The sequence below is a fragment of the Haemaphysalis longicornis genome, unplaced genomic scaffold (genome assembly GCF_048455015.1).
Source record: "Haemaphysalis longicornis isolate Haplotype H1 unplaced genomic scaffold, Haemaphysalis longicornis Haplotype H1 scaffold_8, whole genome shotgun sequence".
NCBI lineage: Eukaryota > Metazoa > Arthropoda > Arachnida > Ixodida > Ixodidae > Haemaphysalis > Haemaphysalis longicornis.
In genome coordinates this window covers 106,002,862-106,146,613 of record NW_027526445.1, presented here as the reverse complement: position 1 = coordinate 106,146,613, position 143,752 = coordinate 106,002,862, and the positions used below count along the sequence as shown (strand labels likewise).

General features: G+C 46.8%; 3 protein-coding genes and 1 pseudogene across 6 annotated transcripts; 3 read left to right on the top strand and 1 right to left on the bottom strand.

Annotated features, from left to right (window-relative positions):
• Nucleotides 1-15,860: 15,860 nt before the first annotated feature.
• Nucleotides 15,861-18,275, top strand: LOC144148659 (ubiquitin-conjugating enzyme E2-17 kDa pseudogene; annotated as a pseudogene).
• A 9,094-nt stretch (nt 18,276-27,369) lies between these two features.
• Nucleotides 27,370-29,921, bottom strand: LOC144149827 (KIF-binding protein). The gene has a single exon (XM_077681491.1). The coding sequence runs from the start codon at nt 29,875-29,877 to the stop codon at nt 28,087-28,089; it is 1,791 nt and encodes a 596-aa protein (XP_077537617.1). The 5' UTR covers nt 29,878-29,921; the 3' UTR covers nt 27,370-28,086.
• Nucleotides 29,922-29,986: 65 nt separating this feature from the next.
• LOC144149828 (cytoplasmic dynein 2 light intermediate chain 1) lies at nt 29,987-46,960 on the top strand. Of its 2 annotated transcripts, XM_077681492.1 has the most exons (13): nt 29,987-30,126; nt 30,413-30,465; nt 30,812-30,864; nt 31,755-31,859; nt 33,618-33,706; nt 36,111-36,297; nt 38,518-38,586; nt 40,876-41,039; nt 43,318-43,388; nt 43,967-44,003; nt 45,170-45,218; nt 46,184-46,273; nt 46,770-46,960. In XM_077681492.1, the coding sequence occupies exons 1-13, from the start codon at nt 30,119-30,121 to the stop codon at nt 46,836-46,838; spliced, it is 1,044 nt and encodes a 347-aa protein (XP_077537618.1). In that variant the 5' UTR covers nt 29,987-30,118; the 3' UTR covers nt 46,839-46,960. The 2 variants fall into 2 exon arrangements, with proteins under 2 accessions (XP_077537618.1, XP_077537619.1); XM_077681493.1 differs by lacking the exon at nt 30,812-30,864 and having other exon boundaries at nt 30,008-30,126.
• Nucleotides 46,961-50,393: 3,433 nt separating this feature from the next.
• Nucleotides 50,394-102,772, top strand: Gnpat (dihydroxyacetone phosphate acyltransferase). 3 transcript variants are annotated; one of them, XM_077681859.1, is made up of 14 exons: nt 50,394-50,585; nt 51,319-51,568; nt 56,186-56,362; nt 61,216-61,345; nt 63,947-64,150; nt 71,538-71,689; nt 73,757-73,887; nt 76,129-76,391; nt 87,014-87,334; nt 90,013-90,092; nt 91,682-91,819; nt 96,115-96,314; nt 98,867-98,928; nt 101,454-102,772. In XM_077681859.1, exons 2-14 carry the CDS (start codon nt 51,383-51,385, stop codon nt 101,522-101,524), a joined length of 2,115 nt encoding a protein of 704 aa, XP_077537985.1. In that variant the 5' UTR covers nt 50,394-50,585; nt 51,319-51,382; the 3' UTR covers nt 101,525-102,772. The 3 variants fall into 3 exon arrangements, with proteins under 3 accessions (XP_077537985.1, XP_077537986.1, XP_077537987.1); XM_077681860.1 differs by having other exon boundaries at nt 50,394-50,592; XM_077681861.1 differs by lacking the exon at nt 50,394-50,585 and adding an exon at nt 50,599-50,747.
• Nucleotides 102,773-143,752: the final 40,980 nt, after the last annotated feature.

Below are 143,752 nucleotides of genomic sequence, written 5' to 3'. Positions count from 1 at the left end.
CACTAAACGTTAACGCAATACACCCACCCCCTATGCGACGCATTTACTCGAGTCCCCCTCGCGGGGAGATGGGCCCAATTTTTTCCTTACTTTGTTTATTTCCTTTTGTACACAACTCACAACCTCGTCATATTCCCACACCTTCGTGGGCTGGGCCTCTAATTCTCTTTCGATTCTACTGACGATGTCTGCTATCTGCTTTTCGCTTAATTTCGGGAGCCCAACCTCAGGTGTTTCCTGCCTAGCCCTCCACTGTCAAATTTCATGATTATACGCCTGTGGTCGCTGCCAAGGCTATTTTCTCATTCTTCATCTATCGTCATTTGGTTAAACCGCTCGTACGTGTGCTCAGAGACCAGGCCGTAGTCTATGCAAGACTCTATTGCCGCTTTGCCACGTTATCTGCCCGTCGCATTTATCTCAAGCCGCTTGCGCAGCGCCCCCTGGGCAGCGCAGGAGGGCTATACGGCAGATGCAAGGGTACACTGCACGATTTATTCTTTCTGATTCAGATTCCAGATCATCCTCCACGAGCATACTACAACAGCTACAGCTAGAACCAGCTCAGAAATGCCGAAATATAGCAAGGCTTAAGCTCCTCTGCCTATTCTTTCACAGGAAAATCGAAAATCGGTTATAACAGTAAAACCTACCTACACGTTACCAATTTATCGCTCGAACCAAATTATTTTGGTGATATTTTCGCCTACACAACTGAACACTACTTCACCGCGATCTCATGTCGTAGGGTTCTCTGAAGAAAATTCTTTTAAACGCTTGTAATCAACATCGCTGCAGTTAACCTGCCTGTTTGGACCGCTAGGACGTCCGCACTGTCTGTGTGGAAAATAAACAAACCTCTGCTCAGAAATGATTAGGGGTTATATGAAACCGTTCCTCTAGTGGATGAAACATAAATAAACCACAGTGACAATCCGCGTGCGATGTTTACGACGCGATTTGAGACGCATCCTTTGATGTAGAGACCGCGACCTTAGCATATTCGATCCCGGCCGCGGCGGCCGCTTTTCAGATGGAGGCGAAGAGCGAAAACGCCCGTTTGGCGAGATTTCGGCGCACGTTAAAGCTTCCCAGTTGGTCGACATTAATCCGGAGCCCTCCACTATTGCGCACTTCCAAGCCCACCCGTAGCTACGGCGCGTTAAAGCCAGAAAATTTGAATTAAATAATACGCTATTCTCGGGAACAAGTTAGAACGGCAATAGCTCATGTACGGCATCACTCCGTCGAAGCGACGGACCCTGGTGTCAACGGGCGCTCGCGTTTTGAAAGGAGATTGGTATGAATGCGTGATATCGCCTGCCTCCCTCTGTCCGAACAAAAGATTTTGGGCACGTGGGCCGGCAACAGGAAACAATTAGCCGAGCCGTTAAAGCCCTGCTTATATTTCTTAGTGACTCCTCTCTGGATTCTCGGCTCTAGGCTGCTACGAAATGTAACAGACTGCGAAATAATGTCTCAGTAGTTTTTTTTTTGTTATTGACGATAGTCATGTGCCGAAGATTGGACTGTAATCATGTTATTACAACCAGGACAAATTATGGCAAACCAGGACAAAACCAGGACAAATTATGGCAAACACACAACTGGATATCAAACACTTTTTATACTTAATAAGTTAAATGGTAAAATAGATTTCACGCGTTCGGTAAGTGCGTTTAAACAGCACATTAAGAATGTATTGCAGTCACTCGGTCTCCACTATACCAATTGATATTGCCTGCCATTTTTTGTTCACGCAATCTAGCTGAAATTTTCTGGTTTGTTTTTCTTGCTTCCTTTATTTTTGTGAATGGCGTTACCGTGCTTAGCGAAAAATTATACACATGTGTATAGTTATACACTGTGTCATGAGAAATGCATGCACTATCGTTGTAACAATTTGATCAGTTGTAAACGTTTTATTTTTATTTTTTTTTTTAGGTATCGGTTGTATCAACTGCTTTATATTATGTTGTGAACTTGCTCGTATATATTTTGGGTAGTTATTTTCCTGGTGTTCTTTTACTAGACAAGTTGCTTTAGATTTTTTTTCTCTTTTTTTTTGTGTTGCAAACTTTGCTCTGTACAGATACCCAAACTGTCTATATCTTTTGCGTAAGAAGTACACGCAACGTTGTTGAACTGCAGAGGGACAGAGTCCTCGTCAGGCGATTTAGCCTTTAGTCTCTGTCCCTGTAACAAACTATGTATATTGGTTTCTTACAATAAAGGATTGATTGATTGATTGATTGATTGATTGATTGATTGATTGATTGATTGATTGATTGATTGATTGATTGATTGATTGATTGATTGATTGATTGATTGATTGATTGATTATTCAGCGCCCCATTTTATGTGAGACTCTCATTGGTTTTACTGCTTGTACATAGATCATTTGTCGCTTTCATTGTCATTTCCCATACCTCCCATATTCATTCCTTTCTCTTTCTGTCCCCAGTACCCTCCCCCAGTGGGAAGTAGCACGCACAAGATCATTTTCTCAGGCAGCCTCTTCTCCTTTTCAATAGATATTTACTCTCTCTCTCTCTCTCTCTCTCTCTCTCTCTCTCTCTCTCTCTCTCTCTCTCTCTCTCTCTCTCTCTCTCTCTCTCTCTCTCTCTCCCTCTCTCTCTCTCTCTCTATCGTCTGACGTTTCTCACATAGTTTGTTTGTCGTCGCTGCAGTACTTAATAAGCATATTAAGTCCAAAGAATAACGCAAACAGCTCGTTCCATGTTCAAAACATTCCCAGTGACCCACTACTTGCGCCGCGCGGAATAACATACGGCTGCGGTGACGAGGCACAGCGGCAACTTCCGTTGCTGTTCGTTCTTAAGTTGTTCCCCGGTATAGGATATTTACGCGCGACCACAACTCCAGCTCCTGTCATTCACCTTTCATTCCTAACAAGCTTATCTCACCGAAAGTATAAAAGTGACAAAAAAGGGAGAGGGAGGGGCGCTGCACGTATGATTACGTCACGGTATTCCAGGTCAGCAATCGTCCTAAGACAAAATATCTCCCTGCCTTCACTCACATCCCGTGGCAGAATTTCCCTCCTGCGCATTTCCCATTCCTTCTTTCCGGCTGCCCAGTCAGACCGGAAACGACCTCTCAAAACACCGGTTTAGAACGTCCCCTCGTCTGACTCGCAGACACGCCTTTGCTGAGATAAAAGATAAAAGGCGGAACGTCCGTAACAACCAGCTGCATTCTTCCTTCGCGCTTTCGCTTGGTTCAGTGAACGCCGAACATTTTACCACAAGCTGGCTGGCTTTCTTCAACCTGCGGTGGGCATAACCATATAGTTAATACTACTGGGCATAACAGGCTGCCGCCGCCGCTGCTAATTATGATGATGATCATGGTGATAATGATGATGATAGAGCTGATTAGGAGAAGGATGAGGCATAGAGTTACTATGCATTAGCACGTCTACGATCTGCTTGGTGAAAGAGCAGGCAGTGCGTGATCAACTGACCTAACATTGGTCATGCCGGAGTCGAAGGAACGTACGACCGAGCGGATAATATGCCGCAGCGAAAGTTGCAGCTTACGAAAAAAAGAAACCGAATGTACTTCGACGAAGACCAGACACGACAGTTAAGGCGCCTGCGGCCGTCCATATCTTGTCTACGCTAACGACGGTTTAACGCGGCGTTTTGATTGATTTGATTGATTTATTATAGGGTTTAACACGCCGACGCAACGCAGGCGATGAGGCGCGCCGTATACATGGCTCCGGGCTAATTTTGACCACCTGCGGATCTTTAACGTGCGCCGAAATCTCGTACACACGGGCATTTTTGCTTTTCGCCTCCATTTCCGCGTTTTCCTTTTTCTTCAAGTATGAACCAACTCGCTCAGCAACAAATTTTCTTAAACTGTAGCTGACGGTGGGCGCAGCGGTTCACCACGAAGGCGAAGTTTTCATAGGCGCGCTCAAAACCATTTCCACGCTTTTCAAAAAACTTATTGTTTTAAATAATCGTAAAATTAATACAATGAGAGTCTCTAATGAGTCTCTCCCAAAATATTAACATGGCTGTTAACTACCAGCCTTGACCTGCGGAATAGTAGGCACAACCGTTCCGGGGAAAATACGCTTTACTTCCTTTTTCTTTCGCTTTAAAACAACCTGTTTTACTTTCCACTTACATAGTAACACACCGTTATTGGCGTTTTTGTGGCACTGTGTTCGAATATACGGCCACTAAAACGTTTCAATCCAAGCAAATGATGAAATGAAGGCGAGCGCATGGTATAATTAGGGTAGCTAGAATGGGCCATTCTAGCCACCATAGTATAATAGCGGCCCATGACGGCCTTGATGTTATCTGCATAGACGCTAGCGCCAGATTCCTCTCTAATCCGGGGGTCGTTAAATAAACACCACATGTCCTAATCGCGCATTCCTGTTTTCTAAATACACCTTCAAGAAGCCACGAAAACAAAGCCAAATCCTTTTTGTGTAATTTTGTAAGAACTAGCCTTTAAAATCCCATTCACCTCCATTCCAGCCATGAAAGTCATTTTTCACCGAACACAAACGCAAAAATATTAGAACGCTTGAAATTTCGCGCTGCACAACGTGAGGAGGGATCTACTAGGGCAAAAAACTGCTGACAGAGTCATCAGTGTGTTAATAAATGTACGTTAGCATTCACATGACAGGATCAAATGGAACTAGAGGCATCGTTGCAATCGCGCAACCATGTCTCGGACGAGCGCCTACGAAAAAACATTTTTTTAGGGTGCCTACGAAAAACCGCAACTGTTGTTACTGTCCGGTACAAAGACAGGTCGCCGCTGTAAAGTTTAAACTAAAACAAAAATTGCCCAGGTTTAACACGTACTATGCCCACACTGCTTTTCTGATGGAGGCGAAGAACGAAAACGCCCGTGTGTTCGAGATTTCGGCGCACGAGGTCCCCAGGTGGTCAAAATGAATCCGAAGCCCTCCACTACGGCGTGCCTCATCGCCTGTGCAGCGCGTTGGTGCGTTAAACCCAAGAATCAAAGTCAATCAGACTATATATGCTCACAGTGCTTCCGGAAAGTTTGCCTTTGCTCGAGGTTTCGCAGCGCGCCACATAGCTGCATCTACTGCATGATTATATTCATACTATCCGATTTTAAAACAGCGATAATATAAGATACGAGGCCCGAAAGTACACGGCGCTGACTGGCAACTGGTGGCCTTATTCCGCGTGCGGCGAAATATACCGGAGGAGAAGAAGGCAGGGAGGCCACAAGGAACCCTGGTAGGAAAAGTGAGTACAACAACGAATATACAAAAACACAAGAACTACACACGTGCACTGAACACGCAGTGAGCACTGCAGGTACGTCAGCGTAACCAGGTTTCGGGGAATGATATAGCATGGCACCAACCACATGGATTTTCAAAGTAGAAATTCGGAGAGTGCATTCCTCCCTGAACGTGCTCAGTGAGGTTGTAATGATGCAAATTTGGCCTATAAGCCTACAAAAAAATTGGTAGTGGATTGGGGTAATTTTCAACGGCATGTCTCAGGCTCTCACAGCGCTCGAATCGGGGCGTAGTACAGCTTTTGCTCTATATAAAAGGTATTGCCCATTGATTTCAGAGGGGCTTGCACTTACTACAGTGCACTCTACTGCTCCCAAGGCCAGCTCTACGCAGCTGATCCAAGCGGAAGTGATCCGTGAATTCGGTGCGCAAAAATATTTCATATTCAGATTTCCGGTGTTTAGCGCGCCGAACTAACATCTGAGCTATGGGGCGCGCCGTGATGGAGCTCTCCTGAATATCATTTTGACCACCAGGGAATTTTTAACCTGCGCGAAATCTCGACGCACGAGCGCTTTCGCCCCCTACCTGGAAGGCGGCCGCCGCGGCCGGGGTCGAACCCGCGCCCTTGGGCTCAGCAGCACTGCGCATAGTATAGCAGCTGAGCCAATGCGGGTCAAACAGTTGTTAAATGCTGGTTAAATACATCACGGTCATAGGGTGCTGCACTGCATCGGGCAACTGTATCACGTTCTCCATGTTGGTTTGTTGCATGTGGAACTGTACATATACGAAATTACTTATTCTTATGCGTATTGCGCGTTATGCGCTTAAAATGAGGTCACGGTACGCGGCTTTTATGTCACGCAGTCTCCGAGTCGAGTAGTATTAACTCTATGCCGAGTCGCGCATTGCCGTTGGACAGTGATGTCGCGCTCCCTGACGGAGGACCGAGCGCTCGCTCGGACTGTACAGAATCACTTTTATCTCTCTGGCGGAGGATTGGGTTCCGTCGCCGACGCTATCGAGACCACCTTGACCGTCGAAACTGTCACCTGCAGCGCTGTCGGACGGTACTGCGGGTAATTCCTCACCAAAGCACTGAGAACATTTTGCTGTCGATTTTCTTCTGTGCGCGCGATCAATCTTGTTCGACGAGTCTTGTATTCATATTTCAGGACAAAACCAAATCGATTTTGCTCGGTGTTGTTCAGCGTCACCTTTGCCTATTATTTTTCAAATTACTGGATCTGCAGAGCTTTGAAACATCCCACCACTTTTACGGTTAATCTCACCAAAGTTGTGAAGTTTTCAGCGATGTACTTTTCCGACCGTTCGTACCGAATATAAAACCCCCCTTACCTGGCGGCCCTATGAGGTCGTGCAAGAGAGTACAATCTTCCCACCCTCCGCTCGTGCTTAGGTTGAGGGGAGGGGAGGGCCGGCGGCCTCCCTCGTTCTTTCCAGCTATTCGCATGCACCAGTACAAGGACCAATGCTACCGCCAAAAAGACAAAACTCCAGCTGGCTACCCCGGTCACCTTTTGCCAGACCCGAACCCCGTCTTCACCGCTCAAGCGAAATCTTCATTACCAGTCTCCTTACAAAAGCCATCGCAAATTGTTCACCGCCAAACTACCTACACGATGTCCTTATTCCCATACCAACACTGCACCGGACTTTGCAACCCTGGGTCGGAATTGTGAGTTGTGTCCGTTTCTAAAAAGTCCATTGCCCGTCCGTTTCAGTCGTGGGTGGTTGCGAGGACTCTGTCCAATAGATGTGCTGCGCCATATTCGGTCGTGAGTGAGTGAGTGAAACTTTATTGAAAACTCATGTTAATGCACATGAGGAGGAAACCTGTTAAGGCGCCAATACAGGCCGATGGTTAGTCTTCGGTAGAGGGGTTCATGGACATCCCAGGAGCGACTCGATCCAGGTCCCGGACACTCCCGGTGGTCCCCTTGGCGCTGCTCCTGCTTGACGGCCGTTGTAGCTCCAGTGCTGCGATGATAGTGTTGACCGCCTGGAGCTGTATGTCTAGGTTAGCGCTGCACTTGTCATCTTCTATTTCCTGAGGAAACGTTGTTCCCGTTACTGCGTTGTTGCATTGCCTTAAGATATGAGCCAGTGCAGCTCTTTGGTCTTTACATAGGCGGCAGATGTCCGTTTCGTACACCTCGGGGCATACGTATCGGGCAAGGGCTGGTGTAAGGACAGAGTGTGTTTATAATTGTTGGTAGAGGACTGCTTCCGCTCGAGTTAGGCCCGGGTGTGGAGGAGGCATGGTCCGCCTGCTGAGTCGGTACCAGGTGACAATCTCGCTGTAGGTAGTCATGGGTTCCTTGCCCGCGTTGTACGATTCCGAAGTATCAGTGTCGACTTCTGCTGCAGTGCGGTTGGTAAGATCTCGCGCTGCAGCATGGGTAGTCTCGTTATGGTTGGTTTTCCCTTTACCAGAGATGTGGGGTCCCATGTGGGCGGGGAACCACTTGAGATAGATGGCGAGGTTGCGTTCCCGTACTTGAGAGTGAATATGGGCAGCAGCCGCGCACACATTTCCCCTGGCATAGTTCATTATCGCTGACTTGGAGTCGCTGAGGATTGTCGTGGTCGTGGGAATTGTGATGGCCAGGGCGATAGCCATCTCTTCTGCTTGCGTTGCACTTGGAGCCTGGATGGATGCTGCGATCTTGACGTTGCCCGTCGTTGCCGCGATCCCTGTGGCTGCGTAGGTGTTTCTCTGCTGATACTGGGCCGCATCTATAGATATACAGCCCCGTTGTCGTTGGCGTGAAGGTCGATCAGAGCTTTTGCCCTGGCCAACCTCCTTTCCCGGTTGTGCTCTGGGTGCATATTTCGCGGGAGCGGGGGCACCCCAAATTGTTGGTGTATCTCCTCCGGTATCTTGTTATTAGTTGTCTCTCTTTCTCTCGTGGGTACGAGGTTCAGTCGATGGAGAATGTATCGACCAGTTCGTGTTGCTGATAGCCTCTCTAGCTGTGCAGTTCGTTGCACCTCCGTAATTTCCTCCAGAGTGTTGTGTACACCTAGGGTGAGAAGCCGTTCAGTGCTGGCACTCTGGAGGAGGCCTAATGCGAGCTTGTATATTTTGCGCATTGCTGCATTGAGTCGGTCCTGTTCTTGCCGTCTCCAATTGTGGAACGCGTCTACGTAGGCTATGCGACTGATGGCAAAGGATTGTATAAGTCGCAGCGAACTTCTCTTCCTCGTGCCTGTTTTCCTGTTTGAAACGCGTCGGATATGTGACTGATGGCAAAGGATTGTATAAGTCGCAGCAAACTTCTCTTCTTCGTGCCTGTTTTCCTGTTTGAAACGCGTCGGATTAGGTGGGATGCAGATATTGCCTTTGATGTGATCTTGGTGACCGTGGCGCCGTTACCGCAGCCGCGCTCCAGTAGAAGCCCCAGAACTCTGAATTTTGAGACCTCTGGGATTGTTTGCCCCTCCTTTGTGTGCACCTGGATGTTATGGGCATAGTCTTTCTTTCTCCCACCCTTTGTATGATCAGGAGTTCTGATTTAGCTGGGGAGCAGACAAGGCCCGACCCCTCGAGTTGTTCCTCTATGGTATCGACCGCTTTCTGTTGCGTGTCTTCAATGTGACCGTCGCTGCCTCCCGAGACCCAGAGGGTGACATCGTCGGCATAGATGGTGTACCGAACACCCTGCACTTGATCGAGGCGGTTGGCGGCGCCAATCCTGACCAGATTAAAGAGCTGCGGGGAGATGACAGACCCCTGCGGGCCCCCCCCCCCCCCCCCCCCCCGCCCCCCCCCCCCCCGCTGCCCAGTTGCTTTTCGGGTAGTTCCAGATGACCCGCGCAGATCTGAGTGCAGCGCTCAGTGAGGAAGTCTCTGATATAATTGTATGTGCGTTTGCCCATGTTCAGGTGGGACACCTGGTGAAGGATTGCAGAGTGTCGAACCTTGTCAAATGCGCTTTGTAGGTCAAGTCCTAGTATTGCTCTATTGTCTCTGGTGGAGGTGTTATCCACTATTTCGTGCTTGAGGAGCAGCATTGCGTCCTGGGTACTCAGCTTTCCTCGAAAGCCCACAAGAGTGTTGAGATAGAGTGCGCTGTCTTCCAAGTAGCGTTGCCAACGATTCAGCAATACATGTTCCAAGACTTTACCTACGCATGAGGTCAGAGAGATAGGCTGGAAATGTTCGATGCTGGGTGGTGTCCCGGTTTTCAGTATTAGGATAGTGCGAAGAGTCTTCCATTGTCGTGGGAGACAGCCTTCGCGCCAGCACTTGTTGTAATACCTCGTGAGTGCCTCGGTCGCAGGGCCGTTGAGATTCTTGAGTGCCTTGTTAGTGACCCGGTCAGGTCCCGCTGCCGATTTACAGTTGAGTTTCCGTAAGGCCGCTCGAACTTCCCACACCTCTATATCGCGAACTAAGTCCTCGTTGACGTTTCCAGCGTATTGTGGGTGATTGTCTGTAGGTGTTGTCGGCAGGTACTTTTCGTCCAGCCGGCGTTCCACTTCACTTTCTCCCATTTCTACCACGGCTCTGTGCAGGATTCGATTGAGCGTGTTGTGATTGTGACTCTTTGTCCGGGTTTCGTCCAGGAGGTGTCTAAGTAGGTTCCAAGTCTTGCTCATGTGGAGCTGCCCGTCGGCTGCATTGCAGACTTCGTGCCACTTCTGGGTGCATAGTACCTTACAATGGGCTTCTATTTGTCTATTAAGGATTGTCACCTTCTTGCGGAGTCGACGGTTCGTACGCTGCGTCTTCCAGCGGGCCTTTATAGATTTCTTGGCATCAAGAAGATGGGCCAGGCGGCTGTCCATCTGTGTGATGTTGTCGTCAGTCTCTATTTCTTTGGCTACGTCCGAGGTTGTCGGCTTCCAGCCAGTCAGGGCTCGGTCGAAAAAGACACTCCGATCATCATCAATAGCAGCCTACTCAGGTTCACTGTAGGACGAAGGCCTCTCCCACTGACTTCCAACAGCTCCTGTCCTGCGCCGCTCGAGTCCACTGTTGGCCACTGAATTTCCCGATTTCATCCCTCCATCTGGATGACGGCCTTCCCCTTCTTCTAGACCTATCTCATGGTATCCACCCTGTTACCCTCATTGTCCGCCGGTTGTCAGTTCGTCTCACTACATGGCTATCCCAAGTCCATTTCTTTCTTTTTAGATGCGACACTCAGAGCATCTCTTGTCGGCGGCCCTGTCCTTCCTGCGTGCGTCCGTTGTTGTCCGCGGCGTGCGTCCGTTGTCCGCAGCCACTCTCCCGCTCTCCTCTCCGATAGCGAACACACTCTCGCGAGGGGCATTGGACTGGATTCAATTGGGTTGGCTTGGCTTAGATTGGGTTTGGATTGGATTGGATTAAAGTGGATTGTGTTGGATTGTGTTGCGTCATAGCCGCGGCAGACGCACTGGCGCCGGCGCGTGCCCAGGTGAGAGCGTGTGCGGCCTAGCGCGCTCTCACTCCGCCGGTGGGCAGCGCTGCGCGCGGTGCTGCGCATGTACAGTACTCTCTCTCTCCGCGGTTTCCTCTCCTTCGAGCGCGCTGCGCATATATAGTGCCTAGAATATAACCGGTGTGCCGCTCTCCGGCGGCCTTTCGGTCGACGGTTGCTCTCCGCTTGCGCTTGAACCCCCTCGGCGTCGCATCCCACCAGGGTTTTCGCGATGGGAGGTGGGCGTAATTTTTATTTGAACAATGATATCGTCAACCCTAGTTTGCTCTCTGGTCCAGGTAGCTCGTTTCCTGTCCCTGAATGTTACTCCTAACGCTATTCGTTCCGTGGCCAGTTGAACCGACGTAAGTTTGGTTTCTACTTCTTTTGGAAGGCGCCAAGTTTCAGCCCCGTATGTCATAACCGGTAGTATGCCCTGGTTGTAGATTTTTCTTTTGAGTGACAGAGGTACCTCACTTTTCACTACTTACGAGTACTTGCCTAGTGCTACCAAGCCCATGCCTATTCTGCGCCGGATTTCTCTTTCGTGGTTGAGGTCAGCACTGACCATCCGTCCGAGGTACTTACATTCTTACTAAGCTGAAAAAGACGTTCTTGGCATGCTTATCCCTCATTACTTTAGATTGATTCATACTTATTTTTAGCCCCACGGCCGTGCTTTGTGATTGTAGTTCCTCAAGCATTTCTCTGAGGGAGACTGCAGAACACCTGACACTCTGAAATGGACATGACATGGGCAAAACTGAGAATTCAGGCCTGGTTTGGTGCGTCGTGCCCAGACTTTACTAGCCATTGAAGAGTCACATCCCCCCATTACATGGGCAGCTCAGGTATACAACAAATGGACACGCAACTATTACATCCAATTGCAGTTGGCTCACTTCAAGGTGGTCTAGCATGGGTTGTTTAAGAGGGGCCTTCACAAATGTATTCGTAGCGACCGTAATTCCGTTCCGTGATAGGTGCAAGATCGTCACTTCCGGTGTGATGCAGAACGTCAATTAAACGTCCATGATTAGACGTGTCGATATGGCTCTCCTTGCCCCTACAGACTGGCCTAGAAACATAACAATTAACACCCTTATTTGAGTTGGACTAAAAGAGCATTTTAGATTAAAAAAAAAAAAACTGGCTCTGGAAAAGATATTTGCATTGCTGGGTTGCTCGAACCCAATTAGCTGTTCGCGCTAAAACCCGCGACTTTGCCCCTGCGCAAGTGAAGCCGGTCAGCGGACGCAAGCTGCTCAAGAGAATAGAAGGAGCGTTTCGAGTGAACCGGCAGAAGGCGCTGGGTGTGTGCAGGAATTTGAACATTGAACAGTTAAAGAGAATCGCTGATATGATGGAAGACGAAATCAGTAAGTATACCAGACAGAAATTGGGTTTACGACAAAATGATCACGTTCATGAAGCATAAGATGGATGAAGCCAAGCAACGAAACCGGTGGCAAGGGAAGCGAAAGCCAAGAACCTGATAGAATAAAACGAATAAAAAAAGGCTATAGACCAGCGAAAAAAGGCGTCGAGAGAAGATAAACACAAAGAACTGGTTGGAACCGGAGGTACTGAAGAAAAAATGGGATATCTACCGGGAAAAAAAAAAACTTGAAGTGCAGAAAGTGGTTGGTTCAAGCAAAGATCAAGCAGAAAACAGAAAAGCGACAATGAATGGCAGAAATACGGAAGAAGAACCAAAGCGCATCCAAGAAGTTTTGGAACCATGTAAAAGCACTAGGCTCAAAAAATGACAGTCATAAAAAATTCTTGACGGATAATGAGGGGAAACATTTTGAAGGAGAGCAGGCATTGGCGCATATTCATCGAGTGGTTACTGAGAAGTTTAGGGAAATAGAGGAAGTGAAGCGTACACGGATGAAAACGGCACCACAGAAGACTGCGGAAAGGGAAATACAGTTAAGAAACCTTGATTGGAAAAAAAGCAGAGCCAAAGGTTTCCCCAAAAGAGCAGTTGGCCCGGACGGAATACCAATGCAGCTGATAAACTTGTTTGGACCAAAAAGTAAGGCACGTTGATCATTACACTAGATAAGGTGATACAAACCAATCAAATACAGGAGGATTGGGTGCAGAACGGGATGAATTTTACATATAAAGGCTGAGGCAACAAAGCCAGTATTGATTCATAAATACCCCTTACAGCAACATTAGTGGTGTATAGATTCATAGTGCCGGCAATAAAATAAGAAATTGAAGCATGGATGGAAGAAAATGAAATTCTAGGGGCACTGCAGAATGGATTTGGACAAGACAGGCACTTTGGATGATAACTTATTCGTGATACCACAGTGCATTGATATTTCGAGAGCTCAGAATAGACCATTATGTGTAACGTTCTTGCACATTACAGGGCCATATGACAACGTTATAGCAATTATAAAGGCAATAGAGTGCAGCTGACATGGGAAGGGCAGAAATGTGCACAGCAGGTCAACACCCATCAGGGACTTAAACAGGGCCCTCTTTGAGACCAATACTGTTTATGCTTTACATGGCAGGGTTAGAAAAGAAACTTGAAGAAAGTCAGTTAGGGTTCAACATCACGCACATGTTGCAAGGCGAAGTGTTACAACAGCGTAGTCCGTGAATGTTATACGCAGACAACATAGTTCTTTTAGCTGATAACCAGAGCGGTAGGCAACGGCTCATGCATATTAGTGGCGAGGAAGCCACAGACCTCGGGTTAACTTTTAGCACTGGAAAATCCGGAATAATGGTTTTCAAGGACACTAGCACTAACGCAGCGTCAATCCGGCATGGCGAATCACCCAGAGTCAAGGAATATAAATATTTGGGAGGGTGGATAAACGAATGGGACATCTACTGAAGAACTCACTAGGAGCAACAAGAGTAAAGGAAAGCGAACGCAGCTATAATGAAGCATATATCTCAGTGGGGGTATAAGAAATACGAAATAGTGAGAGAAATTTTGAAATAAGTAATGGTTCCGGGACTCACATTTGTGAATGTGGTACTATGCTTAAAATCAGACGCTTTATCATGCCTTGAGGCGAACTAGAGAACGGTAGGCCGTTTTGCCGTAGGAGGAAATGGTAAAAAAACTAACGAAGCAGCGCGGGGAGATATGGGCCAGGCGTCGTTTGAAGTTCGAGAATCCCAGAGTAAAATACGTTTTGAGGGGAGGTTGAGAGAGCAATGGATCAATGTAGGTGGGCAGATAAAGTTTTTAGGTACATATACATGAAAAGCGTGGGCACGCAGTGGCTAAGGATGACTAGAAGGATAACGACGTAATACGGAAAAAACAGTGGAGAATCAAAGGCGGCCAAGGTAGCCAAAAAGAAGCAAAGAAGATAGAAACCAATGAATGGGGAGAAGAGAACTGGAATCTAAAACGTCGTTAGAGATGCACAGAGCAGAGAAATTGGATCATAAAGGAAAATTGCTACGTTGATTTCAAGGACAGTGCTTTGCTTTTTGAGGCTAGAGCAGGTTGATTGAGAACTAGGAGCTTTGTGGCAAAGTACGCACAAAATCATGGGGTATGTGTGGTCTGCGGAAAAGAAACAGAAACTATGCGGCAGATAGTATTGGAATGGGAATGTACCCATCCAAAGCTATATGAGGAAAATATTGGGCTTCCAGAAGCCCAAGGATTTAAGGTTAGCACAGAAGGAGTAAACTTTAAGGCTGTAGAGGTGACTAAAAGAAGATTAGAATGCTGGTTGGAAGAAGAGAAGAGAAGGGGATTATTGCCTGGGACAGCTACGACCGGTAACAGACCAAATTTATTTTGAGCCTGCCTTATAAGAGCAGCGCCAGAATTAAACCAAGAGTACAACATAGATATATTAGATTCTTTGCTAAGATTACATGTCATTCCTCCGTTAAAAAGGGGTTACCATTAACAATCGTCAATCGTCATCAACTGCCGTGCTTGTACCTAAATGGGAACGGATCGAGTGTCGCTAGCGAACCACCACCTCATGGTTCGCAACTACAAGGAGCTCCTCAGCCTTACTGGAGACATCAAGGCATTGTCCATTCATTCTGCATTTAACGAACTGAGTCCTTAGGAACTCCTTGCTTTATCTTTTTTTTACTCCCCTCCCCCCCCCCCCCCCCCCCCCCGCCTTTCTACTTACTTCTCTTCCCCATAGGGCACTACAATAAAAGGTGCGCAATATCAAGGTTAAGAGATAGTTCTACCAAATGCGTTCCGGAAAGATAAGATCCGTTGTAAGCGTTCTGTATGAGTGATCCTACATAACCCTGTAGCGATATCACGTTTATGGAAATGTACAGTATACCTCAAGGTGCCCTATTGGTCCAAAATTGCTTAGTATGGGGTGTCTGAATTTCTTTAGTGATCGGAGTGGTTAATTTACTGGTGCTGATTAACTTAAAATATTTGCGTGTTCAAACAGTTTTATTTGAGTCTTTTTAAGTCCCCCGTCGGTATTGTGAGATTTCTTTTCCCGCCAACTTCAGCATATCCACGCATCAATTGCGTACTCATAACAGCACTGACGACTGTCTTGACCAGTTGTTGCTACTGTATTACGACTGATTTTATGCAGTTCCACAGCTATTTTCTACACTAAAAATTGCATGGAGTTCGCTAAGGCGACCCGAGAAGTGCGCAACCGCTGACTTCTGTCCATTAAAATAGAAACACGTAAGACGTCCAGATTTTGTGATGCAAAATAATTGCCTTGTTTATTTTCTTCGCTTCCCACTCTATTTGGGCAAAACATTCTCCGGGTGAAATGGTTTCTTTTTGTATTTGAAGTCTACCACAAACAAAGCAAGCCATTTCACCCCTCACTAAGCGAATAGCCCGCAAGTTTCGGTTTCGGTTTCGACCGGAACAGCTGTTGACTGCATTAGTAAACGTTGCTCGCTTCAGTTCGCAACCCGCCAAAGCGGGTATAAAAACCAGACAAACGCATAAAACGCGAATCAAGGGCTGTTAGGACGACAACCTTAACATGACGCAACCAGCATTACGCAGACATCTGCGTATTAAAAAGGAGAAAAATACTCACAAAAGAAGTGGTTGCGAAACGGTTTGACGACAACTGCGGTCATGTTTCAACACGGCCCGCGATGACGACGACGTGGGTGACGTCATCCTCACTAGGGGAATCTGCGATCGCGGCGCCGAGCAGTGGCAACGAGGGGACGCAGTCGCAGGTATTTCTGTGTGTGGCGATTGCTAGGACTTTTTTGTCTGGTGCGAAGGTGCGTGCCGGGGGAAAAGAAGCTCTCAGCGTCAAAAGAAGAGCAAAAGCGTGCTGCCCGCTATCTTTGGCGATTCGTCGCGCCCGTTCACCGATCTCCTCGCGGACAGCGCGTCGGCCAAGCCCAGCGTCGAAGCGCGTTCACCGCCCGCACACCACCGACCCGCATCAGCAGAGCCCGGCGGCGGCAACCCCAGAAGCAGCGATGGCCCTCAAAAGAATAAAAAAGGAGCTGGAAGATCTCAAGCGCGACCCTCCGGCGCAGTGCTCGGCCGGGCCCGTGAACGACGACCTCTTCCACTGGCAGGCGACGATCATGGGACCGCCCGACAGCCCGTACCAAGGCGGCGTGTTCTTCCTCACGATCCACTTTCCGACGGACTACCCCTTCAAGCCGCCAAAGGTAGCGTTCACGACGCGCATATACCACCCGAACATCAACAGCAACGGCAGCATCTGCCTCGACATCCTTCGCTCGCAGTGGTCGCCAGCCTTGACCATCTCTAAAGTGCTGCTCTCGATTTGCTCGCTACTGTGCGATCCCAACCCGGACGACCCGCTCGTTCCCGAGATCGCCCGCTCGTACAAGACGGACCGCGAGAAATACAACGAACTGGCCCGCGAGTGGACGCGGAAATACGCCATGTGACCCGTCGGAGGCCGCTCAGAGAGACTTGTACAAAACCACCCCGAGGGCGAAGCGACGGCCAAAAGAGCGGTTCACGGAGCCCATCGAAGAGCCAGACGAAGCGGAGCTGTGGCGACAAGGAGTTGGAAAAAAAGAAAGGGAGCGGGGGAGAAAAGCGAAAAAAGAAGCAAGAAAATACAAAAGTGATGAAATCGCGGGCGAGCCGCCGCTGGCTCTGTTAGGCCTAACTCAAATTTAGCACCCCCCTCCCTCCCTCCGCCGCTCGTAATATTATTTTTCCCGTCTCTTTCTCGTACCCAGCTCGGGTCGTCACACTCTCCGAGAACTTCACCTCCGCTAGGCCCGCGACTAGAAGAAAAACCCACGCTTCGCTCACTTTTTACGGCTCGTCGTGATTGTTTCTTTTGTTTTGTTTTAACCCGTCGCGAACCCGATCCCAGCTCTCGCAACAAACGCGCGATGGCTCGTTGAACCGGAGGTTGTAGCTTCGTTGGAATTTTCCAATTTCACGTTTGGTCTCTTGCGCGGGCGTTCTCTGAGCACGTTGAGGTGACGTCACTACTGCGTTTTGCTTCTGAAAAGGGGCGGTGTTGAATGAAGCGGATGGGTTAGCGACGCTTCGGGACTAGTCCTACCATTTTCACGTCTACACTTCTCGCATTGCCGTTCGCGATATCGGAGGCGCCGTGCGTTAAGTAGCGAAAGCGGCGCAGAGTCAGAGCTGGCGACAGACGACGAACAACCTTGCTGAGTTAGTGCTTGCCGAACTTTCTACCCGGTTTAGGCTTTCAAAAGCGCGTCATCCGCAGGCACGGGCCTCTCAACACACAGCCTCCTTTCCACCTCGAAAAAACAGTTTTGTTGGTAATATCTGCATGTAAAGGATAAGGTCTCTCGTTGCCTGTCAGGCGGGCATTCGTTTCTAAGCTGGAAATAACGCAAGCTGTATGTCAGTTGAGTTCGAACTGTAGACTCCATTGTGGTGTGGCCATCATTTCCGGTTTACGTTTTTTGTTTTTACCATTCAATCATCAGTGAAGATGGTGTGCTGCTGCTGCCTTAGGTCCTGCAAAACGTGCGCCAGTGGCTCCCATCATCTGAGGAAACGGGCGTAGCTTAACCCCTTTGCTTGTGTGTGCTCTGGCAGCAACTACGATGCCCTTGAAGCCTGGAACAATCGGACGCATCTTCACACCCCCTGTGTTTCTTCTAGGACTTGTGCTTTTTTTTCTTCCCCTTTTACAAATGTTGTGTTCTTTTTTTTTAGTTTTAGGACACATTTTTCTTGCGTGTGCGTGCTATGTTCTTTCACTGCCCCACCACCTGTTCCGCCCAAGACCTTCACAGATTCGAGATCGAGATGCAAGTGGACTTGGAATTGAGAGCGTTTCTTGGCTCTGATGGCATTCTTGGCGTGTTACACGAGTCCCACTTCTGAAGATAAAAGTGCCACTTTCTGGAGAAAACGGTGTCCCCGTTCTGTCCTCGACTTGTTGAGGCCTTCCCCTAACCCGACGTTCCTTCTGTCTGGCGGCAAGCCTTCTGTGAGACAAGAGCATCGATTTGGTCGCGTGAAACTTTCGCCCGCTGGTGTGTGTTCCAAAAGCCTGTTCCCCCTTTTTTTTCTTCTTTTAAGTGATTGATTATTAAAATATTTTGTGTGTGAGGTATGGGAAAGTGTCCGAGTCCGTGCTATCGTCGAGTGGAGGCAGAAAGTATGGCCGAAATTGGCGCTTTGCTTCCGTATGGTCTTCTAGGACTACTTACATGGGACCGAGCCGAAATGGCCGTGCGCGTTGAACATCCCAGTGGTTCGAACTTGCTTAGAGGAGATTGTGGGGTTAAACTTCAACTGTCGATAAGTGGCGTCATAGTGGCGTGCACCTTGAAATGGCTCTGTGCAATTTGAACGTGAACAAATTTTCTCTTCACCCTCCGAGTTGAAAATAGTGGTTGTCTTGTTTATTCAGTCGAGTGAAATGTGTATGCTTGACCACTTCTGCGGCTCCTTCGAATCTTGTTAGAACATGCCTGCTTCAGTTGTGACATGTGCCTTGGGTGTAATTTAATTTTACACAGTAATGTTAAGACATATTCCAATTTTTTACTCGTTCCCTGCTTGGCATGCTTTAAAGTGACGTTCCTATGTATGGCAATGGGTAGACTCTTAATAACGGTGCTGAATTGCAAAACTATTCATCAGTCTGGTTGGTTTAGGAGTCAATGGGGTATACTTGGTGACCTTACTGAAATGCTTAGAGATTTATCGTGGGTTTCAGCGGTCTAAGGCTTCTGTCGATTGTGTATACCAGGTTTTTCACGCAGTTTCGATGCCTGGCCGTATTCGAGGAGGAGATCTTGGAATGGTTACTTTTGGAAAAATGTTTAGCTCTTGGGTGGGAGCTGTATGTGATTACGCCGATAAACCTGTAGTTTTTTCTAAGGGTTATACATGCTGCTAGAGACGACTTCAAGTTTGGCCTCGTGCAGCGAAACAACACATCAGCCTTAGGCTTGTGTGAACATCGAGATTTCTTGAATATGGGTGTGGCCATTTGAATGCCACTCGGACAACTTTTATGCCCTTTTGACTACTGTGGGGTGGTTGTATTTCCCAAGCGGCTTGCTTTGCATCCTGTTTGCACGAGTCGGTTGATGCAGGTGATGGTGGTCACCATGTGCTTGGTGTCGGTGGGAAAGCATCTTTGCGGAGTAACGATTGGCTTGGTGGAGCAGCTTGCTCATTATGCTTCAGTTGTGAAAGTGGTAGATGGTACGCGCAGGCGCAGATGGTACGACACTAGTGCATGAACAGGGAACCCACTGGATGTAGCGTTGGCTCTTAAAGACAGTGTTTCCAAGGTAAAACAGCTCATTGAGGAATGTGGCATCTGCAACTCGCACTTTTGCCCGGCATTTTAAATGTAAGAGAAAAAAAAGAATTTCAGGAGTTTAAATAAATGACTGCAAAGCGGCAATAAAGAAGGCATTGATGTCGCGTTTATTGCTGAGCCACAAACAACATTCTTCACGCATCAACCTCGTTCATCCAGTTCCCTGCCCTTTCATGCATGTGCCGCGCAATATACGTGTCAAATGTTTCTTATTTGGTTCAGTTTCCAGGCCTAGCCTAGTGGCAGTTAGCCTTGCTGCGCAATCCGCCGGCGATCGTGTGACAATAGCAGGGACCGGTATCCGAAGGCTGTCTTCCACTTGAAACGGTGCCCTGCTGGGCTGCTATCAGGGGCTGTCTAGAGTGGCCTTTAAATTTCCTCTATTTGTTATCTTTGCGGCCGCAACAATGGCAAGTTCCACCGGTTGTGTGACGCACGGTAGCACTTGGTAACTGTAAAGTGTGAAAGACTTGGACTAATTCTTACACACCTTTGATAAAGTGCATTTCTGCACTTATCTAGTAGATCACGAAGATACGGCCTTATTGGAAAAAAGGAGTGCAGCTGACTTTTGAGGCAAATGACCCTGGTGAATAGGCCTGGGTTGAGTTCTCTGTTCTGTGAGGTGAGACAGCTAGAACGTTGTTTTGGAGCCTTCCCACTGGGATGGTATAATGGCGAATGTACTCTGCAGTTTCTGGAGAAATTTAAATGTGTTGGCCCCTGCTTTCCTAATAGAAGACATTACGGAAAAAGAAATGGCTGCTGTACACGAGTACAGCAGATGGAGTTGATGAATTTCAACATGAAATGTGAATTTTGCTCGTTTATTATAGAACCATTAAAGTAGTGGTGCTTTCACTCCTGCTTTAACATGAAATTTGATTTGGCAAGTGGCATTTAAGGCAGTCTCTTCGTCTAAAATAAGTGGTACAGTTTCAGCGGATGCTATGGTTCGAACAAAAAAAGGCACCGTAAAAAAAATTGCTGTGTTTCGGCAATGTGGCACACATCAACCAAGTTTCTTCGAAACGCAGATTTCGGTGCGTGTGGTATTGATTGCCACAAATGAATCAGTGTGCAAATTTTGCTACGTGTCACCATATAACGTACCTGGTGGTACCTGGTGATACCTTGAATCCTTGCTGTTGCAGCCATAAATCCAGTAAAGGTGAAATCGAAAGCCGTCTGCGTTTGCTCTACAATAAAGCGCAGCTGGTACGAAATATTTCAGTGACTTGTGCGGTTGACGAGCTTCAATGGAGTCTTCACATCGCTGCATTAAGCCTCAGATTTGAAAGAGTGTGCAGGTTTAGCGTGCACAGTCTTTGTCAAAATTTCCTAGCCCATGTCAAAGGTTTCTGAGCCATAAAATAATTCAAACCAAAAGCTGAACGTTTAACTCAGACCAAATTGTTTTGACACAGTAAGAAAGAAAGGCGTTTTCTCCAGCCTTCTGGCATAAAATGCTGCAGCCGCACTCGAAATGTAAGCTTGTAGTACTTTGAATTTTTTTGCGGCCTATGCACTTTTGGCATGGCCTAGCAAATTTCGACAAAGACTGTACATTCCATTTCAGAGTGTGAATCGCCCTTTCACTGATATGTTTGCAGAAGAGGAACCCGCTAGCCTGATTTACGTGAAGAACAGTGCTTGGACGTGGTTTCACAAGCCCTTGTCAGCCTGGGTATAAGTGCGATACGCATTTTGTATGAAACAGCAGAGTGAAGATTTGGGCTAGTTAGTGATCCAAATCTAATGAAGTTAAACACGAACATTCGAGGACCACAGCAACGCAACACACAAGTTCTGCGTGCAACTTTTGCTGCCGACTAACGTTGGATTTGAAGCCGTACTAGCAACGTTGAAGTGAAAAACGGCTCGTGGGGTCTAGGTTCATGGTATCCCCATATTCTAGGCACTATATTTATAGTTAATTTCAACGTTGCTACTTTTAGTGCTAGATCATCTCGCAAATGAGTCTCTCATTTTTCGGTTAAGTGCAATGGTTATTCTCCAAAGAATGCTTATAACAGGGAGGATTAAATTCGATACCTCTGCAAGAATTTTTTACGGACAGGAACGCGTAGTTGCAGTGCATAGGCTGTTGCCTGGAGCAAAACGCCTTTTTACTGATGAAAAAGTCGCTGAATATATCAAAATTTGGAGCGATCCCCTAGCCTAAGTTCGAAATGTTGTCGTGGGCAATCTATGGCCATCAGAAAATTATGCTCATCTTTGTGAGAGTCTAAGGAAATTTGGTTTGAACTAAGTTTTCCCTGACTACAAAAAAACTTCCAGAACCTTTTGGGTTAATAAACGTCCGCAATGCAACTTTTCTTGTCTCGCTGGTATCAGCGTACAAACTAACAATGAATGAAATTATGAATTATGAGTGCATTGTTGGTTGATAACAAAACCAGTTGCAAGTAGCGCAGCTGGATGTCCCACCTTGAAGAACTTTGTGCACTTACAAAGCCATTTGTGACTGCAGATACAGTAGCTGCCATTCTCTTCTAAGTCTCATTTTTCTTCCAGATTTTGCTGCGCTGCAAGGTTTTCCTGTCGTGTAAATAAGAGCTGCTTCTTATCAACTGATTGTACAGATAAAACGCTAACTTAGCGTGGCCATGAAAAGAAAATAATTAAAGAGACTGTTTGTCCTGATAACAGTGGTACAATTTTTGTCACCAACTTCAAACATATGATCGAGGTATTAAGGAAAGCAGATGGAGCAGTGGCAACTTTCCAGCAATGTCTTTATGACACCACAGAATCTTGTCTGTGCGACTGGTGACTGCCGACCTGAGGCACAACAAGACACATGACTGGGCAGTTGTAGTGGGGCGTCGAGTTCTGTTGATCGTATCACCGGAACGCTAGCATGCAGTTAAACATTGGTAACTACGTTTTTAGTGCTGGCCTTTATTACGTCAATGAAACGTGGAATTTGAAATTTTTCAATATTTCGTTCATTTTTTCCGGTTAAAAGAAAACGTCTCTCTTGGCTGGAATGGCGTTGGGTGAGTTATCAGAGGTTTGTTCTTTCAAACTGAACAACTTAGTATTTTCAAATTTAAAATATTTCCAAATATTTAGCCTCTTGCAATTGCAAATACTGCGCATACTCTCTGGTTAATTGTGCAGTGCTTTTTTTGAACAACAGGAGTACTTGGGGGAGGGGGAAAAACTTGCTCTTTGCTGCTACTACATGCAAGAAACTGAGAGGAAATGCGGTACACAGCATTGGCAGCAATTCGTGAGGCTGTAAATCATACGCAAGTACTAACGTAGTTGTCACGCGCCTAATACAAATAACCTGCACTACCGAGCTAGCAGCGTACTGGGACACGCTTCATCGAGTGCTGCCCGCTGGCTTGTTACTTTAAGTTTTCGAGATGAAAACTTGAAGCTTGCTGGTGAAGCTTGAAGCCTATATACTTGAAGCCTGCTGGTGGTTGCGGAAGTCACACTTGTTCACATGTTCTTACATTACTTAAAAGGACCATGAAGGCGAGATACAAATTTGTTCAATTTCAACGAACTAGTACCTTGGTAACCAAGTCAGCTCCATTCTAGCCACGAAGGAGATTTTCCTAACCGAAAAAGTTTCACAAATGTTGAAAAACTTGCAAATTTTGTGTTACAGTGACAAAATATGGGCAGGACTCGCACAATGTGGCCCACTACTAAAAGAACTTATCAGAGTTTCAACTGCACATTAGCATTCAAGTGGTACCATCAACTGAGAGTAGATGCTCCGTTGAAATCGTCCAGTTGTGTTTGTTTGGGGTTACTAAAGGCCCGTTCACACTTGCGACCGAAAGCGACGGCAATTCTGTTGCTTTGTCGCGCGGCGACAAAAATTGGTCCCAACCATTCGACAAAGACGATCGTCACACGACAAAGCAATGGAATTCCTGTCGCTTTCAGTCGCAAGTGTGAACGGGCCTTAGGTTGGCACCAACATAAAAAAGTGGCTGGGTAGTCGCCACTGCTTCAAACGTTTTGCTTACTATCTCCAATAAATATCTGAAGTTTGCGATAAGATTGGCATCATTGTTTATCGGGACAAAGCAATCTCTCTAATGAACCAAACTTGTATTTGGTCTTGACGGCCCTTTTAGGACTAGCGTACTTGAAACAGAGAGATGATCTGACTAACAGAATGACTTAATTCACGGTGATTTTCACAAAAGTAGGAGCAGCACGCAGGAAGGTTTGGGGAGGGATGAAGTGATAAAACTGGGCCATAAGTAACGAATCTAGTTCGCACAGAGTGGTTGGAAGTTGCGGGAAAGGCCTTTATCCGCCAACGTTATCAGCCGGTTGATGACTGCAAGCCACCGAAGCGTTCAGCGGTTACTTGTAAGTTGTTGGCTCACTTCCTTAGCACCCTTGGCTGGATGGACGTCTACATACAGCAATCGCTCCAAAATAATTGAGTCATATGCTCACTCATACAGGGATGTAACCATATACAGTAAAAGCTCGTTAATTTGAACTCGAAGGGGACCGTAAAATTGTTCGAATTAAGCGAAGTTTGAATTAGTGTGGGCGGAGGCTAGAATGAATGGAAGTCGCGCCACACTGCATGGGCAGAACTCAAAGACGCCACCTCTGGACTCGTTATCGTGAATTGGGCAGCTGATTTTGTAAATAATAATGGCATGCCCTGGAGCACTGGCGCCCTCTGTAGAAGCGAAATAAGCTGTTTCAGGAGTGTAGCGCACCTTCCACACTGTTGTTTTTCTGTTTCGTTGTTTTGCATCTCTAGTAAATGTGGTTTGGTTTAGATTTGCAACACATTGTAACCACTCTGGGCCGACTTCTTCTGCCAGGAGCGATGGAAACCAGGGGATCCCAGTTCGAATAAACCGTTCTGGATACCGTTGCGTTTGAATTATCAGAAGTTTTCTCCCATTGAAATACACAGGGCTGGGCCGGGACCAGGGCGTGAGTTCACATTATCCGGAAGGTTGAATTAACCGAGTTGGAATTAACGAGCTTTTACTGTAAGGGAGTATCTTGTGGGTAACCCTCCCTGAAACATCTTTAAGGGTAACTAACCTTTTTGTTACGATATTGCTTCCACAGGGAAATTGAAAAATGCTCACAATGGTTGCGAATTCACTAACCTTTCTGCATAAGTGTGGCCGGAGGCATATGTTCATAATAGTAAGGTGTGTTCATGCTCATATAGTAAGGCATCCAAACCTTGGTATAGTCTCAGTCTTTACTGTCCCACATTTTCTGTTCCCCCCCCTTGTAGAGGACAAGATGATGCAGATTATCACAAGCCCGACGCTAACCTTTGTTTTGTAGCTTGCATCGTCTTCACACTTTAAACATAGCCCCTCCTGCTTTTTTCCCACTACTGCTATGGGAAATGATTGGGGCATCATTAGCAGGTTTGGCCACCATGCTTTGAAATGAATAAATCGGATGTTTATGCCATTCCCCGGGGGCTGTTCGAGTCTTATGCTAATAGTGCATTCACCCTTAATCCCTCAGGCCTAAAAATGATGATGGTGGTCAACAATCGAGTACAACGAGGCCGCAGCTGTTGCATGTTCACGTGCTGACGATAGCACTGTCTACACAGCAGCCTCGCCAGCTGCCTCAGTGAACACAGAAAGCAGTAAAGTAATGTCGCATTGGTTTTAGAGACTTCAGGAATGACGTTGGAAACTACAATGACCTATGCAAATCTATCTGGGCAGATAGTAGTTCTAAATCTGCTCTATTGCACTGCACTTTCGTGAGACCGCCTTGAGCACACACGGTCCACATCATGGCCCACTTTTCCGGTTTCTTCAAGAATCCAAAGCCTATTTGTGTTTATCATTTTTGTTATGCTGATTAGCAAGCTCCCACAGAAAGAAAAGAGGAACTATAAAGCCCCTGCTTCAACGTTTTGGAATCACCGGGCATGACGAAAAGGATGTACAGTAAGACCTTGTTACAAGAGACATTGAATGAAGACAGTTCAGTTGGTTTTCCTATGTTCGCCATGTTAGCAACAACGCATACAAGAGACCTTGGTTACAAGAGACACGTTTCCCGGGTCCCTTGAGTGTCTCCTGTAACGAGGTTTCAGTGTACCAACTAGGCTACATGCATGTGTCCCGTGTTATACTGTAAGAGGACTCGGCAATAGCAGTGCAGTATCAACCATAAGGTTTTGGGTGCTGGGGAACCAAACGTTTACGCAAAGCTTCCGAAATAGAGCTTTTTTCGCCTAACCTGATTTTTTTCGCCTAATGCTGTAAATTTTTTCTACACTCCGATTTCCTTTTCTTCTCCCTCTTACTGTTACTACGTACTCCTTCCCCCTTTCTGTTCTTTTTTCGCCTCACTATGTTCATTCGATCTCAAGTAGCAAGCCCCGCTGTTTGTGGGGCTAACCTCTTCAGGGTTCATCAAGGCTTTCTCTCGCTCTAGGTTCCAATATAGGGTGCTTGCTGTCTGCTTTTCAATTCACCTGTATCTGCTTTTTTTCCGATTTCGTCCACACTCTTCGGCCCTGAAAAGGAAAGGCTGCACCCTCTTGGAATGGTGTGTTTTCTACAAAGGCTCGATCAAATGGCTCGCACTAGGTGGTGAATACAGGAGTAATGTTCCAACTAGTGCCTAGTTTAGGTGCCATGTCTTGTTGTTTCAGCTTCTTCCCCAAAGCCTCTGTAATTGAGAGCATGACCACACACGGACCGCACACTCGATGTGGATATACATACTGTATTTTCGCGCGTGTAACCTGCCCCTGCATATAATCCACACCCTCACTTTCAGCCCACCGGGAAAGAAAAAAAATCCTTGCGCATTGTCGCCCATTGGATACAGTAAAGGCTGCACCAAATCTACTGCTCAAGCAACACATCACATACCATGTAGACAGGAAAAGCATATATTTAGCAAGTAGACTACACTGACTGCCAAGTGAAAGTCGCAACTGACTAATAAAATTCAGTTGTTAAGAGTGCGCCCTTCCTTGTTTTTTACTCCTTCTCCTTGTATGTTTTGCACAATTGCTGCCACAGATGGCTTAGTAAATATGACTGCGTAGGAGCTTCACAGCATCACACACATTGCCGTGAAGCTGCACTAAACACAAAAAACCCTGCGTATTATCCACACCCCTACTTAGCCACTGAAATTTTTGTTTTTTTTGGTGCAGGTTATACGCGCGAAAATACAGTAATTGTATTTGACACCACAAATGAAAACCACCGCACACCATCTTTGACAATACCATCGCATCGAGTGCCCAGCTAGATGCCAAGTGCCGAGATTCCCTGAAAACATTGTCCCTCATTTCTAACGTCGCACGCTGGCAAACATTCTCCTCCGGACAAACCCCTAGCTTTGCTGCCACACACATGCTGGCAACAGTTCTACAAGCTTTAAATTTGGAAAAAACAAAAGGAAAATGTAGCATTTGCAAGGCTGAAATAATTTTATTGACCATCGCATTCCTCATGTTTGATGCTGAGACCAGCTATCTGCCGCAAATGAGTGATTTGAGATCTTGCATGGTAAAAATTCAGGCAAAACTGGTAAAAAAATTCCGGCAATAAAGTTTGAAAATAGCTTTGCCACGCTGCCCCTGAAATGAAAACATCAGTCTAACAAGAACACACAAATAACAAAACAAATGAACCTAGGTGTCCGTGCAGACAATATAAACAATTGCTCGTTGTCATCTTATAGAAAAGCCTTCGTTGCCTGTTTGATGCCAGGGTAACTGCAGATATATATACGTATATATGGCCACGATATACGCAATCACACCAAAACTTATGCAAACCATCTTGAGCAGACAGAAGTTTTTGCCATTCATAAAGGAAAAGAAAAAAGCCGCAAGCCTAACTTGAACTCCTGTTGGAGGTTGGAATTTATTCTGATCTCAAAAATGGCAGACAGGCTCAGTAAATACGCTGAAGCTGGCATCAAGGAAATGAGCCAAACATCATGCTTGTAGCAAAGTGTAGACTTCATAAGAGGCTACTAGCCTTAGCATTGGTACCATGACATCGGTACTGACAGGGCAGAGCATGTGCTGGTTGAGACTATTGTCAGGCCTATTGTAAAGTATTCGCAGATTATCAGCTGAATTAATGAACTCACTAAACAACTACAAGAACCGGCCGACGAGATGGCTCAGGTGCTAGATAAGCCCTGCGTGCTTGGAACAACACAGCTACTAGAGTACAGATAAGCAATGAGATGATTCAACAGACCTGTAAACAAATTACAACTCAACAATAAATAGTGCATAAATAAGGTACACAGCAAAGGCTCCAACAAAACATGGAGGTGGATAAACTTTTGGCATAATAACTACTACTACTGAGGAGGCAGACGACGTAGTCTTTCAACAGCACTTCTTCACAAAACTCTCTTCTCAACATAAGCTACGCCGCCTCTCAGCTATCAGTTGCAATAGCGGCGATTTTGACTGCGGCAACTTGATAACAACGGTTGTAAGCGGCAGTTGAGGATGTGCAGTGCACAGACAACCACCTGCAAGTTATCACGAGCACACCCTCGGCTGTCCCAAGCATGCTTTTAGCAATAACAACCGAGTTCAGTACAGAGTGTTGCTCATCATCTTCTGAAGGGTCCCCGGAATCAGCTGCAGCAGCTGTGCCATGATCTCCAGCTCATCCTTCATCAACGAAGCGTGCTCGGGGACTTTCTCGCAGTAGTTCTGCACAAACTCGTAATGTTCCTTCGTCTTCTCAAAGTTCGCAAACTGCTCCCGCGGTTCCTGGGCCACGATGTTCGAGTACAGCCTGCCGATGTAGAAGTGCGCCACCAGAACCGGTCGCGCCAGGTCTTCCGGAAGCTTTTCCGGATACTCGCCGTCCGAGCCCTTGACGGTCTCCAAGAAAGACTGGTAGTGCCGTATGGCCTTGTCGATGATGGAGTTGACCTTCTTCACGGCCGGTGACTGCGGCTTGACCGCCGGAGGCAGCGCCGCCAGCTTCAGGCTCATCATCTCGCTGTAGATCTCGCCCAGCTCGAACATGACCTGGCGGCAGATTCCGAGGTAGAACTGCGGGTTCACCTCCTTGAGGACGTCTTCGAGCATGTCGATGCGTCTCTTGTGCATCTTGCACTTCCTGTCGGGGGCCGGCTCGAAGTGGGCGAGCTCCCGGTACAGCTTGCTCATCTCCTGGACGATCTCGACGTGGTCGGTGGCGTGGTCCCTAAGCGTGTAGAACTGCTTGGCGTCTTCGAGCCACTTCTGGGACTTAAGGAACACGGGACGGGCCCCCTCGAAGTCTTCGACGAGCTTGTCGGTGATGCTCTGCTCAATTTCGTCCACCTCGGGCGACTTGATGAGTGTGTGGGGTTTGTTGTCTGACGTGGATAGACCGTTGAGTTCTCTAGCAGCGTCTGCCGTAGGATCCGTCGCGCGCTCTCTCGAAGCTACCAGGAGAAAAAGGCCGTATTTTGCCCAACAGCGTGCAATGTCCGCTGACCTGCGCTTCAGGGTTTCCTCCTTGCTTTCTTTTTCCTCGGGGGTTAACGTCTCGCCGTCCAGCTTCTTCGCGTACCGGTCGAGGACGTGCCGGGAACAGGCCAGGAGGTGCCGACCGGCGTTGAAGTCGCCCCTGGCGATGAAGAACTGCGAAAGCGTGGCGGCGTTGATGGCCCAATCGACGCTGTCGAACTCTTCGAGGGCCAACTCTTTCTTCAGCGTGCTGTGACAGTACATCGCGGCTTTAGAGTTCTCACCCAAGCTCTCGTAGACTTGCGCTAAGTAGTAAAGCGTATGGGTGTGGGCGAGCTCGAAGTTTTGGCTTTTACTGCTTCCATCCCGGTTCACCTTAACCTGTTTCGCGGCGTCACCCGGGAGAAAGTGGTCCTTGAAATCTGCAATCTTCGCACTCCGGTCGGTCGAGGAGTTTATCTTGGCGTAGATGGACTCGGCTTTCTTGAGGTACTCCAGCGCTTTCGCCGAGTCTCCCCTTCGGACGTGAACGATACCGAGCTGGTTGAGCGCGGCCACGACGATCAGGCAACAGGCCGGTTCTTCGTAGTGCTCCTCGCCGACGGTCCTGAGGCATTCTTCGAGGTATTCCTGACCGAGCGAGACCTCCTCCGTGTCCGTGGCGATTGCGCCGAGCTCGAATTTGGCGGCCGCGCGGATGAGGTCTTTCTGCGGTGCGTTGTACTCCACCCGGTTCAGGTCTTCCAAAAGTTCCTTAAGAATGCGTCTCGCCTCGTATTTGGATTTGTACGGTTCGGTCGGTGGGTCAGAAGCGCTCTCGACGTCGACCAATATTCGGACGCGTTCGTATTGGGTCAGATATTCGCAAAGCTTCTCTGCCCACGCCGCCGTGTCCTCACCTGCTTCGGAGGCCGCCATTTCGACTTCGACTGGATGCAAGCAATGCAAGCCGGGTGTTGGATTTCAGCCAACACGAGTTGCGGAGCGAGCTCCGCGGTTGTTTCAATTTTTCAGCTTGTCGCTATGGCGACTACGATTGTTGCTGGCCGCTGCATTGTCAAGCGCTTGTTTTCCTGCACGTGTGTGCAGTTTGCTGGCGTTTTTCCGCGCGCTTTGCGAGGACAAAACGTTTTAGCGTTGGCTGACGGAGGCCGTTGACATGCCCCGGTGAGCTGCTACCTTTGTGTGGCTTGCGTAAACGGATGATTATTTTTAGCTAATGGAGGGGCAAGCGCACAGCCCTGCGGGCTGCCGCGGTCGAGCTTCCTTTGCCTTTATATGTCGCGGCCCGGGGAAAAAAATACACCTGACTCCATCTTTGTTTGTTTGAGCTTGGTTCGTCCATGCAGAGTGGTCGCGTTTCTTGGCAATCAGTGCCTTTAATGGCCCTGTGACGAAACGCGCGCGCTTTCGTCTTGTGTTCAAACTGAAATTTACCTGCTTTTGGTTACAGAGAGACAATCTGGGACATTGCAGTTAGGCAAAGTAAAGAAGCCCGGAAAAATGGTAATTTGAGATCTATTGCATCTTTTCGGAAGTGTACACGGCGTTCACTGATCCCAGTGTGTTGATTGCAATTGGTATTCCTTGAGTAAATGCGCCGCAGCTGGAACCTACTGGTTTATACTTAAATTTCCAGTTGGGCCCAGCTGGGCAGGTCTGGGCCAAGCTGAAGTTTGAATAACCATAAACCAACCTGTACCCGCTGGCGTTTACTCCTGGATATGAGAATGCACGTAAATCTCAATTTCATCAAAACGTGTAATCACTACGTGAAGCCCTCTAGCTTGTCAATTTGCGGCCGTGGAATCGAAACCAGAAATGCTATGGAGGCTCTTTCACAACTGTGCAGGAACCTCTAGGAACGCAGAGACAACGCTTCTCGTTGTTGGGAACAAGCAAAGCGTAAGTGTTTGAATGTTACCAAAACTTATACGTGCATGCTAAACGTGCACCACACGAAAATCTACAGGACGATCAATTAGCTGGACTGTGCAAACGCTGTTAACTGAGCCTCAACGCACGACAGTCTACAAGGAATTTCAGGACTGATAATCAAAGGGGGAGCACACAGTGATTGAAACCCAGCTAGAATTCGCGTAGAATTTACATAAAATGTATGTACACCCTTTGTCAAAATTTTCTAGGCCAATCCTAAGCCTTCTGTACCACAAAGCATTAAGAGAATAAACTTTACTTTTATATTCGTCAAAAATATTTTATGGCAGTAAAAGGGAAAGGTGTTTTCTCTATCTTTCCAGCATAAAATGTTTCAGCCTCAGTCGGGACGTAAGCTTGTACATTGAATTTTCTGCAGCCTGCTCATTTCTGGGATGGCCTAAAAAATTTTGAAGAAGACTGTACGTTTTATGCATACGTCAATTAACCTGGGCACACATAGGCCTACACAGGTGCATCCAGGTGCGTTCATACATTTTTTTAAGTGTAAGTTACATCACCTACTTTCGATGTATTCACCAGCTACTCTCTGATGTTACCTGTGATCTGTATTTGTCGAACAAACTTTTAGTCTCGCTGATCCTGGTACGTCTAACGTAACTTTAGAAACAGTGCACATTTTTAAAGCTAAAAACAAGGCATGAGCATCTTCTTGTAGCACGTAACACAATTTCGGCTCGATCTGTTTCTCTGGCTTTTTCTGTTCATGGTTTCTAAAGGGGAAAAAAATATGTATATTGATCGTCACGTGGCTTTGGCCACCATACTGTGTTTGTCCAAACATTCAGTAAGAACTATGTATGTCTACATACACTGCACCTGCTTGACCAACCCAGGGAAAGACGACGCTGTTGCACCGATTCCTGGACAAGACAGATGCGCCCAAGCCGTCACTCGCGCTCGAGTACATGTTTGCTCGAAGGTCACGCCCCACAGGTGTGGTACGTATGCCGGACATCGACACGTATCACATCACTGGCGGGTGCGGGGACTTTGGCAGGGGTACCGCTCCTGCCGACATCCACCTCCCAACTGTGCTACGCGGAGAATAGTTTGGCAGGTTTGTAGGGCTGCACTCTGGTAGTGGTCATGGAGTATCAGCGAATGTGCCGTCATGAACTGGGTACGAACGTTCCACTGTTACTTGGCACGACTCGCCAACAAGCTCAAAAGTAGCCCGTGGCTGCATAAACCATAATTATTGTTCATAAAAGACTGTATGAATTTTTTTCTCAGCACAAAAGTGTTGCTCATAAAAGACTTCTTTTGTCAGGAACTTTTTGGGAGCTTCTTGCAACTTGAGCAACAACGAAAGAAAAGTTGCCTCTGTTCTGGCCTCTGTCATCAGGGGTGACAAGAAGCCATGTTGCAAGTCACACCAAGTTCGAGAGGAACGCTTCCAAAAGCTGCTGTGGCGGCGGTTACGACGGCACACCACTGCAGCGACAGATTTCCCTCTAGGATATCTTAGTATGAAACTCTATGGTACTGGCAACATGAATGGCGGTGTGGCAAAAATACCATGCCGATTCTCGGGGGCTGTGACTCTTGTCTCACTTCCACTGTCTTCTTGGCTTTGTGCCGCTGCTGGGATTCAGCGAAGGGAAGCTTGTATTTCCCAGCTGCTACTGCTGAGCTAGTTGACAAGGCTTACTGGCAATTTAGTGTGTGCTCAAGGCTGACGTTTTGAAAAATGCTCCCCCACTAGGGGTGTGGTGTATAACACGCATCGAAGTTCGTACCATGCACAAAAGAAGTAGTGTACACTCTGCCTCTGTCCTATGCGTGCGAGTCCTACATAAGTTGGCCAGGTCAGAAGCTGTGCAAATGTTCCTCCTAAGGAATAGGAACTAATGTGGGACATGGGCTACTGGTGGACAAGGCTGCATCTACCCGCACGTGTGGTTGCTTTCCAGTCTTTAAGACAGGTTTAGCCAAGCTTCACGGTAAACTTACACGAGAGTTTACTGAAGTTCATGTCATTGCCAAACAACTTGACAAGTGTGCTGTCTGGTCCAAGTGGTCCTTCTGTCGCGTTGTTCCCGGGAGAAGTTACGTATCTGGACTGCACGTGAGGCCTTCACAGTCATGTTTATGTAGGAATCTGTGTACTCTGGTTCTGTGTCTTGTTGTACTCTCATTCCCTTGGACGTACAAGTATAGTTACAGCTTGATTGGATGAAAACCAGTGGTAAACACAGGACACAGTTAGAAGAAAACGACGGGACAAGCGGCCATTTTTTTCTGTGTCCTGTGTTTGCAACTGGTTTTTCATCCAATCAGACATGTACGAGCTCCAGGCACCCTCTACCATAATGTGGGGTGGTGATAAGAACCCCCACCTACCCCCACCCCCCACCTTTCCCCTCCCCTGAGGTCTGGGAGCGAGCACTGTCCAGCTCGGACCCTGATGACCAGCTTTGGCTGGTACAGCGAGCCAAAGAAGCCGGACGGACTCAAGGGGTCCTGGAATGAGTACTCTTCCCCAGGGCTGACAACTTCAGATGCACGTTTATTCCTCCTCCTCCAACTAGCCCAGTCCAACGCCTTGGTAATTGCAGCTGTTTTGTGTAATGCAATGCACTTTTGAGTTGGCGTCGTGTTTGTTATTCTTCGTCTCCTTTTGAGCGGTTGTCACCTTGGCGAGGCCTGCTGAGAAGTTGTTTCGTAATCTGCCGTTTCGCTTTCTTCGATCTCAGCTGAAAGATGTCTGCCACATGTGGGAGCTCGCTGGGGGGGCCTTTGCCACCGACCTACTGGAGATACCCATCACTGCCGACACACTCAGGTGAGTGCCGGGGGTGAAAGAGGACACCATAGCTTAGAGGGGCCGCGCAGACAAAACACATGTTTGGTTCATTCGGAAGATGGCCTTGTCAGAATCATACTGGCACTACTTTCAACACACACTTCGCTCAAATAAACTTTATTATTATGAAAAACGGGAATGGCTGTGCGACTTACTAGAACCTATGATGCAATATGCACTGCTGTGCGACTGGCTGAGGCCGGCAAAAGCAAATGCAAGTTAGGCAGGGCCGCAGAACGACCTATTTTCGCTTAAATGTAATGCATATTTATTTTATAGCAGTGAGAATGGTGGGGTAAACAATGGAGGTTTCGAAGGTACACTTAAACATAGAAGCACCAGTGCAAACTTCTGCGTGTTGGTACTGCGCGCACTATGCTTGTTTTAGCTTCGCAGCAGTGGGCCGCTTTGGAGTTGTCTTACATGACGCTGGCCGATTGGCGTAAGCGAAACTCTTACGTGACCCTGTTTGTTAAGTGTGCCTCGTGTTTTACGAAACGATTACTTTCTACGCTAACAAAAACAAGCCAGGTGAAGCCCTTTGAAGCTATAGTGTGACAAGATGTGAGGCCATTGTTGGGACCTCTAGTGCTGAGAGCCCTCAAAGAGTAGAGATTTGAGGATGTTCCTGTCTGTTTAACTACCCTATGTTCTCCCATCTATCTTGTATGTTTCCATGTGTGTGCATATATGTCAATTAAAGGGGCCATGAATACGAACTACAACTTTGTGTTTGGTTTGAAAGAACTAGCTTTTAGTAACTCACTCTGCTCCCATTCTAGCCACAGAAGATGCTTTTTGACCAGAAAAAAGAAATGCAAGAACTATTTAAGAGCTTTCAAATTTTGCGCCGCAGTGACGTGCCGTGATGTAACATGGGCCTCCACTAAAGACATTGTTGTCAGAGTGTTAAGTGGAGACACTAGCCTTGCGGAAATTTTTGTTGTTTTTTAATCTATGTGTGTGTGATTTACACACTAAAAGGATTTTAAGATTGTCAATATAAATATGCAGTTAGTTTTAGTCAGTGTGGTGTTGGTTCAGAGTTGTGCAATGTGTTGTGCCATTCTTTCTTGGGCAATTTTTTTCGTTATCTGCAGATAAAATACTCAAATACATTTTATCCCTCTGTGCTTTAGAAGGACCAGGAAGTGCAACTGTGCCACAGCACTAATTTTAGCGTTGTTTCTACAATTTCGGTGAACTCGTTAAATGTCAGGTCATCGATTGCCAATGTTTTCGTAAAACAAAGTGTGTGAAATGTTGTGCTAGAAGAAATAAATTTTATATCTCTGTGGTTTTATAGCATTGTTCTGTTCCTAAGCTTTCAAATGCAGCAAAAATGATACAAATCTGACTGGTGCATCCCAAGATATTGTACCTGACAGTTGACCTCATGGGGAAAAAATTGGGGCTGAGAAAACAAGGCGCAAAGTTTGGAAACTTAGGAGAAAATGGTCATTTAGGCAACTTGAAAGGGTGAAAGCTTTGTAAATATTTGTGGCACAGCTATAATATTTTGCAGGACCTGTGAGCTGCAAATAAAGTTAATACATAAAATGATTTTTTGGCAAAGTTTTGGCCCTCAAGACCAGCGTCCCCGGCTTAACGACCAACTGCACTCAAAATTTCGACCCCTTGAAAACACTATTTCCGCATACTCTGCCTAAAAGGAAAGCAAGATGCAAAATAAAACAGCTGAAATACGCGCGTGGATGCCGCAAGTGGTTAGCAAGCAAAAATTGTCGATTTTGAAACCAAAACGGAGAAGAGCGCGGCCATTGAAGTGACGTTGCAGCCGTCCAGCGAGCGGCCGGACGGTCGGCAGCTCGGGAGAAAGCCTGCGCACATGGCTCTCTGCGCAAGCGGGGCTGCAAATTGGTGAAGCGTTTGCAGCAGAACTCGACCAGTTCTCCAGCTGCATGGCTGGCCAGAGGAAGAAGCCCCCGTCAGGTGGAGTGTCACAGGCGCGTTATGGCTCTGTTTACGCGATCCGCCGGCAGGTGCAGAGTGGTCTGTGGCGGGGCTTTTTTAAACGCTTCTGACTGATTAACGACTCGTTTCGCTGGGATACCACTCGTGTCCCAGCTGATTTGGTGGTACTTACTACGCATTAAAAATAAATATGGTCGAGGTGAAATTTGAGTGCAGTTGGTATTTAACTGTGCATTAGCATTCAAGTGATAGTATGGTCAAATGAAACTAGAGGCCCCAACTGCTTCGCACGTTTGCTTTAATGTCCCCATTATTTGTCTGAAGTTTGTGATAAACGTGGTATCATTGTTATCAGGAAAAAACAGGCTTTCTAATGGCTCAAACTTGGTACTTTGTCTTCGCGGTAGATTTGTTTTCTCAATCGGGACCGGAAAATTTTCAAGTGCAGGTCACTGTCAGTGGCAATCGTGCTGGACCTGTCGGCGCCCGAAGTGATGTGCATCCTGTTTGAGACGCTGCTAAAAGCACTGCAGTCCCGGGTTGATTACGTCCTGAACGACGCACTGAAGAACGACCCTAGCCTGAATGAAGCGATCCACGAGGCCACCGCATCTCGGCTGCCAAAGGACCATCCCGTATGTCGGTGTGATTCATTTTTTTTTTTATTATCTTTTCTATCTTTACGTTGTTAGCTACTAGTTTCTCAATCTGCAATTTCAAATCATACATTGTGTCCACAGGAGAAAAAAATATTTCGCCACGGTTTTGCAAAATCGAGGGCATTGGCGAAACATTTTAATCAACGAAATTTATTTCCGCAATAATACGATGGAAAAATTAAAACTGCCAAGCTCTGTGTATGTTCTTGAAAACTCGTGCTTGTCACCTCATTTTATTTATTTATTTATTTTATTTTATGTTATTTCACAGACCCTGATGTTTTGTTTTCTTCATATGGTATAGCGAGCTAAGCGAAATGGCTCAGCTAACTTCGCTTTCTTCCATTGAATGCATTTTCTCTCTCTCTCTAAAACTGCCACACTATTATGTGATTTATCTTCGGCGATAGCTGTAGTGATAAGGCAAAGTCGAATGCTTTTTTGCATGCATGTCTCCTTGAGGAGCGGCCACCTGTGATTGAGCTGGGTAACGGCTGGCTTGTGAACTGTTAATTAAGAGCGGCATCTGCTAGCATGCTACCGCAGACTACTGCAGCTTAAGAACTTCATTGTAGTGCTGACACTATTCATAATTCACAATGCAAATAATAGGCAGACGACCGGTTTTTGTTTATTGCTATAACCCCGCTCACAGCGCTCACGTCAGTCAGCCAACACTCATCGACAGAACACGTGCAAATGCGTTCGCGTTTTCTTGAAAAGCAGTTAATCGTTCTCTGCCCTCTTGAGCGAGTGTTTTGGCATTGTCTCGTGAATTTTCTAGCAACTTCAAGCAGATCAGTTCACAGGCGTCTAGCGCAAAATAAGCATTTCTTTTGAATGAGTCACCTATCTGTGCCGCGAGATGCGTCATTGATGACACCTGTGTTATTGTCCCGTGCACTTGGAAGACTATTGAGCTGTCAGGGATGGCGTACGGCCCGCTGTGCCTGTTCTATTGTTCGTGCTCCTCAATGGGAAATGTTCTTTTGCACCCACCCTGCTGATGCCATAACAAAAGACTCCTCACGTATACAGTTGAACCTCTTTTACAACACACATCGGATGTAGAAGATAGTTGGTCATTAAGGACAAGTTAGCCTTGAATTTTTGTCCAGAATTTCACTTGTAACAGACATTTTAATTTAGATGCGGTGGCACCAGTCACCAGCTACAGTTGCTACCATTGAGGAATCAAAGAAGCCGACAGATGTGCACAGTTGCTATTTATTACAACTTCATCAGGCTTGTGAACTTGATGCCTACGATTCTTCATCTTCCGCAGACAGTGAAAGAAGAGAACGCTTGTGGAAGCTGTTGTAAGAAACAGCGTAAATGCAGGCGGGAAGCAAACAAGGATTCCGAACTATTTCATAAATTCTGGGGGCAAAGCATAAATTAAAATAAACCTTTTGCAACATACATGCTGTAGTGTTCTTTTGAGCTTATTTTAGATGTAGGGGTTGATGTAGGGTTAGACATAGGGTTAGACATAGGGTAGGGGTAGACATAAGGTAGGGTTACTGGTCAACTAGGGGTTGACCAGTAAGTGAAAACATAGCACCATGCTTATAAGTACGTGCCTTTTATAAAGGGGTTCAACTGTAGATTTGAAAAGGCTGTGCAGACAAAATACAACATCTTCAACTTGAAAGAACTAGCCATTGGGAACTCAGTTAGCTCTGTTGCAGCCATGAAAGACATTTTTTACCTAAAAAATCAGAACTAGTATTCAAAAAATTTCAAATTTTGCACTGCAGTGACGTAATATGGGCTGGCACTAAAAACATAGTTAGCACTCAAGTGATACGACCAGACATAACTAGAAGCCCCACTACAATCGTATCGTCGTGTTTCTTAACGACAGCCGCTGATAGCACAGACAAGATTCTCTGATGTCGCAAAGGAATTGCCAGAAAGTGGCTGGGGTGCTGCCACAGCTTCATGTATCTGTGTTCTCTAATACCTTGATTAGTAGCTTGAAGTTTGCAATAAAATTGCTATCACTGTTATTGGGACAGAGCGGTCTTTTTGATGACTCAAACTTGTGATTTGTCTTTGCGGCCCCTTTAAATTTTTAAATCTCCATTTCAGTTTGAGTAAATCGGAGATCAAGTGTGTTCACCGAGACCCTCAATGGTGAGTGTATCAAACCTCTCTCAAGTGATTGCTGTGTGGGATGCTCTGTGGTTACAGGACAGGAAGGTGGTCAGTGTGTTCCCAGTTCCTCTTCTCATCTTGGGCTCCAAGTACGATGTCTTTCAGGTACGCATCCTGTTTTGAAACACGCTCGCACGCACACACAGACAAGAAAAGCTAATCGCGCCTGAACATTGCATGAATTGCTTTTGGGCACACTGGTGTGCAAATGACACGATATTTCCGCGAACCATGTATGGGCTTGCTTATTTATTGTTTGTTTTTACTGCCGGGCCACGCCCGGCTGTGTTATCTGCGTTCCAAGCAAAGTGCGTCTTGCATTCTTTATTTTTATGCTGCACGGGCTATCTCATTCAGATAAGCAGACTGTTTCACCCTGACGTCACTAGCCCAGAATAATCTTCTCTGATCTACAATGTTCTGGATGTGAATCGGCGGTTCCAGAAACACTCGCGCCGAAAGATAAAAGCCTGCAGAGCAGACGCCACGGCATTCAATTCGACGACACTCGCCTGCGCAAGTCACTTTTTTGACCGCTGCTTCGCCGCCGCTGTATTCTTTTGAGTTGTTAGGGGAGCACAAGTTCGCTCCAATAAACTTGTTTCTCATTCAAGACAACTGCGTCGTCCTTGTCTCCGTGACAATATGTGGGCACAAACACAGGTTGGAGATGAATATGAAAATTGCTTTCTCCTGTTAGTGCTAGTGATGGAGAAATTTCTGTAGGTTGTTTGTTCAAGATTCTTGTTTTGTGTATGAGTAGGAAATTTGTTACTTGGGATCGCTTTGTACATTTTTGAGGGATTACAGCGCAGACTAGAAAAAGGAACTTTGCCTCAAAGTGTTTTGTTGATATTATCTCTCTCTGAAGTGATCGCTTACACTGCTTTGGAGATTACTAGCCGTAACTTTTTTTTGTTGTTTTTGTGGCTCCTGTATTATCTGTCTGTCTGGCTGTTTGACAAATCTCACTCATGCACACGCAGTGGAATTTTAACATTCATTAGTTTGAATTTAATGGTTTGCTTGATGTGGCAGCCCAGTCTTGTCCTGGAATGCGATATCGACTATCCCACACTCTCCTACCGCTGTTCTCTTTCCCCTTCTCTCTTCCTATCCTTCGAAACCCCAATCCCCTTCGCTGGACTGAGTTGTATGAGGGTGAACTCCTCGTCAAGTTCAACAATATCTTCAGGCCTTTTCTCTTCCCTCCTTTGTTAATAAACCACCGCCACCACCAGTCTTGTCCAGCTAATTTAAAGTTGTTCTCACTAAATTTACAGTAGATCCATGTAATTGAAACCCTGCTTTGATTTCTGGTTCCATTTTGGTAATAGATTGCTTAGCACTTCAAAGGGTAGGCAGAAATTGGAATTTTTATGTTCTCTGCAAAGTCTATTACATTTAGCCCTTCACATGGGAGCACATATATATGCATTGTGAATGCACATATATGACTTTTGTATATAGTTTGAGTATAAACATATAGTTTATGTAAATTTTATGTTAAGCTTACACGCTCATTAAATCTGGTTAATTGTCTCATGGTAATGACGTGCTTTAACCAATTTCATTTTAGTAGGCACTTAATTATACCTGAATGTTCCTTTTGTTTGCAAGTTTTCAAATTTCTTGAAGCGAAGTTGTGCTGCTTTCTAATGTGGGTAGTTGCAAACGGGGATGGTTGCGCATGCAACAGGAAGTTACAAATGTGCTTGAACTCCTCAGAAGTTTCAGTGTGGCTTGCTGCAGAAAGGATACAAGAACACGGCAAAAATTTAAGTATGTAGTACACAGTCATAAAACTAGACACGAATAGATGGAATTCCAGTAGAGATGTTAGCAAGCTTCATCGCTTTGTAGAAGATTACCCTTTGTTTTGCAAGGCAGAATGTTCACTGTAGCATTTCTCTCACAGGACACCTTTGCAGTAGGCAGCATACCAATGTGTCCTTATTTCACTTCTCTCTCTCCTCTCGCAAATATTGGTATCCAGACGTAAAGAACGCCATTTTGGCGGATCTTGTGGTGGTGTTTCCAAATGTACATTAAAGGCGTCGTGAAAGCAAAATACAACGAAAGGCGTTTTTTTAACTGAAAAAGAATGTATGAAATACTGAAAAACCTCCGAATTTCGTGCTACAGTCTCCACCGCTTCACCTGTTTTCTTTAATATCTCGATCGTTTGTTCAAAGTTCGCGATAAAATTGGTATCGTTGCAATCGGTTCAAAGCAGTCTTTGCAACAAACCGAACTTTTCTTTGGTCTTTGTTGCCCCTTTAACTCTGTTTCCAGTTTATGCAATTCTGGTTTTGCAACAGTGCAAATGTTCGTCAACGGTACTATTTGCCTGGCGCGCAGCTCGTAACGGTGTTTTTGGCTCCTCTCCCGCAGAACTTTGAGTCGGAAAAGCGGAAGGTGGTGTGCCGCTACCTGCGTCACGTTGCCCACGCCAACGGAGCATCCCTGCTCTTTGCGAGCTCCAAGAACGAGCCCCTCGTGTCCAAGCTCAAGGCCACTCTGACCCATCTTGGCTTTGGCTCTGGCTCCGGCTCCGTGTAGGTCGATTGAGATGACGTACTACAAGGCTAGTCAAGGAAGTTTCGAACAGGGCGGCGATTGATGTGGAAATATCGGCTGCATTCAAATTCGCAGATATGGTTAACAGCTTAAAAGGCAGTTCAGTTTGCCTATAAAGCAATGATAATTGAATGGCACAACAAGAACCACTACAGGTGGAAATATTGTAGCAGACATGCTGGCATACGTACACAACATGCAGTTTTGTAAGAGGCATCATTATGATAAATATAAGGCAATTTACAGAAAAGCAGCTGCATAAATGATAAATTACTAGAAGCCTTTAAATCAGCACAAGTCTGTTTGCCGCAACCCTTGTAAGCATAAAGGTTGGCTGTCATTGCTTTCGAGTTTTTTTTCTAGCTTTGTTGGAATTGGAACAGGGCTTAACATAGCTGATTATCCGCTAAGGTATGGAACAACCTAATCTAGCCTAGCCTAACTTAACTGAACCTAATTTAACCTAACCGAACTAACCTGACCTGACCTGACCTGTCTAATTGAGGAATTGGAACACAGCTAGTACAAGGAGTCAACTGAGGTGTTTTAGTAATTGGCTAATCGGGAGTGTTTTGGGAAGGGCTGTGCATAACAGGTGTAAGTACTGAAGCGTACGCATGTCAATGAATGGAATCCACAGTTCTGCACAGACCAAATGAGGTAAAATCGTGAAGAAGTTTGTTCAAACTAAGATAAGAGAAAGAAAAGTCATAAAGAATTTTAAAGCAACCATGTTGTGAGCGGGTTAGAGTTGTGGGAGAAGAAATTATGTGTATGAAAACTGATTGTTGATTTTGAGGTGAATACAGAGAGGGCGATAACCATGTTTGAATAGCACACATTTAGTGTGAATGTTTTTTCTGATTTCTATTGGGAAAGCTGAAATTTACAATTTCTTCAATTAGGTGTTTAGAAGCTCGTTCAAAAGAGGAGAGTCCTGTCTACAAGCTTTCATAAACAATTTCCTATGCCAGTAAAAACAAATTCTGCTGTAAACATATCCGCTCTCTTCCTCCATCCTAAAAAATAAGGGAGACGGTTAGGTTGGTTCCCAAGGTCTACTGAACATGCAGAAGACAAAATTTCCCTTTTCAAAGCTCAGTGTGATTTGTTTTCCTTTGTAATTGGAAAGCTCGGAAGAAAGGTGATGCTGTGTATACAATTGTGAGCAAAAGTTGACAGACTGGGAGCGAGGCTATCTCAGAAGATTCCTTTTCTGTGTGCACGTGTGCGTAGTATAACTCACAAGCTGAGTAGTCCCCTGCACACGAGATCCTGGGCTGCTGCAGGAAACAGAATCCCCCCTGTTACGAATCAGCCCACCGCGGTGCTTTTTGCAACACTCCTCGGCTGTGTGGCAAAGTCTCCACTATGTGCGCCCTTCGAGCAGGCCTCCCTGTCGGTGACTCACACTTGCAGCCGACGGAATCAAACAAGCTGCTACACGTCTGGATCGCTGGCGCCTCACTATCGGCAGGACTCAAACCGGCGTTGGCAGACGAGTCAGGCTTCAACCTGCCGGAAGGACGCGGAAGCCGCTGTGGGGACCTCCTCTCTCCCCTCTCTCGGACTCAGCATGCGCCGCTACTACCGACTGCTCACGAACTCTGGGAAGAGTGTTGTGTGTGTCTGTGCCGTTCATGACGTGTGCACAATCTAGAGGGAATGCTTCTTTTGACCGTTGGCGCTTTGGGTACGAATAAGACCCCCCTCCCCATGCGCTGTAGTTCATTCCTGTTTCAGCAGTGAATCAATGCTGTCACTTTGCTCTTGTTCTTTGGCTGCGGCTCATCTCTTGCCATGAAGTAAATAAGTTAAGTTTGCCTACAGCTTCTGGTCTTCTTCGAGGCAGCAACATTGGCTGGCCGCTCGCTTCACCACGCTACCACACGCATGTCGGAGGCGACAGAGCTCGGCTCGGGTACGCCCTCCCGTATGCAACACCCCCAAAGTGGCTCATAAACTTCCGCCCATGACTGTACTCACGGTGCCTGAAAACTGGCTTGCAAAATCTGAAAGGGTGTTTTCAGTAGAAACTAATTGAAAATCTCTCATAGGACTAATGAGTTGAGCTTCAGTGCCTTGCAGTGTTATTATTTGTCAATGCGTACGGCCAGACATTGCTACAGCCCCAACAGAGCAGCGGGCACTATTTGAACCCCTCAGAAAAAATGACACTGAGGGCTGAAAGGACGCCTTGCCAACAACCAATGGCATTTGTGCTGATGATCTCTCTTCTTCTTTTTCTTCTTGCAGTAAGGTGTCAAACACTGATCACAACAAGCCTCTGCACATCACATTCGGGGAGGACTCGTTCGAGAAGATTGGTGAGTCCTTCGGTGCATCGGTCCTCTTGAGGTCAAACTTAATCCGAAGCCCTCCACTACGGCTCGCCTCATCGTCTGGGTTGCGTTGGAACGTTAAACCCTACAATCAATTAAATCAATTCAAAACCTCTTGAGTGCGAGAAGTGTTAGGGGCTTTGTTATAGTACTCACGTACTCACGTTGTTATACTCAGGGAAGCCTAAGTTTTGCATATATAGTTTACAGTTAGCGGAATTTTGAACTAAAGATCAAAGTTGTTTAAATAAATGAAGAGAGTTACGTCACTTGGCATTTGTGGGGAATCAAGTCAGGGTTTTTTATTAACGAGTGCATTTCGCTGGATCTCTCCACTCCATGTCTCTGTTGCTTGACTTTGCTTGAGCTTGCGTGAGAGGAGCTGTGAAGACAAATGTTGCCTTTAATGATTATGTGCCAGTTGTTTCTAAAGGGTGATAACAGCACTCAACTGGTACTCAGAAAGCTTGACAATTAAGTGTTTGCACACAGTATGCACTGTTTGAAGATTTGGAGCCTTCATTATTACTGCTTTTTTCTTTTCTTTTTCTTTCTGCTTCCAGATGGCTCTGCACCAGCGAACTCTATGCAAGTTTCAAAGTGGGTCCTCCTTCATGATTTCAATCACCCTAAGAGTTTGATTTGGAAGTCCTTATCGTTTGTGGGCCTCCAAGATGAGATATGATGCTTTCGGTCGTTGGGGAAAAAAGACTAATGTCGATGATCTTGTGGAATGTGTTACTTTCCTTCAGCATGGGCTTTTACAGGAGGTGGTTTTGGCAGGATTTGACTTCTCTAGTTGCGGAATCGGCTCAGATGCATAGTAAGTGATACTCAGAAAGAAAAAAGCACAAAAAGTATGCAGCTTTATTTGCCGGAAACATCGCCAGAGATGTGATGCCATGCAGAAATGTAAAGAGGGTAGTCCGGGGAAATCTTTTCCTCCGCAGGAAAGCAGACGAGGCTTTTTTTTTTTCATTACGGGAGGTGGCAGCTACTGAAGGTTCAGAGTAGTACAGCTTACACACACACACTGGCACACTGTATTTGTGGCATGTATTCTACTCCAGTAGTAGTAGTACTTATTTCCTCGAAGCGGGGACTAAATCTGAAACTTCTTTGTTCAGGTGTTAATGTTGCCAAAGATCAGATTCTGCAGAAACCCACAATTTGTGCCTTGTGGTTGTACGTTCACTTTATACTGTCATTTACACAGTCGAGTTGCAAAAAAATGATTGCCGTTGTCTTTAAGCTCGCCTGCTAACATTCCTATGGGAGTGACTACTTCATGACCAACGAACTTAAAAACCATCGTGCACAAATACGAAAAGCTTTACAAATACATATCAATGTTCACAACGGCCTGGTTTGCTTATTTTAGAGATATCTCTAATCTGTACTGAAGTGAAAAAATAAAGCCGTTGCTTGCTACACAGCTAGCACCATCTAGCGGCAACTGGATGAACCAAAATGCGTTTTTGTTTATTTTTCATCTCGCTAAAGAAGTGACGCGGGTCTAAAAGATGCAAACTATGCCCCATTGGGAACATCTCTATGAAATTGTTAAACCTTTTGTATCGGTACGCAATGCTTCCTAAGCCTGTGGCTCAAGAATTTGCAAGTCCCCTAGGAATGTGGTCAGGTGAATCCCCCCTAAAAGACTTCGGCCCTGGATTGTCTTTGTTCACGAATTGCTGTGACAGTCTTTTGCTGTCTCGCGGCCTGGAGAAATCTCTAATGAATGCTCTATTCTGCATTACTTCCAGCTCCTATGCGGTGGTGAAGCAAGCATTCACCGAGATCTTCCCGCAAGTGGTAAGGACAATTACCTTCAACCGCGTCCAATTATTAACTAGGGGGTTGTTTACTGCAGCTGTGTCAAGTATAGGCTCCCATTTCTTTCCCTCCGTGGGCAGCTGTGCGATGATTGTTGCATCTAAATTTAACTCGAAAACAAAGGACACGGTTTTGTTTGGGTATTGGACACGGCTTCGATGTTCATTTGCTCACTGCAAAAGTTGTTCACTTTCACCAAGTCATTGTACTGGGACAGTGTGCTGCCGGTCTATAGTCACCAGGACTAAATTAGTTCACACGTGTGGATTATTAAAAACAGGTTTCAGGTAAAATCTCTCTCGCCCATTTCTGACAGCGTTTTTGGGATGGCTTTTGAAGACAGCGGTCTGGTCATTGGTTCACCTTCTGCTGTTAAGCGCGGATGTTTAGAAAATTGATTTTTAAATTGAGATTTAGATGTTATGTTATTTATAATTGACGGGTCGAGCTATGGTAAAAAGCTGATGAGGTTCAAAATGTCTTGACACCTAATACACTTGGCAACAGTCATGCAAGGCCAGAAATCTGAGCAGTATACAATTGGCCAGTCGAAAGTACGTAGCAAGCATTGTTATATACTGGCTCTGTACCCAAATCACATGACAATGGCCTACAATTCAAGCTGTCCTAGGGGACACGAAAGTTGCAAAAAAAAAATGAATAAACGGAATGAGAACAAGTCAGAATGTCGATGCGCCACTGAGAACGGGAAGATGTTAGGACAACTATAACAAATGAATAAACAAGTTTTTCTCTTTGTGTTTAAAATGTACTTGGGTGAAGAGAAAATTATCACTGTTTGGATGAAAGCAGATTAGGTGCGACTGATATTTCGCTGTGTGGACTTCTTTGTTGTTTGTACGGTAGTGACTTGCATCCCAACTACTGATGCAGTGTGTCTAGTAGTAACACTTTACTCTGCAACTCTTGGGGTCTTGACGCAGGAGCAGAAAATGACCATACCTGAGGACCCCTGTCGCGACCCCAAGTTCAAGGAAAAGGACATCGATCTCATGAAGGCCCAGAAGGAGGCTGTGAGTTGGGGAGAGCTCTCTCCAGCTGCGTGCAATCGCTTGCTTGCATTTTTATTTCAAAGCGTAGGTTATCTGGTTTTGCACCGGGGCTTTGTTGTGCTGGCTTTACTTTCAACTAAGATGATGTTTTCGCGTAAAGCTTTGTCTTGAGCCCAACGCAGGCTGCCTTGCACGCAACCCAGCATGAAAGAGCTTTTTGAAAAGTGACACAGTAGACGAATCGAAGTGAAATTAATTGGGTTCTCAAAAAAAAAATTCTGCCTGCATAGTTGTAAATGCTTATGGACAGCTATAATATTTTGCAGGCACATTTTTTGAGACGTGTAGACTTCAAATCAAATTAATGCAAAAAATTGATTTCTCGGCAAGTTTTCCGTCCTAAGACCAGTGCCCCCCCGTAAATGCCGACATTGTTGATGTAGGTGCAAGCACGTGTCTCATCATCACAGCTCTCCACAAGGCTTACAACAGTGTGATGATGATTTATTTTCTTCAGGAACTCGCTGAACTCTGCAAGCGGCGTGAGGAAGAAGAGCGGGCAAAGGACCTCCCGTACCTGGACTGATTGCGTTCACCAAACTATGAGAATACGAGGAGGGACCACTTTTGGACATTTCATTTATTTATTTATTTTCAGTATTAATTTGTTTATGTGAAAAACGAGGCCTGTTGGTCTAGATCTCGTCATCATCTCATCATCATCATCACACTAATTATCATCAACATCGTCGTCGTCCTGTTGCAGACGTCCACTGCTCCATGAAGGCCTCTCCAGTCATTGTTAGGTATATATTATTCTTCCTAGATCAGATAAAGGGGGGGTTGCAGGTATGGGCTCATCACAAAAGCTGGATGTTTATCTAGCAGCTCCCTTTTCTCATTCAAGCAGTGTAGTCAGTCGTATCTACTTGTCTTAAGATGTATAACTAGACGTAGCCATAACGGAGATTACGAAAAGGGGGAACGTTGTGCTTGAGTTAATACAGTACTCAATATGCAGCACAGTGCGACATTCCATACAAAGGCTTGTCATAAGCAGGTAACTTTTTTTTTTTCTGTCTTTTTTGCATCTTGGGCCATGCTTTGCTTTGTAATGAATGTTTTAAAGGGGCACATGCAAGGCAGCCTCTTTATTTGGACTGTACAGCATAGCCAACTTCCCACAGCGCAACTGTTCTCCTTTAATTTTCCATTTGTGTTTCGTGATTTCACACCTGCAATTGGCACAGAAATTACAATTGTGTAGCTAGAATTTATTTTCGTCGACGTTGCCGTTGCAGTGATGTAGGCTTTATGAGTGTGTTTAGTATTCCTGTAGGTTTATTTGGGATGGTTCGTGTCCTTTTAATGCTGCCCACATGAGTTGCAGGTAAGCTTTTTCATTGTGATAATCCTGACACTAACTTTGTGGAATAAAGTGAAATTAGTCTATACATTGTTTCATTTTGCATTTCTTGCTCACTTGAAGAAACATAAAGGAGTCTTAAAGTAAGTTAAAGCTCTGCCTGCTGTAAAGATGCAGAAGCTTCAAATTAAGCTATGTTTTATGATGATTTTTGTTGATATTTGTTTTGCTCTGCACCACAATTGCATTTAAGTACAGTGGCAGCTGTTAATGTGATGGATGCTGTTTTCTCAAACATGCCTGCATTTTAGTGGGACGGGGACTTTACTGGTTCTTTGAAGGATTCGCAACAGTCGACATGCTTGTGAAAGAATTCGCGATAGAAGAATTCGCAGTACAATGCATATTATCTCTAAACAAATTTTGCACTGGGGGCAAAGTGCTCTCAGGCGACCCACGGTCTCCATGCAAGTCAATACATTGGTGGATGCAATTGGTCATCACACAAGGCAATGGGCAAGACAACAGGTGTCCCTGAAATATTAGGAAAATTCAAATGGTTTCCCGCTGGTGGTGCAACAGTTATCGCATTGCTTGAATTACTGAAGCAGGCTGGTGTAATTCTGCACAGATTTTTTTTTTCCACAGTGTTTGTTTAGAGTATGCAAGAAGATGGCAGAAATGTAAAGGTATATCCGACCCTGGTTGATCATGAACTTGGTCAGCTATTTTTATTGAGACATTGCTTCAGTAGCAGATACAGGCTGAAATTTTAGGCAAAGTGTAGGCATCAATTGCAAAGAAGGGGGCCAAAGTGCACATTTTAGTGTTAATTTAGGTGCACTTAATGCACTTAAAGCCCAATCATCTCCTTCCCGCAAGGGTCCGCCCGTAGTGGTTATATGGGGCTATTGAAAAAAGGGGTGCACAATTACGATACCCTGTAATGCGAAATTTGAGTGCACCGTGTACTGCAGAGTCTTCTCGGTGATAGCGCATAGCTGCTGCGTCGGCAGCACTTGTTCTTTTTGCTCGGGCAGAACTTCCTTCAACTCGGGAAGTGATCGTGTCATCAGAAACGCACGATAGCGCCTGATACTTTGCCGTTATCTCGTAGTCTCGCGCCACACACACGGCATACCGCCCTCCTCCTCACACTTTTGCCATACTGTCCTCCTTAGAGATGCGTTGCTCAGGACCGAGCCGGATCTTTTGAGCTGCTCTTTTTGAAGAGCGGGTGAGCCGAGGCTCAGTAAAAGTGAGCGGCGGTTCTTTTGGAGAGAGGGAGCCCCTTCCCGCCCGCTCAGTGATCTGTGTCGAACGGGGCGAGCCACAGCGGAACCAATCATGTACGAAAGGGCCAACTGAGCAGAAGAGCCGGGTCGAATGAGCCGGCACTTTGGTGCAAGTTTTGCGCCATCTATTAGTCCGAGTCAGGAGAGCTGGATCTTTTCAGCCGTTTTCAGTTCTTCTGACCCACTCTTTTCGAGAGCCACTCTTTTCGGAGCCGGATCTTCTGAGCCGCTCTTTGGGAACAGCGGTTGATAGACCGCGGCGGCGGTGAATGACGTCGGAGGCCGCAATGGCAGCAGTGAACGAACTGCGTCTGCATTTTGAAAGTAATAAGAAAATAAACTCCTGTGACCTATATGATTCACCCCAGTTACAGCTGTGTGTTCAGCTATGGTCCGAGTCAGGAACGAGCTGAATCTTCCGGGATGCTCAGTTCAGTCGCGGTTCTCGGCTCCCAACGGTTCTTTGGCAGAGATAGCGGCTCTCCCAAAGAACCGCCGCTCAATGGCTGCTCACTCGATCAGAGAACCGTTCTGAACCAGGTGGGTGTGGATGAATCTGTCAGCACGTTCCGGTAGAGTTAGTGGAGGCGTATCGGCCGGCCCAGCTGGGTCTTGTGTGCTACTTCTGTGTAGTCTGTTATCAGTGCCAAGAAACGGACCTGTCTCGCTTCGTGTGAAATGAGCAAAGAGTTGTCCGTAAATCACAATTTACATTTCAAGCATTAAGATTAGATTCTTGTATCGTGTTTTCCAGAATAATTTTTGCTGGCATCATAGCTCACTAGTAGAAAGCATGTTCGTGAGCTAATAAAGTTGACAACTTTATACTTTTTTCTTTATATATTGACCTACAATGATGTTGAAATGCCACAGACACATAAAAACTTTTGTAATGATGGTGAAGCCAATTCTTTTCTGTACAATTACATCGGATGTTGTGACAGAAGAATGCACGGTTTCCATAACAAGGAAAGGTTCCCGCACTTAAATTAAGCAATAACTTAGATTATCCTTATTAACTCAGGTTAGTGAGCCGCTCACTGAAGTGAGCCTTTTTGCCCATCTCTAGCAGTCTCTAGTCTTCCACTTGCCTCCTCGCTCTATCTTCGGTGTCCCCCTCGTTCTCACGGTTACAGTGGGGATGACGGTGAGACTGCTGAACACTATTTCAAGTGCTATTCGCTGAAATGAAGCTCATCTTAGTTGTGAACAATATGTTGTACACAAACTATAAATCCAGCTCCTCCGCACTTGGCTGCAAGCCATTCTATGTCCATTTTCTATTGCAAGTAGCAAAGGTTTCGGTTTCGGTTTCGTTTTTAATTAAAATAAAATATTTACTGATTTATAACTGCAGTAGTGAAATTGCAAATATTTCGAACGTTTTATATTTTAGTGGGCATTCCACTGGGTCATAAAAGAAAGAACACTGCAAACAAGCCCCTGCACGAGCCGCTTGCAAATGAGTGGTGTGATGATGGCTCATCCAATCGGGCGACGCCTTTGAGAACATTACAATACAAAAGCGAAAGCAAAACGTTTTGGCACACCGGCTGGCATTGACGGCTTGGTGTGTTCTCTTAGATCAATCGCTTAACATGCTGCTTCGAGCGGTGATGCAATCGTCGGGAGGAAATTGCCTTCGCAACGATATCTCGGCATTCAAGTGAAGGTAACAGGTTTTCCCGGATTAGTGGCGGCGGCTTCGGCCGCGCATTTGATTTTCTTGGGCGGTGCGAGGTGATGCCGGGTGTTGCAGTGTTGGTGTGAAGTGTGGTTGTTTGTTTTCTTCGGAGCCCGTAACGTGCCTTTTCTTCTTTCCCACCAGAGCTTCGTGAGTAACTAACTCGCCATTCAGCTATCGTAAGATAGGCGTACGCAGCGTAGCGGAAACAGTCCACGCTGCCGCGTGGGTTTACGCACCGAAACATTTGTGGGAACGTCCGGAAAATCTCGTTCTTCGAGCAAGTTTTCAAGCAATTCGTTCGTAACCGTTGCTGCTTTACAGCTTTTGTACAGCTTTGAGGCTGTTTTCTTCCGGCTTGGGTTGGTTGATTAAAAATTATTTCCCACGCGATTCGGTCGCGATCTAATATGTAAATTTGTATACTGACTAGGCACATAGCTTATGCAGTCATCGTCCGCGGATTGCACCTTCTTTGAAATCACCTTGGAGCTGTCAAACCTCAAGTATTTGACTTCTGTCAGAAACACGGCAACCGTGTTTCCCGAGATTTAATTCAAGCAACAAACATGATATAAGTGTGGAAACTTCGCGAAAGTGAACCTTTTGTGCGCTTCGTATTGACGTCCAGAGTGTTTCTGACGAGCGTTGAAAGTCTCTTTACTGTGAACAGATGTATGACTACCTCCATACATAGTATGATGTTGTTTGTACTCTGCAGCACTTCAGAGGACCAGCCCACACCAGACTGAAGCAGAAAAGAGGAGAAACGCCGAGGCCCAAACATGAGCATCACACTGAACGGCGAGCGGTTTGACGACATCTTGGCCGACCGGCGCACAGTGGGCGACCTGTCGTGGTGCACGCGTGAGTGGAGTTGCCCCAAGTACCGCTTCTTTGGCAACCGCACCCCACAGCAGATCAAGGATGAAGTGCTGGCCAGCCCTCGTGTCCAGCGGGCAATCACACAGGTAAGGCTTGCCCCGTTGCAAACACTGTATGGGATGGGGACACCGAATTGGGCGTTTCTTTTCCAGCATGAAAATCTGTTTTTGGTTAGTGTGTCTGTGTGTCTATGGGGGCTGACAGGTTTCTGTGTGCATGTTAGCAGGCATCAGCACAGTGTTGTGCTGGAATTGCGAACGGGGTTCCCCAAGGCTTCCCTGTGGTGCCGCTTTCTTTTACAGGCTGTGTGGTTTCTTGTGTGTGATGAAAAGTGCGTTCATGCTATGAGTGCATTCATGCACACGGAGCAGCAACCCCCTAGTTGCAGTTTTTTCGGCCGAACACAGAGCTTCAGTAAGAAAATGGAGCAGAGAATTTTATTCGTGCGCATCAAATGCACTTACCGCATGGAGGAACTATCATCCAGCCAGTTAGCTGTGTACAGTCCCTCTGGTAGCACTGGTAGCACACCCAAAAGGTCTGAGTATGTATAGAGTTATTAATTTACTAGTAATGAGGTTGTTTTGCATAAGCGTAAACATAATGTTCATTATCGGGCAGGCAGGCATGGTCAGCAGAAAGAGCTAGCGATTAGTATTGACCAGGGGGAGGAAGGGGGGGGCAAGTTTGAATGCGCTTCTCTTTTTTTTTTGAAGTCATTCGCCACAGAAGGTGTACACCCTGTCATACCCACAAAATCGAAGATGTGTTCTGCGGTGTTTCATGCGCTTTCAAAGGCAAATGTTTCATAGCACATTTGCAGAATTCCTGCTTATATCCCTGGTAAAGCCACCTATGTTATGCATTGATTACAACAGTAAGAGCACGAGGACGCGGGTTCGATTCCCGGCCGTGGCGGCCACTTTTCTGATAAAGGCGAAAAGGAAAAATGCCCGCGTGTTCGAGATTTCGGTGCACGTTAAAGATCCCAAGGTGGTCAAAATTAATTCGGAGCCCTCCACTACGGTGAACCTCATCGCCTGTGAAGCGTAGGCACGTTAAACCCCACAATCGATTGATTACAACAGTAGAAGATGATTTGGGGCTTTGGAAATGGTGACAAAATCTTGTTTGAGGCAAGGAGCATTCGCATGACTTGTAAAAGGTTCAAATCAATCTGGGATGACTGAGCGGTAATCAAGGTGTTTACATGCTGCATGTGCTGTTTTGTAGGCGGTTCTCTTCCTTGTGCAGTTCTCACTGCATGTCTCTTGCCAAGGTGTAGGCATTGTAAAGAATTGGTGGCAGGACTTTAAATGGAAGGACTTTAAATAGCTTAAAAACTATGAATGCCTTGCTTGCTGTAGCAGTTGCCGAACTCTTGAACATTGCTGCTAATTTTTGCAACCAAATTCACTGCCGCCGGTCATTTTTATTTCGATGTTTGTTCCAACCAACAAACGATGCGGTGGTAATACTAAACTTGGTAGCAGCACATGGTAAGCAGCTTTAAATGGGTCGCCCAAGTGGAGTCAGCGATGCGCAACATCCTTCCTTTGCATTAGCAGTGGCCGAAATGCACGGAACTATCAAAGGTGCAGCAAAAGCTCCACTGGTGCGCCCCAGTGAAAGGTGCCACGCTTTTCCCTTTTTCAATGCAGAAGCATTAGTTAATTCCTTAGGTGAAAAATTCAACGTCCCTGGCGCACAACACGGCCAATGCCTCGAAGAGTAAAAAATGCGGTACTTGAGTTGAAATGCAAGTTGGGTTTGTCTGGATTGGTATGCAACGCAGGCCCAGCCCAGCTCGGTAAATTCAGCTGACTAAAGGTTGAAGTGAATTTCAGTTCTTCTCTTCCTCCAGGAATGCACTACCATGTCTCGTGTTGCTGTGAGGGGCGAGGCAAACTCTGAGTCCAAACTATGAACGCTTTGTGTGAGAATATGTATACTATATAGGGTTGTTCGTTTTGGGGTAAAACTTGGCTTTACCCAAATTTTACACCCCGAACACGTTTTAGAGGAATCGGGTTAAACCCCATTTCTCCCCGAATGGACCTTTTTGAAGTAGCGATCTGCGCAATCATGGGCTGACGGTTCGCCGTTTTCAACCAGTATTTGCTGCAAGCAAGCCCCACAAACACAGCTTTCGAACTCATTGAGTACTGGCATGACTCTACTGCTCGGTGCCCCCCGGCTGGCAAATGCTGCACTGGGATTGTTGTGCCTAGCTGATGGAAGCTGTGTCGTCTAGGGAACTAGGGAACTGTGTCGTCTAGGGAACTGTGTCGTCTAGTTGAGATGCGTTCAGTGATCAGACACTTTTCGAATGAAGACCTACATGTTGCATAAGCAGATGATGATGCTTGTAAACGAGGATGTGTGGAAAAATAAATGACCAGCTTTCGTGAATAAAATGTTTCACTTTTTTGAGGTTATCAATGCTCTTTACTGTCATAATTACTAATTTGTTTACAAACAAAGACCAAATTTCCAAGAATAATTCTAAAACCCTGATGTCCCCCCCAATTATACCGGCTTGAAAACAAACAACAATTTTGACGCGTTAGAATTAAGAAGCTCGTGATACCTTCTTATAAAACAAACTGAGTGTATTACAGAGCGCATTTGTAGATTTATCCGAAAAATCCCGAATTTTGGTATGGTTTTACAAAAAAAAAAAAATTTCTCTCCTATTATCAGTTAAAAATAACATGCGTTTTTTACCCCCCCCCCCCCCCCCTGGTTTTATAAAGATGTAAAACCCGAAAATGAACAAGCCTAAATATATGCAGGATAAAAAAAAAAAGCAAGTTGGACAGCAAAAAGATCCCCTTCCTCTTGCCTGACTGAGTATACATAACCTGGGTGAGGGAAGGGAAAACGTTAAAATATAACAAGAAACAGCCCGGCAGTGCGCGATACGCGCCAACCGAGCATGAGGTGTCCGGAGAGAGTACCGAGGCAATGGATGACCTTGTGGGTCACCGCCCAACAAGGCCAAAGAAAGCCACATCTTTTGTCACGGGCTGAATGTGGCCCTGTTTGTTTCCACAGGTGCCTTGGGTCCAGAGGACTTAATTAAGGGGGACACTGATCTTGAGCACATTTTGTTATTTTTTAGCCTTTGTGCTTGATATTTACACTTTAACATCCTGAGCACAAATGCAGTCACTTTTCATCCATGTCATTCGTGTAAGTTCAGAGTTGTGCAACATGTTATGGCATTCCATTTCGGGCAACTTTTTTCATTATCTACCTATCAAATACACGAATAACTTTTTTCCCTTTGTGCACTAGAAGGACCAGCAAGTGCAACTAGGTATAAAACAGCAATAATTTTAGCATTGTTTCTGCAAGTGCTGTAAACTTGCGAAATGTCAGCTCATCAATTGCCAATGTCTTCGTAAAACAAACTGCATAAAAAATTGTGCTAGCAAAAAGAAATATGTTTTCACGGTTTTATAGCATTGTTCAGATCCTAAGCTTTCGAATGCAGCAAAAATGATACAAATCTGACCACTACATCGTACGATATTGTACCCCACAGTTGACAGAGAAAGAAGGCACGAAGCTTAAAAACATATGGGAAAAATGTTCATTTATTCAACTTCGAAGGGCGACAGTTTGTAAGCACTTATGATACAGCTATAATATTTTGCAGGTTTGGAACCTGTGGGCTGCAAATAAAGTTAATACAAAAAATTGATTTTCTGGCAAATTTTCGGTCCTCAAGCTCAGTGTCCCCCCCTTAATGGCTTAATGGCCATAGGATCCTTTGGTGGGTGACAGCACTTCCGCATTTGCATTGTGGGGAGTGCAAGCAGTACAGTGACCTCTGTGGTCAAACCTTACAATTGACCTAATGAATGCGTTGTGGCTTTTGGCTAAGGAAGCCGCGTTGTAGACATGTTCCGTGGTGTAAGTGAGTATGTAAGTTGAGAATGCTGGTTGCGGAAGAAGCAATTAGGCGACTAGCAGAGTGTGCTCCCGCTAAATGTGCTCCCTTGCTTGGTGATGCCAACTTCGGCATGTGCCAAGTCATGGTAAACGAGGAAAAAAAAAGAGAAAAGTACCTCGAATGTTATGATGAAAATGAAAAAAAAATGAAGAATTCTTTCTTCGGCATCACTGTGTCATAAGTAGTGGTCAGGTGTTTTTTTCAATGAGTCTATCTTTATAGCGGCAACCACAGGGAGCCATTTTTGCGAGTGACGCGACAAGCGATGCGATGGGGATCTGCAATCGCTCGTCCCATATGAGAGTGATCGTGCGAGCAATGGCGAAGCGCTATCTCAAAATTGCCGCATAGTGCCCAATACAAACATCGAAGTAGACACAACCGCAAGGTTTTTTTGTGTGCATTTCTCACAAAAACGGGAAACGTATTTCAGTAAGCAGAGGGTCGTTCTTTTTCTAGGATGCACTGTGCCGCCGCTCGCTCCTTCCCCTTGTTCTCTCCCTAAGCCAAAAGTTGCACCCCTTATGGCTTTTATTGGCTAGTCGCTGTAGCCACTTCTGGAGGTGAGTGATTTTTTTTTTCTGGCGACCCAGAACCGAGCGACCCGATGAGCGAGCGATTTGGTCTGCGGTGAAAAGTAGTTCGTCGCTAGTCACGTCGCTCCGTAAATCACTTGCAAAATTGCTCCACGTGGTTAGCACTTATCATTGTCCATCTCCGTCTGCCTCTCTGTCATCGTCAGGTGAGCGCGGAGCAGAAGCGGCCCCCGGCGGAGGTGTCGGAGGAGGCGCGCCGCCTCCTGGAGCAGATGGGCCACAACATGCGCATGGGCAACATCCGCTTCCTGGGCTACCTGTTGAGCAAGTCCTACAAGAGCATGTACCGCTCCATCTACGTCCACTCCGACGGCATGGAGCAGGTGAGGGCAACGGGGGAGTGCGGAGGTGAGGTTCCGTTCCCTAGTGGGCACAGACCCGCCATTTCCTGTGTGAACCCAGTGCCATCTACTGGTTCGTTTCGAACACTACTTCCATTGGTCTGACCAACTGCTAAAAAGGCCCCGGTGCTCGCTTTCAGTCGCATAGAAGTAGAATTGCAGCGTTTGCCACAAATGGACTGGGTTCAAGCGTCAAGGGGGAACAAAACATTTGAAGAACCGTGATGTTTTTTTTTACTACAGATTGTTTTCTTGGCTCAGTTCTATGCGATCTTTTCAGAAATAACGGTGGTTTAGTATCTTTTGCGTATAATTATGGTCAAGCGCAGCATATCAACACGTTTAACATTTCATTAAATTGCACCAGCAGCACCTGTTTCAAAACGGAATATCATGGGAAGGAGGGTGGGAACGATTCTCTTGCAGAATACTGCATTTCCATTTCGCTGACCCTATGCGGCAACACTGTGGAAGCTGCGAGGGTTCAGCAAGCAACTGAGAACAGCGCTCGCAAAAATGAAGGTCGTCATTTTTTTTTCACTTCATGGTTGCAGACAATGTGGATGCTGCTGCCAGCATGTAGACTGCTTTACTTCTCTGGTGCCCACTGTAGCTTTGGCAGTGCTGGTGCGAAGTTTGTGGAAGGGAGTACATGTTTAACACTTTCGTGACCGCGCCTATTCTCATCGATAGTGTGTTATCGATGAATACAGATGCAAATCTTGGTGCTCTCTGAGCGCTTCAGAACAGCTAACACCATCCAAAGGGTAAAGGAGGAAGTGTTTCATCAGTTTTGCTTTCGATTTCTTTTCTCCGCCGTGGGGTGGGGGTAAGCTCCTTCGCTGTGGTTTCGGTTGTGACATCGATGCCGCTTGCCGATGCTCCACGGAAACGGTGAATTTCAACAGATTCCCATAAATGTGAGCTGTAATCTCTGGGTGATGGTAGCAGCACAGACACGTCAGACGACTTCGATTCGTCACACTTCAGTACGGACCGCCAAAGTGTGCCAGACCGCTCCGGAACGTCAGCGGGTATCCGCCGGCAAGTTTCACTTTCTCCTTGGGTGGTTCCATCGCTGCCGCGCGTGATGTTAACATATCCAGCCTGTTAAAGGTCGCAGCTCTTATCTGAAGGGTTTCGACTTCATTCGGGCGGGACCACTTGTTGCTGGCTGCGCAGTGGAGCCAACCTTTGTTTCACGTCGTACATAAACCGCTTCGTGCAGTGGCATGGTATGCAGTGGTGTTTATATTTTGTATGTATGTAAATAACTTCTGTACTTCCACAGCTCATTTGCAGTATTATTTAACTCTTTCGTTGCCGTGGGAAAATTGGCCGATTTTTAAGGGTCCAAGAAAACATTTTTTTTTCTGCTAAAAAAATTTGTTGGGCACTAATTACAGGAACGAAAAATGCAGATTATTTAACGGCATTTCTAATAACACCAGTTTTTCAACTGCTTTCATATATCATAGCCGCGAAAAAAAAATATCAAAATCAAAATGTTTGTCAAAATGTCGAAAAAAATGATAAAGAAGGAGTTGTGTATAACAAACTACCGGTAGTAGAAAAAAAAAATAATATACATTTTGTAGGGAAACATTTCAAAAATACGCCCCAGAAAGAATGTCGACGTGCGCGGAAAAGCTTTTCAGATATAAATAAAAAATGTTAGCATGCGAGGTGCTCGTGTCATGCGGTGAAGCCCAACCTCCAATTCAAAATGTGCGATTTCGGGTGGTTTCATGGAAGAAATCTGGCGGTTTCACATTATCAGAGGCACCAATTTGCCCCCACATAACGTAAAAGGAAAACGAAACTCCGTGGTTGATGCTTGTTGACGTTCACGGTCGGTTATCTCTCAAAGCATAAAGTTGAGGTTTATCATCTTCTGACTCGCAATGGTAGCCTTGCTTGCAGGAATGAGGTCCGATACACTATAATCGTGCCCTGCAAACTTTGGCCGAGTAGCTGTTGCGCAATAAAAAAGATCAGCACAACGAGCCTCCTCCATTGCAGCGCCACATAACATTTCTAAAATGAAACAGCACAAAAGCTTATCGGAGACTCCTTCCGAATAGACAGTTCAACTAAGCAGCAACACTAGACCCCCGGAGATTCTCTCGTATGGAAACGAAACTGGAAGGTGAACAGCTGGCAGTGTGTAAGGCCAGTTTGAAGCGCTGTCCTCGTCGGAACAGATATCTGGTGACTGGGTGGGATCTTTTGACTTGCATCTGAAGTTCTTATTGCAGAAATCAGGTTAGGGTTCAGTGAACATGCTTTGTTCAAGGATCAGTCGCGGACGCTCAAGGCGCCATGGCAGGTAGCCTTGAAGTTGGGTAACTGTGTAGTAGCACTAAATATGAATTTCGCGATGCAGAAACGAAACCGAAACTGTTGTAAACTGTTCGCGAATGGTCCTGGGGCAAGTAGAGCTACCACAGAATTTAGAACAACGTGCGCAAAGGCAATAAAACTGCCTAAAATCATAAAGTAGCTTTGCAAACAGGCACTGCTTGACATTTTCAGCCGATTTCTGGGATTATTACTGTCAAAGTGCAAACCTGACGATTGAAAATCGTTTGCTGGTTCATCATTCATGCCCATGCCCTGATAACAAAAAACAAGCGCTGATGCAGAATAATTACGAGTGGCACACATTCTTCGTTGGTAGCAGTGACGCACGATGACCACGCCCCTTTTCCACACTCAGGTGATTCAAACGTGTGTCAAAAATCACGTTTTTGTTGCAAAAATGGAAACAAAACTGATTTTGAACGGCCATTTTCTGGTCTAACTCCAAACAGCTTTACTTGTTCGAGCAATGTCTGGAACGCTATGAAAAGGGGCTCCCAAAGTATCGTTCAAATTGAATGATTTTGAATAGGTGCGGTAACGAGAGTTAATTAGGGCCATTTATTCAGAGGGTATATTTCAGTTTATTTTTATTTACCCTGTGCAAGGTAGCATTGATGTTCTCATCATTATTTTCCTTTTTGTTACTTTTTTGTTTTGATAATTTTTTGATTATATTCGAAATAAATCTGTTGTTTGAAAGTGATACTGGTGGAAAGCCCTATCCTTCCTCTATCATTTAATACCTTGCACTTTATCATCAGTCATTTTGTGTGGAATAAAAAAAAATATTTTCTGGACCATCTGAAAACAATTGGTTTTTCCACGGTCATGAAAGTGTTAAATCACCGTTGTCTTGCACTTCTTGTACCAAGCCAAAGCAAGCCAGTGGTGCTCATTACAATGTTTAAAAAAATGTGATGGACCTGGATATCCTTTCTTGAAATGAGCTGGGAGGGGAGAGGGGTGGTATGTAGTTTCTGGGTGTTTAAACAACCTGCATTGTTCCTGCATTGTTATATATACCTTTCGAGTGGTATATATTTGTATTCACAGCTCTGCAATCTAGAAATGAACTTGTTTTATAGTTCAGTGAACCTTTGAAACAGTAGCTCGCCATTGCTGGCCGAAGCTCGCAACTTTTGAGTACTACTTTTCACAGCTACACGAAGCGGGCAAGTTGGGGGAGGATGTCTTGCAGTTCTTGTACACATCATTATGCCATGCCTCACCAGTGTCTCCGATTAAGTTAGCCGTATGCTTTGCAGTTATACATATGTTTACGAGATGCCGCACAACTGCTTTGTGAATGCGGGGCATGCTTTTGCATACCGTATTTTCGGTCTATAAGTCGCACCTTTGTACAAGTCGCACCCCCCTCAAAATGGCAGTTTTTTCGAAAAACAATGTGTATAAGTCGCACCGGTGTACAAGATGCACTTGTTAATTAGGTAAACTCATAGTGAATCACATCGTTAGAAAGTGCGGCGAAAGTACATGGTTGCGACGGCCGCCGCCTATGAACGCATGCCCCGGAAAGGAGGGCTAGACACGTGCATCTACCATCCAAAGTCTAGACAGAACTAACTTCTCAAAGATGGTTTATTGATACACACAGATGGCATGTACTTAAAGACGGCGTTTAGGCAAAACCATCGAAGTTTTTTTCCTACGACTCTCTAACAAAGAATTCACCAACTTCAAGTGGGAGTTCCGCCGGCGCATCGCTGTCGTTCTCCGACTCACTGATGTCTTCTTCGCCAACCTCGTCACCACTCGCGGAATGGATCATTCCGGCCTTTATCAACCCGACTACAACTATTTTTGTAGAAATGGAGTCCCAAGAGTCGAGACCCATTTGGCCACCTCTCCAAACGTCGCGTGTCTCTTGCGTGCTGTTGTAAATCAGCACAACAAAGGTGTCATGGCAGACGGAAGTGACGCGAACGGAAGCGGCCCGAAAATCGAAACTTATCGGCAAGCTGTCATTTTAAAAATTAGTAGCCCGTTTACCTCCTTCAAAGTAACTCTCGGTAATAATTTATAAGCTGCATTTTGTTTTTGCAACCCAGTTTGATGTTACTTTGAAGTTATTCTGAACTGTAGTTACTGCGCATGGCAGAAAGTGGCGTGTGGTTGTCGCAGGCCATTATCATTGTTTTTGATTAGAAAAAGCTGCAACTTCTTTGGTTTAATGTCCCGAAGCGACATATGGGCTATGATAAACGCTGTAGCGGTGGGCTTCAGACTCATTTAGACCACAGAGCTGTGTTTCTTAAGGTGCGCTGGCCACGCGCGGCCGCCGCGAACCGGATTTATTCCATACATAAGTCGCACCGGTAGACAAGACGCACCAACGAAAATTCCCGAAAAAAACCGCCACTTATACACCGAAAAATATGGTATATTTTTGTAATATAGCATTGACAAACGTGCGGAGTAGCCTCACTCCCTCCCTTTATTCACTGGTGCAGTACAGGAAGGCTGCCTCCGAGAACCCAGTGCTCCTGCTGCCTACGCATCGCAGCTACAACGACTTCCTGCTCATGTCCTACGTCTGCTTCTACTACAACGTTCCACTGCCTGTCATTGCGGCTGGCATGGGTATGTACAAGGGTTCTTGCACGAGTTTGGGCTTGGGCTCATCAAAAGCTTACGATCGCCTTTCGAATACACTCTGGAGTCTTGTCGGCTACTGAATATTGGTGTTGGTTCATATTTCCACCTGGATGACGTTTATAAAATGTCATTAAAGGGGCCATCCAGACAAAATACAAGTTTGTTTTGTCCGAAAGATTTTGTTTGATAACGCCCCCAGCACTTGTCCGGCGTCACTGAGAAATTAATCAATTGAAGTTAAAATTTTGACCCTCCCACCAAATCGTGTGTTTTTGTGATGTCTGCGATAAAATCACAAAGGCGGATATTCCAATGAAATTCCAGTGCATCATTATGCTCTGCAGCCTTGCTTACCGTCAGTCCTCCCAGATGGCGCTGCCACAGTCAGCCGCGGGCCATTGTCTGCCATTGCTGTGTTTTTGGCCATGTTTGCACCTCGCTTGTTTTTGTTATGGTAGAAAGTAATCATTCCGTGTAACATGGGGTATGCTCGACAAACAGGGTCACGTAAGGCACTGTCGCTTACACCAATCGGCCAGCGTCGTGTAAGAGAACTCCTCCAAAGCGGTGGACTGCTGTGCAGCTAAAACAACCATAGTGCGCCTGGTACCAACAGCAGTGCGCATTGGTACTCCCATGTTTATGTGTATTTACCTATCTTTCGTTGTTTATACTACCATTCTTACGGCTGTAAAATGAATGTATGCATTAAATTTAAGCACAAATAGCTCGTTCAGCAAGTTTATAAGCCCTTCCTAATGGGCATTTGCTTTCGCCTGCCTTGCACAGCTGGGCTCATATGACATCATAGGTTCTGTTGCGGGAAATTAGCTAGTGGGTCGGGTCTTATGACCGCTTCCTTTATTCCTAATTATATAGCTTATTTGAGCGATGTGTGCATTAAAAGTGGCATCACTGTGGTTCTAACTAGACAGTTTTTCGAATTAACTAAACTTGTGTTTTGTCCGCATGGCCCCTTTCAAAATTTGTTTTCAAAAAGTTGACAGAAAAGGTCATTGCTTAAAAAAATGTTTTTAGTCGTAAAAGGGCTTGGAGAACGAAATAAAATTCTTGTGAACGAAATACTGATGTGGCATAGCAAAGGTGAACTGAAGGGATAAAGTTTAGTGGTAGCTTCTAATCAAGAGCAAACATGGCACCACAGGGATTCGTTTTGTCACCCGCCGCGGTGGCTCAGTGGCTAAGGCGTTGCGCTGCTGAGCACGACGTCGCGGGCTCGATTCCTGGCCGCGGCGGCCTCTTTTCTGATGGAGGCGAAAAGCAAAAACGCCCGTGTGTTCGAGATTTCGGCGCATGTTAAAGATCCCCAGGTGGTCAAAATTAATCCGGAGCCCTCCACTACGGCGCGCCTCATCGCCTGTGTTGCGTCGGCGCGGTAAACACGACAATCAATCAACAATTCGTTTTGTCATTGTGAACTTCTTTTTACTTCAGCAGTGGTTGTTATGAATTTGTCGAGTGTAAGTACACACTTTTTATAGAGTTTGAGGTGGCTTCTACGTTGTGGCATGATGTGAGTGGTCTTTCTGAACCACAAAGATTGTGGGAGTTAGTGCTTTACTTTGGCTGCGTCAAAAGTTTTGCGTCTAAAAATATATCTAGGTAGCTGAGTGATATCTGTTAACGGAAAATGAAACCCCGAATTTTTAAAGAACACTTTCGAAATCCTGAATTCTCACAAATCGTCAACATTATGAAATTTACGGGCTTCTAAAATGCGGAGGTAAAGCATTGTAGATGTGTAGGTACATTTCAGGCCACCATCCTAATGAGCTGCGCGGGTTGTAAGGAGTACATTCTGAGGAGTACATTGTGCTCCAGTTTGAACAGTGTAAGTAAAGCAGCCTCAGAGGTTATTAAGCCAAAGAAATTTTGTTATGACAGGAAGAAAAAAAGCAAATCGCCACTAGCGGGACTGTTTTTGAATGTTCATAAAAGCGGGAGTTTACTGGGCTAGCTGGTGATATCAGCAGTAAAATACACAAGTTGTCCACCACCTAAAATTGAAGTTAAGCCAAACGCATTGGCACCAGTGCAAATGCGTTTCCACTGTTGGTTACAGTTGCTTGGGGATCGAGCAGTATTGAATGGGATCAACCATCAGGCGTTGCTTAGCGAAGCAGTAAAGGAAGTATCAGAGAGCATGAGCTCTCGCTAAACTTCCCGTGGGAGCGCCATTTTCCTAGGATTTGCAGAAAGTTTGTTCCTCTGGGTTGAAGAGATTTAGATCCTTAGGTGAGCCCAGTACTGAGATATACGTGCAGATGGTGCATTTTTTTCTCTATGGCGTCCGCAAATCTCGTCTGGTACAGCGCGTGTGTCTGTTTATCCCAAGGATGTTCAATGTAGGTCAAGAGACAAGGGGTGATAAAACAGCGTGGCAAAGAGTAGACATGACTGGTGCAAGATAGAGGTGACCAAAAGCCCACAGAAGGGGACTTTATTATGCGACAGCGGACATTAGTAGATGATCATGGCATTCTGAGCGTACCTACGAAGCTTGCTGCAACAACACTTTAAGAATGCGAATTCCAACGAGTGAAGTGTTCTGCAACCCCTGTGCAGACTTCCTCGGCATGCCGGCGGTGACCATGCTTCTCCGGAACGGCGGCGCCTTCTTCATCCGACGGACCTTTGGCACCGACCAGCTGTACTGGGAGGTGTTCCGGCAGTACGTGCACTCTCTCATTGGCGGCTCTGAGCACGCCCTCGAGTTCTTCGTCGAGGGCACTCGCAGCCGGACGGCCAAGTCGCTCTGTCCCCGGACAGGTAAGCGGGCGACTCTCGTTTCCTTTCTGTATTTAGTATTCTGTATTCAGTCTGATCAATTAATTAAAGCTGCCCTCCAAATGTGCCTCCTGCTTAACTCTTTCGTTGCAGTGGGAAAACGGCTGATTTTGAGTGCTTCCACAAAACTTTTTTTGTCTCTTGAGCTACTGGACACATTTAGCATTACTATGCATGAAGTTGTAGCTGATAGATTGCTGTTTCAAATGCATAACTACAGTTTTGTGAAAGGTACAGTTATTTAGAGTTTATTGGTCAAATAAACAAAAAGAAATGCAATAAAAAGACATACACACAATGTGTAAGGCGTAAAAACTGAGCGTAAAAATTATTTAATTCTAAGGTATATGAAACATCTCTACGTTCCTAAGCTATGATTCAATATATGCATCAATGCTGTACACCAAGTTCTGGATTTTTTTCGGGCCCACCAACCTTAGGCCCTGATGGCTGTGCCACTTTGTGAAGCCACTCAAGAGTACCGTATTTTCGTGCGTATAACCCGCACCAAAAATTCAAAAATTTCGGTGGCAAGCTAGGGGTGCGGATAATACGCGGGGTTTTCCTTTAACACAGCTACACGGCAATGCGTGTTGTGCCGTGAAGCTCCTATGCGGTAACAGTAAGTCGTCCATGCAGCGATTGTGCAAAACATACAAGACAAGGAAGAAAAAAAGGACGAGAACAAGAAAAAAACAACACAAACAACATGAATGGAACTGAAGATAACCTTGTGTAGAACAGTAAGGACTGGGGCTCATGTGATAGCTCTAGCGAGAGCGGTGACACTAGTGAATTGTGACTTTCGCCTTGCAGTCAGTGTATTGCTAAATACACGCTTTTTCTGTCTACATAGTATGTGATGTGTTGCTTGAGCAGTAGCTTTGGTGCTGCCTTTCCTGTATCAAATTATCAAATGTGCGGTCAATATGCGAGGATGTTTTTTTTTTTTTTTTCTTTTCCGGCGGGCTGAAAGCGGGGATGATTATATGCCGGGGTGGGTTATATGCGCGAAAATACAGTAAGTCGGTCTCTCTAAAATATGGATTCAAGCTTGTTTAAGTTCTCACATGAAATTCTTATTACTTCAACTCTAAGAAACAAGAAAAAAAAAATTCACAGCCTATCCACGGGGTGAATGATGATGAGTGGGCGAAGCTCCTGAGGGGAAATCATCGGTAAAACTGTGACTCTTCAGTGAAAGTTCGCCCACTACATCTGTGTCCGAACGTAACGTCTAGAAAGTCTCGCTTAAACCGCGCGTCGGCACCTTGGGGCTGAGCTCGCCTGATGCGTTTTGCAGACGCCTCACGAGCTCTCACTGCATCGGGGTCTGCCTGCCGATACGCGCGCTTTCTCGCCGCTTCCCGTTCTCTGACGTTTTGGAGATCCTCTTCGCGCCGCAGCCGTGCCGCATCGCGTACGGCAGGGTCCTCGCGCCGTTGCCGTGACGCTTGGGCCTCTCGTTCTCGAACGCTGGGATCTTGGCGGCGGCGTCGCGCAGCCAGACGACACGCTTCGGCCTCCCGCTCTCGTACGGCAGGATCTTGGCGGCGGCGTCGCGCAGCTTCACGGAGCGCTTCTGCCTCGCGGGCTCGCACATCTGCAGCCTTATCCATTGGGCGACTCCGAGCGCGCGCCAACAGCGAACGGATTTTATTACAACGCTCCCCGCCATCTAGTAAACAATCCAAGAACTAAACTAGAGGTAGCCACGCCATCTAGTAAACAATCCAAGCGCATCTTTTCATCATATACAAGTACCGCCATCTAGTAAACAATCCAAGAACTAAACGAGAGGTAGCCACGCCATCTAGTAAACAATCCAAGAACTAAACTAGAGGTGGCTACATACATACGTCGAGGATGGACAGACCCACGCCTTAAGGAGCTTCGCCCCTAAAATCAGTGCTCTTGAGAAGCAGCACGCCTTGCTCCGCAGTGCTAATCTGACACGAGCGCCAGGCTATCTTAAAGGTGATAACACAATAAGGTGCAGTGCCTTTGGGAAAATATCTCCGCCGCACGTCAAATAGGAAGCACTTATTGCTTATAAATACAGCACAAAGTCAAAAACAAACCTTATGTGGCACCACCTGTCTAAGTCTGAGCCCTTTGAATGGGGCGTCTTCATCAAAACTACAATCTGACGAATCCACATCGTGGCTGGAGTCGTCACTGCTCCTGGGGTTACAATACCCTGCCACAGCTGTCTGCCTTTGTGGAGTGTGACGCAAAGTGGATGCCATTTTCGCGCAACTCGTTGCTATTGCAGGTTCAAATTTCCCTCTCGGCACTGTCTGCGCACGCGAAATGTCAACAAAAGGTAATAAAACCGAAAAAGAAGTTGCCAATAAATACACCAGATGACGATAGTTGCCCACAAGGCGCCGTTTTTAGCTTTCGCGGGACGTTGAAATCATCCGAACTTTGTGTCCAAGGCCTATGGCGCTGTACGGAAAGAGTTCAAGGGGCCTTGAAGCCAAAATGCTGGTTTGGTTCCTTAAAGACTGCTTTGTCCCAATAGCAGTGGTACTGATTTCATTGCAAACTTCAAACAAATGATGGAGTTATATTAAGGAGAGCAGATGCAGCAGTGACGACTCCCCAGCCACTTGTGACGGTTTCTCTGAATCTTGTTGGCCACCCGCCGCAGTGGGTCAGTGGCTAAGGCGTTGTGCTGCGGAGCACAAGGATGCGGGTTTGATTCCCAGCCATAGCAGCCGCTTTTCTGATGGAGGTGAAAAGCAACGATGCCCATGTGTATGAGATTTCGGCGCACGTTAAAGGAGCCATGAAGACAACTACAAGTTGGGTTTATTGGAAAGAGTGCTTAGTCCCGATAACAATGATACCGATATCGTCGCAATCTTCGAACAAATAGCGGAGATATGAAAGAAAACGTGTGAAGCAGTCGCAACCCCCTAGCCAATTTCCCACAACTTTTCTATGACGTCACGGAACCTTGCTTGTGCGATTGGCGGCCGCCTAACTGACCTGTCGCGACGACACATGACTGGACGTCTGTAATGGGCCTCTAGTTCCATTTGACCGCATCACTTGAATGCTAACGTGCAGTTAACGCACTGAAAATTACGCTTTATTATTGGCCCGTATGACGTCATTCTTGCTCATAACACGTCACTGTGGCGCAAAATTTGAAAGTTTTTAAATACTTCTTGCTTTTTTTTCGTGAAAAAAACATCTTTTGTGGCTGTAATGGAGCTGAGTGAGATGCTGAATCCTAGTTCTTTCAAATTAAACGAAGTTGTATTTTCTCTTCATGGCTCCTTTAAAGATCCCCAGGTGGTTGAAATTAATCCGGAGCCCTCCAGCGCCTCATCGCCTGCGTCGTGTCGGCGCGTTAAACCCTACAATCAATAAAATCAATCGGGAAGGGGGGTGGGGGGGGGCTGCAGATATTTTTGTGTGGTGCAAGCATTTTGCTGTCTGCTTGCTAATCTGATGTACAGCCACGGACAAATGAAATGCAAACACGAAAATGTGAACCAGAACATGCGAAATTGAAAAAGTCTGTTTGTGGAGGTCTAAGAATGGCACGCTATTGGTATATTTGGAAAGCCTTATTTCTTGACTTTGTTACTGTTACTAGGCCACACATCAATTTCTCCTCCATTGAAAGAAATCGCGCCATTCCTTTGTTCGGTTTCATACCTCCGTGAACGAGTTTTACTGGTTAATGGCTGTAAACGTCTTTCTGTTCAAAATTCAGCGAACAGTCGAAAAGAAAATTCTCAATCACTCAAGTCGGCTCGAGGGGGGACATGGCTCTTAAAACAACAACTTTTGATTTTGAAGTAAACTCTGTGAAGCTTGTCAGTCTTGTTGCTTTTTTTCCCACTGATTTCAAATATATATATATATATATATATATATATATATATATATATACCATTATTTTTTTATTTAGAAAATTAGTTCCCCAGATAGCTAGAGATAGTTAGCCATTTTTGGAGGAACAATAGACAAAACACTGTTGGCCGTAAAACTGTAATCTTCATACCGTATTTACTCGCATAATCCTCGCACTTTTTTTTTCCGGAAAAGTCAATGCAAAGTCAGGGGTGCGAGAATTACGCGGGGGAAAAAAAAAAAAATCCCGTGCACAGTGTTGCCAATTTGCCTTATGCCAATCCCGCTAAATGTAGCGGTCGTTTTTTGTATATGTAAGCTCAGTGTTGCCAACAGCAGCTATTTCTATTTATTTTTTTGTTTACAAAGTAAACAGTCTCCCGTCGACCAGCGATCGTGAAATTGCCGCCTTTGCTTTCTGGCGCGCGCCCTATCTCGTCGTCATGTGCGTGCCCTACTCCAGTAACGCACGTTGAAGTCGGTGACGCCGAAGTGCCTGCCTGCGGCACGGTTGCCGTGTTCGATCGCGTACTCTATCGCTTTCAATTTGAAAGCGGCAGCGTAGCTGGCGTTCTTCCCCATGGCGAAGCGGCACCAAGCACAAAACAAAGAGATCAAAAAGTTCTCAAAATGGCAGCGAGCTATCCACCACTGACGCGAGTGACTCACTGACTGCTGCCGCTCAACGGCGGGAGCGGGACCACGACGGCAACACGACGACACGACGACACGACAGCGGGATGCGCGAACATCGTCTAGTTGCGCGCACGCAAAACCGGCGCAAGGACAGTGTGAGTAGCGTGTTAGGGCGCCTGTTAGGGAGTAGCCATGCAGGTTGTTAGGGCGCCTGGATGGCCTTGGATACACAGCGCTCTCCGCCGAACGGAGAGGCGGCGGGGGAGGGCGCGCGTTGGAGAGCGCGTGCACCATGCGGGTTTCGCGAGCAGGCGACTTTCGCCGCTGCAAAGTTGGGGGTGCGAGGATTATGCGAGGAACCAAAAAATCCAAGTTTTGGTGGCTCACATTAGGGGTGCGAGGATTACGCGAGTGCGAGGATTACGCGAGTAAATACGGTATTTTACAATACTGTGAACCCAGGTGAATGCAGTAAGTGAAGTGGTTTTTTTTTTATGCTTCGCTTGGAGCTAGTTTTACAGCTCATTAAACTTTGGTGGCACCAGTAGCAAGGCGCCATTTAAAACAACAGAGTTTAATGAGCTGTAAAACTAGTTCCAAGCGATGCATAAAAAAAAAACCGCTTTGTTTATTGTTTTCAAGTGAAAGCGTAGTGGTTATCAGACTCCTTTAATGCTACATTATGTTTGCGTCTCTTCACTTGCTTTTGTTTCTTGGTCTTTTGATGTAAATTAGTCCAACCAACAGACTGGCTGCAGTTTACGCGGCAGGTTCCCTTACCTTCAGAACTCTGCGTCACATGGACACGTGCTAGGTACTATCAGCGTCAAATGAAATGCAAACACGTAAATATGAACCAGAACGTGCAAAATTGAAAAATACTGTTCGTAGAGTCACTATAATGGCTTGCTATTGGTATGTTTGGAAATCCACTTTTCCCAACTTTGTTTTTGTAACTAAGCGACGCGTCCTTTTGGCTTGCATGGAACGAAATCACGCTATTTGTGTGTTCAGGTTCATATTTTCGTGTTCGCTTTTCATTTGACGCCGATAGTACTTTCAAGCCATCACAATCACAGTTCATGGTGCATGCTTGAGGCCAGCTCATGTTCCGTTCTGCCAGAGTGCCGGGTTAGCTCTGTGGGTTGGTTGCGCACCCTGCTGCTTCTCTGGCGAACCAGGTCCATATACGACACGGACCCAATTTATTCTCTCTTTACGTCAGTCGCCGTTTCGGTACCATTCATGTTGACAACCAACGACGGTGATGACTACAGTCACTTTTTGTGTTTGATGAGACATCTAATACCCCTGTCACACGGCAACTCTAATGTCATTCAAAGTGGATGACATTAGCTGTTAATGACATTGGGCTTGGCCGCGCGGGTCTATGTGGTGAAACAAATGTCATTTGATAGTGATACTGGTGAAGATTAGCAAGCTCGCAAAATTTCAAAATTATGGTTCAAGAGCATCTAGAATGTTTTCATACATGATAGCTTTTTAAAACAAAACAGGTAATTCTTTTTCTTTAATTAAAAAAAATCACCGTTTTAGCTGATATAAGTAGACATCACAAGCCAAGACAAGTCCGCAAATAATCCGTATCAGGGTAGCATGTGCATTAGGGACAAGATTTTTTTTTTTTCATAAGTACTTGTTTCTCTTTTAAGGACGATAGTCTTTCTTGGGCTACTTAAACCCAGAAATTTTGGTCTGTCCGTCTGTCTGTTTGTCTGTCCGTCTGTCTGTCTGTGACTCAATTCAGCCACCCGGCCAAAGTAAAATTGATACTGCGCAATAGTCTCATATACTCAAAGCCACATGAAAAACGTCTAAGCCCGGTTTATATGTTCATACTTGTCAACTTTGTTGAACAAGAACAAGACATTACGCAAACATAAGACAGGAAATTAGTACACAAGGGATATTTACAGTGTTCCTTTATTAAAAAATTCACGCATGCTTGGTTTTTCGATAGCAAATGATATTCTACATATACTGCGGAAAAACGGTGCCTCCTGGCGGCATATGAAAAATGACGTGGCAACAGCAACGAAAGGTTCCACTAGCTAGGTTCCATGTTCTGCTTGGAACGCATGTGGAGCACGGCCACGTGGCTCTATAAACCTTGTAGTCGGCCGCCTCCATTCACGCGCGTCTCCACCGTACTGCAGCGCCGGCATCGAGGAACCCGGCCTGTAGCAGTGGAACGTGGTTAATTCAAATCGCCTTGCGCAAACCCTTAGTGTGTTTACCTTGGAATGAGCGCAACGGTACAGGAACAGCATGAGAGGTGACCGGGAAAGCAAAGGGGGGCATTTCCTCAGCAAATGTCTACAAAGATTATCGTCTTTTGACGACATTTGCAACGAAAGGAGCAGATACGCGGCCAATTTTCTTTATCTGAAAAACATAAGAAGAGGACAATATAACTTTACTGACAGTTTTTAGAACGGTATGCTTTGGTTTATTACTGAACTTTATTTGTGTGGTGACATGCCAGTGCTGTCGAGGCTACTCATTTGGCCGCTGGATGAGCCCCCTCAGCCTAAGTTGACCGCTAAATGCCATTCGCCTCCATTGTCATTTGGTTTCTTGTGCAGTGCTGAACTAATGACATTTACAGCAAATTACATTTGCTCTAAATGTCATTAGATTTGCCATGCTACAGGGCTATGGGGCTTTCGCCTAAAAAAATACTCCCCCGAATCATCTGGAAGCTGCTGGGCTTTTTGTTTATATTTTTGTTCCTTGTCGTACCTCTGCTTTCTCTTCCATGCTTGCGAGCACCCGGCCTGCCTGAAAAAGTAGTTTCCTCCTCCTCCTCCTCCTCCTCCTCCTCCTCTCACATCACCAGGGCTCCTGCAGACCATCCTGGAGATGTTCTTCACCTCGCGGGTGTCGGACATCACGGTCATCCCCATCACCATCACCTACGACCGGACGCTCGAGGAGCGGCTGTACGCCTTCGAGCTCCTGGGCGTGCCCAAGCCCAAGGAGTCCACCTCGGTGAGTAGAAGCCTCCTCTCTCTACTGCGACTTCGACCCCCCTACGTGTGTTTGTGAGGGGCCGGTTTACGCTCCCCAGTTCACTTGCCAAGAATGGCAACTGTAGTGCGCAAAGAGCAGGTTTGAACTTTTCGTGTCGTTCTTTAGTGCTCTTACTGCAAACAGCACTAAACCAACGAAACACAGACAGCACCTATCCTGTGTCTTTAAATGAAATCGAGGGTTGGACGGTAGCCCCTCTGGTCGGGAAAGCGCATGGCAACAATAAAAACTGGCACTGACCCAGAATGTTTATAAAATCTAAAAAAAAGACATTTCGCTCCCATACAGGTGCCTTGATCACACTATTGTTCACATTCCTCGTGTACGGGCGCCTTGTTCACATTGTGAACTAGACACCCGTATGGGAGCTGAAACGTCCTTTTTTGAGTCTCTTAACATTCTTGGTCGGTGCCAGTTTTTATTGTTGTTATCCTGTGCCTTCTCTGTGTTTCATAAGTTTAGGGCCATTTGTGGAAAGATGAATTCGTACCAACTTGCCCAGTGTCCCAGTCTTCTGCAATAGTTCGTTCACGGGATGACTGGGGTGTCGCACTGGAGTCCCCAGTGAGAGTTTGGACTGGAAACCTGCTTATCGTCTGGTGAATTAGCGAGGCAGACAATCTGGACATTTCCCCTAAACCTGGTCGATTAGTAGAGCACCTGGTAACAAAGCCACGAAGTAGTGGAATGGGAAATTTGGCTTTCTGGCAAATAGGTTTGACTTCCTCAACATGTTTTGAATATGGGGGATAATCCGATTGGTTGCAGTCACCCCAGGCTGGGACTGTGCAGTATCATGATTAAAAAGTCACTATGATTGAGATAATTTTGCCTGCTTATGTTCCAGTATAAAGACACATTTGAGAAATATGCAGGTATCTTAGCAGTGAAGCACTTTTTCTACAAACTGGTTATGTTGTGGTACTCAGAGGTAAGTGTCTCGTCACAATTTATGGTTCAAAATAAGCTGATGTGTTTTTGCTGTAAAAGTCCAATATGACCTCAAGAGGTCTTTGAACATAACATAAACAATGGGCGCACATGGAAGTTAGTGACATGCAATAAGGGGGAAAAGTGGAAGAAAGCAGTAGCAACTGAGCTGCTATTGTCTATGGCTGGTCGCTTTTGATGGCACATGGGGGGGGGGGAATCCTGATAATGCAACAAGTAACGAAATTGATGAACGCAAGACATGGCTATTGGCAGAAAAGGGGGTAAGCATTTTTTTCACCGAGTTGCCGGTGGAATATTGTGCAAAAAATAGAAAATACTATGCATTAGACGAGGTGCTTGTGGAAATTCAAGGTGCATCTTTGGTCAGTTTGAAAGGAATAGACTTTGTTAACTCACTCTGCTACGCTTCAGCCATGGCAGAAGTTTTTTTAACCTAGAAAAGGCTAGGAATATTGAAAAAAACACTTGCGACCAACTGGAACAAGAAACGCTACTACAATCGCGCGGCCATGTTTCGCGGCGGCGGCTTTGATAGGCGGCCACCAATTGTACAAACAAAAGATTCCGTGACGTCATAGAGATGTTGCCAAAAAGTGGCTGGGGCCACCGCCTCATCTGTTTCTTTTAATATGTGAATTATTTGTCCGACGTTTGTCATAAAGTTGGTGTCGTTGTTGGGGCAAAGCAGTGTCTGTAAAGCAGTGTCTTTAATAATGAATAATAAATCAGTGTCTTTAACGTGCGTGAGCTTGCGCCACGTGAAGGCCTCGCAAAAAGAAAAAAAAATTATCGAGCGCACGTGCTAGTCAGCGTTTCAGAAAACTGTCACTGAAAAACGACTGTTGTCTGCTCCTGACGTCACTCGCTCCATGTTGCTGAAGGTACCACTTGTGCTCGTAAAACCCGAAACCGCAGTGGCGGCGCCGGCAAAACTCTGTTAGACTGTGCCGCGCACATGTGGGATGGGGCGACCGAAGAAGATCCGGACGCTCAGTTTCATTTTGTCTTTGTGATCCCTTGAAATGTGTGCCATCTCTCCCCCCATTCTTTTTCTCTTTCGCCATCTTGCAGGGGCTGGTGAAGGCCCGGGGCATTCTGAGTGACGACTACGGCAACATCTTCATCAAGTTCGGCGCTCCACTGTCGGTGCGGCAGTTTTGCGGTCACTCGGTCGACCGGTCGGTCCACAGCGTGCACCCCAGGTGGGTGGTCGTTTTAAATCTCATCGGGCTCGGCATGTATTCGCTCTACTATGAAAATTAAGGGGGTTTTTGAGGCCAAAGAAAATGAAAATTTGAAAAATTATAAAAATTTGCCAGTTAGTCTGGATCGCATTAGGCAAAACAGACCTGACCTCACACAGAATGAAGGCAGAAACTTGCTGAGATTGCAATCAAGGCTTGCAAATGTAGTTTGCAAGTTGGAAGATTGAAATCAGTGTATGTCCGTAGACCTTGGCAACCGTGTTGGCATCTGATGAATGGGGCAGTAGTATAGTCACTTACCAAGCACCCAGTGCTCAACTAGTTATCTATTTGAAAGTCGGGCTGCAACTGTTGTGTTTGAACTGTTGTGTTGTAAATCCAAAAATAGCGGTTACAGTTTTCGTTCTAAGACTTAACAGTGTTAGTGTGGGCATTTACTTTTCTTATTATTCTTGCAATACATTTTGTAGTACCAGGGATGTTTTAGTGAGCAGTGCTTAAGCACCCTCTGCTGTGGTTTCACGTTCTCTCGTAACCAACACTAAAGACAAATTAGATAGAGTGAGCAGAAAAGCGGACCAGGAAAGTATGGCAAAAGTGTGAGGGGGAGGGCGGTATGCCGAGATGCTGCGAGGCATTCTTTTTGGCGGAGACGCGCTACGAGGTAACGGAGAAAACGAAGAGGCCGCCAAAGATGTAGTGAGCGGGGAATTGGAGGGTGAAAGTGCGGCGAAAGGCATGACCCGGGTCTCCCACAGTGACGCGCTACGAGAAAATGCCAGAGCATATCTTGCACCTTCGTGCGTTCTCTGAGGTGGCGATCACTTCGCGAGACGCAGCAGGTATCTGCCGTCGCCCAGAAGACTGCAGTTTACCCTGCACACAAATTTTGCATTGGCAAGTATCGTAATCGTCGGCCAATTTTTTTTTTGCCTGGAAGTTCTACACCAACAGGTCTTGGCATGCACTCAAAAAATGTCCGCAAATGACCCAAACTGGCCTTTTAGGGGCGAAGCCTCTTAAGGGCTGGGGCTGTTGACGTTTCTTGTCATCGGCGTAGGCAGCATCATAGTCGTCTCATGTCGTCACGGTACTAAAACGCCGGGAAAGTCGTTTGCGCCTAGCGGTACACCGTAACGCGTACTAAAAAAAACACCGGGAAACTCGTTTTGTGCTTTGTGCTAGAGAGCTTCTTTCTTCAAAGACATGAGACTTTGACAGCAAAGCTGTATACCTCTACCCCCTAGCAGTTTCATCTCCGTGGGCAAAAATGCCAAGGTGCCAAGAATACACTTATACACCCTCTGCCCCCTCCCCTGTTTCACATTGGTGGGGATGGCCCGGGATTTTTTCCTAGTGCTCCGAGGCCTACTGCAGATGGCGAAATTCCACTTCCATCACTGATCACTGGCACCGGTTTTCCCTTTCAATGCTGGCGGGCAGAGCATGCTAAAATCTGCTTGAAAACCAGTACTTGCAGTATGTTTTTTAGTGCTGCTAGTTGGTGCAAGGGGGTTTCAATGGAAAAAGAAAGTGCTGGTGACGTATCACCTGCACTTCATTTTTATTAAAGCGAAGCCTTCAGCCTGTCACTGAAGTCGTCTGCAGTCCACACACAATGCACTGCAGGAAAGCCAACTTCCTCTGGCGATGGAAACCCTTTGGATTTCCAAAACCAAAGCAAACTTTGGTGTTGGAAATGGTCATTCGAAATGGTTCCTTCCCACTGGTGCCACCAAGGTTTAATGAGCTGTGAAATTAGTAACAAGCAGAGTTTAAAAAAAAAACGATTCTCTTATTGCATTCACCAGGGTATGATTCATAGTATTGGAAAACATAAACGACTACAATGGCTATTGTCTATTGTTTGGCAATGTCAATGGCAATGTCTATTGTTTGAGCAAGAATGGCTGATTATCTTTAATTATCTTGGGAACTAATTGAATCAATAAAAAAATAATGGCAAATTTGAAATAAGTTGGAAAAAAGCAGCATGACCAACAAATTTCACATGGTTTACTTGGAAATTAAAAGGAGCTGTTTTAAGAGCATTGTCCCCCCTGAAGTTTGTGAGAAAATTGGTGTTGTCGTTATCAAGACAAGATAGCAGTCTCTCTGATGGGCCAAGCTTGTAATTTGTCTATATGCTCCTACGAAGAAACGGAGAGGACGCAGATTCCATGGTGTCCCACTGGTGCAGCCCCATCCAGTGACGTGTAACGCGACAACTGTGCCCAGGTTCGAGACGCACGTGACGGCCGAGGAGACGGCCGCGTGCTCCCGGCTGGCCCACTGGGTGATCAAGGCCCACCACCGGTCCCTCGCCCTCTCCGCCTTCCCCCTGGTCTGCCTGGTGTACCAGTCGCGCACGGCCCACCAGAGGCGGCGGCAGCGAGGCTCACCTCCCTCACCGTCTGTCGTCACGCTCCAAGAGGTGGCCCGCGACGTGCTCTGGCTGCGAGACGTCGTGCAACGCTTGGGCGCTCTCGTCCACCTCAAAGGTTGGTTGGGGGTCGTCGCCGCTCTCCTGGCACTCATTGTGGGGCCGAGGTTTTATAGTGAAGTTTGTGTACCTCGCTGATGGTGACATTGTCCCAAAATGCACTGCAAGAAAGCCGACTTTCTCTGACAGTGATGATGATCGTGGGTGAACTGAAAGGTGGTTGAGGCGCAAAGCTTTGTCTGGTCGAAAGCCAGTGTCTTCAAAGTCCAAAGTCAAAGGTCGAAATCCAAATTTTTACGCCCAGTTTGCGCTGCAGGAAAGCCACCTTGCACAGTGGGTTTCCACAAAGGCACGTCAAGCACCTCGAGAAACAAAAGAACTCTTCCCCTGGTCGGAATCGAACGCGAGTCCTGCGCGTTATGAAGCCAACGTCTATCCGATCGGGCCATTTTGACACGGTCGAAGCAGCTGGGATTTTACGCTTTGACTTTGGCTCAGGTTGCGTGGGAGAAATCTTTGTTTTTACATCTTTCTCGTAAGGGCTTAATTTTTTTTGCTGAAGTGTGGTGCTTCTGAACTGTGTGACCGCTACACTAGAGGAACCTCTGCCAAGCATTGTCGTCATTATGTTTGGGCTCAAGTTACAGCAGCCATAGCTCACGTACTGTGCCACTCCGTCAACGCGCGTGATTTTTTAAAAGGAGATAGCGCTTAATTCGTCACATTGTCTTCCTTTTCTGCCCTAGCTTGTTTGCTGTCGCTGCAGTAGTTCAGAAGCGGATCAAGTTCGAAAAATCCCGGAAATGACTCTTGCTCTGTTCAAAACGCTTGCAGTAATGCACCCTGTGCACTGCAAGAGGAACAGCCAGCTGTAGCGATGAGGCGTACGGGCAACTCCCATTTTCATTTTTGATGTCGTACCCGAGCATAGTTCTATGCACTGCAGCAGATGCCTGTTCCATGGGTTTTGAGTTGCTCCTCTCTGGGCTGAGAACCGTCTCGTCTCATCGCTTCATAAGGTGCGCCCCTTCCTTCCTTTCCCTCTTCTGATTCCATTCATGGGGGCCCACATTCTGAGCAGTGCTCATTTAAGGGGGCACATGGGTCTTAGAGCTAAAATTTTTATTATTTGAGCTATTGCCATGAAAATTTGTAGGTTTATGTATTATGCTATGCTGATTTCAAATCTGACACCAGTTTTTGCACAAAGTGCAATGTTTTAATTTTAGGCTACTTTTATTGTTTACAGCTTTTGTCAAGTTTTTAGAAAAAATGGTTTTCTTGGTGGCTATAAATATCATGCTGGTGAATTGAGGAAGAACTCATGAGTGCAATAAAAGCAGCCGCATGTTCTTCTCTCTGCTAGTTCAAAAGTTATGAATGTGAAAAGTTAGTGTTCAAAAACTACCATTTTTTTAGTCTAATTACTTTTGATAATAAAAAATATCTTGATGCATAGGGCATTATCTAATGGTCTAGTTGCACTCACCAGCTATTCAGTCACTCAAAAATACAAGAATGACCAAAATCTGATCAGTATTAGTGGAGATAAGGTTGTCAAACGACTGCTCCAAGGCAAAAAAAGTCGAACTGAGAAAATCGCAAAAAACGAAATGCAATGTTGTGAATACTTTATTTACATACATACACATCAAGGAATGCAGCCAAAAGCATCAAAATGCTCCTGGGGAGTAATTTTTGTTGTTGATCAACAAACTCCAGAAGTTTGTTGATAGCCGACAAGTCAACTATCGTGTAAGTCGGCGCCGATGCCGACGGCTCGGTGTTATCACTGCTACGGAGAGTCCGCAGCTTGCGCTCTGTGCCCGATACAGACGATAAGCCGGCTGTTATCGCCTCGGCTCGCTCATGAAGTCGTTGACGATCGTCAGGAGTCATAAACGTCGTGTCAAGCCGCGTTCGCTGCTGCCGGCTGCTTTCACAAGAATCACTCGAACAGCCGGCGGTCGCGCCGAGGGCCGCCGCTCCGCCGACGGTCGCGTTGAGAGCCGCCGCTTCATCTGCCGCGGGTTGATGGTCGGTTGCGACGCCTGTTGAAGGTTCCCGAAGGCGTTCAGCTTGCTTGCAGCGTACCTTTTTGCGTTTTTTGCCGAATTTGTGAGCGCTGCGGAACTTTCGGTACGGTTTTGCCATGCTTCCCGTCCGACGGCTTTTCCAAAATGGCCGCGTTCAATTTGAAAAAGATGGCCGCGCCTGATGACTAGGGCCAATGAGGAGCGCCCGTTTCACCACGTGACGAGCAGGGACCAATAGTAAAGGCGCATTTGACGTTTTGTTTTGTTCATTTTCCCGGCTAACAAAGTGGAGTCTAGCGCGCCGCCCGAGTAGAAAAAAAAGAAGAAAGAAGGCGCTTTCGAACGCTACCAACATGGCGGCTCTACGCCGCGTCATTCAAGGACGGCGCGCCGCTCAAAATCGGCGTTTCCGACGCCGCTTCGCGTCATTTTACAGCTAGAAACGTACCGTTATTCGCCATTTTCTAAATAACTACGTGGATTTGGGCATCAAAACTTTACCAAGAGGTAGAAAATGACTTCGCGAACGCGAATATCGCTAAATTGAAAAATGGGTTTTTTCGCGATTTTTCGGCTCCAAAGACCCGTGAGCCCCCTTAAAAGTGTCCACCCTGATTGTGTCAAAATGCCCGTAACTGTTGAAACTCTGCATAACAGCGAAGGAAATTCGTAATCAGCCCCCTTCTAACTGAAATATGCGCATTGCATGGCTTTTTATGCACCTCAGTTGGACGCAGCCGTAAAGGAGCCTTTCTAGAAAGGTCGAGACTCGAGTTGTACAGTGGAGCCCTGCTGATATGTTTCCCAGACGTACGATGACCTTCTTCTTACGGCGGATCACTGTGGTACCAGCAAACTCCCCATAGAAACAATGCATTAAAAACCCTGATGATACGATGTTAGGGTGCACGCGGTCCACTTCTTAAGACGGGCCCTGGTGCGGATAAACCGGTGTTTTTTTCCCATCTTTTACACCGCTTCGCCACCTCGTCTCGGCCTTTCTTTATCCTTAAACCCCGTTTGACGTTGCTTGATGAGCAAAGGTCCACAGGCGGGTCTGACCACTGGCTGAACAGATGCAAGCAAGCAGGCGGGTACCCACGAGCGAGAGTTAACTTTTGACTGCCCACGTGGCAACAGTATGCCAATGTGCCAACCGCTGGCAGACCATTGATTTGAAGCGCCCATCGAGTCGATGAACGCGAAAACGCATACGACGCAACCCCACGGCAATGACTGAACAGCTGTTCCCCGCCCGCTCGATCCAATTTTCTTCCTTTCACGACGCTCTCTCTCTCTATCTTTTCTCTGTTGATTAGTCTCTTTCAAAGTGACATTGTCGCTCTGCTCCTTTGTTTGCCGCATTTTCTCCATTGCCGCCTGGTACTGTTATTCCTTTCATTTGGCCTTGGCAGTTTCACACTTGCTTTTCCCCCTCTCAATTTGCTTGACCACATCGGCCTTATCTTGCATGGGCAAGGCGTGGGGCTGGTGGGCTATAAATCACGCCAGATGGCACAGGGGTCGCGTAGCACGTGGTGCTTGGTGGGTGGGCTAGCCCGGATGTCGCAAAGGGGAGGGGGGGGGGGGCACAAAATAGGCGTTTCTTTTTTTTTTTTTTTTAACTTTGAATTTTAGATAAATGTTTGCAAATCACACGAGCACGCACTAAGTATAGTAGTTTAAATAAGTTCTTAGCCCACCTGTTGCGTGAGATCATCTACTAGGCCAGCATTTACCTACACCCCGGCCATACGACACCCTGGTCATACAATGCTTTCGCATGGTCCCTTGGAAGTTGTATAATCAGGGTTCCACTTTACCTGGTTTACGGATCCCCATGCAACCCAAAAAATGCTGCGCAGACAACAAGCAAAACCCCACAGTGCTGGCACTGCTGACCGACGCTGACACACTAGGGGCATTTTTTTTACCTGAACTGGTGCAGATTAGTGCAGTGTCGTGCAGACCAGTGCAAAGTGCTACTGGGGATATCAATTAGTAAAAAAAATGACCATATGCTGCACTGCTTGCACCAGTGCAGCCAGTTCAGGTAAAAAAAAAAAAAAATGCCCCTACTGTCAGCACTGTGTGTCTTCGCTTGTTGTCTCTGCAGCGTTTTTTGGGCTGCACATGGATCCGTAAACCAAGTCAGTAATGACCCAAGTAACTCAGGTTCTGGCTACTATTAAAATTGTATGCTTCTGAAACTGATGCCACACGGAACACCACTCCTGGCATTCACACATCCACTTCGTCTGTCCATCTGTTACTCACGTCAAATGAGCTTCCCAATTCCACATGGTCCTCTCAGTTTCAAGAGAAATGTTATTTTGAGAGCAAGTTTTGGGGTCGCAGTCAAAGGCTCCTGGGGCGGCATGCTTCTTATGTCTGGCGAGGCCACGGAGCACGAATTATTGAGGAGGCGCAACAGGGCTTGCTCCGGCGGCGCGATAAAGTCACAGCGCCGGGCACGGCACCGACGCGCCCTCTGTCGCGAGGCGCTAAAGGGAAAAGGCACGCCGGTTCAAGGTCAGCCAGTGCATAGCCGGCTGCCGTCGCGGGCAGACAATGCCGACGAAACCCTCGCGCGACTTTCTTTGCAGTCGGTTTGCGGTGGAAGAAATCTTCGCGTCTCAAACATAGTTCTCGTAAGATGAAGGGTCTTTGATTTTTCTAAAATGCGAAACCTACAAAAAAAAACATGGTTGAGAATCTAGGTATGATTACCGTAAAATTCCGAGCAAGCGTCCCCACCCGTGCAAGCGCCCCCCCACCACTTCAGTGCTAATTTCAAATTTCCGCGCCATTCCGGAAAAGCGCCCCCCCCCTCCCTCCGCGCAGTTATCACGCACCACGTCCAGGCAACACTGGCTTGCTGGAGCCAGTCTAAGAATCCAATCCAATCTGCTTCAACTGAACGCTACACGCCATTTGTTTCTTTGTTTTGGCGGTGGTAGGTCATGCATTCCTACACAGTTGCAAAGAAAATCGAGGTAATCCGATGGCACCGAGAGCACGGGAAAAACGTGCACCAGACCTCTCGACAGTTCAAGCTCGACCGAAAGTGCATACGGGAATAGGTGAAGAATTTCGACAATCTCCTGCAGCAAAACTTCGGAAAAGCAAAACTTCGACCGAAGCTAAGCAACGGCGCCCCAGTGTTCAGCGAGTACGTGGACGATGCGCTGTTCGAGTTCTTAGAGCGCGAAAGAAGCACGGGACGCGCCGTTAGCAACCGGCTGCTGTCTGAAGAGGCTGTGGAAATAGCAAACAGCATGCAGTTGGGTAACTTTGTAGCTTCCAGCCACTACATAAGCAGGTTTGGAAGCAGCGGTTCGGCGTTGTAATGCGCCGCGCCATGAACGAGAGCCAGAGGAGGCCCGAGGAATCTGCGGAGGCATTAAGCGCCCTCCGGACTTCCGCGAACTTCGTGCGATGGCGAAATGACGTCAAAAGGCAACTTTAAGAAGCCGTCGCGGCAACAGGTCCTTGTGGCGCGCTGCTTCAAGGGGTGCGGCATTGCAAACACAATCGCTGGCTCCTAAGACGGCGACCTGCACTGCGGGCTGGCAGATGTCGGAGCCGTTGTGCTAGAAGACCGGGGCGGACTGGAAGACGAGTGCGCCGGACTGTTTTTTGCTACAGACTCTGAGGAGCCTTTCGATTGTTTCGAAAGTGACGAACAGCAGTAAGATCAAGCCGTGGCACCCGAAGACTGAGGCAGCAGAGTGCTGCGAACTTTTTTTTTTGCTGCTAAGTTTTTCAATTGTTTCCAAAGTAACTAACAGTAACATCTTTTGCGTAATAAAGTTCATCTTCCTAATGAAAGTTTAAAACCACGCGCACTGCATTTTTTTTTCGTAAAAACAATTGTCGCCGCCATCTTGAATTTCGGTGCCGTTCCGGGATAGCGCCCCCCCCCTTCACTTTGCCGGTAATTCCGCCTTGCTGAGGGGGGGCGCTTGCTCGGAATTTTACGGTAGTTCCAATGAATGATGGTTCTTATCCTCTATGCCAATAGTTCGTATTTAGACTGTCCTAACTTCGCCGCCCTGCCGGTGCAACATGACAAGCGCGTGCAAATCTGAGAAGCCGCCCACGAGAACGGCAAGAGTGAACCACTCGTGGCGGGAAGGCGGTGTCGGCAGACGTCGTCTGCTCAGGGATTCCTTCTAGTGCTTCGTTTTAAGCGCAGTACGGCTTGTAACTAGGGCAGTATTTATTAATAGTTGCTGCTAAAATGCCCAGCACTTCTATTTATTCATTTTACAGAAAGAAATCTGGCAATTTTCACAATATATTTGATCATATTACGATTTTTCTGTGTCGCGTCCGTAGAAGAACATGCAAACTATGGCAACGCGCTTGACGCGACATCTGTTGTTCTGCTCCGCAAGCTGCATTTCCTGCTCGCCAGACAGTGACATTAATGCGCCGCCCGCCCGCGCTGTTCCAGCCCGGCAAATTCCCCTCCTGAAATATACTTCTTTCTCCGTGGGTGAGGCATGCATTAGAAGATGCGAAACGCTCCCTCTTGATACTGCACTAAGTATAACTTACACATATCCAGATGCCACATTTATTCTAATTCAAGTGACCTTCCGCAGTGGCTCAGTGCCTAAGGGGTTCTGCTGCTGAGCACGAGGTCGCGGGTTCGATTCCCGGCCAACATGTGCATTTCTTTTGTGGCTTTCTCGTTGTAACTATGGTGGTCAGGGCCGTACAGTCTATACGAAGTTGAAACCTCTTTTCGCCTGATATTGCCTTGCCAATTTGGTGGAAATAGCAGCATCAGAACTTGCACCGTCAGTCTTTATGTACCTTTCACAAAACAAATTAGCGATGTTTCACTTGCATTGTGCGTCGCTCGTTGTGTTATGTATGTTGTAGGTTTTAGGTTTTGCACTGTACCTGCAGAATTATTCAGTTCATTGTAATAGTGTTGATGAAATTGTTTTCGTTATTGCAGCAGTACGACTCTTTTTAACCTGGGTTGCAGTGTGCCTTTGTGGAAATTTTGGTGGTTTCATTTAGAAGATACAGTCGGCGCTCTTTAATACGGAGTCCATGGGAACTGTGGAAACTCCAAATTAGCTGAACTTCCAATCAGACAGAAAGCAGAGTGCCGTTAGTCCGTAACATGTCTCTTTTCTTGATTTTGTTCAGAATTGCGGCTTTCGGCGGCAGTTTGAACGTACAACATGGTTTGCCTTGATAGTTGAGACTTATAGCTAAATTTGGATACTGAAGCACCCGCCACACAAACTGCTGACATGGAGCTGTGCCCAACAAACAATGTTAAAGACCTGAAAAGAGGGAGATGCGTGCGCTGGTGAGAGTCTCGGCTGACCTTCTGCTTTACGACTGTGCACTGCCTCAGTTGCAATGACGCTGTTATAATGCGGAGCACGGCAATGTTTTGGCACTTAAAGACTTTGAATTTTATGAAGAGATAACAGACACATCGATGACTTTTATTCGAGGTAACTTCCAAATAACCGACGTATTGGGTTCTAGCTTGAAATTATCGAGTGATTTCTTCCATTGGTTTGCATGTGTAATTGCCGGGACTGGAACACCAATTCTATTAACTGAAAATTCCAATTAAGAGACTTCAAATTATCGAGATTCGACTGTACATGCAAAAAGTTGTCATAATTAGTGTCTGAAATTCACCTGCTGTGCTGTAATTCTTAGTATACAGTCTATGCCCGTTACAACGGACCCTCTGAATCCGGAAAAAAAACGTCCGCTGTAGTCGAAGTATGCAGTATCCGACGAGGGGGGGGGGGGGGGGGGGGGGGGGTTATGAGCCCTAAAGTGGGTACTTTGGTTGACATTGCATATGCATAGTACATACACTTTGGTCTTTCTAAACGCCTGCAACACCTCTGTACAGTGTTCGTGCGAGGGCAAAGAATCGCGTAAACAAAGCTTAGCCCCGGCACTTGGAGAAGGCCTAGCGCATGCGGTCAAGAGTGTAAAGACGCATGATAAGCTGAGCAAATAAAGCAAGAATATAACATGGCGCAATTATTAACCAGCTATAAAACATCAGTCGTGGCCATCGACATTAGCTAGGCTCTTTTAAAGGAGTACTGACACCAAATTTTGATACCTAAAAAATGATATAATTGGCTTCAGTAGTTTGTACAGATGCCTCACAGAAATTTTTGCAGCGATCCGAGGCCGGAATCGCATCTAAAATCGATTTTGATTGTCCAGGCCGCGAGCTTCCACAAATCGGCAGCACTAGCGCAATCGCTTTCGGCGTGACGAAACATTGGCCTACGTGTCTGGCTGGTTCAGGGTGACGTCATATAGTCGTTTTCAGAACCGGAAACGATATCCTGCGCTGCTGTTGTCGGTGGTATTCGTTTGGGCAGGAGACGTGGGCGTAGCTGTGTGAGCAATGCTTGTAAACGTTGCGTGTTCAACGTCTTTGCTCTTCAGTTCGTTGCCGGCGCATGGTGTTCGACACTGGTGCCGAAAACGGCGTGGTGCGCGATGTCGACGGGCACCGCGGCGACGCGGCGGTGCGCGTCGCCGAGCTCGCCCAAGTTGTGCTATGGCAAGCTCGCGGTATGGGAAGTACTGCTCGTGGAAGCCTGCCCGAGAAAATCGACGACGACGCCAAGATGCATTATTTTCCACGCGACGACATGCAGCGCTAAATGTGGACTTCGTGGAGTTCGTGCACGCCGGCGGCTGCAAGAACTGTCGCCCAAGCCAGCGGGCTCGGGCGGCTCGGGGTTGCACGGGTCACCTTGGGTGTTGGGAACTTAGTATCGTGGCGACTATTTGATCGCTGGTATATGTACAACTGCGAATGACCATCCCTTACACAACTTTTCACCACACTATCATCCCCTTTTTCGCATATGAAGCTTTATTTTGGCAATAATTTCCGTTTCTGCGATCGGTGACCAAGACATCTGCCGCGGCCTGTTTTGATTCTAGCGCGCAGGTGGCATCATTTTTCGGCCGCTCGCCGCACCGCGGTGCCGGCAGTGCTTGGTCGGAGCGCCGAACCTCCGCTGCCGGTCAGCGTAGGCTTACCATCGCGGCAAATATCTGAACGCCGCTTTAAAATTCAGCGCTGATAACAACCCCTAGCAGAAATTTTCAACACACAAACATCTACTTTCTCGCACGTGGGACTTTTTTTTCGCGATCAGATTGATTACAGGAGTGGCGACAAGCTGTTGCTGTCACGGTCTGCGCCGGTTCGAGCCGCAGTGATATTAAAAAACGGACGACGGCGAAGACATCGCCGGCCTAATCGCCTGGCCAAATAAAGTTGTTCTGTCTGTCGGGTGGCAGCGACTCATCCGAGTCTGACGATTGAGACGACATGTCGACTGCGCGGGCGAGTGCGGACCATGTGCAATCGTAGCAGACGATGCGGCGAACGCATGGAGGAAAGAAAAACGTCCCTGACGTCACGGGTGAGACCGTGACGTAAGGCTGCCCGCTTGCAGGCTGGCCTTCGAACGGCCATTTTCCCGCGCGGCGACCAAATTTGAAATTGGTTGCAATAAACGTGCTATAATTAATTCTGTGTTGGCGGCTAAAGGCTTTCGGTTCGATTTTCGTAATTACTGGGCCAATAGGTATTCTTTACAGCATAAAAACTGAAAGCGAGAAATTTCGTGTCAGTACTCCTTTAAATCCCCTCACGACGAGGCAGGTTTTCCCGAAACCGTTCGTCAAACAAATCTGATCGCTGCCTGACGTTCCCTCAAGGCAGCTTCCACATTTTTAGCGATTTTAGTCTGGTCATTGAAACAGCTGTAATGAAATAATCTGATGACGGTCAGCTGTAAAATCGAAAGTTAGACCAGTTGGACTGCGCACGGTTACCGGCAGATTGCACACAATGAATGGGGAACAACCGCCCTACTTGAGGTATTTCTTACCTTTTTCACCGAACGGAACGGGAACGATGCATGCATGGGAATAATAAAAGCCGAACTTCACTGAACCCGAGTTCTTTATTACATAAAAAAACTGACGAGGGCAGACTTTTTTCCGAGTGCACCACTTCGAGTATTCGATAGCGCTGTTTTCAATCTCACCGGAGTCGCGTTTATCGGTAGCGGCCTTGTTCTTGACGGTAGAGCGGACTGTCTGCTTAGAGAGGCCTGTACTTCTGGCGATGTCGGCCTGTTTTTCCCCATGTTCAACAGCGTTAATTACGCTTAATTTATCCGACAGTGAAATCAGCTCATGCCGCTAGTCGCACAAAAAAAAGCCACTGGCACTGGCTTGGCTTGGCTGCGCCAATGACCCGGCTGCCAGCAGTGTTGCCACACAACAGTTTTCTTGCAAAAATAAACAAAGAAAAAGCACATCGGGTGCCGGCATCGCAGAAGTCCACTATAAACTTTCAGTCGAAACAATTTTCGCCTAAAATTTAGTCTGTTGTAGCCGATAGTCTGCTCTAGCCGGGTCCGTTGTGAGCGGAGCGGACTCCATTTAAAATGCATGGGGACCAGACAAACCAACAGAAGTGGTCTGTTGTAACCGAAAGTTCGTTGTTCCCGGATCCGCTGTAACGAGCGTAGACTGTATTGCGAATTTTTTTATCGAGATATTTTATTGTTTTTTTAATTATTCTTCCCCGTCCCCGTCGGACCAGGAGGCAACAGCAACCAGACAAACCCACTGAGCTGGCTTCGCCGCGAGATCCGGCTTCATTCCAACGTGTTCCGGCTCACGGCAGAAGGCACGATGGAGCTGGCTCCTGCCGACACCAGCGCCGTGCTCCCACCGGTGGTTCAATCCGAAGCCGGAGCCAAGCCGGCAGCCGCTGCTCTGCTGCGGATAGACGCCAACACGGCAAGGACCGCAGTGCCCGAAATGATGCTTTACCACTACGGCAACCAGGCACTCCAGATAGTGGCACCAGTGTGCATGGCGGCACTTGCACTCCTGGCCACCCCGCTTCCACGGTCACAAGGTAAGCAATTTTGTAGGGGCTCGCCTTGTCATTGTAGCTCGTTGTGACGGTCGATGTCGAACGACTGCCGGAATCGGGCGGTTCAGCGAGATAACGGACCCAAGTAGAGCCCGGCGTTCCATCGTAGGGCGTCCTGCAGAGGCTTCGGAAACCAAGCGGTATAATTAGTCGTAACTATGCTTGTGCGAATAGTAATATTTTGGTTCGAAGCGAATTTGAAGCGAATAGACCTTGGGGTCGAATACTTTCGAAGCGAATTTGAATAGCTGTCAGGTGTCACTGAGACACTGAGCTTCCGGGCCTGGCGGGACCTTCATAAAAAAGTTTTATACAGTGGAATCTAGATGATACGATTCTGGGTGATACGAATTTCGGGATGATACGAATTTTTGATAAGTCTCGGTGAAATTGGATTGTTTGCAATGGGAAAAATTTCGGCTCTTATGAACGGACCTGCGCGGCCCGGCGGATGATACGACCGAGCCAGCGAAGCGTCCGACTGCCGAGCGAGCAAGCAACAGCGACGTACGGGCTCTCTCTCCCCTCTTTGCCCCTCTTTCTCCAGGAACGGCCAGGCTGTTGTTTTCTGCTCGCGAAAACGCGCCATGCACGTCACAGGCACGCTGACGCTGCCGCAGAACCACCCGCACGCTGCACGCGGCGCGGCCGGCGGCGGCAACATGGCGCGAGCGACCGCTTCTAAGTGCTCTCTAAAATGCTGCTCAAGGCACGCACGAAGTTGCTTGTGCGGTAAAGGAGCTTATAATGTGGCCGAAAACGGTGCTATAAAAACATCATCCGCGCTGCTAGTGAAAGCGCCCATGCAATATCTGCCGGGGTTATAAGCCTAAACATGTCTGGCAGAGCCAGCTGGCTGTCTCGAGCGCTTCGAAACTGTCACCATGAGGCGTGCACCTCCCCATTGGCACAAGTCGTCAAGCTCCTCCCACTGCCACGCGCGACGCATGTCAGTTTCTGAGCGAGCCGAAGCTGCCGTGCGTGCGGAATCGTCGACCCAGGCGTCAAAAAAACGCACGCGCAACGCCGACGCGCCCCAATCGCACGCAAAAACGTGCCATGTGGGTCATGCTTGAGAAGGGACGACAAAGTTCTGAATGTGGCTTACCTTGTCTTGGCTCCACATGTAGTCAAGATGTAGGCCTGATGTCAATGGCACTGCGGCTTGCCTAACGAAACCGAAACTTGAATGCAATTTTGATATTCGTTCACCCCAAATACATCGAAATATTGGAAATTTTAAATTCGAGTCGAACTGAATTCGAATACTGCAATATTCGTTCGAATATTCGAAGCCCCCGAATATTCGCACAAGCCTGGTCATAACCACTCGAAACTCATGAAACGCTGGCGTTTGTCATACATCTCCCCCGTTTAGTGCAAAAAAAAAACTGCAGGTACAGTTGACGCAAAATATACGTGACTAACCGGCAGCGCCCACGTTCGTTTAGTTAGGAACGCTCGTTGGGTTGGTTTTTTGCGATAGTAAGCGAAAAAAAGTGGTAGTGCAACTCCAGCACGTGCGGGAGGAAAGGCAAGCACAAAAAGAACAGAATACCCGCTGATGCTGTTTCATGCAGGGCACTGTGAAGGCAGGAAATCTGAATTCCATTGGGTGGTAGCAGTGACCGGATAACGGCGCTACAGCCCATTGTGGCAATCACTTTCTCCGCACTTCCGTCAGCTTTCACGTTGAGTGGAACGGCTTTAATTTTCTTCTGTCTTTTTCTTTTTTTTTTTTGAGATCACAGAAGTGTTTGCAGTGAAGATCTTGCGAGAAAAGTGGGACGTTGCCAAGCACCATGTTATGCTGGCACATATAGTTCCTTGTGTATATATAAAACGAAAGACGTCCTACAGGATTTGTACCTGATCCTGAAAAAGTGCTCTGTAGGGCTATTCGAGAGGGCAATGAAGCTTTTACAAATTGTGTTTACGAAAGAGATGGCAGTAGTTGTCAATGGGACAAAATCCGGTATGAGGGCTATTATCTTGACGATGGTGGTTCAGGAAGTTTTGGGAAGTTTTGTCCACTATAAGGCAAAAGAAACTAACTTGATGCCGACCACTTTCGGGAAACTGCTCGCCATTGGCCCCAAACAGTGTCTAGACTGTCCGGTGCCAAGATCTGCCCCCCCACCCTTTCCCCGCCCCCACCCCCCTACCCCTTGAAAAGCCCATGACCCGTTTTTCAAATGATCCGTGGCGGAACCTACTCGGGTTTGAATTACGGGCTTCTTTGTTTGTAGACTTTTATTAAGACTTGGACGGTCCAAGTATCCGTAAATTCAAATGATTGAAGTTCAAATTAATGAGCTTATGAGCTAATGAGCATCTTATCTTAATTTGCGCTATTTTTTCTGCTGTTCCTATTGACCAGCCTTGATGTGGATGCTGTCGTTTTTAGTTGAAATGGGCCGAGTCACTTGTTAGTTTCTTGATTAGTGACTTCGTCACTGGACTGCAGTTTTAAACAAATCTCTCTCATTGGGCCTCTTCGATTTTCCACTTCTGGCTCCCCGCGGGCTGCCCGCGGGTAGTCCGAGGATTCCCCGAAGCCATAGGGATACATGGGAAAATCGAATGTTGGACTGCTTCTCGGGGAGTCCGCGGTGAGCCCGAGACTGTAAATCGAAGAGGCCCATTGTTTGTCACTGCAGGTGCCGTCTTTGAGAACTTCAAGAAGCTTCAGAGTCTGCTGCAACGAGAGTTTGTCTTTGAGGTGGACAAACTGGAAGAGGTGAGCTCACCGAGCACATTTTTTTCTCTCTCATGTTCTGCCAGTTTTCTTGGACTTGTCACTGACGACACTGCTTTGAATTTCGTAATCACAACAGCATTGGTAGTGTAACATCTCCATGGTGGCTGTGCTCAGAAATTTTTTGAGTGATTTTAAAGGTAAAGTATTTCAGAAACTGCTCTCTCTCTCTCTTTCTCTCTCTGTGTGCATATGTGTGCATGTGCGTGCGCAAAATATGATTGCTACACCATGAGTATTTACAAAGCTGTCGCCCTTTGAGGTTGCCTAAATGACCATTTTCGCCTGTTTCCAAACTTCGCGCCTTGTTTTCTGTGGGCAGACTTTTCCCAATGAGTCCAGATTTCGGGTACAATATCTCTAGATGCACTGGCCAGATTTGTATCATTTTTGCTGCACACAGAAGTGTATTTAACTCAACAGTGCAATAAAACCACAAATATGTGCAATTTAATTTTGTTAGCACAATTTTTTATGCAGTTAATTTTACGAAGAAAACATTATAAATTGATGACCTCACATTTGACAAGTTCCCAGCAATTGCAGAAACAATGCTAAAATTACTGCTGCCGTATAGTTGCACTCCCTGGTCCTTCTAGAACACACAGGGATAAGAAGTATTTTGACTATTTGATAGGTAGACAACAAAAATATTGCCCGAAACGGAATGGCATAACAGGTGGCACAACTCTGAACTGACGCTACTCAAACGAAAACTGGCTGCATATTTGTGCTCAGGATGTTAATTAAAAAACACGGTGTAAATCTCAATCACTTAGGTTGAAAAATAACGAAAAGGTCCTCAAGACCACTGACCCCCCCTCCCTAATCAAATTGAGAAAGCATTGGGAATCAAGAAAAATGAATAACTTTGTGAAATTGAAAAAACATAGAGTCTTTGAATGACTGCAAGGTTAAACTGAATTTGTCTGTTAAATTGGGAAATGTGTAAAATTGTGTTGCATAAAACTGATGTTCGGCTGTTATATGTGTATGGACATTCAAAAGCGAACACAAGGAAGGACTAAACAAAGAAGCAATGCTGAACACTGGAGATAAACAACACTATGAAGAGATAAGAGAGATACAGAAAGTGTGCACTTGGAACCACGTTGCCCCGCTGTCTTGTTGAACCAGGAGACAGCGGGCAGTGATGTGAAGCAGGAGACAGCGGGCAAGGGGAGAGTGATGTTGCATTTGGGGGAAAATGCTGAAGGCTAAAGGTTTGAAATAAAAAACAATGCAGACAAAGGAGTAAGAAAGTGCGTGAAGCAATGCTGATCCCGTAAAAAGAACACAAATTGATGAAAAATTAATACAAGAGTGGCAAATAAACACTGTAATTTATGTTTATCGAACCAATGTTGATGTGTGAAGAAAAGAAAGTCGACGAAGAATGAATATAAAAGTGGCAGGTGACCACTGTCCTTTGTGGTGTTCGTCGTTTATTCTGGCAGACACTGCCCGTGTGTACCCATATTAATTTGGCAGAATTTCTTGCCTACTGTTGTGCGATCTAATGACAATTCCTTTTTGCTTGTTTGTTTTTCTTTTGTGAACCCTGGAACCAGAGCTTTTTGGAGGCTGTGTATGCCCTGCGAGGCCTCAACGTGCTGTCCGTCCTGGGGCTGGAGGCGGCTTCTCCTGAGAGCGCAAGCAGCTTGCATTTCCTCGCTAGTCACGTGACACCCTTCCTGGAGGGGCTGCAGGTGAGCACTTCTTCCCCTCAATCACGTTACCCTCCGTCTTTGGACATTCATGAGGATTCTCCACATGTATTCCTACCATCCAGTTCCTGGGTGTTGCAATTAGGACAGCTGTTTTGCGAGTGCCCCGTAAATTCTCATGCAGTAACATCACTGGGGCCAGTTGCGTCCCTGTGGAGCGCCATTTGATCTCACATGGTTTAGCATACCATTCTTGACATTGTAGCAATGCTAGCTTTTTGAATAGTGCATGGTGAATGTGTTTTTAAGGAATGACGGCACCAAGTGAGCGTATATGAAAGATGGTCACATAAGAGTAGGTGGTACTTCTGCTCCAGCACTCTCTGCTTGGCACTCTGCTATGGGGGAGGGGTAGGGATGGGCGAATATTCGGTATTGTCGAATATTCGATCGAATAGCTCTCTATTCGTTATTCGCTTCGATCCGAATGCAGGTATTCGATATTTTCGAATTATTCGATGCTCCCGAATAGGCAGCTGAAAGCCAAGCTTTTCGGTCAAGCTTTCCGAGAGTTACCCCAGGCTTGGCTCAAGACCCACCGACGCGGACATTTCTATTATCAGTGCCAGCACTGCCGAGTTGCTGCCTTGCCTAGAGGTTCGACGAAGCTCTCGGCCGCCAGCACACTTTAGGTTAAAAAAAAAAAGGCGGCACTGAAACGACACCGCTCCGAACATCGCGGCACCAAGCCAGCAGACTTGTACAGGCCGCCATTTTGAATAGGCATGCCGCCATTTTGAATAGGCATGCCGCCATTTTGAATAGGCTCGCACAGCGCGGCAGTACGCCGCACTAAGCGAGCCTATTCAAAATGGTGGCCAGCCACTTGCGCTTTGCTTGGCTACGGCCGAGGATACTAGTGGCTACAATACTTCTTTTTTTTAAGGGGGCTCACTGGTCTTAAACCAAAAAAGTTTATTTTTGCAGTTATGATGATGAAAATTGGGGGGCACATGTAGTTTCTCATTCTGATTGTAGATATCAAGCTTGTTTTTGAGTAAAATGATTATATTCAAATTTATTTGGATTTTTATATTCAATTTTATGACAGCCTTTGTAAAAAAACTGCTGGAGGGATGCAGCTAAACAGGGAACCAGTGAACTGCGCACAAATCAAAGAGTGCAATAAGACTAACATTATCATTCTATCTGGTCTGTAGCAGAAGTTACGACCATTTGAAGTTTGGGCCTGGAAGATGGCAACCAGAAAAACCGGTTTTGCCTTCCAGGCCCAAACTTCAAGTGGTCGTAACTTCTGCTACAGACCAGATATAATGATAATGTTAGTCTTATTGCACTCTTTAATTTGTGCGCAGTTTACTGGTTCCCTGTTTAGCTGCATCCCTCCAGCAGTTCTTTTACAAAGGCTGTCAAAAAATTGAATATAAAAATCCAAATAAATTTGAACATAATCATTTTACTCAAAAACAAATTTGATATCTACAATTAGAGTGAGAAACTACATGTGCCCCCCCCCCCCCCCAATTTTCATCATCATAACTGCAAAAATAAAGTTTTTGATCAAAGACCCTTGTGCCCCCTTACTTCTAGGCGGCGCTTAACTCTGCGAGTTTCTAGGCGGCGCTTAAACTTGTGAATGAGCAGCCGGCGGAAACTGCTGCACCTAGAGCATGTGGCGCAACAGGCATTTCTTCATGAAAACTTGTGAATACAGCAAAGGAAAGCTGTGTGTAAGATTTCGCAATAAATGTTCAACTGGTAATAGTTTTAAACAATGCTGTGCCTACGTGAGTTCTAATTATTAGAAAAAAATGTGTACATTAGTCAGGTCACAAGTTGCTCATTTGTCTTTGTGATTTGCAATGTGCACTATTCGAACTATTCGATTCGAAATTATTCGACCAAATCACTATTCGCTTCGAATTCGCTTCGAACCTCAAAATCTATATTCGCCCATCCCTAGGGAGGGGCTGTGGAGTATTGCGATATCTAGGTTTTACTCCAACTGAAAGGAAAAGAAATAGCTGTGCTGTAGTGCCATTTTTTTCTCCAGTAGTTCCAGTTGAAAGGTGACAGCAAAGAGACGGGAACACGGATGTCGCAGTAAAAAGGGCTTTGATATGCATTGTCAAGATTTTGCCTCAAAAGCACGGAAGCAGAATTAAATGCCCTAAGAAATTTTTTAAGTGTCCTTGATCTCTTGCAAGTAAACCTAAAAATTGCGCATAACAAAAGACTTGCTGGGTGGTCCCAGTGAAAACATTGTGCAGCGTGCCTGAAAAAAAAAAAAAAAAAAAAAAAAAAAAAACCCTGGCCGGGAATGAAAATTTTCTCATGGCATTTCCTCTGCTTTGTCAACTGTCCAAATATACTGCAAAATGCATAAAAATTGGGGCAGTAGCCGAGCAACAGCTCTTTGCAATTGTGCAAATGCTGTTAAACATCTTTCTTGCCCCACACGCTGAGGTGAGTAAAGCAATGTCTGGAATATTTGTCATGTAATGGGAATTTTCGTGGATATGGTGCCTGCTTCATAGTTTTTTTTTTTTTTTCATGTTCCTTTAAGTTTACATTTCGTGCTTTCTGTGATTTTATGAACCCGCAGAATTTTCGTTTAACGAGGCCATGAAGACAAAATGCCACTTTGGTTCATACGAAATTTTGCCTGGTGAGAATAACACTGATACAACTTTTAACACAAGCTTCACTAAAATAAGCTGCATAATTAGAAAAAATGAGAATGGCCATGTGACCCACTAGCTCGTTTCTGGCACTAGAACCTATGACTTATTGTGGGCAGCTCTGCAATTGGCTGAGGCCGTCAAAAGCAAACACAAGTTAGGCAGGGCTTACAAGCTTGCAGAACGAGCTATGTGCGCTCAACTTTAATGCATATTGATTTTGTAGCACTAAGCATGGTAGTACACGAAAACATAAAGCACCTGTGCAAACCATGCTCACTATGCTGGCTGAGGCTGCACAGCCTTTGGCTGTGTTGGGCTTGCCTGGCCCGACACTGGTCAACTGGCATAAGCCACATTTCTACTGTTTGTCAAGCGTACCTAGTCTTTCACGAACGATTACTATCGACCGTAAGAAACGTAAGCGAGGAACAAATCCAGACAGAAACAGAGCAAGTGTGGACAGTGGCCCTCGAGCAGTATCGCAGCACGATTTATGAAGGTAAACGGTAAACAAGGCAACACAAAAGACTGGTTCGCCATTTGCTGTAGCCATAGTCAACGTACCAACTTTTGTGTTATAGGTACAGTCTTCATCAAAATTTTCTAGGCCAATCCTAAGCCTTCTCAACAAAAAAGAATTCAAAGAATCAGGTTTACCTTTAAACGTGACAAAAATATTTAATGGCAGCGATAAAGAAAGATGTTTTCTCTAGCTTTCCTGAATAAAAAGCTTCAGCCTCACTCGGTACGTAAGCCTGTACATGGAATTTTTTGCGGCCTGCGCGTTTCAGGCTTGGCGTAGAAAATTTTGACAAGGACTGTACATTCCCTCAAGACATCATTGCAGACATCATAAAATACACAATTCAGCGGGGAAAACAAAATTTTGTCTTCAAGTGTTTAATTTCTCAGTAAATAAAGCGTTGTTTACTGCCGTACAAGCCCTGGGGGCATCATAAAAGACCAAATCTTTCGACTAAAACAAACGCATTTTGTCCTCATGGCGAGGTTTTTCAAATGAGTCTACTGTGGTAATGTGTAGTGAAATTTTTTTCCCTATTATGCTTGTGTGTGAATGTAAGGTACTGTTCGAAACCAGGAGACGATATTTTCACAGAGGTAGGCATGGTGGTTTAGCGACAACAGTGACGATTAAGTTGGCATTCAAATGGTGATGAAAGTGAACGCAATTTCGGAGTGAATTTGGGCCTAAAGGATGAACTGACAGAGTAACAGGTGATGGTGAAGGAGGAGTCGTAGAAAGAGACACGCGTTGCCACAGCTTCGCGGCTGCCGTGCTGAATCGCACAGTGCTTGGGCTGTGTCTTTTAAAATGGAGATGCGGTGGTTTCTAGCTACGGATAATGCTCATGCGCGATCGTTTGAAAGATCTCTGTGTGAGCTGTGACCGCAGTGATTAGAAGAAACTCGCTTGCTGGTGTCACAAAAGTGAAATTGGTGCACTTCCTGTTGCCAGTGCAAAACAAAATACTGACAGACGCACTTTTGGGGCAACACCGTAAAAGGAAAGTATGACACCTTGACTTGGTTGGAATACATTGCAGCAAATATGAATGCTTGCTTTGGCCGATGTGCAAGACTCCTTCATTTCTTTGTTTCTATTGGACGCAGGTGGTGTGCGACTTCCTGGCGGAGGAGCCACCCGCCCAAGTGGAGGTTCCCCTTCCGGAGCTAGTGCGGAAGTGCCAGTGCGCTGCTGAGAAGCGGCTGATCGGGGGGCGGCTATCCGACTACCGCGTCCTCTCCCTGGACCTCCTCAACAACTCCCTCGTCTGCCTCTGCAGCCTGGGCGCTGCAGACAAGCACAAGCGGTGGGTCCTCCTCCTCCTCCTCCTCGTCTTCTTTGTCTTCTTCTTCCTCATCTTCTTCTTCGTCTTCATCTTGAGGGAACAGATGCCCAAAAAGGGTTCGTTTTGGCAGAAATCTTATGTCAGCGGAGCCTTCGAAATGGAATGGCGGACATTTCTTACAATTTCAATTCTGAACAATCAAAGTTGGGGGCTTCCTTTCCTACATAGTTTTTGAGCGTACTGTTTTGGTGGCCATCAGGTTCTTCTGTGTTTCTTCAAGTGGCTGGGCACTTATCTTGAGCTTTACAGTCAATTGCCTTCTTGGATTTATTGATCTTGCATAGCCCTGACAGTCCAAGGACTTCCACTTGCGGTGTAAAATTGCATGTGCCACAAAGTGTGTGGTCCGATTGGGGAGTCTTGGACAGTTTTAAGCTGCAAATCAAAGAATCCCATTGTTGGTCTTCAACAACTACATGTGTGCTGAAATTTTTTTTTTTTTTGGACATGGTTTGTGGTGTACTACTCATGTTCTGTTGGTCACAAATTTCAGTGAGCTAGTGGGTTGCACGGCCAATCCCTTTTTTGTTAATTATGCAGCTTATTTGAGCAAAGTTTACTTTAAAAGTGGGGTCAGTGTGATTCTAGCGACGCAATCTTTCAAATGAACCAAACTTGTGTTTTGTCTGCATGGTTCCTTTGAGACATACTGGTAAAATATACAAGAGTCATCCGGGAGCTCAACTTGTGCTGTTGGAAATGATGAAACACTCCACAAAGCTGCTAAGTTGCCTTTTCACAAAGCTCACAATATTCTCTGCCAATGCACTTCACCATTTTCAATGCATCACGCTGGCAAGCATCTCAGTCTCCCAAAATTTCACTCACCGTGAGGGATAGCCACAGTTGAGGGGGGGGGGGGGGGGGGGGGGGCTACTCCAACCACCTGTGTGTACTCGCAGCATCTGTTTATTCACCAAAAGCTGAAAGGGAAGGTTACGCACCATTGTGAATGCTGTGCTTTCGTGTTGCGGTGGAGAATTTTAAGGGCACAAACATAGTCGCACTGAAATGTAACAGACCATGCCGTGTTCCGGTACAGTTGTGACCATGGAACAGTTAGTGGGGCCACTTGGTGGAAAAATGGGAATGCAGAATCTGCTCCTCGTGTTAACAAACTGTCTAGGTATTATTAAGTGTGTGTACTGCTGTACGGGCTGATTTTTTAGGCCCAGGTCTAGTCTAGGCCCGGTGATGCCCATTGCATCTCGATCAAAAACTTTATGGCCAGATTGGAGCCCGGCAGTAATCTCTGCTACCAAGCTTGCCAGCAGATACATTAGGCCCAAGCCTGAAAATCTTGTTGGAGTCAAGCTTTGTGAAACGGCCCGTGTCCTGCTGGTGTCATCAAATGATTCACTTTTACAGCTTTACAGCTTTCTGGCATAGCACCTAGTGCTAGTTGGGGGGAAAAAAAAGTGAACGGGAAATTTGTAGATGTGTGCAAATGTTCAGATACTCGGCAACTATTGTTTGCTATTTGATCTCATTGGCACAGCAGTTTCAGTATTTAAAGTATTTCAGGTTTTTGAATATTCAATATTTAGTATTATTTACCAATAACAGAGCATCAATGTTGGCTCTGCCGCACAACTTGCAAACTATCAAGCTTCACCACACAGCGTGCTCTGTTGGGTTGGCTTTTGTGCAAAACGCCAAAGCTGTGCAAAGGAGCTTAATAAGCATAAGCCTTGCGTAAAACAAGGGTATTCCTCAACTGGATGTGTGTTAGCTGAAGTGAAGTGCTACTTGAGAAAAATTTATGGGCTGAGAACAAGTTTCCGGTCAGTATGCAGTAGCCGACCGAATTTTCTGATCTGGAGGGGAACGAAAAATAGCCCGAATAAAAGAGCAGTCCAAAAAATCCGCGAGTCGTTGCTCCTGTGGGACAACTGGCGGTCCCTTCGGAAAGTCCGAAATATCCAGCAAGTCTGAATTTTCGGACTCCAAAAAAACGGCCGGCTACTGTACCGGCACAAGTGAGGAAGCAATAGTTATTGCTTGTAGGCAGTGCCTGCAGTGAAAGTACTGGTCATAATAGCCACTAACATGCCTATAAAAGGCGTCTATCTCTTCAATGATTGGATTGACTGCAGCCAGTCAGATATACTTGCTGTGTTCGTAGCACGTTGAGGAACACGAATTTCTGCGTGGCAGTCTGGGCCGAATTTCTGTTTCACTGCTTCGCTACCTTGTCTTAATCTTTTGTATCATTTTCTTATAAATGATCATTCTCTTATAAAGCACTGGTAAATTGTGGCTCAGCGTTTTTGTTAAGTCCTAACTGCCCAAGATATCTTTTTTGCATAAGCTCCGTACGCACTAAAGGAAAGATGTACACATTTAAAAATGTTCAATTTGATGCTCTGCCAATTTTTACTATTTGTATTAAAAAGTATTCAATTAATTCGACAAGTTCCTGCCAGTTTTCCGTATTTCATGTGCCAAAGTTTTCACACATCTCTGGAAGTCCGTGAGCGTGCTGTGACAAAGCTCTCTGTTCTATTTCACAGGGATGGTGCGGTCGTCCTAGTCCCCAAGGCAGACAGCATAACAATGGTCTCGGAGAACATTGGTAAGAAAGCCGTCCATGTACGCTTATTCATGGCAGGTGCATTATTTTCGACCCCGGGTGCACTGTACCAGTTTGTCAGCTTTAATAATGGGTAACTTGTGCCAGTTATATTTAATTAAGCTACCTTCAGTTTTGGCGGGAATTTTAGTTTTCACCATTCATTTTTCAAATTTCAAATCGAGAAGGAAGCAGGCACGCCTCGGGTATAGAACGTTTGTGTGCCCAACGCTGCTTGGTGCATTTGAAAAGAAAAAGCCCGCTGATGCCTTCATTTATGTGCGAAAGAAGGGCCACTCTTGGTGCAAAGCAGTGCAAAGTTATCAAACCCGCTTACCTTGGCTTATAGTCTTCTAACGTGACCATTTCGGGCCACTTCCCATGGGGATGGTTTTGCCTATTGTGTCGAGTGGAATTTCTCAACTGTAACTTCTCGCAGAAGTAGCCATCAGCTACTAACAAATTCTAAGCAGTTACCATCCGAATGAGTGTGCCAAGTTATTCTCAAGAGGTGTGCTAGCACAACCAGTCACTCTCAGTGGCTGTAGTATTGCTGATTTTGTGGCTGGATCGCAATTGCGCGTGGTTAGTTACATCCATCCACTGTGCCTGTAAGGTGGCCTTTCAAGGACTGCTGTGCCTGGAATTTTTCATTGCATGGTGAAGTTACTGCCCAAAGAGCTTAGTTTGACCCAGAAGTGCAGAACGCCTGTCGCGAAACCTTGCCGACGTGAAAAAAGCTGTCGCACCCTCTTCCAGTGAAACTGCGCAGTATTATGGAGTTTTCTGTGCTGATTTTAAATCTGCAATGAGACTTTTGCAAATTGATTATTTTCGGAGATGATTAATGAATAGTTGCCAGTATTTTGGGTCACAGTTACAAGACAACCATGCCATACAGAATGGCGATTACCTCGTGGCTAGGCAGACAAATGACCAAAGAATACAACATTGGAAGAACTTTGATTTAGCTATTTTTGGTCATTTTCAAGAGACTGAACTTCATTCCTTCGACACTCTGCCGGAAACAGCTCGCAGGTGGTGTCAATTGAATGCAATAATAATTTTCCAAAACCTTCATTTGAAAAATTTGTTCCCGACATTGTATTCCCCACACATTTAGATATCCAAAGCAAAAAAAAAATGCAATTGTACATGCTGTGGGGGCTGGGATATACGAGGGCAAAATGCTAGCTTTGCATTGCAAGAAAAGGGCAGTTTCACCATTGAATTCTGCGCGAACTGAGCTGTAGAGTGCACTTTAAAATTATATTTACAATAAAATATGGTGCCTTTATGATGAGGAAATTTGCAGACTGATAGAAAAATGGCCGTGCATGCCAAAAATGCCGTTTTTCAGACAACTATTTTTGATCAAAAATCAAAAAGTAAAAAAAAAATGATTTTAGAGTATTTCTCGATGGAATTTAGCGTTGATATTTCGAAGGCAGGTGCTTGAAGGTACAATTATTTCAAAAATTCAATTTTCTCAAAATCGACTTTTTCGCCATTTCTGACCATTCCAAGACCCGTGTCCCCCCCTTAAGGCAGAGCCACAATATGTGTACATTACCTAACAGCAAAAAGGAAACAGGAGCAGTTAGATGTGCCCCCACCCCCAATATTCCAGTCCCCAGGAACAAGGAATCAAAAATGTATTATATGAGCTAGTGTAGCCCATCAGTAATGTGCTTATTTGGGCAACGGTCTCATTAGTGGTACATCATGGTCGCGATGAGTGGTCATAGTTGATTTCACCCAACCTGCACAACTGCTTCCGCTCACTGACTAGCCAGAGTCACTTTTAATTATAGATAGTCACACTAGCTAATCACGTGAACAAAAGGAGTTTGGCCGATTTGGGTAAATCAAGACACAGTGATCACTTGCAGTTGCGGAACGATACCAGCTTGGATTAAAGTCTGTCTTGATTTGACTAGCCAGCATCACGATCAATGATTAACTGTGACTGATGCTAGTCAGTGAGCGGTAGTGGTTCTACCAATTGGATAAAATCAACACGAATAACGGTCTAAACAGTGTTGGATCGTGCGGGCCATAGGAGCATAAGAACCTACTTGATAAAATCAAGACAGACTGATCACTTGCAGACACCCGCAACGATTGCCGTGCTGGATGGGAGCAGTCTGTTGATTTTTACCCAACCGGCCAAACCGCTTCCACTCACTGACTAGCCAGCCTCACTATCAATAATTAACAGTGACTCTGGCTAGTCAGTGAGCAGAAGCGGTTTGGCGGTTGGTGAAATCAACTATGACTGCTCCCATGGCCCGCATGAACCAACACTGTTTAGACCGTTGCCGCTTATTTGTCCATTCCCTTCTTCCACTCTTTTAGATGAAAAACAAAAAAAGAATTGTCAATCAGCCTGCAGTTCTGATGCTGGAGGTTCAGTGCATTTTTATACTTTTGAGCCTGTGCTTCGCACTTAGCTGTTGTTGTTTTGTGCCCATAAACTTACCGCTGATTGTTTTTTCTTTGGGTTTCCTCTCCTGCCGTCTCCCCAGATGTATTCCTGTCCGCAGCCGCGAAGTCGCCCACAACAAACGGTGTCGATCTCTGCCAAGCCAAGCTGTAGCCGCCCGCTGCTGGGGCCACGCGTTATTTATTTCCTTTTCACATAGAGGGGGTGCAATTGTGATAACGCTTAGTTGTCTTTTATTGGTGGCCAGCCAGCGAGGTGCAATCAGCTGTCACAAAATAGAATCTGGGTTCTCTCTTTTTGTCGTCTACAATCACACTCCCATTGTCAAACTTAAAAACTGCCCTCTTATAGCCCCAGTCTCTGCTTTCTTCTTTTCGCTGAGTGCGTGAACAGTTTTAGGCATTTTCTTCATTATGTTGACCTCTCGTGGCATTGTACAGTGTATGTTGTATGTGAGGCCCTAAATCTGGTATGGATTTTTGCCTCTATTTCCTCCTGCTCTGGCCTTTTCTCGTCTTCAGTGGCATTTATCCCGCTGTGGCATTATTATCTCTCTGTGTTGGGTGCAGAGATTCTAGAGCAGAATTTTTTTCCAGTTGGGTGTATTGAACTTGATGCTTATTAAAATGCTGTGAAGTTTGCCTTTGGATGGGCGTAAATGGAGTATGCGAAATGTGTTCAACGATGCAATCTCAGGCACCCATTCGCGTAACAAAAGAGAGATTATGGATATCTTAGCTCTGGTAATGTGGGACATGAACTGGATTGTATTTGTAGGTGCACAATTGTACTGTGAGGTAGCTTCAGTAGGGATATGTTTAAAGGGCATTGTGTCGTTCTCTGCAGAGAATTCAGGGAAATTACCCAGTCACTGATGTATATTTTCACCTGTTAGGTGAAAATTCATTAGATGAAAAGCAGTTTTATTTCTTACTGTCGCCTGTAATATAAACTACAGACATTTTCTTTTGCCTTCCTTCTGCACATTTGGTTGTGCGTACCCTGCTCAGCAAGTACCGTATTAACTCGCATAATGAAAGGATTCTATGTACTGTGAAGCGATTTTTCAAGCTTAAAAGGTGCATTTATTCAGCACGGAAATACAGTATTGTCCAGTATTGTTTCATTACGGATGCCAAGACAACTGTCGAACCCTTCAGGGTGCATTCTAGTATTACCACACTAATTTACAGTTGCCTCACATGCAAGTGACACGTTTGATTAGCCACGGAGTTCTCTCACAACCCCCTTCTGTGTTATGTAAAGTGGCGTGCAAGTTACCCCCAGGGCGTAACGGGGCTGCACAGTGCAATGCATAGAACACTGTTGAAACGTGCACAGAGGTGGCTGCCTCTGCTGCATACGATTGGGCCTGTGTCAATTAAAAGATTGTTACAGCAAGCCTTCTGTCGCTGTTTCTTTGCCTACAGTATGAAGCAAGTACGGTGGTTCGCAAATGAAAGCTTTGAATGCAGACAGTAACTCTTGTTTCCAGCTGGAAGAGTTGACTACCTGCATTCCGAACATTGGCCACCAGGTGAGACCACTGAGTCATCAAGCGTACTAATTCTCTTGGTGGGAGAGATTCCCTGCAAGGTTGAATAGCTCGCTAACATGTTTTTCTTTGCGAGTTGGTTTGGGATTGGACTCTGTAAACTGGACAGGCGAGCTGTGTTCCGGAAATGAGCTTTAATTTTGGCTTACCCCACACATTGTCGTCGGTCAACATGAAACGCTTCATGACTGAAAAGTCACCCACCCTGAAGATGATAGGGAACTCGTTTACTTTGGTCAACTAAACTGCCTGGGGGGTGTAAGACTGAATCGGAGCTTGAAATCCCTGATTACGCGTTTGGGCCACCACGAGAGTAGCGGGTACATGAGAGGCAACCGGTGCGACGCTCGGCAACTGGTGCCACCAGGTCGTGTTTGGAGCCAGCGGCGCAGCCGATCGAGCAATAGTAGAAGGCGCAGTGGCATGGAGGTCCAATGAAGCGGCAAGCGTGGCTGGTGGCTGTGGCCGCTGTTAGCAGAGTGATCTGATAAACAGAGCTGCGACTCTGAAGTGTTTCTGCGACGAGAAAAAAGTGATGTGAACTGCAATTCTGGGTACAGAGTGTATGAAGGGCGAGGCGGCACTTGCTCTTCCACTCGTGTCAAAGCCTAAGGCGGTCATCATTATAGCAGAGCCCTGTAGACCATAACATATCCCCCCATTGAAGCTGCAGGCCTCAGGGCAAGTCGAGGAGCGTCGCGTGGTTCAAAGTGTTTCAAGCGATCTACGTGCGCCACTTCATCAGTTCTGCAACTAGGCCGTCCACAAGCAATAAGCCGAGATACGATATAGTTCACGCTACTAAGTCGGCCAAGAAGCACGAATGAACCGACATTATGTGACAGCATTCTGTCGCACAGTCCACGCTGGAGCCGACGTGTCCGGAGAAAAATCGTTTTTTTCTTCACGAGTAAGACTTCTCGGTGTCGGCTGTCGTACTTTCAAGCTGTCCTGTGATGCCAGTATGCGGAGATGAGCTTGTCTCCAAGTTTCTTGAGCAAGACCGAGAGCTCTTGATGCACTGGCCTCCTCGTGATGGAAGAAGGGAAAGATGATGTCGAGATAGCTGGGGGGAACGCGTACGGGAGCTAGGTAGAATGGGCTACAACCTGTTGTCTCATGCCTGGCAGTGTTTTAAGCATACATGGCAGTCTTGTTGGTGAGTGTCCGATTGGTCCGCCCCGGGAGGTCGTTCGTTTGTGGGCGACATGGCGTCAAATGGTGGAATCGAGAATCGGGCAGGCGAAGTAGCTCTTCAACGACATTGGCGGCAACAGGCGCTGATGAGGACACCAGGTGGGCCATGTATATTGCGAGGAAGAATAAAGTGCACCACTTCCAGCAGCTGTTGCGGATGAGACTGCAGTTCATGAAAGGCAGTCAACGGACACAATGACCCAACGGTTCCCATTCTTTGACCAGTGAAAGGAGGCGATCAAATGTATGCCCACTTTTAACAGGGAAATCGTAATTTTTCATGTCTGCAGTTAAAATACCAAGAAATTGCCGAGCGCGCACGTGAGCACATGGCCTTGTGGCGGCCATCCGGCAGTTAACAAAATGAACAAACAAAATCAATGTCTAGTGCTCGTTTGTGTGTGCCACGTGACGACTGCCCAGCGTCCCCTGTGCACTTCTGTCAAGCAAGGTATGTATACCAACTTAAGGAGATTGGCCAAGATTCCGGTTAAAAAACCAAGAAAATGGCAAACACTCATGGGTGCGTGCCTTGTGACGACCTCCCCAGGCGCATGTTTGTCAAGCCAAGCATACCCATTTGAGAAGATTGGCCAAGGTTGGCAAAAAAAAATACATTGCAGTGTTCGCCGTAATTGTGGCAACACTTGCTTGGAGCGAGAATGACCAGCATTAGCTGTAATCGGGGCTATACGCCTCGAGCGCGGCCTGTAGGGGCTAAGGTCCCTGAAAGAACTAAGGTAGCGCCAACTGCTCCCTCCTCCTCCGCTGCCCTCCTCTTTTTTCTCTCCCCTCACCCGCGGCGCCGCCGTCCCTTTAACTCCGCGGCGGGGCCGCCATATTTGTTGGCCACTTGAGAGCAGACGCCCTCGCTACGCTTCAGGGCGCTCGCTGCAGTTTGCTCTTGTTTTCGCGCCGAAATCGCTCTTTGGTAGCATTTATAGGATTTCTAGAGCCCCGTTAATTTCTAGAGGATAGGATTTCTAGAGCCCCGTCTAGAGTTAATTAATCATGCAATACGTTTTTTCACCGGGCGCGGTCGTTTACAGCCGTTATTAATGGAGGCGCCTGGACAGAATTGTTTTGTGCTGGGATATATTCTGGCAGATTTGTACAGTGCACTAACACAGGGATACACCCGAAAGAAATTCGAAAGAGGACCAATGTCACGATGATTATCAAGAGAAAACAATAAATCACAAAAATGAATTGGTGCCAGCAAATAGATATTTTATTGGAACAAACGTCCGTAATGACGTGCAGGTGGCTTGTGCTGCTGACGTGGCTTCCCGTGAGAAAAAATGTTGGGAGTGGCATTTGGGTTTAGTTTTTTTTAACGCCAAGCTTCTCCAATATCCGTTGCTCAAATTGATCCGTGAAATAATCCTATTGAGAAGGGAAAAAAAATGTCGCCTCCGAGTTTGAGATGCGCCACAAACACTCCGCAAATATAGGCAATAATGCATTGCAGAAGGGAGTTAGTGACTGTTCTACCGTAGCAAGGTCAAATTCGTGTTCGCGCATCTGCTCAGTGCCGCGTCCGCTCAACTCGCTACACTAAACCCGTTTAGCAAGCGCTTTGCTGGACAAAAATACGTCTGCTGAAAATAATATAGTCGCCCAGTGTGTTTTGGTTATAATCGCAATGACTGTATACGCTGAGCCATTGACTACTAAGATGAAGTAAGCGCGCACACTGCAAATGTACGGCATCGCGTGTAATGCAAACGTAAGTCGTAATTAACGTTCCTCTGTGCATACACGGAAGAAAGGGCGTACAGCCGTTACGGTGCGAATATGCATTTGAAGTGCTCATTCAAACGTGCGCGAATTTAATAAAGCGATAACAGAAATTGCGCATCAAACGTACGTCAACGGCGCGGTCACTATATTAGCTGACCTTAAATTGTTTTACCTAGCCGCAATTTTTTTTTCTCGCAACAGCCTCGATTTGCGCCGCACCGACCAAGCCCATATTACGCAGCAAATCACTCCGATGTCATAACAACGGGATTATAATACCACCCGGGTAGCTAACACACAAAACATGACTTCACGCCAAAAAGAGCGTACACGCACTCGGAACGCACACGATACATGGTCAGACGCAAGCTGCCGTCGGCCAAAACAAGCATGAATTCAGGTGAACAATTCTCGCGTCACGAAACCCTTACGACAACTGACTGAACATGCTACGCCGCTGATATTGATGCTGGAAGTTAAGCGCGCACATGACAAATACACGGCCTCTTATCCAAACCAAAGCTTACGACGGGACGAACTCGGCGCTGCGCGCAATGCCTACTCAGAACAAAGCGTGGACGACGGTCGCGAAGGGAATACGCATTTCTTCGTAAGTGACCGCTCAAGCTCGCGCAGAATTTAACAGAGCAAGAACAAGCATTCAGAAACTTACCTCGCAAAAGAGTGATGGTAGCGTCGGCCTGAAGTATGCCCGTTCAAATCTATGCAACCAAACTTTTCTCCTTTCTGCGTCGCGTTTCCCGGACGGAATAACGAAGTCTTGTGCCCTGCCTGACGATATTCGCGCTGCCTAAGGCACAACACATCGACACCGAGAAGCAACCTAAAACGACACCGGTGCGACATTTTTTCGAAACGAGCAGCTAATTCTTACTTTGCTATTAGCTGGCGCCTACGATAAATCCGGTACTCAAGCACGGTGGCGACGGTGGCTCGGAAGCCAGCAATGGCGTCGCAGCGGCGGCGTTGCGCAATGTCCCAGCCGGCGAGGCATCGGCGAGGCGACCCGGCGGCGGAGCAAAAAAAACAAAACCACGTGACTTTTCCCTTGGCGAATGGCGCGCGGCGTTCGCCGGCGAAAAAGAAAATGGCAAAAAACGAAGTAAGAGAGGAGCGCGGGCGAGGGCGAAAGGCGGCGAGATCTAAAGATGGCGCTACCTTAGTAATTTTAGGGACCTTAGTAGGGGCGCCGCTGAAATCCCCCTAGCGGCCCGTTTCGAAAGCAGGCGCGGGAGTCCCCGGCCCGCTCCCCCCTGTCGCCGTTGCTTTTGGGGCTCGTTCAAGACAGCGATTTACCGTTTGTCCGTGTTCGAAATACCGAATAACGTGGGGCAGGCACTCTGTTTGCAAGCGTGCATGTTCACGAGAGTATAAACGTTTATGACGCGATGTTAGTGAGATCTAAATGAGCGCCGGGCGTGTGTCACAGTCCGGCGTCCCGAAGCCAACATTTGCATGCAGCTGATTGCAATTCCGCTGCCCTGAAATTTAGGGGCAGTGTCTCCGTAAGCAGTGTTTCCTCCGATGGTCATGTTGCGGCCATACACACGATGATGTAAATCGACTTTGTGCACTTACAAAATCTAGCGGAGCACTCATACCTGACAGCACGCAAGTTACGCCTGCCAATATCACATATCAGATATTGATCAGTACCATGAACAAGCCAATGCGGAATAAATTTCACAAACATTGTACCAAAGAAGTACGACGGATAATGCAAAATTACTCTCCGGAGTCAGCACACGACGGCAAATTTAATGCTGGGTCGTCTTGTCCCGAGGTGAGCGCTCCCAAAGATTCATCTGTTACATTTATCATCCACGAGAAGCGCGAAGATGGGCTTATAGAGTAATCCGCGTCCGTGACCAAACTCTTCTTCGAAACATCGTCGTAAGAGTCATGACACAGGGAGACTGCAGAATCTAGCATAAACCGAAATCAGAGGCCCTTATCAGATACGACACTCTTCCAACGAGCCCGTGTATACGAGATTTTGGCGCACGTTAAGGCTCTCCAGGTGGTCAAAATTAATCCGGAGCCCTCCACTACGGCGTGCCTCATCGTCTCCGTTGCGTCGGCGCGTTAAACCCTGCAATCAATCAATCAACTCTTCCAACGACACCTCGTATCGCTTGTGAACTGCCTATCCTGTATTCTTCAAAAAATGAGTCCGTCGAGTGATCAGCCGTTTTTCAAGGCGAAAAACAAACGAAAAGTGAACACGCATCTTGTGTGTGTGATTACTAAAACGTTCATTCGTTGATTCCGCTCCGCATTTGTAAACAACGATAGTTGAGCGTCCTCCTCCTCATCCACCCCCCCCCCCCCCCCCCCCCCATGTCTAGCGAAATATCAGTGCATTTCGCATCTAGTTGGTCTGGTGAATACTACCTTGCTCGAACAAACGTCTTTAGCATTTCAGAAGCTGCACTCGTTTCTTTTTTTTTTTCATTCCCGTACGACTATTCTATTTATTCCTTACTTGCAGACCATTCATTTTCCCGTGGTTTCATTAACATATACCTTGGTTCTTACTATAAGGCATGAGTGGGCACATATCTGACAATGCACAGCCTTTGAGTCTACTTAACATTTTCGCGTGGCTTATATTCCCATAAAAGGCACAAGTTTTTGTCAGCTATTGGGTTATCACGTCCCCGAAACATATTTTTCTACGGCGTACATATTCGAAGCAAAGCCGCATTTGTTGTCTGCGCTGCAAAACGAACTAACCACTTACAGTGCCAATATCAGGCCTAAGCGAGGCGACAATAAATAGAATTCACTTGTGCTGACGTGTTCGAAGGTGACAGCGGTGATATGCTGCTGCCATCGCCGACGCCCGCAAGAGCGGCCAAGAAGCGCGCAGAACCGCCTCCCCGGGTAGCTCTTGTTGGCGTTAGAGCGCTCTACCAAGACGCAGCTGTTTTATTAGGTGCCCTAAACGTGCAGTTAGCTTACAGACGTCACCATAACAAGTTGTTTAGAGCGCGGAAAGGCAAAGAGAAGCGAAAGAGAACCAAAACACTGCATGACCACCTATCAGCCACGCAGCGCTAATCCCGCAAACGCCGCGGAGAAGCGGCGGCAGGCGGCGCAGCGATCGCGAATCTCGAGGCGTATACTTGCACGAAATGAGAAAGGTGTAGCGTACGCCCTTCCAAGGTGACTTCCAATGATTAACACTTCCAAAAAAGAATGAAAGAAGCTCACACTTGGGGCAACAGTCACGGAGTAAAGGTCGTTGTAAAGGAGTTTGACATCCACCTAAATGCAGCCATACGGCTACAAAGGAAAGCTATACAGCTTTCTCGGAAACTTCGCAGTTGAAGAAAAATTCGTCCTGGTCCAGGATTCGAACCCGGGACCACTGCTTAACCGGAGCAGTCGCTCTACCGTCAAACTTTCCTTTACAGAAACTTGCTGATCTGGTCGAGTAAAGGTCGTTGCGGCAGCAAAGAGGGAGCCAGTCGGCTGCAATTGTGGAATTAAATCGTCCAGATGGTCGTGACGGTTGCGTACAGCTTCGCTACCTTCAAGTCTTGCACGCTAGTGTGAGCTTCCTTCATTTTTTTTTTTTCAAAGGGATAATGTGGGGGATTCACAGGGGGTAGTTTTTCTGGCTGAGCAGTTATAGGGCGTTTGTAGCGTGGACACTGGGAATAACTCGCCACAGTGGTCCCTGTTGGCTGCCCACAATTGAAATGCTTTGTGCACCTCTGCCAAGCTTGCCACCGTCGGACGACTGTGGAACATCTCTTTCCTCTGAGGTCTCATAACTCCACGGCTCAAACTTGAGCAGCTGAACAGTTTCCTCTCTCTTTCTCTCGCCACGTATCGCTCAATTTACTGTCGCGATTCGGCCAAAGAAAGCTTAACTAGTGCACTGTGCGTGGCAAAGAGTGAGCGCAAAGTATTGTTGACTTTTTTCCCAGGTGCTTGCTATCGAATGATTGTTCACAAGTCATTTGAATAAATGTGTTGTAGGCGTGTACAACGTTTTACTGACATTGGAATATTTGGAGTCATATATAACTGCGTTTGTGTAATGCAATAATGTGGGTGCAGATATGGGCTGAGAAAAAGACACACAGACACAATATTACATATAACAGTCCCATGACTTCCCTTTTCCATATTCCACGTCGCTTGCATGATGAGCTAGTCACTAAATCAAATTTACTATTTTTTGTCCCTCAGGCTAAAAGACATTTGCTACGGGAGGGGCAGCAACAATACAAAATTAAATGTACAAGCACAGAAAATCTGAGAGCATTAGTGAACACAGTAATTAGATTGCCTTAAACTTAATGCACATGTGAAATGTGAACAACAATGTCCCTGGCAACCACTTGCATTCCTTTATGTTTTGCGTTAGACTTACGTATATTGTAAACATACAAGGAACACACAAAAAAAAATACATTTCAAGAAATGTATTTACCTCCCCCACTGGAAAAATATAATAATACCCGCCCCGAACCGTTTCATTGCGCAATTTGCTGAAAATGTTGACCACGAAGTGTGCTCAGTTCAGATCATAATCCAGACCTACGTTCAGCAGAATTGAATGAGCCTATATCTAAGAAAACACTTTAAGGGCGTACAGGTACTCGGACGCATGTCTCAAGCCTGCAGTGCCCATATGGCCAAACCTCTTAAGAACGGCACTTGATGAGTGATGAGAATCTCTCTGTAACGTCGTTTACGTGCAGAAGATAACATGACAGGGCACAACAAAGATTGCCGGAAATTGCGGCAGGTGACTTGCTCATAGCGTCCCAGCCGGAAAAAAACTTTGGAAGTTCACTTGGATCTGTCCAGAACACCATTAAACTCGATTTGAACCAATTGCACTTCCAATTTGTTTAATGCTGTTTTGGACACGTCCACTTCGAATGGTTCTTTTAGGCTGGGTTGCACACCACTCATGGTGTGAAACCCCAGCCGGTTATCCGGCTTGGTGAGGGAAAGCCGCCCGCCGCAACTGCGCGCGTACGCTTCCGACGGCGGCCGAAGTGCGGTGGGGGCAATTTAATCGGCGGCGCCTCACGGCGTCTGCGCCGCATCATCGTTTCCTGTACTACTTTAGGGGCGAGGCACCTCACCGGGTTAGGCCTGTTGGCGTCTCCTATCGTCATCGTATCCTGTCGTCACGGTAAATGAAGTTGTCAAACGATGGTCAACAATTGCTGACCGTCTTTAAACAAGTGTGAATTGGATAAAATGGGTTCAAAATAAACTAACATGATTTAAACTAAGTTATAATACAGAAATATCAGGATTTAATTGCATTAATAACATAAAATTATTACATTCTGTCCCGAAATTGGTTTCAGAACGCCAGGTTTTCTCCTGTGAAGCATGCTTCTTAGCATGATGCGGCGTGTGACACGAAGACAACTTATGGCCAGTCTCTCATTTAATGACTTAAAGGGACCCCGAAAAGCTTTGTGAAGGTGGCAATCAAATGCATTCAGGTGGTAGAACACATAAGGGGGGATTTTTGAGCCAAGTGTGAGCCCCATACGTTGTACAGATAATTTGTAAACAATTTTTGAAGATCGCCTTTCTCAACCGATGAGCGCGACGCCGCAGCGAGCCGACCGCGGGTGACGCAACGGCGACCGCGGGTGACGCAACGGCGATCGCTGCTGACGCAACGGAGAAGGCGCCCCCTGATTCGCCCAATCGCCGGCAAGGTCGGCCGCCGGCGGCGTCACTGCCATTGGTTTCCGCCTGCTCTTCCTCCTTCCTGCGCGATCCCGAGGCAAAGGCGGCAAAGGCGGGTCCGCAGTGATTGACGCGAGCCTAGGCGGAGGAATGTAGCTAGCTGCTTTGAAGGAGGCAGAGAGGGAGGAGGAGTCGATCGGCAAGTGGGGAGAGGTGCATTTAATTGCTTCTGGCGCAGCTAATACTGAATGTAGATCAATAATTCCAACGGCATTGCATTGCTATATTGGTGCTACGTGACAATACAGGCCTTTTGTAACTTTTACAGAAGGCTTTTCTGGGTCCCTTTAAATCCGGTTCAACGCAAGAGAGGGTGTCACTGCCCCAGCAAGCGCGCGATTGCTCCTCCCACCGGCGCTTCTCCGGCGACCAATCAGCGCGCGCTGTGTGGCAAGGGAGAGACTTACAATCTTTGAATACACTTATACACTGCATGCTTCGCCCATCCCGAGGTTTTATGTTGGTGGGTATATGGCCCGGTATTTTTTTTTTTCAACGCCGAACGCATCCTCCCCGAGCGACCAACTAATCCGGCCACTCTTCCCCAATTGCTCGCCTTCACAGCGCTTTAGTCACGCGACTGGTTTATCTCTGGGCGACGCGTGGTGCAAAGCGGTAACGTTTGGGAAACGTGCGCCGCCGCGGCTCTGAGTTTTCTATCGCTGACCAAAGCACCGCTATTTCGGCAATCTCGCACATCAATTGCCTCGGCAACCAGGCACAAGCAACTCTCGAATTGTTTCGGTCGGGTGATTGGTTTAGGGTAAAGTTCCTATATATAGCTCCCGCAAGAGTATATAGCTCCCTGCGGGAGCTATATACAGGAACTCTAGTTTAGGGTGCCTCGATGCGCGCCCGAGCGGGCTCGGGCGCGCATCGAGGCACCCTAGATTTAGTATTAACTCTATGCCTAGTGGTTAGGCTCGGGGCCCCACCTTAACGACATGTGGGCGAAAAAGGTGTTCCACTCATTCCCAACGTGAAGCGGGTGATGCGTTTGACATTGAAATAATAGAGGCAATGGCTGGATTCCTGCGATGCCGCGCTCTGCTGCTGCTGTTCCTGGCCGGGGCGCGGTATCGCCCGCCTCGGCGGCTGCGGCGCAGCCATAGGGGGGGGGGGTTTCTGCGCGGCATGGGGGATAACCGGAGCGATGTCATCAAGGCGGTGCGTGGAAAAGGGTCGCGAAACCCTTAAGCCCGGTTTACATTGACCCGACGAGGGCGCGTTGAGTCGAAATAAACAGGTTTTTTGAACTCGACGGGTTGGTTCGGAGAGCCGTCGCGGCGAGTCCAGTCGACCCGGAGGCAGAGGGTGGGTTGGCTCCTTCGTCGGGCTGAGTCGACGGGCCGCGGGGAGCAGAATACCGTATTTGCGCGGTTCTAACGCACCCTCCATCGTAACGCGCGGGTAAGTTCGCGAAAGAAAATTCGAAAAAAAAAGCTATTTGACACTGACGGTACTGCGCCGATGAAAAATACATGACACCACGTACCTGGGAGAGGGAGATTTTATTTGGCGTATGCAGCTGTGGAAGCCAAAAATGATTGTGTTTCAGAAGATTGCTAATCGAGATCCTGCTGAAAATAAAGTTATACCGGGGAGCATTGAAGCTGTTTGCGATTTGATCATCATAATTCTAGGTGTTTTCGGGCCAATTTCAGAAGCACAAAAAAATGTGCAACAGCTGACCAATGAATTAGAGCGCTGAAATTCATTCACGCGGGGTTGACGGATTGTTTTTATTGGATTGAGTTGGATTTTGGGGGACTTCGTGTCTGCCGCATGACAATGTTGCTGGCCGCTTTAAAGCCTATTTCGGTTTTGAGCCCGATTATAACGCGCACACAAATATTTAGGCTACCTTTTAGCAAAAGAGGGTGCACATTAGAATCATGAAAATACGCTAACTCTTCTTCCGGGACCCCTCCGCTCCCCATCACCTCGATTCTTTGAACGGGTTTCATATAAACGCGGGAGGGGTCGAGGTAGCTGAACCCACCAGTCGACTCGACCCTTTCTCGTCGAGTCCATGTATCCGGGGCTTTATTTAGCCTCCTAGGAGCAGCGCCATCATCACCAAACCAGTCGGAAAGCAGCGCGCCAGCAAAGAGCAGTACGTGGCAGATAGCGTTGTAATCGTTGCGGGAAATTCGAACATGAAGAGGAGCAGCGCTGCCGTTATGGAAAATTAAAGCCGTTCCACTCAATGTGAAAGCTGTCGGATGTGCGAGCAGTGATTCGCCATATTGGGCTGTAACGCCGTTATCCGCTTTCTGCTACCACCCCATGCAATTCAAATTTCCCGCCTTCGCAATGCTGGCGCGCCCCCTGCCTGAAACTGCGCCAGCGGGAGTTCTGTTGTCTTTGTGCTTTTCTCCCCGCACCGGCCGGCGTTGCACTGCCACATTTTGCGTTTACTATCGTAAAAACCAACCCAACGCGCGTCCTAAACTAAAGGAACGCGGGCGCTGCCGATTAATTACGTATATTTTCCCTCAAATGTACCTATACTTTTCTTTGCGCTAAACAACGGGAAGATGTATGACAAGCGCCAGTGTTTTCACGAGTTTCGAACGCTTATGCCTGTATAAACCGCTTGGCTTTCGAAGCTTCTGGTGTACGCCGCGAACAACAGCGTTACCGCGGGATGGCACCTTGGTGCTCTATACACTTGGGTCGAGCGAGCGAGCGAGCTAGGACAAGGCGAGCGCCTACAGTGCTCTGCACTTAAAAGGATCGAAAGGGTTGAGCGCGTGGAGGTCGGCAGTGTCCCCCGTCAGACGATGCAGACGGTGACGGCAAAAGCGGGAAGCTGGCCATCTCCAGTAAAGCTAGAAATCTTGCCGTGATTGCCGCGGGGATTAACGATGTTCTCTTGGAGGAGGAGGGAAAGCTTGGCCAGAAGATAGCGAAGGGGGTAAGCGGCACCGCAGACTGAGACGCCCCGCAAACTATACCTAAAGCAGAAATTTCGACAGATGAACCCCAAGAAGAAAAGGCGGCCGAGCCAGCGCCCAAGAAACACGGGCTCGATTCTATCGGAACGGGCAGTGAAATCGCCCAACTAGAGGCAAGACTCGAAGGCTGAATAGACGCCCGATTCACCAAACTGGAGACGCTGATTGCAGCGACCGATGCGCGGTTTGGTAAACTTGAGGAACTAATCCGCACATCCTTCCAGAAAGTTGAAACCAAATCCGAATTAATCGAACAGGCGTTGCTCCCAATAGTGAGACACCCGACGTTCACACCAATGTTCAAAAATCATTCTTATACCCAAGAGCAGCAGCAGCACCTTTGACAACATTGTTGGGTCCCTGTGTACATTGTATGTATATCTGTTTTGGTTTAAATAAATAACCCTCAACCTCAACCCTTTACACTAGCCCAATCATGCCCGCCAACCACACAGCAACAACAGTTAAGCCACGGTCAGACCTTATGGTCTGGCAGTGGAATTACCACAGCTATATATTACAAGATGGCGGGGTGACAACAGCACGTTGCAGCGGTCAACAAGAAACCGGACGTAATTATGCTCCAAGAAACGGTCACGAAGACCTTGTCTCTTCCCGGGTACAAAGCACACATCAGTCCCGCAGAGGGACGGGGTGTGTGCACCCTTGTCCGCAAAGGGCTCACATAAAGTCAAGCAAGGAAGAATCAAGGCCCAATCACATTCACCGAAATTATCCCGAGCCCCCGCTGCGGTGAAAAAGCCACGATCCAACCCCAAATGTGGGCTTGTGCAGAGGACCTATTCGCTCCCATTAATTCTCCTGACCAGTGGATGGAGGCGTTGAGCCGCTCGGACCCCCAGCTCCAGAAGGAGCTTGTGACTCGAGCGGCTGAAGTCGTCGCGACCCTCCGGGACCGCGTCCTAACCCTTTATGTAAATAAAAGTTCTCTCTCTCTCTCTCTCTCTCTCTCTCTCTCTCTCTCTCTCTCTCTCTCTCTCTCTATCTATCTCTCTCTCTCTCTCCCCCGAGCAAGCAACGCAAGGACAGCTTATTCCTGCTCACCATCTACAGTAACCCCAAGCACCAACTTCAGTAGTTTCGTTCACTGTTTCACCAAGCAAGCACGCGTGCCAAAGGCAGCACGCTCGTGATCGGCGGGGACTTCATCGCGCCGCACACGGCGTGGAGATACGTCCGCGACTCGATCAAGGGAGAGATTTGTTGCAAAGCGCCCTAGACAATAACTGCGCCCTCATCACGGACCCAGCCAACGCCACCAGGATCGGCAACTCCGCAGCACGAGATACAACACCAGATCTTACTTTTGTCAAGAACGACCCTTTAGGAAAGATCACGTGGAGGAACACGGCAGTCGACATGGGCAGCGACCACTACATCAAGGAAATCACGATACCCGGCCAGCTCCGGGATAACACCACGCAACACAAGTGGACGGACTGGGACAGTTTCGGCCAGAACCAGCCCAAGGAACGTCCCGCTATTAAAAACACATGCGAGTGGACCGCCGAGCTCCGCGAAGCTGTGCAATCGGCAACCAAGACGATAGAAATAAACGAAGAGGTCGTCACCATGGACAGCCGCCTGGCCCACCTGAGCGTTCCCTGGCCAAGCGTTCTGTCCAAGCGCGCTGGAAGAAGCAACGACTGAATCGCACGTTACGCAAAAAAGTGGCCGAATTAAATCGGGCCATCGAAATACACTGTACGGTGTTGTGCCGGCAACAGTGGAACGAGGTATGCAACAAGGCGGACGGGCAGTTACACCGAGGCTGCACGGGGAACCTCGTACGCCACCTGCTGGATGAAACCAAAACCAAGACCCACCAGTACGACCGCATCGCCAGGCTCATGCATACGGCGGTACAGCAGCAAGGCAAGGACACAGGGACCAAGAAATTGGCGGACAAATATCTACCCCCTATCCCCACTGGGAGCCACCCACCGTACGGAGGGTCGCCCAACGCGTGGCTCGACCGGGACATCACAGTGGCCGAGGTGCGGACCGCGCTGCACGAGCTCAACACTCGCTCGGCAGCGGGTCCGGACCTCGTTACGAACAAGATGCTATGGAACCTCGACGGCGCGTCGATCGAGGCCTTAACCCAGTATTACAACGAGTGCTGGCGGTCGAAAAGATACCCCGCCAGTGGAAATGCGCAAAGACCATCCCGATCCCGGAACCGGGCAAGCCACCGGACGCGAACACCCTCCGCCCCATCTCGCTCACGCCATGCGTGGGTAAGGTGCCGGAGTACGTAATCGCGAATCGATGGCAGGACTACCTCGAGAAAGGCCTTTACCCGGACTCAATGGTCGGCTTCTGGCACAAGCTCAGCACGCAAGACGCCATGTTGCAGATCAGGGAAGAAATTATCGACAAGGGAAGCACGCAAGACAACAGAGTAATCCTCGGCCTGGACCTCCAAAGCACCTTTGATAAAGTGAAACACTCGACCATACTGGCGCAAGTCTCCGAACTAAATGTGGCCGAAGCAAGCTACAATTACGCCAGGGACTTCCTCACGGATCGAACGGTGGAACTCCGCGCGGGGGACCTCAAACTCAAGGAGAAGCTCGGTAGCACAGGAACACCGCAGGGGTCGGTTGTCTCGCCACTGCTGTTTAACCTCGTCATGGTCGGAGTAGCGGAGGCGCTGAGACGAACGTCCGTTACACAATCTACGCCGACGACATCACCCTGTGGGTTGCCGGTGGTAGCGACGCCTATATCGAGAGCCAGCTGCAGGCGGTGGTCACCGCCATCGAGCAGCACCTCACGGGCACGGGCTTGGTCTGCTCGCCAAGTAAGTGCGAGCTTCTAGTGATATATCACCAAGACGCAAGGGCAAGATCCCCCAAAGAGACTGAGACCGCATCAAGATCGTCACCGCGTTGGGACAGCGAATTCCCGAGGGGGCAAGAATCCAGGTCTTGGGTATGCTAATCAGCAGGAACAGCTGCAACGGCGAAACCCTGGCCAAGCTCAGCGGCAAGGCAGCGGAGGCAACCCGCCTCATACACCGAGTCTTCACGCGTGGAGCGGGCATGAAAGAGGACAGCCTTGTGTACCTCGTCCACTCCTTTGTCATAAGTCATATAATGTACGTGGCTGCCTACCACAACTGGCGGGTCACAGAAGGCAACACGATCAACGCGCTAATATATCAACTTTCACCTATATTTTGTCGCCTATATGCCGTGGGCTACAAAGGCCCGCTGCTCGTCCACCTTCGCAGAGTGGAATGGCTCATGATATTGCCCAAACATGACCACGAGGGACATCATCAAGGGGCAATGAGACATGGAGTGTCAAGCGCCATCCAATGCACCTACATGATTTACCTCCTTCTTATCGGTGAATATATAGTGGCTGCAGTCTAAAGTCACGATATTAGCAGCTCTCTGCTTCCATCGAGCAGGCAATCGTTTGCGGACGTAATATTTGAGCAAAAAATGTGATATTACCACCATTCACCTTGTAGGTGCCTTCCTAAGCAGCCCATAAAGAAATATAAAAACTAATAAACAAAAGAAATAAAAAAAAAACGACACAAAAATTATCATGACAAGCAAAGATGTAAGCGGGGGTAATTACGTTTACTGGGGAAACCAACGCTGTAGAAGCATTCCATTTTTGAACTTCCCATGTCGTGCTGCCTTGCAAGCGGTCCGTGGGTCGCACTATTTTGCTCCACGCGAGGCCAATTTACGCTTAGGGGGTGCGCTATCATTTCAGTGTACCAGTATCGCCACTGACATCACTGCACAGGAGGTTGGGCATATTCCATGCGTGCAGCGTAAGCCACAGATGAAGATAAGGAAGAAGCTCTATAAAAAGCACCCCGTAGCATGGTTAGCATACCCGTTTTCTTCAGTGTACTTTCCATCGCCGTTTTCGCGATCGTCCTCTTCGTTTCGATTTTCGGGCCCCTGAGGAATGATGCATCGGAGATGTGGCTGACCGTCGTATACCCTTCCCGAAGTCCACGGCCAAATACCTTCCTTTCACTCGGCAAGGCATCGACGGTGCGCCTCGACTGCGAAGACGAACGAACAGACACAATTTTCCTGATCTTCTCAAAAGCAGCTTCGTGGAAGAGTCGCGCAAACTTGCGTAACACGCTCCTTTCGCCACGCTCCAAGTCTTTCTTCCGCTGGACCGGCGTCTTCTTCGTACAGGAAACGGCTTCACATCACAACAATTCCGTCGCTGACAAGGAAGACAAAGCGGCGTATTTGGCGTCCGAGTGGCTGGCTGTTGAGTCGGATGTCATGGAGGACCTGGTCTCGCTGAAGCCGATTCCACGCCAAGGCGTCATCCCAGTGGCCTCCGCAGCAGAGAGCTTCCTTTCGGCTTTAGAATGGGCAGACGATCACTGTCACCGAGCTCGACACTTCATCAAGATGGCGGACAACGTGGTTGTTGAGCCAACAACGCTACGCCGGTATCTCAAGTGGAGCGTGGACTACAAGGCCAACGGGCTTCACTGCCGACTAGCATCGACGAGACGTACTGCAGCAGCTGAGACGCACTGCCGCGAAGATGGTGGAGTCATCATGACAAAGAACGCCATTAGAAGCCTGCTTACGGAGAACTCGATGGGACCTCCCAATGCTACGAAGGACAATCAGCAGTCAGGCGAAGCCTACGTCACTGGGGACCTGGCACTAGCTTCCAACGTCGCTCGACGGGACTTCGCTTCCGTTGACGAGGGATGGGACGCCGACGAGTGGGCTCCGAAAAGCGACTCACACCCGCTGTGGCCCCGCGGTGACGACTTCTCCGGAAGTAACATGTTGGCCACGCTAGGTGGCAAACAACAGGTAGCTGGCATTGAGCGCCGCGCCCTGTGGTACCTGTCGGTGTGGGAAGCCACGCTAGTAAAACCTGGTTTCGCCAAAGCCTTGCCCATCGGTGAAGTTCTACGCTCCGAGCCGTCCGGAGTGACACCAGCGGACGAACCCACGTGGTAAAAGTCAATGTTCACTGATAGTAGGCAAAATCTAGATTTATAAGGTGTGAGGCGAAAGGCGATACTGTTGTGCCATTCATAAAACATGGCTCTGAATTTTCGTAATGCGTAGTTGTATTTTGTAACTGACTAGGGAACATGCATGCAGCACATTCAACGGAGAACGACTTTGCTGTGCGGTTCGCGCCGAAGGAAAATAGGAGCGGTTATACAGCGCGCGAGGATCATAAGCATGCGATACATCCCAGTTACGCGCTCACAAGCTTCAAAGTGTCTCCTCTTACGCGCATCGAGCGCTTGCACGGGCGACGGCAAACAGTGAACTATCATGCGTCGTTCCTAACAAACACCTCCGATAAATTAGAATCTAACGGAGGTCCGAATCATGATTTGAAGTGCGCAAGAAAAGACACTGGGCGAGAGCGAAGAGCAGGCGGGGCGACAATGCTGTGGTCCTGTCGGTTCTTCGCCTGTTTCCAGAGTCTTTTCTTGTGTTACTGAAACCACGATGTCTAAGCACCAACTAGTCTAACAATGCACCTCAAGAGATTAGCATGTAACAGGCACATACACATAACGTGCTTAAGGGCGAAGTGAATAGATGGCATTGGCTCCACACGTACACCCTTTGTCAAAATTTTCAAGGCAAATCCTAACAACGGCGCCAAGTTCTTTATTTGAAGACAAGCTATGCAACGTCAGTGATGAATGCCGTAACCAAAAAACCCATGAATCTAAAAAATAATGTTTTCTGTTCTGCATACTTTGGCTAAAAAAATTAGAGCAATTGTCCGTCCAAGGTAAAAAAGAAAAAAGAAAAACTATTTATTTTTCAATTGCTTAGGTTGCACAGAGCAAATAATTTGTGCTGAACGCTGGGCAGCAAACAGGCATGGTTCGGTTCTCTGGCCTTGACTGTATGGCTAAGAAATTTGTCCCCGATTATAGACAATTCGTTATTGTGTGCTTCCATATACGCAAACGTAAAGACAAGAATTATATTTCTGACCAGTAAGCACGAAAATGTGAAATGAAAAAAAAAAAAACAGTGGTGTGGATGTATCCATAAAAACAGGTTTAAAATTTCGTCATTCTTGCGTGTTTCGCTTTGTTTACAAAGCAAGAAACGCAAATGCTTGCGGAGTTGTTAACTAACTAACCAACTGACTGACTGACTGACTGACTGCAACGGCTTACTTGCACGAATGCTTTGCTCTGTGGACAGCCAATGCACTCGCCATTTGTACAAGTGCGGCACGCACACACACAGCTGGCTGGCGCCGCATCTTTTCAAAGTGCTACGAGTTGTGCCGCGCCTCCGCCAGATGGCGCCACGGGTCCCGCGACGGAGAGAAGACGCAGTAAAACATCCTCCTCGCGAGGGGCACGATCAAATGCAGAGCATTTCCGGGGGCGCACGACGTTAAGTAGTTTGCGTTACGTTAATGTTGTTGCACTTGTGGCAACTGCTGACGAGAGAGCGCTCGTCAGCAGTAATTTGAATGAGTCAACGATATAAGGCGCGTCCGTAGCGTCCCATTCTGTGTCGACTTTGTGGCGCAGTGGGTAGAGCACCATGTACATTGCGTTCCGCCCTCAGGGTCGAGGGATCGAAACCGGGCGCTGGATAGTATTTTTTTTTATATAGTAGGGACAACGACGGTGCGGACTACGGACGTCAACGCGGGTGACATCGTGAGTTACTGAAATGCTCTGCATTTAAACTACTTATTTATTTATTTAAATTATTTATTTATTAGTAATACCGTCTGGGCCAATGAAATTTTCGAGGGAAGTGGTTACAATCGTGAGCCCTACAACAAAAAAGCAGACAAGGTAATACTACATCAGCGGCAGAAAGCCGTCGATGGCTGTTGACCGCGCTACTATAGCTCCTGGCGGTATTTAAGAAACAAATGGCAGCAGCAACGAAAGGTGCCACTAGATAGTTTCTACATTCCGCTTGGAACACTCGTGGAGTAGGGAAATCTGGTTCTATAAACGTTGTAGTAAGGTGCCTCGATTAACACATGTCTCCGCCTTGCGGCAGCGCTGGCATCGAGGCGCCCGACTTGGAGCAGTTGAACGCGGTAAACCTAAATTGACTTGAGCAAACCTCGACAGTGTTATCTTGGGAGGAACGAAACGAGAGAGGAACAGCATGAGAGGTTTGCGGGAAAGCGAAGTGAGGCATTTACTTCGCATGGGCACCAGCCGAGTATACCTCCTTTCGTCGACATTTGCAACGAAAGGAGCAGATATGCGGACAATTTTTTTGTCCCTTGTCCCACCTCTGCTTTCTCTTCCATGCTCTCGAGCACCGTTCCTGCCTGAAAAGTTTGCCTCCTCCTGTTACTCTCCCATATTTCCACAAACTCGGAACAAATATTATTTAACAAACGTTGCTCCATCTCTCGATCTCTCTGTCTCTATTCTCTCCGGCTACCTCATATAAAACCCAACGTACAGTCAGGCTACCAGGAAAAATTCCCTCGCACTTCCCCGAGGGGGAGAGTGTGTAAGTGCGAATGCACGGTTGTTGATTGCGCGATTACGGTGGATATCGTGATCTTGGAGTGGAGAGGAGGCGCCCAACACCCGCAGTCACTGAGCGGAGAGAGGAGGAGGAGAGTAGCGCCCGCCGTTACGGCGAGGGCTACACGAGCTCCCTCACGCGTCGGAATGCGGAGCGCCCGCTACGCGAGCGAGAGCTCTCCCGCCCGAAGTGGAGAGGAGGCGCCCAACACCCGCAGTCACTGAGCGGAGAGAGGAGGAGGAGAGTAGCGCGCGCCCATCTGCCCCCGTTGCTAGGGAAGACGAGGAGGAAGACGAGGAGCGCGCGCACCCGCAGCTGTTGCTATGCGGACGACGGCGGCGGACGATTCAGGCTCGCTTAAGAAGTGCATTCGCACTTAAAACTGTGACACGGTCGGTGACTTACGAACTGACCCACACCCGGCATCCGCAACTTCTCACGCCCATGTCCTCCGAGTTTCCTGCTCCGCAGTGATTAAAGCCACTGCGGCTGGTTGAGATCTCGCCACTATGCTTCTGTGCTTGGAAAGGAAAAAAGTGAAGTCCAGCAACTCCGTTCCTAAACGGCCCCTAGACGCCGGAGTAACGCGTGCGTGATACATCTTAAGAAGCGTCATACACACTGTATAAGCTGAGCATGCTTACTTGTTTTGCTATCGGTACTGATACCCTGTATCAAGTTTTATGTCTTCCCCCCCTGCTTTAGTGCCCAAATTTCGGTGCTGTGGGTACTGGGACAAACAAACAAACAAACAAACAAACAAACAAACAAACAAACAAACAAACAAACAAACAAACAAATAACCAAATAAATAAACAAATAATGAGAAACTGACTCGAACCATGGTGGAAGATGAAGCGATGTATTAAAGGATATAACGATCTATGTACAGTATTTACATGGCGGCCATTCGAGAGCCAGCGCAGGGTCCACCAGCACTTTCTTCCTCGTCGTCGCTGGTCTTTTCTGATTGCGCTGTGGAGTACTGCACAGGTATATGTCCTGTGACATTACCCCCGAAGCACCAAGTAGCGCTGTCCAGTAAATCGAGACGGAGAGACGAGACTTCATGAGATGAGACTTCTTCTTTGTCCCAGCGATGGCGATGCGACTTCCACGAGTTGCTGCCTCTTCTCTGTGTGGCCTCTGGGGAACATACCCACTCACTGGGAATGACCAGTGTTGTCCTCGCTTCTCCATTATTTAAATGAGTGTGGTGCTGGCGATGGTCTTCCTTACAGAATAAATAAATAAATAAATAAATAAATAAATAAATAAATAAATAAATAAATAAATAAATAAATAAATAAATAAACGTAGATGTATTCTGCCAATTTTTTAGTGGAACCGATGGCGCCCAGTCGAAAAATAATCCTTTTCCAAATCGACGGGTTGGTAGATCGGGAAGCTCTCATAAGGTTTCTATACACACAGCACATGCGTGAAACCAGGCCTCCATAGTGTCAAAACGATTATTTGAAAATTTCGAAAAAGAAAGAGTCTAGGAAAGGCGATAAACGCATTGATAACGAAGGAAAAGTACAATAGCTATCTCGATAACCACCTACCGGTATACATTTGGAGCGCTCGTAGATGCGTTTACTTAGAGGCCAAGAAATCGTGGCATATTAATAATTCCTTGTTTGCGAATTGGGTACGCCCGACGCTCCGGAAATGGGTGACAGCTGCACCGGAGGCGCCATGGGGAGGCTGCTGCCGCACGGGCAAGACCCGCCGGGGTGAGAGGGTTGATTGATTGTAGGGTTTAAAGGGACACTGAAGTGATTTGTAAACATTGCGAGATTACTAGCGCAAATTGTAGTCCGGAGTCCCCAGACCATGTTTCGACCACTCTAGGCGCGTTTACGCGATTTTATTTAGTAGAAAAATCAATTCGAAAATGCTGTCCTCCTCTCTTTACGCTCGCCCATTTTTTGTGGCGTTTTCGTGTGACGTCAGCAGGAGATGAGCTGGAAAATGGCTGCGCTACTGCACGGTTCGCCGACCAGCCGACCTACCGATCGAGTCAGTCGGCCCAGCGTTTCGTCCGCCGGCCGCCGACGGGTCGTCGCTATTCGCTCGCTCAATTGAAACTAAGCCACAACACCTTTGTGAATGAAAGAATGTGCCTTTCCTTACTTTGTTAGTTTGTGCACTGTGTCAAACTCAGAGTCCGGGTCGCTCCACACAAGCGCTGCACAAGTGCACATGCGACGCTTCGCTGACTTTACGCTAGTAGGAAAATCTAAGGCCAATTGAAGGCGGGAGAAGAGTCAGCGAAGTCAATATAGGTACTAAGAAAATAAAATCACCTGAAACTTTTACCGTACAGCGCAAAACTAGGGAGCATGAACCACTTTTTGCGCTGGGTAAACAAGCACAGCGGTCAGCAGCACGACCGCACATCTGCGAACGCTTTTCCGTCAAAGAAATGCAATTGCTAGACGTGAGATATTGTGGAAGTTTGGGGGATACTTACTGCAGGAGTGATATACAACAAATATTCACATAAAGTACTTAAAATGCTTAAAATAAATGAAAGTGTAAACTGGTCATACATTATAAACCTTGTATATCCAATTCGGCCAGCGCCGGCTCGTGGCCTAGCGGTCTGAGGCGCTGGAATTAGTTTTGAAAGTCGCAAGTTCGAATCCCCGAGGGTACATGCATTTTCTTTTTGTAAGTTGATTTTTTCGTATGCGGCCGATCTTTTCTGAACTGAGTTCACCATTTTTGGGCCGTAACGTTCACTGCTCCACGAGCGAGATCGCAGAACACGCGCATACTGACAATGACACGCTAGCGAGTTCTCGTTGGCGTGCTGTTGCCACAAGCACCGACTGCTTGCGGGCAGTGGGCCCAGGCCTGAATCAGCACACCCTTGGCCTGGTGCGAACTAGCTTTTTACGAACAGACATGAGTGAGGCAAGCTCCGAATATGCGGGAAAAGCGCATGGCATTTGAGAGTCTGCGGTGACGCGGAGGGCGTTCATCCACTGCGTAGGCCTCGTCTAGTGATTTCTACGATTCCAAGCCGCCCTGGGAGGTTTATCTTAGACATTTGACAGCCGACAACATGGCAGAAGCGCGGTACGGCGATAATTGAGAAATCGAGAATGTCCATCCAACAACGCCATCAGATGTCAAGCATGTTGTTTTACAGAACCGAAACCGAAACTTTTGATTGCTAACCTTGGGCATCGTCCAATCACGGTGCCCCCCTCCTGACGTCACAGCCTTTAGTTGGTGCGGCCGCCGCAAACCGCGCATAGTAGTTTTTCTTCTTGCGAGCTTTGTAAAATAATTACCGATTTGTCAACCGGATAAACGATGAATAGTGTGTTAATTTGAGCCAGTCTACACAGTGCAAGCAAAAACGGGAGCTTGACAAATTCACTTCAGTGTCCCTTTAAAGGGACACTGAAGTGATATGTAAACATTGCGAGATTACTAGCGCAAATTGTAGTCCGGAGTCCCCAGACCATGTTTCGACCACTCTAGGCGCGTTTACGCGATTTTATTTAGTAGAAAAACTAATTCGAAAATGCTGTCCTCCTCTCTTTACGCTCGCCCATTTTCTGTGGCGTTTTCGTGTGACGTCAGGAGGGGATGAGCTGGCAATTGGCTGGCTGCGCTACTGCACGGCTCCCCGGCCTTCAGACAGAGTCAGTCGGCCCAGCGTTTCGTCTGCCGGCCGTCGACGGGTCGTCGCAATTCGTTCGCTTAGTTGACACGAAGCCAGGACACGTTTGTGAATGGAAGAATGTGCCTTTCTTTACTTGGTTTGTTTGTACACTGTATCTAGCTCCAAGTCAAGGTCGCTTCACACAAGCGCTGCACAAGCCCACATGCGACGCTTCGCTGACTGGTACGCCAGTAGGAAAATATAAGGCCTCTTGAAGGCGGGAGAAGAGTCAGCGAAGTCAATATAGGTACTAAGGAAATAAAATCAACTGATATTTTTATAGTACAGCGTAAAACTAGGGCGCGGAGAGCAATTTTTTTGCGCTGGGCGAACAAGCACAGCGGCACGGAGCAAGAGTGCACAGCGGTCAGCAGCACGACTACGCATCTGCGAACGCTTTTACGTCTACGAAATGCAATTTCTAGACGTGAGCTACTGTGGAAACTCGGGCGACGCTTACTGCATGCACGAGTGTAGTACAACAAATAGTCACCTACGCTGCTTGAAATGCCAAAACTAAATAAAAGTGTAATCCGGTTGTACAATATATACCCTATATTACGATGGCCAGCGGAGCCAGCTCCGTGGCCGAGTTGTTTGGGGCGCTAGATATGCCACCGCGAGTGTTTTGCAAGTCAGGAGTTCGAATCCCCGCGGGTACGTGCTTTTTTTTTCTGTAAGTTAACTTTTTCGTTTTCCGCCGATGTTTTCTATATTGAGTTCACCTTTTTTTGGGCCGCAACGTTCATGGCTCCACGAACTAGTTCACAAAACGCGCGCAGGCTGGCACTGGCGCGCTAGCGAGTTCTCGTTGGTGTGCTGTTGCCATAAGCACCGACTGCTTGCAGGCAGTGGGCACAGGCCAGAATGAACAGACCCTTGGCCTGGTACGAACACGCTTTTTACGATACAGGCATGAGGGAGGAAAGCTCCAAATATGGGGGAAAAGCGCATGGCATTTGGGCGTCTGCGGGTACGCGGAGGGCGTTCATGCACTGCGTAGGTCTCGGCTAGTGAATGCTACGACTACAAGCCGTCCTGGGAGGCTTATCTTGTGCATTTTACAGCCGACAACATGGCAGAAGCGCGGTACGATGATTACTGAGATATTGAGAATGCCCATCCAGCAACGCCATTGGTTATGTTTTACAGAACCGAAACCGAAACCGAAACTTGTTTGATTGCTAACCTTGGGCATCGTCCAATCACGGCGCCCCTCCTCCCAACGTCACAGCCTTAGTTGGTGCGGCCGCCGCAAACCGCGCATGGTAGTTTTTCTTCTTTCGCGCTTTGTAAAATAATTATGGATTTGTCAACCGGATAAACGATGAAAAGTGTGCTAATTTGAGCCAGTCTACGCAGTGCAAGCAAAAACGGGAGTTTGACAAATTCACTTCAGTGTCCCTTTAAAACACACGACTCGCTTTGGCACCATGCATATCATGTGGTCATTCCAGAAAGGCTGATCGTCAAAAAAACCGAGCTATTTGTATTTCTTCAAAACATCGAAACGTTCACCACATAGCGTACTTCATATCTGCGATTTTCCTTTTGTTTGCTGAGTGTGCGATGTCACATTCGGAAATGTTGATTGTCATTTTCTATGTAGTGCGCACTGATAACCTGGCGTACAGATGGCATTGCAGTTTAGCTGAATCGCGAGCAGATTTGAGCTCACGATATCTTCAGCATTCGTTGGCACACAATCAGTTTGGACAGCACTTTTCAGGGGATTTTGCCCATAAATATAAAAAAGAGAAAAACGAGAAGACTTCCATGGAGAAGCCCTGATAACGCCTCGACTACCAAAAAAGTGACGCCTTCGAAAACAACCCGTTGTTTCCTGATAACGAAATGCGCTTCAGGTCAGTTAACCTCAGAGGGAGGAATATTCAGAGCAGACAATTTAGGCATTAACCAGAAGTGACATACGTATTCAGGAGCTTTTTGAAAATCTAAAATTCAAAATCCACGTGTTTTCTATTTCCAAGGAAGGCAGCTAATTCCCGACTGCAACCTAGCAGTTTCGTATCACAATTAAATCCCATTTGAAACCGAGTTGTGTTAAGGAAAAGGTTTTTAAAGATTTTAATGGTTATTATCTTGAAGACGGAAGAATGGCAGAATAAATTGGTATCAAAATGTGTTAAATTACTCGCGTATTACGCCGAACAGCGAGCCAGGTTCTCCATTTTTTGTTGAGTTTTGTCTCAAAGCCTAAAGGTAAGAGGCATACTCGTATTTTTCCAGTCGTCAGGTATTGATTGACTGTAGGGTTTAACGCACCGACGCAACGCTGGCGATGAGGCGCGCCGTAGTAGAGGGCTCCGGATTAATTTTTACCACCTGATGATCTTCAACGTGCGCCGACATTTCGTGCACACGGGCGTTTGTGCTTTTCGCCTACATCAGAAAAGCAGCCGCCGCGGCCGGGAATCGAACCCGCGACCAGCAGGTTCGATCAGCAGCGCAACGAACCCGCGAACCCGCGAATCAGCAGCGCAACGCCTTAGCCACTGAGCCACCGCGGCGGGTCCAGTCGTCAGGTGAACCGCCCAGCTCTTATGATACTTTTATACGCAAGACTTGAAATGGACACTAGTGACGGTGCCGTTTTTCAAAGGTAGTAATTATAAAAATAATCTTGAGCAAGGGCCGGGTTTAGCTTGTTTTATGCAGGGAAATGTACTATCAGACGTCCTTGCATTACAACATATTTATTTCGCACCTGAACATTAACTGCATGTTCAGGTAATAAGCGTGGTGCCAGACATGAGAACAGTTTATCGAAAGATCTGAAAATACATGCTTAATCTCTCAGGTTTACCCGCGAAGTTGCTTCATTGTTTTTGTTGCATTAGGTTCATTTACCGCGCTTTTCAGCCAAATATTATTGGTATTGTGAAATCTTAGTGGGATGTTATAAAATGGTTGACCAAAACTCCGTTCCATAAGGCTCGCGCAGTACCCTCTTTCTCATCGCCTACTTTACATGAATCCGCTTTCAAATAGAATATCCGAGCTGCCGTGTCTTGGCTAGATAGAGCTTTCGATAATTACGCCGGAACGTGATAACCAATTCAAAAATTGTCGGTGCTGCTGGTGCAGCCGCAGTGTATCCTCTTGGGAAAAATTTGAAGCCCTCAATTAATGCTAATTAAGTTGCGTATCAACGCTATACGGTTGAAAAGCATGTGATATGAATGTATGAAGGTTTCACGTCTAAAATTAAACCAACATAAGTTTGTCCTTTTAAATAGCATTTGTTTTGCTTTTGCAAATATATTGCTCTTTATGCTATGTGCTTTAAACAGCTATATAACATCTCTTAATAAGCGTACGTCAACTTAAGTCGTTTAATTTTGTTTTTCTACATTAAGCACAACTAACTTATTTAAAGTACAGTTTTTTGTGCGTCCTCCATTTTTTGTGTAGCCAATTTACAAAAAATTTCAACATAGTCCCGCTAATTTAGTAGTTTCTACCTCTATCTTCCAGTTAAAATGTTTTAAATGATGGTTGTCTGAACAAACTTATGGCATTTCTGTAAATGTATGGTAAATTGGGTTGTTTAATTTTATCTTTTGTACATTAAGCACAACAAGCTTATTTAAAGGGTAGTGCTTCTGTAAAGTGTAGTTTTTTGTACATCCGTAATGCTTTGTGTAGCCAATTTACAAAATATTTAAACATAATCCCGCTGTTTTGTTGCAGCTAACCACATCAAAAGCTTCAACTCTAACTTCATAATCTGGCTTGTGTAATGACTTTCTGGAGACTTATTTGCTGAAATAATGACCGCCACGCTATGGGCATCGTAAGGTTACCTGATAGAATACACGCAGTAACGAACTGATGCATTGAGGGGATGAACATATTTAAAAAAGAATGTGTGGAGTCTAAAACATCACAACGGTACTTTCACAAAGACCTCTCATTTTTACAAGTGAACTGTTGAAGCAACTTTTCTATCTGCTGGCCTCCGTTGACGTTTTACATAGAATATTTACAGAATATTTAAATAGATATATTCCAGTTTTTTCATTTTTATACCATTTTTGTGAGCAAAATCAGACTTCGTTTATACTTGTGTAATACTCAGTGGAGTGTTGGTTCTCAGTCCAAGGAACACTGCCTGCAAGAAAAACCGTAATGCTGATGAGTCATGCCATATAGGTACACACGTTCAAGACCTTTTTCGAACAGCCAGGTACCAATGAGGGTTCAGGAAGCATGTCCACACCCGCCTCTGAGTACGTTCGCCAGCGCAGTGTAAACAAATTAGTCACAATTTTGAAAGAATCAGAAAGCAGCAACAATCCAGCAGCTTTCATGCTGTCTCTTATATATCAGCACGCCCTACACGAGGTTCACTGCTGTAACCATCGTCTTCCACACCAGAACCACGGGTGATGACCATGAGGCCTGCGGTAATACGAGAATGAATAAGACTAGTGAACACGCTAACCATGGGGAAAATGGTCTACTCTTTAAAAATTTCCAGCAACATATTTAACTGCGCAACAGATAAGATTCTCGAAAGGCGCATACTAGAAAATAATGATTTTAGAAATTTCCCGTAGCGTTCTGTGGACTGTTTCTGCAGTGAATAATTCGTCTTTTATCACATCGATTCCGCCGAGCAAGATAAACTGGACACAATTACAAACTTATGAAGCGGGAAAAAAGTGGATTCCGTAACGGGCAAAACAAAACGATAATGCGCGTACATTAGCGCGAACGCTATAGTATACGGTGCTTATAGCAAAAAAAAAAAAAAAAACATTTGCTATTCTTTCACAGGCATCTCTCACTCACACGGGTCAATCACTCATTGAGTGGTCCCTATGTTCCTGTAGCCCACGGCGCTAACGAAATATTCCGCAGATGAGCAAGACGGGCAAACTGACACTCTATTGATAACAGCGCCAAAACGACACGAGTGCTGCTATTTCTTATAATATTCCAGCTTGCCCGATCGCCCGCTATAGTGTTACGCAACCACCGCAACCCCTTGATATTATTGCTTATCCGACGTGGAAAACAGAACGCGTGCCGCGAAACAGTCAGTAAAATAACGCAAATCCCTCTCCTATGGTATAATTGAAAATGCTATGGTGAATGGTCCCCAACAAAAACACACACAAAGAAAACACGAAAACCGTTACCTGAACACACTTTCCAATGTCACACTCATGGGCAATGGGCATTAGTCCAGCCCAGGAGCTTCACGGTCGGTGAAGGAAGGGCTGTGTATCGCTTCCAGTTCCCAAGAGGCCCACTTCAAAATCCGCGACTCACGCCGACAAGCACGTCATTGTAACAGCCACCCTGGCTTCATCATAAGCACCGGATACATGGACTCGACGAGAAAGGGTCGAGTCGACTGGCGGGTTGAGCTACCTCGACCCCTCCCGCGTTTATATGCATCCGGTCCAAATAATCGAGGTGAAGGGAGCGGCGGGGTTCCCGGAAAAGGGGCTACCGTATGTTCACGATTATAACGCGCACCTTCTTTTGCTAAAGGGTAGTCTTAATATTTGTGTGTGCGTTAGAATCGGGCTCAAAATCGAAATAGGCTTTAAAGCGGCGGGCAGCATTGCCAAGCGCAACGCACACGAAGTCCCCACAAAATTCAACTCAATCCAATAAAAACAATCCGTCAACACAACGTGAGTAAATTTCGGGGCACTGATTCCTCATTGGCATTCCGCGTACCTTGGCCAGCTGTTGCACATTTTGTTGTGCTTCTGCGATTAGTTCGTAACGCTTAGAATTATGAAGATCAAGACACTTGAAATTGCAAGCAGCTTCAGGGTTTCCCGCTATGACTTTATTACCAGCAGGAGCTGGATAAGCAATCTTATGAAGCGCAATCCTTTTTGGCTTCCACAGCTGCATACGCCAAATAAAATCGCCCTCTTTCAGGTACTCGGTGTCATGTCTTTTCAATATGCACAGTACCATCAGTGTCAATTTTTTTCTAATTTCCTGCGCGAGCTTACTTGCGCGTTGAATCGGGGGCGCGTTAGAACCACGGAAACACGGAATTCTGCTCCCCTCGGCCCGCCGACTCAGCCAGACGAGCGAGCCAATGCACCCCCTGCCTCCGAGTCGACTGGACTCGCCGCGACGGCTGTGTGACCCGACCCGTCCGCTTGTACATGGGAGAGTTGAGTCCAAAAATCTGTTTATTTCGACTGCACGCCCCCTCGTCGGGTTAATGTAAACGGGGCTATAGGTGAATACCGGCAGGAAAAGCGGCCACTGACGCGAAAGCGCGTCCTGCTGAGCTCTCGACGCCGCCATTTTTCTATATCCCCTCATGCAAGGGAGAAATCGCAAGGCGCCAGGAGAGATGGTACGACAACGACCTCCTATATGTTACCGCAGTTTTATAGGTTGCAACGTAAGAAGTACACGTGAATTTTTTGAGGTAAGCCATAAATTGATATGTAACTCCATGTAAATTGATACGTAAAGCAAAAACGCCTGTGTGCACAAGATTTCGGCGCACGTTAAATATCCCCAGGTGGTCAAAATTAATCCGGAGCCCTCCACTACGGCGCGCCTCATCGCCAGCGCTGCGTCGGCGCGTTAAACCCTACAATCCGATCCAGTCTCAGTACCGTGATATTGGAGGCCCTGACAGACTTCTTTTCCGTGACAAAACCTGGGGTGGTTGCAGCACGCTTATATGCTGTGCCAACGGCCCGTGTCATGGCTATAAACTAGCGGACAGCCTGACACCAGGAAATAAATAAAAAAGGGGGGCAATCGTGAAGCTCCGAGCGATATGTGTGGCTTGCGGCGCATGCGCGTATTCCCTTTCACACAATGGTCCGCGAACTTCCTTTGCGGTGGCCGAGGACGCCCGCCCGACGACGCGGCGAAAGTCGAAAAATATTAAAAAAATTCTTCCGCGCACATGCGCAGTAGGAGTGAAAAAAAGATCGCGCGAGGCGAGTTGTGGTCCGGTGATTTGTCTCTATCGCGCGCGTGCGCATTATCGAGGAATTTCAGCGCGGAGCAAGTTGGGGCCCCGCGCTTTGACTCTTACTCTGTATAGTTCATACTCAATTCCGAGCGTTCACACTTTCTTGACCACGTTCGCTTCCGCTTACATTAAATGTGGGCTCCGAAGTCGGTGTAACAGTGGAAACAACTGCGAATGCGATGGATTTATTTGGGCCACCGGGAACGCAAGCCAAGCAGCGGCGCCATGTCAAACGGGCTGGTGTGTCTATTGCGGCCATAGCCCGGTTGAACACGAACGGATAGCTAGGTCCCTGGATTTCTTTCTTTTTCTTTTTTTACCAATTCTGTAAGAATTAGTGTTTGAGACAACTTGTAAGGGCCATGAAATTATGCCTTTTTCGTAGTCGTAAGAAAACCGCGCCAAAAGCGTTCTCCGATACCCGGGGTCGTACGGTAAATTTGACGTGCTTTATTGGCGGTGAGATCTTTGAGTGGCGCCCCCTGGCTCTGACGTCGGCTTAGGGATTCGCGCCGCTGTCGTCTGCTACACTCCGCTTGTGAGGGGCAACAGTGCCTGGGCTAGAAATCGCCCGCTTCGTTGCTGTAGTGCGTTAAAAAGCGTATTTCTAGCGACTCAGTTATTTTGCCACCTTCTGACGCATCTGATAATTTGAAGCTGTATCACCCACAAGTTTGCAACACACGAAGAGATAGAGAACAACTTTCTTCAGAGTATCGGTCAGAAGATCGTGTGTAACTCGTCGTTTCTTGCTTATTCGCGAGGATCAGCGATCAGACCTTCTCGATAAGTACTCAAAATGCGTAGGCTTCCCTGCAGTATATTTGAGATGCTCCTATGAAGACTCAACAGTCTAATACTACGTACCAGGCAGCGGCCTCTACACGCTCCTCACACAGCAGGCAATAAAGCGGCTTTCTTCTGTTTCTTTCGTTGTTGTCTTGTATCGGATTAATATTTCTTGCTTTTTTTTTCTGCCCAACGCATTAATTTTTCTGCGCCGTCCCCAACTTCTTATTAGGAGGTTTCGGGATGTTTGGGAGCCTCACAAAGGTCGTGTGGATATTTCCTTCATTTTGTATGGCATACATTCCCTTCTTCACAAATTGGCTTTCATTACGGCTGCGTGCAAGAAGGTGCATATCCGCAGCGTGCTTTGTTTATTCACATGAAAATACAATGAGAAGGTTTGTGCTACGCCACCGCGATCGCGCCCTAAACAACGTGGTCCACAGTACTCGAAGGCGGCTTTTGTGCTCCGAATTTCTATTGTAATTATATCGTTATCATAACGAAATGACTCTCAACTCGAACAATGATGACATGATTGCGGTGTTGAAGGCATGATATACTCGCTAACTAACGTAATAAATATTATACCTGCATATATTACAAGACTCGAAACCGAAGAAGAATTCCAAGTAGCTCTTTATTGCTTTTCAACCCTTCCAGGCGCGAAGAACAAATCCTATTCTACTCGGGATGGCGTTCTATGATTTGAAGAAAATTACTTTTACTCTCTTGTCCTGGACTGAGGACCCGGCCCACTAACCAGATCTATTTAATTGTTAAACAAAGTTTTCCCCTCCTCCCCTTACTCCTCCTCGTCCTCTTGAGTGCAGTTTTCCTATAAGCATATCCGAATATCGGGAAGATATGGCTGTGCAAAATGTTCCGAAATATCCCTCCAGGTCTTAACCAACATATATGTGTTACTATAAATTTAACGAAGACGTGACTCGTTTTGCTCAATAAACCTCCGTACTGGTTAGATGCCTGGTATAGAATCAGCACGCGCGTATATACACACTGGGTTATTTGGAACTCAACCTACAGTTTTTGCAGTCTATAGTGCATGTCGGCAAATTTCATGTCTTGACAACGTAAAGTGATGTGACAAAACGCGTTGTAGCGTTCGGCAAGGTTGCAAAAACTGTTTCACCTTACATATTATTACCGGTAATCGTGATGCCTTCTGCCAAAGCCGACAGCCCTGAAGGCCTAGAATTTGTTTTGGTCTTCCATTTTCGCTGTTGTCGGTTATTAGCAGCTGACTGTTCCTTTTGTTCGAATGCTTACATGAGAAGCTGACGCCTAGCTCCGACTCGTCGCGCTCCGCACAGGATCGGCTTCGCAAGGAATGGGGTGGCGCTGGCCAGGGTGTCGAACCGGAACAGGAACCGAACCGAAAACCGGAACCGAACCCGAATTTTCGGCCGGAACCGGAGCTGAACCGGAACCGTATCTTTTCCGCCATTTTGGAACTGAACCCGAACCGGAACGAATCGAAGGAACCGTTCCGAACCGGTTCCGGGGACTCAACACTGTAATTTCAAGTTTTCCATTTCGGTGCCCTACCTTGGGTCTGAAGATATTTTTACCATTCACCAGACGGCACCACGAAATATTTTCCTGCAGTTCCCTAGGCCCATAATGTTCTCTTCTTATCATCATCATCATCATCATCATCATCATCATCATCATCATCATCATCATCGTCACCAGCCTATCTACGCGCACTGCAGGGCAAAGGCCTCTCCCATTATTCTCCAATTACCTCGGTCCTGTGCCAACTGTAACCAATTTATTCCCGCAAACTTCTTGATCTCATCTGCCCATCTAACTTTCTGCCGCCCCCTGCAACGCTTGCCTTCTCTAGGGATCCACTCTGTTACCCTTAATGACCAGCGGTTATCTTGCCTTCGCATTACATGCCCTGCCCACGTCCATTTCTTCTTCTTAATTTCTACTAATATGTCTTTAACACTGGTTTGCTCCCTGACCCACTCCGCTCTCTTCTTGTCCCTTAATGTTACACCTATCATTTTCCGCTCCATTGCCCGCTGAGTCGTTCTCAATTTAAGTTGAACCCTCTTAGTCAGCCTCCAAGTTTCTGCCCCGTAGGTGAGTACCGGTAAGATGCAGCTGTCATACACTTAGCGACAATGGTAGGGTGCTATTAATTATCTGAGAATGTCTTCCATATGCACCCCACCCCATTCTTATCCTTCTAATTATCTCTGCCTCATGGTTGGGGTCTGGGGTCACAGCTTGGCCTAAGTAGATATATTCGCTTACCACTTCCACTGCCTCGCCACCTATCTCAAACCGCTGTGCTGTCCCGAGGTTATTGATCATTACTTTAGTTTTCTGCATATTAATTTTCAGGCTCACGGTTCTACTCTGTTCGCCCAGTGCGGAAAGCATGCTTTGCAATTCGTCCCCCGAGTTACTTAGCATGGCAATGTCATCAGCAAATCTGAGGTTACTGAGGTATTCTCCATTAACCCTTACTCCCACCTGTTCCCAATCCAACGTTCTGAACACTTCTTGTAAACATGCTGTGAATAGCATTGGAGAGATTGTGTCTCCTTGTCTGACACCCTTCCTTATAGATATAGATATATTCTTATTCTTCTTATTATAACCCTCAATTTAATGTAAAGTTGTCCGTATATACTATCAGTTTGCGTTAGGTACTGCCCATATCCCCAATTATCTTTTACATTTAGAATGTCTTAAGTTAGAACGCATATTCCGAGGTGACATATCATGAATATATTCGTCAAGGTTTCTATCTACATGGTGTTTAAAATCGTGTGAAGTTTTCAATGTGTTGTTAATTCGAATGAACCTATTTCCGCTTGTGGAGGTCTTCAGGGACACCATCAACAATAAATCCATATCTTCCACTTACTTTAGTTTGAGTGAGTAGTTATATACAAACAGCACTAAGACACAAACACTCACAGTTCTCTACGTATTGGTCTACAACCCAATGCTCTCGAACAAGCATGTTTTTCAGTTTTTTATCAGACGTCAAGTATTTACAGCTTCTTTCATATGATGCATAATCATCCTGGCACTATGCACGAGCCATCTTCTTGGATTCGCTTCACTTGTGTTCTTACTGAGACAATTTAGTATTTAATTGCACATCTGTCATCAAATAACTGATCTTTGGCGCTCTTTGCCCTTGTTAGCCTTGCGCCATTAAACTCAAACCATCATCATCATCAGTTCTCTACATCACCATTATTTTTTCTTGTACAGTGCCGTCTTGTCTTTTGGTTACTGCTCTAGGAGAACATGAGAAGTGAAAAAAATTCGGGGCCTTCTTATTTCCACTTTTAAAGTAGATGCAATAGCATTATCATGTTATCTTGAATCTGCTCAACCTTAATATTAAGGGGCGCATGGATTAAAGTCGATTAATGCTGATTAGTCGGTAGACTGGGGTGCGTTAGTGAGATGAGTGAATGAGCTAATGGAAATTAGTTGGACTGGTGTGTCGATTAATTAGGATTACGGGAATTAGCGGGTCAGTTAAGGTGGATTGGAGGGTCGGGCCAAACATGAAATTTTTGGGGTCTTTGGCATTTGGAAATTTTGCAGCGTTCTCCTTCTCGACCAATCAGGAAATTTAGTTACGCACAAAATAGCCGGAAAGTTATGTGACGACCACATGAATGCTATAAAAGGTCTTTCTTTATACACGTATTGCGTTGTTAGGTTGTTTCTCGCGTAAGATTGACATTTCGCACTGAAGTTAATAACTAATTGCTAATGGATATCTTATATTCACCATATGGTTTTCCAGACGTGTGTATATATGAGGTAAGAATATAGGAAGCAACTGAACTGGAAAAATTGAGGAACGATCAACTGGTTTGATGCGAAAGACACCCGATAGCATTGTTCAATACCTTCTCTTTCTTTGTGGTACCGTTGTGCAGCCTTCCACCGGTGTAGTATCCCAACCCGCGAACACAGCCCCCTAAAAGCTGAGGAAGCGGCGATAGCGCGTGCGTTTAGCCAAAGCGGCGCCAAAACTCTCATAACAGACTCCTAGCAGGTGTGGCGCAACTTTGCCAACGGTCGATTGCATGTCACAACACTTCGAGCGATAAATCAGAGTCCACCAACGAGACCAGCCAGGATTGTATGGGCACCAGCTCATACTGGCATCTCCGGCAAACAGGATCACCAACCTCGTGGCTCGAGATTTGACCCGCTTAGCCAGCGCTGATGAAGCCGAGCCCGAACGCATGCATTCTGTAGTCACCTACCAGGAAATTACTCAGCACTATAAATGCTCTCCCGTAGAACTCATTACTCCACGCACAAATCGCTACCGATTAACCAGGAAAGACTATTCCGCGCCCTGCTGGTTCACACCTTCCCGCACACAACCAGACTTCACCTCTTTGACCGGACACTATTCTCTCCACTTCGCCGCTTCTGTGGAGAGCCAGAGAACCTCTTACACATAGTAGGCGGCTGCGACAAGTCTACCCTAGATACGCCCAACCTCCACCTTTTGAAAGAGTGGGAGAGAGCCTTGGCCAGCTCCGGCCTCGAAGATCAGCTACACTTGATGGAAACGGCTGTCGACTCGGCCCCCTTGAATGAGAACGCCTCTCTGAAACTTTTCCTCGATTTAATTAGAGTACATTTTCTCTCTCTCGACAAGGGATCATTACTACTGCTTGTGGCTTCATTAAGCTATTATCTTTGCTAGACCCCACTCGCTGTCACCTGTCGCTGAAGTGCCATTAGCAAGTTCCTATCTGCGGTGGTTCCCTAGCCAATGCCGTCCTATACACGCCATCCAATGAGTCATTAAAGCCGTTCTTTCTTTCTAATCGGCCTGTTAGCAGATAAAAGATTAGCCGAAGGAAATCGCTCTAAACGCCACCAGCCACGCTTGACAGTAGGATCTTGACGCCGACGCCGGACTGTTTTTTACTTCTGAAGCCCTACTAATGATTTCGTGACAAAGCTAAAGCGCCATTGAAACAAGGGGTACATGAAAAGCGTAGCAAACCAACCAATTTGTTTACAATGCAAAATTTGTTGCTTCATTGTGCGAAAATAAGGGGGCGTTAGCGCGTGCCTGCGTAGACATTCGATGGATCAAAAAAAAAAAAAGATAGCGGGCGCGCAGGCTCTCCTGCACGCCAAAAAGACTGCCCGCTTGCCAGTAAACTACCTTCCCGCCTGCTTGCCAGGCAGGCGATTCCTGAGAGGATGCGTGATTTGGGGACGAGGGGTGGTCCGTCACGAGACGCCCAGGGGGAGGGGGGGGGTATTCAGATGCAAAATGCCGCACCATGGCGACAATCGAGGGCACCAAAAAACGATTGTAGACGGACGCGGTCGTCCGCTTAGTAGGACATGGCAATTGGCAGCCTGCAGGGAGGCTGCCCATTGCCAGAATATTCTGGCGAGGATGCACCGGGGGGGGGGGGGGAGGGAGGGAGGCGTCAGGGGCACCAGGGCGCTGCCCACTGGCCAGGAGGCTACATGTTTGCCTTCCAGAAGACTGTGGCGAGGATGCGTTATTTGGTGACGATGTGCGGCCCGTCACTGGTCGGCGAAGGGAGTGGGCACAGGGCGGGACAGCGGCGGCTATATAGAGCCATGCGTTACAGCGAGCGCAGCCCTGAAGCGCCCGCCCGTGTGGTTTCGCGTAGTCCCTCAGCGCCAGCCTCGTTGCAACCGAGAGAACGAAGACGCCACCGAAGATAGAGCGAGCCGGAAATCGGAGGATGACAGTATGACGAAAGTATAAGCGGGAGGGCGGAACTCCAAGACCGCGCGAGACGTGCTTCAGGGCGACGACGCCTAACGAGATAACGGCAGAGTACCCCGCGCGCCATCGTGCATTTGCCGATGACGCGATCGCTTTTGAGACACAGCAGCTATGCACCGTTGCCGAGAAGACTGCAGTTCGCAGTGCAGTCAAATTTCGCATTAGCGAGTATCCCAATCGCCTGGTAATATTTTTTTGTTTCCTCAAGAAAACAACTGCGTGTATAAAAGTTCAGTGTTATGAGCCAAGAATAAAATAAAAAAATGAACAAAATTCAATCAATAAAAATACAGTTGTGGCCATAAAGAGTAATGCTTTCACATTCATACAAATACACGCCTTAAGTGTTCCAGCGAATTTTTTATTTCGCTTCAGTTATTGTTGTAATCGTGGACCTACAATAGAAAACATTTTGCAGTAGATTGTACTGTTAAAGGATCTCTTCAACACTTAATTTCGATCAATTCTTTCACTCTTTTCTGTGCATCTGCAAGCATTGCGAAAGCTATACCTATACCACAGACCAGCAGTCGGGTGATTTGCTCGTCACAGCAGATACACGTTCATTTTCTGCTTCGCTTTTGTGGCTTTCTTTTTAGAGTCGCAACTTAAGGACAGCCGGAAAATAGCCGCTACACTACTGTAATGACGTCATTACAGCGTAGAAGAAGGCCAATACTAGGAAAGAGAGAAAAATATTTTAAGCAAGTTTCTAAGTTATCTGATGTGTACAGAGCAGTAATTTTTGTCTGAGGCACTTTGCGACCCCCTAATCTTAGTACTCGATGTCTAGGTTGACTACTTCCTGCAAGCATTGAATATTTAGAAAAAAGTTGATAAAAGTGTTGCAGGATCGCTTTAATTTGGCCAAAACAAAACATTTGCACAACGAAACCTGACAAGGGAACTAATACCGATCACAAAAAAATAACAATAAAAAACACGCCTGCATTTTTTTTATTCCGAACCCGTTTGAACCCGTTTGAACCGGTTCGAACCGGTTTGAACCGGAACGGAATGGTGCTCCGGAACCGAACCCGAACCGAACCCGAAAGGCTTGAACCCGAACCCGAACCGAACCCGAAAAAATTCCGGTTCGACACCCTGGCGCTGGCAATGTTTCTCCCGTAGCGGTATCCAAAACTATACTTTAATTGACACCATGAGCTAGTGTATGCGATTTTAAGCCTATTATGATGATAAAAAGTTACCCACACGCCAATTCTGGTGCGGACAAGCATCAGACGTTGACCGAGCGCAAAGAAACAGCAGGGAGAGCGATCCTGAGTGAAGCAGACGACAAATGCGAGAATCCCTAAGCTGGCGTCACGGAGGCGCGCTTCGCAGCGCCGCCTGTGTTCGCGCTCACCGCCAATAGAGAGGAGTCGGTTTCCCAGTGCGGCGGGCGTTTTGGGATCCAGGCGAAAAATGAAAACGCTTGTACACGTGAGGTATTTCCGTTGCGTAATGAGTACCGTGGTGCCATAAAGAAATTGCATTTTTACACGCGTTTCATTGTCCAGGTCAAGGCAAATAAAACCCAGTTTGAATTTTGGATTTTCCGATATTCCATGGTCACTGCTTGTCATTTATAGTAGGGGTAGCGAAAAGTTAGGTAACGTTTTTTCGTAACTAGGTTTTCGCGTCCTCGTTTCGGCTAGTGACTTTTCTGGCACGTTGGGTAGTCTGGATTCTAGGGCGATTTGTAAACTTCATTACGGTTCATTTAAGTGGTAAAGTTTTCACATGAAGCAACATTCATAAGCAACACCAGCCCCGATCTTATTGTGTTCCGCACGGCTGTCGTCTGTCTGGAGTGTCAATTTGCGGTTTGCAGAAACATGATAGCATTGGCAGTACGAAGGCGTCGCGTCGCCGGTGTGGAGGTCGCTCGAAGCGGTGGCTTGTAATGTTGTTACAGATGCGCTGACTGCTGCTGGGTGCGCGCAATTTACCTATGCTTTAGCAAAAGATATTGCTAGAAATTTGGTTCAGTCTTTCATAAAACGTTTTGCGCCATACTATTGGTGGAAAGTGTTTCATTAAAAATAAACTAGGGCACATTACCCTCCGCATGTAACAGTGAACAGACTTTCTTTACGTCGTCCAAATGACGTGTCTGCGCCAAATAAAATTATGAAAACGCTTTATCGCACGCCTTTGCATTGAAAAAGCACTCGGCCTTCGTATGTATATGAAGAAAACGTCTTTTATGGAGGGCGTTTGAATCTACAAGCAGTAAGAAAGAAATGATTGCCTAAACTACAGCGATGCATTTGCCTGATTTATATTTTCACATATCTGCTAAGGCATTGGTGATACTTCTGCTGCGCCCCTTCGGGCTATACTGTTATACCGCCAATAAATAACGCCACCATGTTTTACCTGGTCACTTTTTCACCTTCCGTTTGTTTTAAGTGCGAAGCACTTCTTAGTCGGGCCTACTCCTGCTTCCACCGCCGTCCTCCGTCCGCAGCCTAGCAACGGAGCTAGCTAGCGTGCCTAGGAACGGCGCCGGATTTCCGACGCGTGAGGGCGCTCGCATAGCGCCTCCTCTCCCCCCTCGCCTACTCTCCTAAAGCCCCTTTACTACTCTCCAGCTCGCAACACCCTCTCTCGGCGCGCCAGCCAGGCCACTACACTATATATATAAAAAAAAAAACAGCATCCGGCGCCAGGTTTCGATCCGAAGACTTTGCGGCGCGACGCTCTAGCGACTAAGCCACGGACGCGACGCTGATATCAGTGTTAGTAACGCGCTTTAGATCTTTAACGCATTCAAACTACGTCGTCAGCGGCGTGCGTTGGCGACTCAGCGGCGTTATAGCGGCTTGATAACTGCGTGGTGTACACGTGATACTACAAACCCGATGGAAGAGATGGAAGAGAAGGCGGCGAGGCGGTGGGCTGCGGGGGCCGAGCGCAAGAGCCGCAAGCGGGCCGACAACCGTGCATTCGCACTTTCACATTCTCCCCCTCGGGGAAATGCGGGGGAATTTTTTCTTCACGTAGTGCCAACACAAGAGATTGCTACCCGTAACTCAACGTTTTTAAAATGTCTACAACGCTGTTTCCATTCCAGTGCGATGAAATTCCATAAGAAGCTGCTCCCGGGCCAAAGATTGCTTAGGGCGATTCTACAAAGGCCATCTACATCATCGGAAGTGGCGTACCTGGGCCATAGTTGAAGCCCGGAGAAAGTACTTTTTCTTTGTTTGGCAATATATTACGTTAAGAACTTCAGATACCCGTCAGCTTTACGCCAAACTTTGGGCGTTATACAGTCAGTAGCCTGCAAAAAAGATGAGTTTCCTCCCTGTTTTGAAAGCAGGAAGCTGCTGAAAATTCCATAAATGAGAACAATGATTTTATCTTGACAGGTCCTTATTTACTCTTCCACAAAAAATATTTTTATTAGTGTGTCCCACAAGGGCAATCTGCTGATATTTGTATTTGTTATTTCAGTGTAAGTCTTTCGTGTTCATATTTGTATTTTTCATATCAAATAAAAAGAAAACATCATTCCTTCGACATGTTGTCATTTAAGTAATTTTCACCTCACACTTGTGCGTGCTCATGAATTCGAGAATGACAAATACTTAACATTTACCCAAGCACCCGGGCACAAATCTGGATCCGCAATGTTCTGAACGCTCGGCCAATATGACTTCAAGGATCTCACCTAGGCTGGACTCCTCGCACTTACTACCTTCACCGCGGGGTACCTCAGGGATCCATACTTTTCCCGATACTATTTAATCTGGCCATGGTGAGGGGCGCTCGAAATCTCGAAGGTGGCTCTACTGCACGAACATACCCAACTCAGTTCTCTGTTCGTGTCCCAAGCTTGTATGTGTACACAATCACTTCAATATCCGGATAGGTTTAAGGTATACAGATACTTGCTTTACAGCGTGGCTTGCAATATGGCATTATGAATATGATGAGTTTTTGTTTCATGTTATGTGCATTGAGGCCTGATAAATCAGGTGGCAAAACACTGAGATTATAAAGGTAAAACCTCATTGAATGAAAACTGAGGTCATGAAGATGCTCCAGAAGTGCACAAATTACAAATAATTTAGGGCAATTGCAGCCATTGCAACCCATTTAGTTGTGGCATAGTTTTATATAGTCTAAACTTTCGATGCACAAGGGCGCGTTCATGCACAAGTGCTACGGTTTTGGTGAACTGCCTTGAAAATGTTGAAAATGCTGAACCGCAACCTTGCGCTTCCGTGTACAATAATAGCTCGCTAATAACGGAAGCGCGAATGAAACAAGGCCTGTTGGGGATCGGACACCTCGTTGCGGGTGTTCCGCCAGGAAACGAAGCCGTGGGACCCCTGCTCGAACGTCC

Coding starts and splice junctions, on each gene's coding strand:
- Gnpat (XM_077681859.1), top strand. CDS start 51,383: ATGAGCATCACACTGAACGGCGAGCGGTTTGACGACATCTTGGCCGAC. Junction 56,363..61,215: donor ACTCCGACGGCATGGAGCAG/GTGAGGGCAACG, acceptor TCACTGGTGCAG/TACAGGAAGGCTGCCTCCGA. Junction 91,820..96,114: donor CCTTCCTGGAGGGGCTGCAG/GTGAGCACTTCT, acceptor TATTGGACGCAG/GTGGTGTGCGACTTCCTGGC.
- LOC144149827 (XM_077681491.1), bottom strand. CDS start 29,877: ATGGCGGCCTCCGAAGCAGGTGAGGACACGGCGGCGTGGGCAGAGAAG.
- LOC144149828 (XM_077681492.1), top strand. Junction 30,466..30,811: donor TAAAGAAGCCCGGAAAAATG/GTAATTTGAGAT, acceptor ACAACTGTGCAG/GAACCTCTAGGAACGCAGAG. Junction 46,274..46,769: donor TGAAGGCCCAGAAGGAGGCT/GTGAGTTGGGGA, acceptor TATTTTCTTCAG/GAACTCGCTGAACTCTGCAA.